Source organism: Melanotaenia boesemani, chromosome 12 (genome assembly GCF_017639745.1).
Source record: "Melanotaenia boesemani isolate fMelBoe1 chromosome 12, fMelBoe1.pri, whole genome shotgun sequence".
Lineage (NCBI taxonomy): Eukaryota > Metazoa > Chordata > Actinopteri > Atheriniformes > Melanotaeniidae > Melanotaenia > Melanotaenia boesemani.
Window position 1 is genome coordinate 26,771,965 of NC_055693.1, and position 144,179 is coordinate 26,916,143.

The 144,179-nt window shown below is 37.8% G+C and overlaps 1 protein-coding gene and 2 long non-coding RNA genes across 4 annotated transcripts; 2 read left to right on the plus strand and 1 right to left on the minus strand.

Annotated features, from left to right (window-relative positions):
- The first annotated feature begins 48,495 nt into the window (after positions 1 to 48,495).
- pth2ra (parathyroid hormone 2 receptor a) lies at positions 48,496 to 120,107 on the plus strand. The gene is made up of 13 exons (XM_042002595.1): positions 48,496 to 48,559; positions 57,890 to 57,995; positions 59,462 to 59,572; positions 60,373 to 60,497; positions 63,216 to 63,313; positions 82,828 to 83,011; positions 89,191 to 89,344; positions 95,746 to 95,806; positions 96,540 to 96,606; positions 102,925 to 103,019; positions 107,163 to 107,301; positions 117,972 to 118,013; positions 119,161 to 120,107. The coding sequence occupies exons 1-13, from the start codon at positions 48,500 to 48,502 to the stop codon at positions 119,545 to 119,547; spliced, it is 1,629 nt and encodes a 542-aa protein (XP_041858529.1). The 5' UTR covers positions 48,496 to 48,499; the 3' UTR covers positions 119,548 to 120,107.
- Positions 73,488 to 75,395, minus strand: LOC121650842. 2 transcript variants are annotated; one of them, XR_006012345.1, is made up of 3 exons: positions 75,347 to 75,395; positions 74,527 to 74,683; positions 73,488 to 73,631 (listed from the first exon to the last, which is right to left on the minus strand). It is a non-coding gene; the product is annotated as an uncharacterized LOC121650842 (long non-coding RNA). The 2 variants fall into 2 exon arrangements; XR_006012344.1 differs by having other exon boundaries at positions 74,527 to 74,670; positions 75,347 to 75,374.
- On the plus strand, positions 110,953 to 112,288 carry LOC121650843. The gene is made up of 3 exons (XR_006012346.1): positions 110,953 to 110,966; positions 111,820 to 111,825; positions 112,178 to 112,288. It is a non-coding gene; the product is annotated as an uncharacterized LOC121650843 (long non-coding RNA).
- Positions 120,108 to 144,179: the final 24,072 nt, after the last annotated feature.

Sequence of the window (144,179 nt, forward strand, 5' to 3'; positions counted from 1 at the left end):
GCCAATTTTATGTCCCATATTATAAAGTGTTACTGGCTCAACATGTCAACTCCTTTTAGTGTTGTTTCATGGTCTTACCACCAGGGGTCAGCCTTTACTGACTGTCCTTCCCCATAATCTGAGCTGTAAAAACCTCACCAGTCACAATTCAAAGCAAATCCACAGTAAGTGTTCCAAAGATTATTCAAAGGACTCAAAATTCACATTTGAATATCTCTATGAGCATTTTCTTGTTGAACGAAATGACAAAACACAATTTTTTTGGTCTTTTTAAAAAGTTTGCATGAGAATTCACACAGCTTATTTAAATGGAAATAGGCTGAGTAGAAGAGGAGCTGTTCAGAATTGACAGGCATAACATGCTGAATACATTTATATGAGACATACAGCTGTCGTTGATGGAGAAAAAAAAAACCTGTGGAGTCGAAACTGAATGCTTTTATTGCTGATCTGACTCGTCATGCATCACCACAACATGGTGTCATGTAGAGAAATCATCGTCTCTTGCCAGATTAAAGCTATGCTCCTCCAGTTTTTTTTTTAAAGAACTCCTACATTTTTTTAGTGTATTCATGCTGGTTATATATGATATATTTTATTTATCTTTTTGCTATCTCCAGCAGACAGATGACCCCCTGATCTCATTCCTTGTTGTTCAGCCTTAGCTGTCGACACCATGGACATGTTTTTATTATTATAGCTGACAGATACTTTGTTTATACTTGCTCATGCAAATGTCATGCAAGCCAGGTATGTCTTAATTCCATTGGGCAGCAATCTCATCATCAAGGGGACAGCTGTATTTATTTCTCTGACCTCCCATTTTATGTTTATTGAAAATGTGGAAATTCTGAGCAAATAAGTGAAGACTCTTTGTGGAAGTGTGCATGCAAGTGTGACAGAGTGAATTGAGAGCATGCAGATGCTACAAAAGTCCTATCTTTAACTTGCATTTGAAATGCTTGAAAAGCAAAGCAAGGAATAGGAATGATGGACTTTTAAGTGAGCAATTGTGTGCAGACAGATTCACTGTTGAGTGTAAAGAAAGACTGAAAAGCACATGAGTCAGAAATGAAAGGAGAAAAAAAAGGCACCAGACATTTTAGCATATTTATAATTCCCACTCTGTCACATCCAAGTATTGCACAAAGCATCAGAATTTCAAATGATGCAGAAGGCAACAGGTAATTCAGAAAGTTTTCTAGTGAGGCTGGTTTAAAGATGGGAAATGATGTCAGAGGGAATGAGGATGGAAAGAAAGCTGCAGAAAATCAAATGCTGGGTGAAGAAAGATTAACAACACTGTTGACACAAGAGAAGGGCAAGATGAAAAAAATAAAACATGAATGAGCAAAAGAGCATGGATCACTTATCCCGCAAGCTAATGATTATCTTACAATTAGGAAGGGATGAATTTTAAAATTCCTGACATAAACCGGATGTCTTCATCTCTATCTCTCTTTATATTTGGAGATTAAAGTTCTGCAGTGAAGACAGAAAATGACACAAAATGAAACTGAAAGTAGTACTAAGAAAGAGACAGGGAGTTAAGTAGATACATTAAAGGAGAATTCCTCTACATTTCAAGTAGCTGGCATTGCTAGACCTACGTTTGTTCTGTACAGTCTTCAAATTGCTTTTTATACTAATGCAATCAACATAGCACTGGAGCGCCTTGTAACATAAGATTGCAGATTGGGGAGCACAGCGTACCGGTGTGAAATGACCTGAAAGACAAAACCAGTCTGTGCTATGTGATAAAAAATTAAACAGATTTATGAGGTGCAAAAAATCTGAAGAAAACTTTTTGTTCAGTTCACACATTGTGGGTTTACCAGGAAAGGTTTGATAAAAAAGAACACCATGAAAAATATTCCATGGATTAATCTAAATATTATGGAACTGCCAGACTGGACTGGCTACCAACCTGCCACCATTTACACAGCAATGTGAACAGGACTCATGTTCACTATGAAAACTTCCAGAGTTCAGAACTTTTCAGTTCACACAGATGGCCTGGATGTGCACCTAAATCCCTGCTGAAGACCTGTTGCTAGCAAAAGTCTGACTCCTCTCTAAATGTGCATCCAAATAAATTCTCTATCATCCTTCACATCTTGTACTTTTGGTCACATCTTGTACTTCTTAGAAACTTAACTTAGCAAGTAAGCATGCAAACACATGCAGAAGAAATTGCTTGCAGGTAAATAATCACAAGATTATGACTGGAAAAAGCAATAGAACTTACAATAACTCGCACATGATGCAGGTAATAACACATACAATCATCTACTTTTTAAGGTTCACCTTGTTACCATCAGGTTTGACCTCCTTTTGCCTTCAGAGCTGCCTTATTCTTCATGAGATAAATTCAGCAAGGTGCTGGAAACATTCCTCAGAGGTTTTGCTCCATATTGACATGACAGCATCACACAGTTGCGGCAGATTTGTCGACTGCACATCCATGACGAGAATCTCCCATTCCACCACATCCCAAAGCTGCCCAATGCTCACACTGTGATTATAAAGGGATGAAGATGGTCAGCAGCAATACTCAGGTAGGCTGTGGTGTTTAAATGATGCTCAAATGATACTAAGGGACACAAAGTATGCCAAGAAAATATCCCTCACACCATTACACCACCACCAGCATGAGACATTGATACAAGGCAGGATGGATCCATTATTTCATGTTATTCCTGAGCCTAGCATTTGACTGTGGAGCTGAAATGGAGACTCATCAGCTCAGGCAACATTTTTCTATCTTCTATTGGCCTATTTTGGTGAGTCTGTGTGAACTGCCTCAGTTTCCTGTTCTTAGTTGGCAGGAGTAACACCCGGTGTGGTCTTCAGCTGCTGTAGCCCATCTGCTTTAAGGTTGGATGTGATGTGCGATGTCTGGATGGTGCTGGGATGCTCTCTCATAAGGGGAACACACACTAGACATCTGTTGGAGTCTGTTGTCACATGAAATATAATATTTCTCAACTAGAAACTATGTTATCAAAGGTGTACACTTCACTTTCTAACCATCTAGATTAGACGAATTATTAATGAACTCCAACATTAACTTGTTTAAAACCAACAAAACATTAATTTTCTTAACTAATCCATACATTTGTTACATCAAAATTGGATTACTGTAATTTATTATAAGGCTATCCTAAATATGTTTAGAAAGCTTCCTCCTGATCCAAAATGCTGCTGTGAGGCTTCTTTTTTTTTTTTTTTTTTTTTTTTTAACCTGTCTTGTCCAGCATCGTTGCAAACAGAATGATTGTCTGGCTGCCGTCTGATGCTGGGCAATTTTACTCTATCAAGCAGGGATTTATACTACATGTATAAAGTCCCTCTTGATGACATGAAAAACTTTATTAAATCAGACTCTTAATGCTGGACTCGACCGGAGGGGACAGAGAGAGAGAGAGAGACAAGAAAGTAGAGAGAAGAGGGAGGGGAGAGAGAGGGACAGAAAGGGTGTGGGGAGTGCGGGTGAGGACTTGAAACATCATACAGAAGACCATGTAATCCATACTACTTACAACATATATAGCTAAAATCATCCTAGCCAGTAGGTCATTACACAGCTAGTTGGTAATAGTAACAATAATAATAATAAGAGTAAGAGTAATAATAATAATAAGAACAGAAATAATAAAAAAAAAAAAAAAAAAAGGAAAAAAAAATATGATAATAGATATAAGTGAAACTGCTGTATTCAAGAACACGCGCAGAGAAACCTGTGTGGATGTGTTGGAGAACTCGGCCACACGGCGACGCAAAGACTGTGTGGAGACGTTCAGGAAAGAGTGACCATGCAGAGTGATCATGCAGATGCCACCTCACTTGAACAGAGGCCAGAGTCAGGCCAGCGGTCCCGAGACCCAGGCCACCAGCCCCCCCGCAGGCAACAGATCCCGACCGGTCCACAGAGACGACCACTCGCCCGCCCAGGAAGGCAGCAGCAGGAGACCCCAGCAGGAGCCGCCCCGCGGACACAGGGCACCGGCCCCGGCGGGCCGAGGCCAGCAGTCCCCGACCCCCCCGGGCACCGGCCGCCCGGGACAGACGGGGCAGAGGACCCGGGCCCAGGAGCGCAGGGACACCCCCCCCCCCCCCCCCCCCACAGGCCGAGGGCCAGCACGCCACCCGGGGGGACCCGGCCCGCCCAGACGGCCACCACCAGAGGCCAGCCCCACACCCCAGCGCCCAGCCGCACACCCCGAGAACCAGTCCTGCCCCGCCCCAGACCAACACACACACACACAAACACACACACTCTCCTTCCACTCCTCCATTCATCCTCCCACGCATACACCATTCAACCCTCACATACTCTGTTCTCCCACACACACACACCATCCTTCCACCATCCATCCTTCCACACACACACCATCCTTCCTCCCACACACTCACCATCCTTCCACCATACACTCTCCCACACCTACCCCATCCTCCCACACACACATCATCCCTCCACCACTCATCCTCCCACACATACACCATCCTCCCTCTCATACACCATTCATCTACCTTCACACCTCCCACACACACACACACACACCATCCTTCCACTACCCATCCTCCCACACATACATCATTCTCCTACACATACACCGTCCTCCCTCTCCTACACCAAACATCCACCTTCACGTACCCCATCCTCCCACACACACACACCACCCCTCCATCACCCACTCTCCCAAACATACACCACTCCCCCACACACACACCATCCTCCCTCCCATACACCATCCATCCTCCCGCACACACACCATCCTTCCACCATCCATCCTCCCACACACTCCCCCATCCCTGCACCATACATTCTCCCACACATACCCCATCCTCCCACACATACATCATCCCTCCACCATTCATCCTCCCACACCCACACCACCCCCCCTCCCACACACCACGCATCCACCTCCACACACCCCACCCTCCCACACACCATCCCTCCACCACCCATCCCCCCACACCCACACCACTCTCCCACCCACACACCCCCCCCCCCCCCCCCCAACACACACACACACAAACACCATCCCCCCACCACCATCCTCCCGCCACCCCACACCGGGGGACAGCCCCAGCCAGGAGGCGAGGAGACACGAGCCAGGCCCCCGCCCCCCACTCCCCACCCCCAAAACAGCACCTTCCCCCCAGGGCCAGCAGCCAAAACCCCCCGGGACAGCCCGCCTACGCCCCGGGCCAACGCGACAGGCCACCCGGCCCGCCCCGCCCCCGGGCCATCCATGGAGACAGGGGCGCTTGAAGACCCCATCCCCCCTCCCTCCCTCACTAGTGATGGAATATATTATGTGCTGTTTGCAATTAAAAAAAGAGGGTTAAAATTGAGGGGCAGTAACTGCATTGAGGAGGGGGCGGGGCCACCTGAGCAGTCCCACCCACCTGACCTCGCATGTTCCACCCCCCAAAACGTGTTTGTATGTTGCAAATGTTATTTGTGCTCAGTGACTAAGTGGAATTAAAAGCTGGGAGGCATGCTGCCGCTCGGCGAAGCAACGGGGCCACTATGATGACCCCCCTGCCCCGCCCAGCGCAACAAGCACACCTCCCACAGCCCTACCTGTGTATGTAGTGAAGAGTGGGGGAGGGGAGGGGTCAGGAGATGTAGGTCCAGAGGGGAGTAGGCCTCCCCCCTGGAAGACGACCCGCCAGTGGCCTAGGGCGCCCCCGTCCCCCGCCGGCCCCGAAGGGCGTCACAGGCCCGGAGCAGGCACCCCAACCCAGGCACGTCACGAACCCCCCCAGGGGCCAGCCACCAGCCCAAGGGGCCACTTTGCTCTTTCTGAGTGGGAGGGGGGCGAGGCAAAGGAAGGGAACCCCAGGCCCACGCCCCCAACACCCGGCCAGGGCGCCCCCCAGAGGACACGTCCTAACCCCCTGCAAACGCACACATACTCTTTTTTTTTTTTTTTTTTCCCCCCAGCCACTCACACACCCTCTCACACACCTCTATACACCAACACCTCTATACGTGCACATACCTCCACACACACACACTTCACGCACATACCTATAAACACACACACCGGTGCCCACATACACACACACTCTCATACCCCTCCATACACATACACCACTACATACGCACTCACATACATACCTGCATATACACACAAGCACCTCCATACATACTCACGCCTCCACCCACTCCTTCACTCCTCCACACACACCTCGACCTCCACGTGCACACACTCATCTATACACACCTTCACACACACCCACACACACCTCCCACATAGACCTCCACACACACACCCGCACACCACTCGCACACACATACACGCACACACCTAGACCTTCATACACACCCACACACACATACAGCACACACATCCCTCTACACCCACCCACACACCAGCATACCTACAGACACACACACACACACACCCACCTATATGCAAACACACCCCCACCCAGGTTCCGGGGCTGCGACTAAGCACCAGGGCACGGACCAACCCCCGGCACGGCACATCCGGACGGGCCCAGCCCCCCCCAGCAGCGGCAGACCCCCCACCCCCAGGAGCGGGGGGAGACCCGACACCCCAGAGCCCGGGGCCCCCACCCGGCCCACCCCGGGCCCGACTGGTCACCCGGCCAGGGGCCGACGGACACCGACCCAGGCACCCCGGCAGCCACCCCCCACCGCCACGAGGCAGCCCCACCCCGGGGCCCACCCAATGCCGCCCGCCCAGACTGGAACCCCCAGCCGACCCAGCAGCGGAGCGGCCGAGATCCCCACCCAGGAGACAACCGGAGACCCGAAGCCACCAGGGACCCCCCACCCATATCCACCCCCATCCCAGCGAAGCCGCAATCCTCCACCTACATTAGGTGATGTAGCCAGTCACAGGGGACCAGAGGGAATGAAAGTCATCTGATTGGTTCCTGGAGGAGGCAGACATTGTCTCAATGCTGATGTGATCTAACAGGAGATTTCTAAACTGCTGGATAGACAAATTATTCTTATCTTTCCAGTTCACAAGAATAGTTTTCTTTGCGATGCATAAGACTGCGAGGACCAAGTTTATGGAGTGTATTCCTATGTTAGTGTCACCCAGGTCGCCCAGTAGGCAAAGTGTGGGGTTTGCAGAAAAACTGGTTTTAAACCATTTTGAGAGATCTTCACACACCTTAATCCAGAACCTTTGGACAGGTGTGCAGGACCACAGCGCATGGATGTAGGTATCAGAAGTGTTCTCAGAGCAGTGTGGGCAGATATCTGATGGTGAAAGGCCCATCCTGAACATCCTGTGTCCTGTATAATGAGTTCTATGGAGAATTTTGAATTGTATTAGTTGTATATTTGAATTCTGAGTCATTTTAAACGTGTTTAAACATATTTGTGACCATCTTTTCTGATCAAAGTTATTAGATAAATCATCTTCCCATTTTGAAGTTGGGAGAGATATCCTGTCTTCTAGCTTTGCAAATATTCTATATATTTTTGATAATAATTTTGGAGTATTAAGATTCAAGAATTCTGCTATTCTGACAGGAAGCTGCAAGTCTAACTGTACAGGGGTATACTTCTTACATATAATTGATTTTAGTTGGTGGTACTCTAAGAATTTATTGCTGTTGATTCCATACTGTGAGACAATTGTGTTGAAAGATACAAAGTTTCCATTTTCTATTATCTGTCCTAACTGTTGTATTCCTTTAGTCTTCCATTGAGTGAAGTTTATCATCTTTTTGTTCTGCAGGATGTCAGGGTTGTTCCAGATGGGTGTAAGTCTACATGGAAAGAGGGAAGATCTGGTTATCTTACAGAATTCCCACCAAGCCATTAAGGAAAAACGGATGTTAAGGCTTTTAAAGCACTTATATGGTTTAATGGTTGAGCTGATGAACGGCAGGTCAGAGATGACTAAGTCCTCACACAAAGCCTGCTCCACATCTAGCCACGGCTCATCCAGATAACTGGGTTTGAGCCACTTTGAGATGTACTGCAGTCTGTTAGCTATAAAGTAGTGATTAAAGTTTGGTAGATCCAGTCCTCCTCTATCTTTAGTCTGCTGTAAGGTTTTAAGACTGATACGTGACGGCTTGTTTTTCCAAAGAAACTTGGATATGAAAGAGTCCAGAGATTTAAACCAACTGGTGGAGGGTTTAGTGGGTATCATTGAAAATAAATAATTAACTTTAGGTAGAATCATCATCTTAATGGTGGCAACTCTCCCCATTAGTGAGATGGGTAAGCGCCTCCACCGTAAGAGATCATCTTCTATTGTTTTTAGTAGCTGAACATAGTTTAATTTTGTTAAATCTGATAATCTGGGGGAAATATTTATACCTAAATATCTAATGTTTCCTGTCTGTATTTTGATATTAGGGATGTTTTGTAGGTCACAGTTGATGGACATGGCTGTAGTCTTAGACCAGTTAATAGAATAATCAGATATTGATGAGAACTTATTAATAACTGTGATTGTCTCAGAGAGTGATGTTTGTGAGTTCTGAAGGAAGAGTAATACATCATCTGCATAAAGACTTATTTTATGTTCTATATTTTTGCCCTGGATTCCTTTAATTTCTATATTTTTTCTAATAGCAGCCGCTAACGGCTCTATGAATATGGCAAAAAGTGAGGGGGAGAGTGGACAGCCCTGTCTGGTGCCTCTCTGTAAGCGGAAGCTTGGAGAAGTTTGATCGTTGGTTTTCACACATGCATTTGGGTTATTATATAATATTTTAATCCACTCTATGAAAGCAGGTCCAAACCCAAATTTGTCTAGTGTTGCAAATAGAAACTTCCAGTTTACCCTGTCGAAGGCTTTTTCTGCATCTAGAGAAATGATTGTGGATTCTAGATTATGTAAAGTAGAGTAATCTATGAGGTTAATTAGTCTACGCGTGTTAGTAGATGAATGTCGGCCTTTTATAAAACCTGTCTGGTCCGGATGTATTATAAGAGGGGTTATTTTTTCTATCCTTCTGGCAAGAGCTTTACTAATTATTTTCAGGTCTACATTTATTAAAGATATGGGACGGTAACTGGATGGAAGTGTGGGGTCTTTGCCTGGTTTTAGCAATAGTGTTATATTAGCTAAGTTCATATTTTGCGGTATTTTTTGTTTTTCCTGTATTTCTAACAACATATTATAAAATGTAGGAGCTAGCGTTGTCCAGAATTCCTTGTAAAATTCTGCTGAGTAACCATCTGGACCCGGGGCTTTATTGTTGGGCATATGTTGGAGAGCTTCGTGGAGTTCATCTACAGTAATAGGTGCATCTAAATTTATTTTATTTTCATTTTTTAGTTTTGGTAGATTAATGTTGTTTAAAAATTGTTCAATATGTTCATCTGTTGGATTAATCTGTGATTCATATAATGTTTTATAGAAGCTTCTAAACGTGTCATTTATCTTGTCTGGGTCATGGCTGATGTTTCCGTCTTGATCTTTAACAGAGGAGATTGTTGTTTTCTCCTTGTTTGTTTTTAGTTGATTTGCTAAAAACTTTCCAGATTTGTTACTATGTTCAAAGTTCTCCAAGCGAAGTCTTTGCACTAAAAACTGTGTTTTTTTATCTATAATTTCTTTAAGCTGCAATTTAGTTTTCCTTATATTATTCATTGTGTGCTCTTCGGGGGAAATGCGGTAAGCCTCCTCCAATGATTTAATCCTGAGTTCTAATTCTAAAACTCTTGCTGTTTCCTTCTTCTTCTTATGTGAGGAGAAGGAAATTATTTTCCCTCGCATTACTGCTTTTCCTGCTTCCCAAAGGAGACACGCTGAAGTTTCAGGCATGTCATTTTTTTCTATATAAATTGACCATTCTTTTTTAAAATAATCAATAAACTCAGGATCTTTCAATAAAGAGGTGTTAAATCTCCAGCTTTTACCAATCGGTTTATTATTTTTGATTCTCAGACTGAATGAAACTGGTGCGTGATCGCTGATGCTGATTAGATGTATCTGAGTCTCTGAAATGTCGCCCATTAGTGAGTTACTATTTAAAATATAATCTATTCTAGAGAAGGAGTGGTGAACTGAAGAGAAGAAGGTGTATTCTCTTAGTTTAAGATGGTGAGAGTGCCAAGCATCGCAAAGACCAAAATCCTTCATGTACTGTTTGATAGTTTCTGACGACTGCCAGACTCGATGACTGCCTGATGTGCTGCAGCGATCTTGTTCAGTCAAGACTACATTAAAATCACCAGCTAGCACTATTCTGTTATCTGAATAATTCTGGAGTGTAGCAAACAGGGAGTGGAAAAAGGAGGGATCATCTGCATTGGGGCCGTACACATTGGTAATACATAATTTGATATTACAAATAGATAATAAAGTTATCAGAAATCTGCCTTCAGGATCCACTACTGTGCTATCTATGTCAAAATTTAGTCTCTTATTAATAAGAGTAGCTACTCCTCTCTGCCTAGAATTGTAACAAGCTGAGTAAACATGAGGAAACTGAGCTGTTTTAAGAAGATCTATGGTTGAGTTTGTTAGATGAGTCTCTTGTAGTAAGACAATGTCAGCCTGCAGCTCCTGTAATTTATTAAAGATCTTCAACCTCTTCTCCCTGGAACCGGCTCCATGTACATTCCAACAGACGATTTTTAACATGGTTATTGTGAACAATTTAATGCTTCATGCGTGTTACTGACGCGTGTGTCTTTGTGCGCCCCTCTTGCGTGTTCGCGCGTGTTTGCATGCAGCCTGATTGCGCGCGTTTGTCCGTATGTTAAATGTCCGTATATGTAGTCTACCTTAATGCGTGTTCTCTCATACATAAAACGCGAGTGTTTATATGTATCATGTATGGTGCGGCTGTGCGTCCTGACGGTGTTCGACCGGCTGCGTGCGCTGCTGATATTACGAGCTAGATTACAATTAACAGTGAAGACGTGAAATAGAAAGATAGTGAAAAGTGAAAAGTGAGAAGAGTGGTAAAACAGAAAAAAATACATCGATATAGGTGTAGAGGCTGTGGTGAGACGAGCAGTGTGTTCTACTGTCAGTGATCTATAATGGCGAGTTAAGAGTGATCATTTGGAGAGATTGACTTACAGCACCTGGGATCAGAAGAGCCACGGAGTGATGTCCGGGTCGCGGTACAGTTGTCCATTAATAAACAGTTTATCCACCGCGATGACAGCGCGAGCGCCATCGGCGATCTTTTTCCTCCTGATGGGAAACAGGACTCTCCGTCGGTCCAGAATCTCTCTCGGATATTGGTCGTTTACTCCGAAGTTGGTCCCCTTCAGTTCGCGGCCCTGGTTCTTCACCTGCTCCTTCTGTTTGAAGCTGACGAACTTCGCTACTATGGGTCTTGGTCTGCTGGACCCCGGTTTCCTCCCGCCGAGCCGATGGACTCTGTGAAAGGAGATGTTTTTTATCGTTTCTTCCGGGAGCTTCAGGTGGGTTTTGATTAAGTTTTTCACCGTGATCTCGGGGTCCTCCTCCGTCTGCTCTGGAATCCCTGCAAACACCAGGTTCTCTCTCATGCTCCGCGCCTGCAGATCGATCACCGTTTCCTTAATCTTCTTATTTTCATCTGAGAGACGGGTCAAGCCCTCGGTGAGGGATTTTACCGTCTCTCTGAGACCGGCATTTTCTGCAGCCAGACTTTCCACCTGCTTCTGGCTGAATTCTAATGATTCACGTAGCGCCTGGAACTCTTTGTGGAGAATTTCTACCAGACTCAAACGGGCATCAAAACTACTGAGTTTCTTATCTATGGAGATCAGAACATCTGTTGAGTCGTTCCCCGTTGGTGAAATAGCTCCAGGTGAATCCTCATTTCGCTGTCTCATGGACTTGGATGAGGTGGAGGGGGTGGAGGTGTTGTTTGGTTTCCCCATGACGATTCTGTCGTAACAACGATCTATAAAATCTGTCAGGCTGGCCAAATCCTCCCCGCTGTGCTCCAGAGTGTACCTTTTAAAGACACTATAGTCCTACTTTAAAGAATATTTTGATTAAGTTGGCAAAAAATACAATCGAATGAAAGTAGAAATGTTTGGGCGCGCCTAGTTTGAATCTGCCGTCTCCCCCGGAACTACGTCACCTACAGCATTAGCGTCACTTACCTGCCACCAGCGACACCTACCTGCCTACTTTGACTGCTGTGAGGCTTCTAACGAGAGTCAGCAGGAGAGGGCATGTTTCTCCAGGTTTAGCTTATCTTCATTGGCTCCCTGTTAAATAAAGGATAGAATATAACATTTTGCTCACATATAAAACTCTTGGTGACTGAGCTCTCCATTGTATCTTAACCCTCTGGTGCATGAATTATTACAAAACAGTACCACAGTTTTTTAAATAAAAAATTTTACTTCTACAGACGTGCACATTGATGTTTCTCTGTTTTTATATCTTATTTTAACTTTTACTCAGTGTATTTGATTTTTTATTTGATCTATGAAAATATTTATAAAATAATATCTTGTCATATTAATATAAAATAATTTTTTTATAAACACACCCTGGATCATTTTCTTGTCCTGTTTATCACTGAGGCAAACTTGGTAATTACAATGTATGTATGTATACTATATCAAATGTAGTTATTCTTTATACGTGGCAGAATATTGGTGACTCACTAATGTCCAGTGAAGTTGCTAATGTACGATCCACACACATGCATACATTTAAAAACAGCCTTTAAATATGTGTCATCTGTAGTGGACACTATGCATCAAAGGGTTAAAGATTACATTGTTCCATATTTCCCCAACAGGGCAATTTGATCTCAGACTGCAGGTTTACCTCTGGGTCCTTGAATTTCCAGCAGCAGAATGACATGGTGGAGTTTTTATCAGATCCCTCTCTGCAGAACCAGCTCCCAGTTTGGGTCCAGGAAGCAGAAACCCTCTCTACTGTTTAGATTAGGCTCAAAATGTTTCTTTTTGATAAAACCTATGGTTAGGGCTGGCTTGGGTGACCCTTAGCCTTCCACTTAGTTAGATTTATGCTACATCCCATGATGTAGTCAGGACTTCCCTACAATTATCTAACATTATGACATTATAAATATCATTACCTTGTGCCTCTCTCTTTAAGGTATCTTTGGCTTAGAATTATGGCCCTTGTTGCCCCGTCTGTCCTGTCCTTCCCAACCTCAACTGCACAAAGCATATGGCAGTTTTCCTCTCTTGTTAAAAGGGAGTTTTTCCTCTCAACTGCTGCATAGCGCTCTGTGCATGGTAAGAATGGGTCACTGAACTGAAGAGAAAATTCAATGCATTCCACTGGTTTTCTTTTGCTTGGCAATTATTGTATTTTTATGAACCTGTTTATTTTAATAAAAAATTTTTCAGACAATTGCTGGAGCTGATTGTACAGAAAAGAATGCTGCAGAAGCTGCTGAAAATAATGGATGATTATTTGCATCCTCTACACAACACAGTGAAGAAACAACAGTGTGCTTATTCGAACCGAAAAATGGACGTAGGGGAGCCCGCTTGTCCTGGCAGAACATTTACGGCTGGATACATGATGGATTCCTGGTCAGTGTGGAAGGTCATGTGTCTGTTGATTCTTTCCGTTGAGGATGCAGAGGACATCTATACATTTGGATTCATGATAACTGGGTTTCTGCTGTTTGGAGCGAGCAGTTTCCTGGTGTATCTCAAAATTTGGACACTGTCAACTGCCACTGGCAAGCTGTTGGATTTCTGTGCTGGTGGGTGCTGAGCTGTGAACAATCAGACTTTGACGTTGCAGGAGCTTAATCTTAAACTGGATGCTATTCTAGCTCAGAATGGCAAGCTGGCTGCGGTTCCGGAGCTTGTACGCAGGGTGGACACCAACTTGGAGAAGTTTGCGGCTCGGCTGGGTGGAAACTGACCGAAAAATTCGGATGAATTGAAGTAGCCATTGAGACCACTGAGAGACTCAAGGCAGGTTGATTAGATGTGCTTGAGTTCAGCAGTGTCCTCACTTAGCTGCATTAAGAGACCCCTCTCCCCCCCTGCCATGTGTTTTTTATGTTGTGAATGTCTGAATTATGTGCTTCATGTACAGAGGTTAGGGTGCATCAAAAAACACAATACTTGAATTTTGATATGGCTGGGTTCTAAAAGTGTTCCAATATATGTAGAAACAACACATGCAAAATATTTTTCCAATACATAATTATTTAGGGGTGCCACCATACATCTGTTTCTGTTGGATAAAGTGGTAAACAGTAGTCAGTGGTCGCCATGGAGATCTGGTAGATCAACGACTGCAGCTCAAGAACACTAAGGTGAGCTTTAGTTTTTGTGTTGGGTATGTACACTCTATTACATCTTACTACCATATCTGTAGTTGTGTCTTTATATATTTACATAATTTGAATGAAATCTAGTCATATTTATCGATATTTGGCGCTCATTGCACCTAGCTAAGATTAGCTAGCAACAGTTTGCTAACCACAGATAGCTAACTATCTTAGCTCATCTTAGCTATCAACGACTGAAGCTCAAGAACACTAAGGTGATCTTAAGTTTTTGTGTTGGGTATTAACACTCTATTACATATTACTACCATATCTGTAGTTGTGTCTTTATATATTTACATAATTTGAATGAAATCTAGTCATATTTATCGATATTTGGCGCTCATTGCACCTAGCTAAGATTAGCTAGCCACAGTTTGCTAACCACAAGGTATTAAGCTTAACATTAACTGTAACATACAGTAGTCAATATCATATTCAGATTATTGATGCTTCATGAGAGTAGCACTGTACTTGTGAAATTAACATATATGCACAGAACAGCTACCTACTCTGTCAGTTATCATTGTAAAAAAATTGAGACTTAGCAAGCATGGTTAATCATATTTGAGCGATATTAAATATGCCAAGATCTGATTTTAAACACTACAAATAAACACACTACAAACACTTGTCCTTGTATCATTTTCTTTCTCGGGCACAACCCACTCTAGGATCCAGCTCTAAAATGCTGTCCTCACCAACTAGTCCCTGCCAGACTAGCAGTCGCAGCTTGGTCTTTGGTCTGGGCCCTAAAATCACCAGAGAGGATGGCATCATCACTGGCGCAAAGCTGCCAACTGGTCGCCAGATCTTACGCTGCATGCTTGCCCAGCAACCTGGTGCAAATGGAGCGCTGTCGCAGTTTGAGGCAGCCAAGGTTGTCCTGGAGCAGGTGCGGCCATTTTACAAGAAGGCCAACATCCCAATGGTAAGCGATAAGCGTGCGTGTCACAAGATGGTAGAGTTAATAAATGCCAACAACAAGCTGCGGAAAATCTCCCACGCCAAGCGCTCCAGTGAGGCTGCAGAAAAACAACTTGAGAAAATGGAGTGCAGACTTGATGCCACATTTCCACTGTGGCCTCCAAATGTTGAGAAGCTGATTGATAATCCTGAAGACCTAGCTTTCTTGGCCAGCATGAAGACCGACAGAGTGGCCACATTTGGTGCATTGGATCAAAAGCTGCAGCTCAAGGTGAAGCGGCGAGAGAACCGTCAAGCTGCTGCGGCAGCCAGACGGTCCAGGTGTGAAAAGGAGCTGGAGGAAATGACAGCAATGTCCAGCTTGGTGTCGGAAAGTGATGAGGAGCCAGAGGATGATACTAACACAGTCTGTCCACCATCTGAGGTCAAACCATCCCTCAAGTGCAAAAAGAATGGAACAAACATCTTCATTCCACATGACATCCTTAGTCGACCAAGTGTTGTGTCACTGGCCACAAGGTTGAAGATGTCACCAATGCAACAGGCTGCCTTCACGCGTGCCCTGGTCGAAGAGTCAGGTGGCGAATGTACACATCTCTCTGCATCCTATGCAACAGCTGACCGAGCAAGGCGCCAAGTGTTGGAGAAAATCAGTGAGGAACAGCACAAACAGTGGACCCCACCTCCATTGTGCACCCTACACTGGGACAGCAAGTTAACACCGATGCTCAGCAACGTGCACCAGTTGGAGGAGAGTCTTACAGTGGTGGTCGGAGATGCAGTGCGGTTGAAACTGCTTGGTGTCCCAGCGTATAGGAAGCAGACTGATGAGGCATGTGGAGCAATTATTGCACGGTTGACCTGCAAGTTGCTTCAGGACTGGAGCTGCGCTGACCAGGTTGTCAACATGGCATTTGACACCACTGCCTCAAACACTGGCCATCTCACGGCAGCCTGCGTTGCCATTCAGCTTTCACTGGGCCGACCACTGCTTTGGTCTGGGTGCCGGCACCACATTGGTGGAGTCATCACGCTCACCAGAGGTTACCTTGTTCACACGTCTGAGAGAGAACTGGAACCTGTTACCACAAGAATCCAGCAGTCAATGGTCCCGCTACATTCCTGGCAACACGGAGCAACAATTCCTGGGCAAGTTACGTGCTGAACTTGTCATTTGTGCAAAAGAAGTTGACTACAAGCGAGGTGACTACCGTGAGTTTGTGAAGCTGTGTCTTGTGTTTCTGGAGGCAGATGGTGAAGAGCAGACTCCAGTGACTTTCCAACAACCAGGAGCGCTCCACAAGGCACGATGGATGGCCAAGCTGCTCTACACTCTCAAGCTGGCCTTGATGGAGCAGCACATTGCATTGCTTCCCCAGGGCACAATCACCACACAGCATCAGGTGCCGAAGATTCGGGCCTTTGCCAACTTCATCACACACATCTACGCAAAGTGGTGGCTGACCTGTGAGAAAGCTGTAGATGCTGCCTGGAATGACCTCACTCTCTACCACCAACTGCAGACATACAAGGCTGTAGATGAAGGCATTGCAGCGTCAGCAATCAAAGCACTCGAGAGGCATCGCTGGTACCTGACAGGTGAGATGCTACCCCTGGCTCTCTTCAGCAGCAAGGTGCCAATTGATGACAAGCGTGCACTTGTCAGTGCGATCTTGGAGCACAAGCCAGCTGATCTTCCCATGCATGTCCCCCAGCAGCGCTTTGGTACTGGTTTTGGTAAGCCAAAGTTCCCCACCCTCTTGCCAACCACCAGCTTGGCTGACCTCGCCAACGCAGATTGCTGGTTTGGGATGCACCAGCTGCACATTGATCCAGCATTTCTGTCTCTGGATGTGAAAGAATGGGCTACCAATGCTGCATTCAAAAAAAGTGAGGTCAATGTCCGCGCAATGAATGTGGTCAATGACTGTGCTGAGCGTGGCATCAAGCTCACATCCGACTTTGTCACAGTGGCCAGGAAGGAGCAGCACCTACAGAATGTGCTGCAGGCAGTTGAACATGATCGCAGCCAACAGCCAAACCTTCGCTGCTGTAAACGCAGGCTAATCCCTGAATAGGAGGGTTACTCTTGGGTGGCAGGTGGGGAGAGATATCTGAGGGGAGACACACTGGTGAGCTTCAGTTCAGGTTCTATACTCTCCCTGTTGATGTTGTTCAGTGGAGTGGACTCTGTTGAAGTTAAGTTTGAAGTTTAGTTAATGTTAACTCTTTAGGCCCTGAGTTAGCCCCTAGAGGGGGTTTGTCAGTGTGTCAGTCCCACTTGTGTTTAACAATAAAGTGTGTAAACTTTTGTATGTGTGTCTGTCTGACATCCATCTACTCAGGTTAAGGCTACATGAACAATTCCCCATTGATTCCCATTCATTTTGTCTGTAGGACAAATGAATGGAGAATCTTGAAAGTTAAATTCTGAGAAATGGCCAAATTACCCAAAGGGGAAACACAAAATTTTTCCATAGAACACTAAAGAACATGTTACTGTATAAGAGTTAACTATATTCAACATTTCCATGTCAACTTTTTTTGTAATTAGACAAAAAATTGCTCGTTTTTCGAAATTTCACAAAAGTTTGTGTGTTAGGTGGCACCCCTAAACCTCAATGGATTTCTTCAAAACTTTGCAAAAGTTGTTTTTATGTTAACTGGAACAAAATGCAATGCCAGCCAAATTGATATTATGAAATTAAAATTTCCCATTCAAATTTGATGCACCCTAACAGAGGTGTATTTTTTTGTATCTCCACACTGGGCCCGTCAAGACCCAGTGTAGATATGCCTTTTTTTTCTAGCCTCATCCCGTTACTCTCCCTCATGTTATCTTTTCCATCTGTTAAAATGACGCGCTGCACGGCGGCTGTCCTGACATTTTGGCCGACACTGGCCCATATACAGTTTTTTTCTTCCAAAAAAGTGTAATTTGTTAATGAAATAAACATCTATACTCCAGGACAACGATGAATATAAGAGCAGCATTAATTTTAGTTTGTGTTTGAGGGAGAAAGAAAATAGAAAGAACAGACATGAGAAATAATGGATCATATTAAAATAGTTCCTGGACAAAGTGTAGAAATAGCGTCTCTGTTTCTGTTATCTCAACCAGGTTTAACTAGCAAGTGAATGGATATTTTTTTCTGTTTTGTTTTGGTCCAGAATTATCCAATTCTCTGATACAGAGGCTAACAACTGCATCAGTAGTCTTTAACATATTGACATGACGTAGTGCTAAAAATGTAAATAGGCAATCTCATATATCGTCCATCAACACCTACACAGAAGCTGCCTCTAACACATTTTGTTAATGCCTTAATGGCATTTTACTCACTTTTCACACTTCTGGAACATAAAACGTGACTGGTACCAGTCAACACATCAACACATTTTTGAAATATCTTGCTAAGTTTGCCCTCTTTAAAAAAAAAAAAAGCTCAGCATCATTGACTTGCTGCTGTGAGGATATAATTGGCTTTCTACTTACCTCTGCCAAGGTAGCTTATATTTGCTTTGTTCCTCCACAAAGGCAAAAATAGGTTGCAGTATATGACTGGTTGTTCATTTGTTCGCAAGATCTTCCAAAACACATTAAGCAAAATGTCATGAAACTTGCTGGGAGGCTGGAGCATGAGCAAAAGAAGAACCTATTCAATTTTAGTGCAGATACATCTGGCAGATGCTTTGTTCATAGTTTTTCCTGGCCTGAAGTTTTCAAATGTCACTCTCCTTATCCTTTTACTTGCTGATAAAGAGACATTAAAAAATATCTCACAAGTGACTTTTATCCATTGAACCCAGAGTTGGTCACTTGTGGCATACAGAAGTGCAGCTTTTAGTGATTTGCTCTGAAAATGGTTTTTAAAGTAAACATTTGAAAATAACTTAAAAGGTTTATGTTTTCCATTTACATCTGCTACTTCACATCTACTTCATAAGTGGCATTTCTATTTGAAGATACGATCATGACATGGGTGGAACAGTTCATGATTATCTCAATCAATTACGCAATAAAAACATTATCTTACCTGTGGAATGTAATGAAAATAATAATAGGGTCCCAGTGAACAAGTAAGGGAAAATTTTACTTTCTGAGAAGAGAGCATTTTAGATTAATCAGGTATGTATGTATGTATGGATGGATGGATGAACTGATTTATGGCTGGATGGCTGGATGGATTTATGGATGGATGGATGGATGGATGGGTGGATGGATGGATGGATGGACGGGTGTATGGATGGATGGATGATTGGATGGATGGATGGATGGATGGATGGATGAACTGATTTATGGATGGATGGCTGGATGGATTTATGGATGGATGGATGGATGGATGGATGGATGAACTGATTTATGGCTGGATGGCTGGATGGATTTATGGATGGATGGCTGGATGGATGGATGGGTGGGTGGACGGATGGATGGATGGATGGATGGATGGCTGGATGGATGGATGGGTGGGTGGACGGATGGATGGATGGATGGATGGATGGATGGATGGATGGATGGCTGGATGGGTGGGTGGACGGATGGATGGATGGATGGATGGATGGCTGGATGGATGGATGGGTGGGTGGACGGATGGATGGATGGATGGATGGATGGATGGATGGATGGATGGATGGATGGGTGGGTGGATGGCTGGATGGATGGATGGATGGATGGATGGATGGATGGATGGGCTCCAACATTCTGCAGTGTTAGAAAATCTTCATCGTGTTTTGAAATAAAACTGCAAACTTTGCATTAGTAGTTATACACACTTCCATGGTTAAGTTTGAAGTAATATGTGGGAGATGAAATGTTTCTTGGAATATAATAATGCTGCAGCCTTGAGTCTGTGTGTGTGTGAATATGTGTGTTTGTAGTTTCAGACTATGTTTTGTGAACAAGCACCAGTAAACCAGAGAAGGCTCTTGGTACTATGATTAAACTCAAAGTACACATACATCCTCATTACCCTGAGGAGCAGATCCAAATGCAACATCCCTGTCATGGAAATATTTCTTTATTTCATGCTTTCCATAGAAAATTAGACAGGGCAAATTAGTCGTATGCTGGAAAATAATAAAGCAATTCATTATTTTTCTATTCATAAACAATAAAAATTGGTCCCACTGAACAGAACAATGCCCAAGAGGAAAGAGTGGTGGGTGGTAAAATCCAGCATGTTGATGAAGAAAGAAAGAAAGAAAGAAAGAAAGGAAGAAAGAAAGAAAGAAAGAAAGAAAGAAAGAAAGAAAGAAAGAAAGCTGTGAAAACCATCTGATCTATCATGGAAGTTTCTTTAATTCTTTGATTATTTGTAGATTGCAGTGCACTAGTCAGTTTCTTCTTCAGGGAGTGTTACGGTGGTTTGTGTTGGAGCTGTGCAGCACAATATAGATAGGGAAGAATCAGTGCAGTGTGCAAGAATTACTCTAGTGGTAATGATGGGTATAGAAATTACTTGAAATGCCAAGCACAGTTATAAATGGGCAGGGGCCATCAGTGGCCAAAATAAGGATAAGGATGTTTTCATCTTTACGTGGTTCCAGTGGACTCAGGTGCAGCATTGACTGCATTTCAGGTACTTCAAAATTGTTGACATGTGTACTGTTTTCTGCTGTGTACATTTTAAGGTGTTACTTATCCCAAATAGTGCTCTAGCTCCTATCAAACAAAGACAGTGCTGCAGTTTAAAGCTCAGAGGGTTCTCAATTCACACACAGAGTTTTTGTCCATTCTGAGACACCATAGAAACAATGGTGGCACACATATGGCAACTGCCATGTACAACACATGGTACAGATATAATAACAGATATAAACGGCTCATTCGGAGAGATATCATATATATTAAATGTTTGTTATTGACCTGTTATTTTGTTACATACTTCACCTTTAAAGAGCAAAGGAGAGCGAAATATGGAAGTGATTATAGCACCAATTAGACAATTTGGCTGGCTTCCAGCTTGTGAAGATCAGTTATTTCAAACTTTGGTCTTTGAGGGCTACAGTCCTGCAAGTTTTACATTTCCCTGCTTCAACACACCTGACTCACATTATTGGGTCTTTGTGCAGAACTTGAGAAGCTGGTGGATCCATGTAATTTTAATTGGGTGTGAGGGAGCAGGGAAGTATCTAAAACCTGCAGAACAGTGGCCCTTGAGGACCAGAGATTAAGGTCCCCAGTGAGGATTCAGCTTTTCTGCAGGTGTGTCTAGAGAGTGAAAATAAATAAATAAACACAGAAATATAGTGAAATTATATCTTTTAATTTATGGTAAAGCAGGACAAATGAGCAATATATATATATATATATATATATATATATATATATATATATATATATATATATATATATATATTATTCGTAGATTATTAGTAGTAAAATACATCACATAAAATTACAAAACAAAATCTTTCTTGTGGTATACTGTGATGTTGAATATCAGAGGGTTAAAGTCTCCAGAGTTTCATATATTACACTGAATGCCCCATTTCCACCAAAAAGGCCTATCCAGACTCTGCCTTCAATCCCCCAGGTCAACCAAATGGAAAATGACTTGGGCAAAATCTCATCCTCTCTTATTTATAACTCTACACCTACACAATCATACTTGCTCAAAGCCAAATCCACATCTGCACACCATGAGAGCATCCTTTCCACTCTAACACACTCACACAACGCTGCACCAAAAACACTACTGAAAATTAAACGTTAATTTAATTTGAACAAAAAATGGAAGCTGCAGTAGCAGGAAGTCCAGTAGTATACAAAAAAGAGACAAAACAAGGCGTACATAATGTTGTCACAGGCTCACACTGTTGCATTTCTCCACACAAATCACAATTTGCACAACTGGATACATTGTGGAACATAATCATCTTCTTTCTTTCATAAAAAAAGATAGAGGAAGGACTGATGGTCTTTTTCCAAGAATTTGTCATGGCTCCTGCTTAAACACTTATAGGTAATTTCAATTAGTTAGGAACCTTCCAAAATAAGAAAAAGACTATTTAGCCAAACTCAAAGACCTGGCAATGAAGAAGAGGGCAAAAAATAGAGAATTAATTAGCCAATAAGCAAACTCAATCCACTGAACTGGATGCGGAAGGAGGAAGATACAAAACACCACAAAAAAGAAGAAAGGCAGCTCAGGAAAAACAAAAACACAGGACATAAAACTCATTCTGAATCTAGAAGATGAGTGGACAGAGGAATGTTAGCTGTTTTCTTTCTGTTATGAAAATAGATGGATAAGACAGTATTGTTGGAGCATCAACAGTCTACATTGAGATGCATAACAAACTTCCCGTTAAGGTAACTGTAAAAACCTTTTGATATCTATGAAAAACATACATTTTCTTAAAGTAAATACTGTTTCCAGGCTAAGAAAACAGTTGACAGATTTTAATTTGGTGGTGCTAAGTGCCTGTTAATAGCAGCTAGGCTAATGTTTTATTCTTCATAATGCATAACATGACATCAAAACAATTTTGATTCAGTTCAATTTAATTGCGCTTTATTTTGTTGCACCAACAAGGGACAGACTGGCCATCTGGCATACCAAACAGTTCCCCAGTGGGCTGATGTGTTTTCTTATTTAGTTGACTGTGGAAGAAATTTCCTTATTATTCTTTATTATTTATTAATCATCTTTTTATTATTCACTTTATTAATATTTATAATCATTATAGTCTTTAACCATGTTTATGCATCTTTATGCATGATCTTTTTCTGAGTATGTAATTGTATATTTTTACAAGTACAAGTGATGACCTGAGAGTCTGACCCTGAACTGGGAACCGTGTGGCTCTTACAGGAAACACAAGATAAGACAGATTTTTATGAGAGAGAAGCAAACTGTCTTATCTGGTCATTCAGGCCACCCTGACATTACAGGGTAGAAAACAGCTTCCTTTGTCATTGCTCTTCAGAGCCTCCTGCGTCCACGTGTGGGTCGGATGCGACGTTGTCCTACAAGTTTTATTTTTCTTTTCTGTGATGACTTGATAATTAATTTATCTACTACTTTACCTAATTTATCTACTTGCCCATCTGACACTAGGGCCAGCCGGCCTAAATTTTTAAACACCACTTTCTTTCTCTGTGGTATGCCTCAGTAATTAATTTGTCTAAATAGTCAGCACAGAACTTTCTTTCCTGACCACCGATCCACGAAACACGTTGATCTGTGGACCATTGTTTCTGTTCTCAGCTGACACCGGCTGAACCAGTCAGATACTTTAAACTTATTTGGCACGATGCCAGTGAAGGGAGCAGCGTATCAGAACCGAGGTGAAAAATGGAGGCGCAGAAACAAAGTATGATTATTGAAAGAAAGACAAACATGCTGTCAAATATCAAGAGATGATTGACATGTTTGCCACAGCAGGACCTTCATCAGCTGCCGTGGATGATGCTGCTGATGGTGATGATAAAAGCTGTGATAAGCTGCCTTGATTTCCAGTCACAGGTGATCTGAGTGAAGAGACACATTAAACCCAGTCTGATCCATACGAGCCAGTTAGCGGGGAACATGCTAGCTGTTTACAAAGGTATGATAACACGACAATAAAACAGCTGTTTTATTACCTCGTTAGTTTGTCTCCTTACATTTATTAACTTAGTTGATGACATCAGTGTTTCCAGCAGGTGAACAGCTGGTTAATTGTGTTCACTGGTTAAACAGCAGATCTTAAATTTAGTTCTTTTGTGTCTTCCTGAACTAAATTATCTTATTGAAAGTGAGAATTTTTAACCATCATTCATCAACATTAATAGAAATTAAACATTTTTCTGATTTTCTTAACTGGCCTATTTGTTATTGGTTGTGGGCTGACAGTTGCACAGATGGGGACTCGACTGGGACTCGAGTTGCACTTTAGTCGAGAGACTCAACTTTGACTCGCAATTTAAGACTTGTAAACAATCTTTTATTTTTAATATTTTCTTCTGATCATTTCTGTCTGATCTCCTGTCTGCTGTCGTTTCCCCAGACATAAGACTAGCTGTGTCTCCATTACAGTTTTTCGCAAAATAAAAGTGATATTTCTCAAATTTTGACAAAATGCAATTGCGATATTCAGGTGTTTCCATTGAATGGTGTTTAGCGTATTAGCGGTTATTCTTGCTAAATCTCGTCCCGCGACACTGAAATAATAGATAGATAGATCTCTAATTCTTTGTAAAACTGCATTTCGCTGTTGTTTGCTATCAAGGATTATATTTTTCTTTAATTATTTGTAAAACGACTTCCATCTCCTCTCGTACCGCGCCTTCTTTACTTTAAATGAACTGGTCATGTGATCTTCTACATCACTCCCTGGGGACGTGTAAATGCGAAAAAAAAAAAAAAGTTTCCATTACACTTTTGTGATATGCTTTTCTATTACCATGACTGACAAATCATCTCATAAGAGCATAAAAACCTTTTAGTGATATTTAAAAGGTTTTTAAAAATGCAGGTGTTTCCATTACAGGTTGTTTTATTGTAATATTTAGGTTTTGAGGAATTCTAGGGGTAATGGAAATGCACCTATTGATGTCACACAAACACAGATGTGCATTAAATAAAAACACCTTTTGGATACATCAAACTTCATACAAGAGATAAATAAAAGAGCAGCAAACTGGAACATCTGTGGCATAAAAATCCAGAATGCTGGATCCACCACGTACAACTTATCCACCTTAAAACATACCTACGAGAGATTACTCACCTTAATATCAAAGCTTGATATTAGCATTAGCAACAAAGCTTAGCGCCACAGTGACAAGCGTTAGCTTGTTACTACCTTTGTACTAAAATATTATTAACTCCACCAGATTCACTGAATGTGTTCAGAATAAGAATGCAATATTTACTGAACACAGTGGGTTAAACTGAGAGCAACAAACAATCAGACAAACTCATTATTAAAAACATGGTTTTATGGGGTCTGTTTATTGGATGTGAATATTGGATCTGAATGAATTCAAATATTGAGTTGGGTTTTATAATTTCAGATTTCAAACATTTAATATTCACATTTTCTGTATTCATCTCACACAATGTCATTTCAAGCTTCTTTTTTATAAATTCTTTTTCCAAATTATTAAGATTTTTCTGATGCAGTAGCTCAGAGATCACCAACTCCAAACCTCTTGGACCAGCATCCTGCAGGTTGCACAAATTTCCCTGCTGCAACACACCTGACTTAAATTAAAATGGGTCATTTAGAGGCTTTTACAGAACTTGACAACAAGCTGCTGGAGAATCATTTAATTTGAATCAGGTGTGTTACAGCACATAACATCTAATACCTACAGGACAGTTGGTGATCCCTGCACTAGTGTGTAGCACTTTGGCCATCCTCTACATTCAGGAAAAAAAATGCTATAAACTGCAGTAATAGTTTAGAAAAGATCTCTGTGGGTCCAGATGGATTTTTATACACATTTAAAAAGTCATGGTTTAGTTATATGTTAAGAGCATATTTACTAAATATTACTAATTACTACACATAAATGCCCATAATCATGTAAACGTTTTCCAAATTTAGTAAAGCGAAGAAGAAGAAGAAGAAGAAGAAGAAGAAGAAGAAGAAGAAGAAGAAGAAGAAAACATTATAACAATGGTCCAGTGGAGGGAGGGAGAGGGATGGCTGGGTTTGTGTATGTGCTTTTATAAATGACTATCAAAGGCTGCCTGAATCAAATTCAGGACACTAAGGCTTGTTTACAGGGTGACAGCAGAGTCTTCATTCATCTATTTTAAGCTCTGTCTTAACTGAGTCATGCTGGCTTATACAACTTCATCTCTAGACCAGTGTCTGGTGCTGCCTTCCACACAAGGAAGTTTCAGTCTAGACTGCTTGCATGTCTTGTTATACTACATAATAGATATATATTTTTTTGATTTACCACTTAGAGTGTAGACCAGGGGTTACCACTAGAGTGGTAATTGGTTAACTTGTGTGAATTGTAGATTTAGTTTCCTGTTCTTAGCTGACAGAAGTGACACCCGGTGTGGTCTTCCATAGCTGATCTGTTTCAATGTTGATGGTGTTGTTTGTTCAGAGATGGTATTCTGTATAACTTGGTTGTAACCAGTAGTTATTTGAGTCCCTACTGTTTTTCTATAATCTCCAACCAGTCTGTCGAGTTTCCTCTGACCTCTGACATCAACAAGACATTTTTGTTGCTCACTGGATATTTTCTCTTTTTCAGACCATTCTCAGGAGACCCTAGAGACACATTCACCGTCACCTAAATCCCCTTTCTTCTTTCTGATACTCAGTTGGAACTTCAGCAAGTTGTCTTGATCATGTTTATGGGACATGGGACAGCCTATCTAGCCAAAGGGAATTTCCCATAGCAGCCACGTAGGACGTTGAATTGCATAAACCTCTGAAATTACTGTTTGAATATCCCTTAAAAATATATGAATATCGAATATTACAGAGTTATAGTTACACCGTTTAAGAAAAAGATTTTCAATGTACTTGATTTTGTCACTTTTCTACTTAAGGGTAGTTAAAAACACAAAACAAAACAAAGCAAAACAAATAAAAAACAAACAATCAAACAAAAAAATGTACTCTTCTGAGCTTGGTTGCTCATTCTCCGCCATCTTGTGCGCAATGAACTCTGGGAGAAAAGAGACAGTGAAGGATGCATCACCAGCAGCCTTCGTTTGAGGTTAAACAAAGTGCGGGTTTGAAGGTGGATTCGGCTCCAATGGGACAGTGCTTGGTGCACCATGACGAATCTGCATTTCGAAGTGTGCAGACCTTGAATTGGGACACAGCTATAATTGAGGTATTTTTAACACAGAAGTTTAGTAGTATAAATTGAGTACAACATGAATTTCATACAGATATGATTCTATGGACTTTATGTACACAATAGTTTATTATAGGAACTGTGAATCAGTCAGAAATACATTACACTTTACACACCATTAGAAATATGTGATATTTTACCTTATACCATATTCTCTTCAAAATTATAATCACTATCTAATCACACTATTTCTTATTTGCTTGTGAAAGTCTTAATTACGAATCTTGAGATCATGTGAAAGCAAAGTATCTTTGGAGGCAACAGTGTATTGTTTGTATAACATAAAAACTTGCTAGCGCTCTTATCCAAAACATGAACAGTCTTTAGTCTTTAGACAAATGACATTTGTCTTTATACTGGGTTAGGAAAAAAGTATCAAATTCTCACTAACATGTGATGAGAATGAATTTCTCTGAATTGCAATAAATTCAATTACAAATTTAATTCAAATTCAGTTTAACATCCTGTGCGATGGAGTCAATTTAAATTCAAATTAATTCAATAAATTAAATTAAATTCTTAAATTCTGAACTTTGTACAAGCCTGTCTATGCCATCACAGTGGATGTAGGGGGCTGCTGTTTAACGAGTAAAGCAAAGATTATTCAGTTTGTAATTAAAAAGCCTCCAGACAAGCGGCCTTGCTTTATAACGAGATAAGAACCTTCTGGGTGCATGTCTGTCATGCAAACTGTCCAACAATCTGCCACTGTTTTCTCTTTTGACTGATAGTCTAAAGGGTGAGTCCTCATTAAAATTCACACATGAAGTCTGATCAACCATCTGTATTATAGAATATAATGATTCATGTTCTATCTTGGGTAATTGAGATGTGGGTTCAAAAGTTAATTGCTCTTGGAAGAAACAACCCATCCATTTTCTTTACTCACTTTTTCCAAACCATGGTGTCATAGGGGCTGAAGCCTGTTCCCAGCTACCATTACACAAAAGGCAGGGTACACCCTGGATAGCTCACCAGTCCATCACAAGGCCAAGATAAACAAACAACCACTCACTTCTAAGGAGAATTTAGAAACACCAATTAACATACATGTTTTTGGACTATGGAGGTAAGCCTGAATACCCTGAGAGAGCTCATTCATGCATGGAATGCACATGCAAACTCCTAAACCTTTCATGATTGTACACTAATACGTTTCACTTCCTGATACTGAAACAAACTGATATTTAAGATTGTTATCGATTTAATCAATGGCCACCTGAACACTGAATTAGTGGGCAGAAAACCACCCAACTCAGGGGTTTAGCTTCATACAGTGGCTCCACAAGCCAGTTTTCTTGCAATAACTGAACACAAATTTTCTTTATATGTGACAGTTTCAACTGTTAATGTAGCACTTGCCTAAGGCGCTCATCAGTTCAGTTGATACCATGTTACCGTGGTTAAATCTGAAAGCGACATCACACTCCTGACGAGGCGCCTCCTGGGCCCAAAACAATTATTAATAATACAGTATAAATTCTCACTGGTGCAGAGAAAGTCTGCCAGTAATTAGGTAAACCAAGTGTTTTGTCATTTAGATCATATTTACTTAACATTTACAGCACTATGTATAAGTCTTGAACCACTTCCCATGACTTTATATTATGTTTCCAGGGAAACAGACTTTCTTTCAAAAGGGTCTTTATTTTTTTTTTTTAAAGAAGCACTACAGAACTTTGACAGATTTTTTTGTGTCTTGCCCCCTAACTACAGCTAATTTGACATCCATCTTGCAGCCTGTACTCTGAGCTATTCCAGCATGTAAAATATCCTCTTGCCTTCCTTCCCTCTAGCTAGTGTGTTGATATCCAGTTGCTAGCTTGTGATGCAGTGCATAAAGCGAAACTCCGCTATAATGTGTGGGTTCAGGCAGGAACCCAATGTTAGGAAGTGCTAATGGGCAACAACTGCCCCAAGAATGTAGATAATAAATATTACTTTACTATCAAAATGAGTCAGAACATATTTTTAAGCTCATAAAGTTACATAGTGCTACTTTAAGTCACTTAATACTGGCTTATATACCATCCCAACATAAAGGCACCAAGCTCACTACATGAACCAGTATTGTGTCAAAGAATGACAGAAAATTTAGCAAACAACTGATTTTAAATGGATCTTTAGCCGAGGCAAGCCAAGAATATATACAACATTTCATGTACAAGATATTTCAAAGTGCTTCTCATGAAACATTTAAAGCTTCACAGTGGAAATAAGAAATAAAATAAATTAAATAAAGACACATAAAGCTCAAATAAAATAAGATAAAATGCAAGAAATAAAACTTACAGTGTGAGAAATTAGTAATTGGATAAAACACAGTGGCAAATAGAAACATAGGCACATTGGGTACTTAGGTACTTTGTTACAAGCAGTCTATGACAAATACACAATCTGTTCCTATTTCTAATCTATCAAAAATGCCAAAGGTAACAGTTTGACAGCAAAGTTTAATATTTTTTAATCAACAAAAGAGCTAATAGCTGAAAACTTGGCATATCCCAGCACATTGTGCTGGGTGTTCTTAAAAATTACTCTGGAGAAAAGAACAAGTGGAGGAGAGTCAGAGAAGTTGCAGGCTTTGAATTTTATATACAGGAGATGAACAGTATCTACAAGAAAAGTATCCTTAAGAAAAAGAGAAGCAAAGACCTGAAGCAGGACCTGAGGGATGGATCTGGACTTTCAGTTGTTCCATCTACTGTTGGCCGAAGCCTCATCAGAAATAAACTTCATGGAAAGGTGGTTGTCAGGAAGCAATTTAAGGAAGGGAAATGAGGAGAAAAGACTGATGTATGCTGTAATGATTCCACTACAATGCCAAGTGATACAAGAACTGAACAGTTCTTGTAAGATCAGTGGCAACAACCTTATGGAGTGATGAATCCTTTCCAGAACCTGGTATTTGACTTTACTGAAGTAGTGTGGAGTTATCTTAAAAAATGGAGTACAAGGCAGAAACCATCCAATGACGAGTTTTAGAAAGTTCATTAAAAAGCCTGGAGAGCTATTTCTGAAGACTCCTTAAAGCAACATTACCTAACTGAAAACTACCTAACTGCTTCTGACCCGTTTTGACATTATGTGCATTCCTTGAACTGTTGTTGCTCTGCAGTGTCCCGAGGCTTAGAAACCACATTTTATAACTTCTTTTTTACAGGTTTTTACTTTTTTTTTAAATGTTGTAACGCTGAAGATACATTTTGCTTAATGTCACTGCATCACATGCCAGAAACTGGGTATCAACACAGTGGTTGTTTAAAAAAAGAAGCACAATGACTGATTAAGCAAGAAAGCAAAAGTGACATCATCAGAGGAAGCAAAAGAAAGAAAGGGAAAAAAGGACAGAGCAAGAGATAAGACAAAAGTCAACACTTTTACTGGCTGGAGAGAGCTCAGAGAAGAGACAGGGTGCAAAACAGCTGCAGAACAAACCTTCATTAGGGGACTGTAACGCATAGATTTCTCTGAGACAATGGCAGGTTAATGATCTTTCATTAAACACCAGGAACTCAGAGGAATTAGCTTACTGTGACAACGGAGGAGGCAAGGGGGGTAAGGGAAGCCAGGAATATAGAGGGAGTGAGTCTTTAATGTGCGTAAGATAAGGTCTGACAGGGAGTGACTGCGGTGCTGGGGTATATAAGGGCTGGTGAGCCAATGGGAGGCAGGTGTGACTGATCAGGGATCTGGGGAGTGATTGGCTAAAGGACAGGACTGGAGTGAATGTGGCAGGGTGAGATGATAAGGAACAGGTGTGGATGATCAGGGAATTGGATGTGGAGGCCGTGGTGCCTGGCTGGACCAGGTGAGGGCGTGACAGGGACGCCAAAGTGTGAAAAACTGCCAAAGTTCAGTGGTGCCGTTTTGTTTAAAATAAAGCAAGTCAGAACAAGTCTTCCCATTCAAACTTTCTAGAATTATACAAACTCTGTTTTTGCCTCAAACAGATTATTTACATTTATGTTTGCACATATTTCATTAAATTATTTAATAATCATCCATTAACTCCTCCTCTGCCAATATTTAAAGAACTCAGGGGTGGCTCAAGACTTTTGCACAGCACAGTCTGGCTCACTGGTCAGCACTGCTACTGCACATAAAGACATTTTCTGTTTCAAACCTCAGGGATGTTTCTTTGTGGAGTTTGCATGTTCTCCCTGTGCCAGAGTAGGATTTTCTGCATGTGTTCTGGCTTCCCCTGACAGTCTAAAACCATGTTTGCAGTGTTCAGTGATGAATCTAAATGGGCTGTGGGTCTCTTTGTTAGTTCTGTAAAGGACTGACAACTTGTCTGATTGCTGATTGTTGCTCCTCTGTTATCTTTCACAGAAAAAGGATGAATTAGAGAATAAAAGGCAATGCCTAATTACACAGCAGTTAGAGGTGTTATTTTCTTCTTTTGTCCCTTTTATTTAAGCTGTTGATCACTGTTTACACTCATTGATTATATGTTATGACTGTAAGTGCATCCACTTTTGGGGCTAATACACTGTGGAGTTACAGCAACTACTCCTGTTTTCATCAAGCCTTCTTCCCACTTATGTCCTCTCCGCTCTGTCAGAGCAGGGTTCAGGGAGTCACACTAGTGTTAACTTGTACTCTTTTCAACTCCTCTGGGTGAGCTGTCACAGATGGCAAGCAAGGAGGGAAAACCTTCTTTATCTAAGACTGATTAGATATCGACTTCTACTGAAGAAAGTTGGGTGCATGTGCATCGTTGATAACACCAAGTTTGATTTGGTAGAAGAAGAGCAGCAAATCAGTGCAATGGCTGGTAAAACATGAACAGAACTCTGGTTATACTTGAAAATGCTCAAACTTTCTCTCATAAGAATGCATGGGTTAATGAGATGTATGACTCAGATATTAACTTTTAATGTATTCCATCAATGCAACAAGACCGTCTGTTGACCATAATAATACTGAGTGATCTGAAGTAATATAGCTGCATTCATCACCCCGATTGGACTGATTAGACTTTTGAAAAGGCTTCATTATCACACGTCTACCCAAAATATGAGGGCCAGCAGGGGCCAAATAAAACTGCAAGTGGGAAGCTCTCAAACTGGACACTTTTCGTAACCATAGAAACTGTAAGGGACACTGCATGAATTTCCATAATTAAAAAAATGTGATCAAATTTAATGGTCTGAAATGTTCTATGACTATTTGTTTGAATCATTCCATTCAGATCACTTATAAAATCCTTTTTCATGTTACGATCAGACTCAGGAGGCTGCAAAGTAGGATGAGTGGTTGAATCTGTGAAAATGGATCCTGTTGTAACAAGCTGACTACCTGCTTTATGTTTGATACTTGGAACTTAAAACAACAGAAATCAGTCTTTAGCAAACAATATGAGCATGAACAAAATATGTGAATTACCTCCTTTTTCATAATTTTGTGAATTATATATGAAGTGTTTTTATTTAACCCTTAAAATCTCAGCAGATCAAAAGGTTTACAGTCTTGTTGCCTCATTCACACACTCGACACACACCATACAAACCGATGGTGATGGAGTTGACATGCAAGGCATTGCTCGGGTTGGGATAAAGTTTGGGTTTGACATCTTGTCTGAAGATGATGACACACAATGCACTCATGCATTTAGGAATTTAATTTTTCATTCAGTCGTTCGTGCCTGCACACCTTTTTGATGTGAATGGTTATTTGATATGCAAGGGTGAATGGCAGGTAAAATGTTGTTTACCACTCTATAAATCCTTGCTAGCAAACAATGTTGATGCAAACCATAGAGGGCCTTCAAACAGCTGCAGATAAAAACCGCAGTCTGCCACCTGTAAAAGGCTTCAATTCTGTTCCTCTTAAGGCAGGAAGCAGAAAATTGTTCCCCAAGCATCCCATGCATTTTTTTCTCATTATTTCCTGAGTGATGGTGCCATACCTTTCAGACTTCTAATAATCACACCTGATATTACCACATTTTTGCTTGCGTGCTTTTACTGAAAATTGAAGTTTTGTGAGCTGAAAATCAACAAGAAGACCTGCGGGTGTTTATTATTTTTTCTTCTACTTCTTTTTTTTTTTTAAATTCAACACAGGAGACCACACTTTGTAATAATGTAACTATATAGTAATCCAGCAGGATTCAGTGTTGACTCTAATTTGAGCCTCTTTGTGGCTGCCAGTGTGGGACAAGCATCCAGTTCAGTTATCTCAAAAACCCACAAAGAGTTATTTAAATTGCTTCTGCATTTTAGGTAACTAAAGCCGATGGGTTTATGGTAAAAATCTCCATATTTGCATGAATAAAAACGTGACTTCTGGCTGCTGGCGTGACATGGCTCGTGAACGCCTCCTTGTCTTTGAGCTGCTCAGTGTCTCTCCACATAGTTCCTACACTGAGCAGCATACTGGGTGTTGGCACTCAGTATGAATTTCTAATGCAGACTTGTGTGTCAGAGTTTGGATTGAAGGGGGCAGGAAAGGGGTTCCAGTCAGCCTGAGGCAAATCAAAGCCGCAATAAACACAGCTACAGGCTACAGAACAAAGCATGCACATACAAAGCATGTTAAGCTCTATTAACGAAACTGTTGACAGTTGTCATTTCTTTGTAAAAGTGTCATAAAATCATTTATCTACTTTTCACTTTAGAAGACATTCTGATTTTCTAATACCCTTTAAAACTGTCACATGTCCTTGTACCAGTGCTTTAATGAACCACATCATCCAGTTTTTCTTCCCTCTGTGTTGAATTGAACTTTTTGATGCAGCTGCAACCCTTCTTATCCTTAAAAATTCTACCATGCTGTATGTGCACACATTGTGTCTAACTCTGAAGCTTACAACCTGATGAACAAAGGTTGCAGAGTAATTTTATTTCAAGCGAGTAAGTTGTAAGTTCTAATTCATTTACATGATGATTTTAATCTGGACTTCAATATACTGCATGACAAAACGGCTTCAGAGTATAATATAACATTTAGTGCAACACAAGAGCTAAAGATATGAGGAAACATTTCAAAGTATGAAAAAAATGTTCACATGCGACATCTTTTGTGACAAATACATATGTTGTTAAGATTCCTCAGTACTAGAGCATCAAAGATGGTTTTACTTGAAAGCATCAAATTAAATGGCTGCTGGATATCAAAGTGCCCCCCCCCCCCCCCCCCCCCCTACCTTTTTTTTATCCAGTGTAATAGTCTTTTATTATGGGCTACAGCAGCTGTATGTTGTGTGTATGTTTAAACTACTGGCAGGTTGATGAGTAGCTAATTTATCATAACATCATAAACTCTGCGCTTCAAAGACCTCTGGTACTCTGCCTCAATCAGCTCCGTTTATCTCATCTCAGAGCAGCAACACTCTCCAGGCAACTGTTGGCTTTGAGAAGTAATTCATCAGAGGATACACATGAGCTCGCTGCAGAAAGTGTGAATGAAGTAACTTCTGCTTATATGGAATATTTAAGATTCTAAGCATTAAAACAATGGTCTGTTTAGCTGTAACATTTAATATACTTCAACACCACCAACTGATGAGGACTACAACAAGGTTTACTTACTGTAAATTTCTTCTTCTTCATAACTACACAGTGGTAGTGCTGTGTTTAACAAAACTTAAATAAATTCTGTAACACAAGCATTACTGTTATTGCAAAACCTTGAAAACACAATGAAAACACCAGCCACTGTTTTAGGTACACCTAGCTAGTACTGGTTTGGACCCCTTTTGCCTTCTGTCTTAATTCTTAGTGGTATAGACTCAAGAAGGTGTTGGTGACACAGTTGGGAGATGAGGATCTCCCGTTCCACCACATCCCAAAGCTGCTTTACTGGATTGAGCTCTGGTGACTGTGGAGACCATTGCAGTCCAGTGAAGTCTTTGTCATGTTCATGAAACCAGTTGGAGATGATCTAAATTTTTTTAACATGGTGCATTTGGACAGAAGTGACACCTAGGGTCTGATTTACTAAGATTCTGATAAAGAGCACAAAATGCATACAGATTACAAGTGTTGGATTTGCAGGTGATCAGCTAAGAATGTTGGTGTAATTGATAACATGCCCTTAAGAGGGTGATTGACAATGGGGTACAGGCGGTGGTGAGGGCTCTGAATGCCAGCAGACCCAGAGTGAAGCAGCGGCAGCCCAACCTGTGCAACACAGCATTCAACACAACAACACAGCTATATATTTCAATAATATTTGCTTCTGGCATTGCAAAAATATTTACACGAGGGGCAAATATGGGCTCTCTTTGTTGTCTTTCGTATAGTCCTTGCCTCCTCCTTGTAACCATTTGTGTGTATAGTTGTGCCAGTTTGCACCTGCCTTTCAACCGTGCTAAATATAGATGCAAAAACAACCAGTCCAATCAGTTTAATGTTTGATAAATCACATTGTTGATCTATTTGCATCAACTCCTCCCAATCAGTGGCGGCTGATGACAATTTTTTTTAGGGGGGCGCAAATTTTCTTGGAAAGTTGACACTTAAAACTTAGCCACTTTAATTTCAATACAGTTACAGAGTTAGGAAGAAAAGAAAAACGAAGTCTGTGTATGGCTTGTCCACAACGTTTCGGTGGTGCCGACACTTTCAAACAGCAGACAAGGGAAGCAGAAAAGGGCGTTACTCACGGCGCAACCGGCAAGCCAACTCCGTTTTTCATAGTAAGAGCGGGAAAAAGCCCGGGTATAAGCTCTTCCGCGGTCGCCGCTTTGTTGCTGTGCTTGCAGATCAGGCTGGTCAGCCCCGAGCTCCTTTATCCTCTTTTTCTCCTCGAGAGAACATCTTGAAAATGGCTGCTCTTGTAAATATTTTACAGAATTAATTCGCTCGGGAATTCCGGTTCCACTTTCACATGCCATCTTTCTAATCGTACGCTACTACAGACTCGTCTCCAACTCACTCTGCTTGCTACTACGGATGTACGTCACACTGGCTTAAAATACAGGAGTGTATAATTGACCATGACATTGTCCAAACACACTGAAGCAACATAATTCAACTATTCTAATTGGCTGACGATGAAAAGTGGGCGTATCCGGGGCGCACCGAGCTGCGCCCCAAGCAGATTTTTAACGAACCAATCAAAACGCAGCCTCCAGTGACGTTTTAGTCAAAAGTTTGAGGCTGACAATAGGGATTCATTTGACCGGCGCCCCCGCAACCAGGAAGTGTTGTTCAATGAAAAATCATTAAAAAGAAACACTGTGTAATGCGCTTAACATGCACAAAAAGCTAAAAAAAAATACATTATTTCACACATATCTTCATCCGAAATTATTCCTAACAGTTTGTTTTTTTTAATTGTGTAGTAACCAGGAATATGGACTCTTTGTAGGTGAGGGCGGCGCCCCAGCGCCCCCTGCTGGCCAGCCGCCACTGCTCCCAATATTATTGTGCATTCTGGCAATATTTTGGACCATATCGCATATTTATCAAAGGTAAATGTGCCAAATAGATTGCACACATTATTTTTTCCATTTAACAGACCCAATCCTTGGTGCACTCGGTTAGTAAATCATCTTCAACATGTTTTTGCATGTGCAATCAAGTTTGCACACGTTTTTACACATGCACACCTTTAGTAAATCAGCCCCCTCTTCTACTGCCCAGTTTTGATGAATCTCTGTTAATTTAGCCTGTTTCCTGTTCTTAGCTGACAGGAGTGGCACCCGATGTGGTCTTCTGCTGCTGTAGCTCATCTGCTTCAAAGTGTAGATGTGATCTATGTGAAAATCTCAGTAGATCAGCAGTTTCCGAAATACTCCGTCTGGCACCAACAACCATGCCAAGTTCAAAGTCACTTAAATCTCTTTTCTTCCTCATTCTGATACTCAGTTTGAAATTCAGTAAGTCGTCTTGACCATATCTACATGACTACCACGTGATTGATTGATTAGCTATACTGTTAAGTAACAGCGAACAGATGTGCCTAATAAAGGGGCAGCTGAGTGTAAGAGGCTCATGTTTACTCAAACTTCAAACATATGCAAACATATTAGATTCTCTATCATGGAAAGCTAAGTAGACAATTTTTTGTGACTTAACACAATAGTATCCTCTATTTTAAAAATATAAAAATATGGATGCAAGAACAGTTTTTTCATTTAAAATGAACAACACAGCTGCTCAGGGAAAAACAGGTTGTACTTGTAGTAGAGCTAAGATGCCTGTTATGTATCCTCCAATTTCAGATCCACACAGCAGACTGAGGGTAACAAACAACAGAGAAAAAAATTCCGTGACTGAGCACAAAACACCCAAAATTTCAGAAATATTAAACCCATTAGTCTTCATGTGGACGTCATTACGACAGAATACATTGTAAGAATATATTATGTTTTTTTTAGATGATTTCAAAAGATTGTACATTTTCCCCATTATAAGTGACTCATACTGAGTCACGAGTGCCCTTTTTGGAGTGTCAAACATCAGCTTTGTGTCATTCATATCTCAAATATGAAAGCAAAGTACAAAATTAGAATAAAACGAAGCAACATCCTTTGAGCCAGACAGGCTTTGAGATTAACAATAATGCAAATAAACCTGATTGAACCTGAAGTGGAAGCTGAAGAGACTGAACCAGCATGTGACATGGAGGAAGTCTGTACACGTAAAACAAATACAGTTTATTCAAAACAAAAGCCAACACTGATGGATAATGGACAAGTGTATTAATGAAGGCTGCATTCCACTCAGAAACCCGAGTATCCTGGACTCCTGCCCCAGCTTTCACAGATCAGACAAAAAAAGAGTCTTCATTAATGCTAATTATCCAAACCGGGTCTAGACAGAATAACTGACATGAAAAAGGTCAAACTGCCAGCTGATAATAACCAGGGCTCCCTCAAAGACAGAGTGCACCTTAAATGCAATACATAAGAGCTTTAATCCGACATATTACATCATAATTACAAATGACATTCAAAGAAGTGGAGAGCTGACATGTTGCAAGGCATAATAATCAGTGAATAAAAAAAATCTGTTTTTTTTTTATTAATTAATTTTACTGTTATCTGCACATGAGTATGCATAACATGCAAGCAAAGCACAAGATTTAGGTGCTTTAATTGATCTGAATTTTAATAAGTAAAACTTTAACAATAGTAGTAATAATCATGTATTTTTTTCAAAACAATTGTTTTATCATGTTATAGAATAGAAGTATTTGATTATTTAAACATAAGCATTAACATATGACATAGTACTATACTATGCTATACTATGCTATGCTATGCTATGCTATGCTATACTATACTATACTATACTATAATATACTATATTATACTATACTATACTATACTATATTATACTATACTATACTATGCTATGCTATACTATACTATGCTATGCTATGCTATACTATACTATACTATACTATACTTTACTATACTATACTATACTATACTATACTATACTATACTATACTATATTATACTATACTATACTATACTATACTATACTATTATGCTATACTATACTATACTGTACTATACTATACTATACTATACTATATTATACTATACTATACTATACTATACTATACTATATTATACTATACTATACTATACTATACTATACTATACTATACTATAATATACTATGCTATACTATACTATACTATACTTTACTATACTATATTATACTCTACTATACTATACTATGCTATACTATACTATATTATACTCTACTATACTATACTATACTATACTATACTATACTATACTATACTATACTATATTATACTATACTATACTATACTATACTATACTATACTATAATATACTATGCTATACTATACTATACTATACTATACTTTACTATACTATATTATACTATACTATACTATACTATACTATACTATAATATACTATACTATACTATATTATACTATACTATACTATACTATACTATACTATATTATACTATACTATACTATACTATACTATACTATACTATACTATACTATACTATACTATACTATAGTAAAGCCTACTGTAGAGAACTAACACTACACAAGACTGATTTGTTAAATATAAATGTTTGTGATTAAAGCCATACAATGCAGGAACAATTAGTTATTTCCTCTTTCAAATTTTGCTTTAATTTTTACATTTGATTTTGATTTTGATTTCATTTTCACCGCTTTAGCTGTAACAATCTGTTCACTATTGCCTAAAATCTAGAGCCTTTAAAAAAAGGGGGAAAAAAGCAAAACGAGCAAAAAAACAAACACAAAAATGGTAAAGTGCTTAAAAAGTAATCAATAAAATCCTAAAATCAACTTTAAAACATATTGGCAGCTAATATTTAATTATGTTACTTAATCTTCATTAAAAACCTGCCAGCGGCGTTCTGCAGCATCTATGGTCCATGGATTTTTGGTTCAGACAGGTGAAACGGAAGTTGTAGTCCAGCTGAAAATAAATGGAAACATGTAAAATAACACGTGTCTGTAAAAGATAAAGAACAAATCTTTTAAATGTTTCTAAGGTATTAAAAATGTGACTTCACAGGGTTTTGGGACATGGTGTTCAAAATCAAAAATCACGTCAAACCAGACACCAACGTCTCACTACAGATCTGCAGTTAGTCAAAGACTGAAAATAGGCAGGATGTGATTCACCATCAGCTGGGAGCCAGTGACAAAAACGTCTGTTTCATAGAGTTCCACTGAAGAAAATGATCCAGTCCTTAAAGACACACTACAAAACTTTTGCTGTTTTCTCAGTGATGTGTCCCCTATTGCCGTCAGCATTCATCTTGCATCCTACCTGTACTGTGAGCTCTCTCCAGCCTGTAAAAGACAGTTTTATCTTGACTCTTGACTTTTCTCTTGTTCTGTCTCTTTATCCTGCTATTTTCTTCTCTTCTTCCAATAATGTTTTCTTGAATTTCTTTGCTAAATCAACCACATTGCGTGTTCAAAATGATCAGTGTGTTCATATTAATTTGTTTACATCAGTTCGTGACACAGAGTTTTAAGGCTGGAATGTTACATAATGCATCTTTAATAGCAAGATAGTCATGAGGGGCACTCAGTTTCCCAGAGTCAGAAGCTCTTTGACTGGAACATGCAGTACAGCTGTGTGTTAACACAAAGGTGGAATAAAACACCAAATCTTTATATTATGTGGTCCAGGGGAAGCATGTGTAAGGAAAATGAAGCAGGTCCCGAGATCAAGCCTACAAACAACCAGTGGATGTTGACTGCAGTGCAAAACCTTCTTTTGAAAGTGTTTTTCGTAATATGTAAAGAATGAATATTGAGCAAAAAATAAAATAAAAAAAAAATGCATGGACTGTTAACAAAAGGTAATTTCAAAACTAATTTTCTGCATTCATATGAAGTCTTGAGCTGGATATCCAGCAACACCGGAAGCCAAAGAAACTGACCATCAGCCTCTGTGGATAAACCCTCGGGCACCTGCTGATTAGCTCCCAGGTTTCACATGCACTGGATACAACTTAGAAAAAAAAAAAAAAAAAAAAAAAAAAAAAAATCTAAAAAAAAACTCAACTTCCATGTAAAACTTTTAGGGTCTTCTGTGTTACAGCAACTTCTGCTAAAAATGTCCACAAAATTGTATAATAGCTTGAAAGGAACTTTATTTAGGTTTAAAGCTTTAACAAGAAGGGGTTACATATGCAGACATTCAAGAATCAACAGGGTGGATGGACTGAACCTGCCCAGGCCTAACACTTCAGCACAGTGAGGAAGACTCTCTGGGAAGCTGAAAAGAACTCTGCGTAAGTGGATGACCTTTTCCTTGAACAGATTAGAGGGGAAAATGAATGCTTGGGTGCAAGTTCATACTGTAATCACAACCTATTCAAACCTATTCATTTTTTTTATGCGAGAGGGCACATGCAGCCAGGGTTTCTCTATTTCTAAAAAAAAAAATCCACTCAGAACAGTTTTCCAGTTCATTTAGGGTATTCGTCTCTCTTTATTCCTCCACTCTGCTGTTGAACAAAATTTTGTATTAAGTGGTTTGTTATGCAGATGTTTCATTTATAGCTAATATTGGCCTGTGGAGGTCAATTTGACAGCTGCATGCCATCAGCAGTCACAATCTGGGCATAATTCAGCTCACAGTGTGACGTCCTGGCGTAAGCACTAAATGCATCAGCTTGCTAATGAGTCACCACATTGCATTGTGTGCTCAGTTCTGCTTTGACACTAAAGCACATAATGAACAGTTACAGGCCTTTTTAAAAAGCAGGTGAACAGATTTGGCTTTTCACACAAATTTTCTACAGGCGGAGCATAACATTTAAGTGCCGTCATTCTTCTTAAATCCTATGCGTTAGCTACAACAGAATAAACATTATGTAATCAAAAAGCTGGCATGGTTGAAAAGGTTTTCCATCAGCCTGCTTGCATTGTTATCACCATGGACAGATCCTTTAGTGTTGTGTTGCTGAAAATGCTGCAAAACAAAAGGTTTGCTCTTAACAAGAGTGTGATATGATAAGCTATCTATTTTTTTGAAAAGGTACAAACATATGGTTCCTTTGAATCTATAAAATGATGTAGTCCATGTTTTTTGTTTAAGATTGTCTTATTAAACATTTCCACCTGAAAAGAATTAAAACTGAACCAAGAACCAGAACATGCCTCATGTTAAACATGATGAATCACTGCAGATTTGGACATATGTGAACACAGAACAGTGTGTAAGTGTGATCTTAAGGGTCCATTAGTACTTCACATATGTTGGTCTAGCATGTTAACCTCACAGAAATATCTAAGTTATCTATGTTAGTAATGGACAGTATGGAATTATATGTGGCAGTTCAAGCCAAGTGGTTACAAAGACGGGCTTGGGTGTGGAGGACCTGAGTTCATGTTCTCTGGGTGGCAACTGAGGTGAACTACTATGGGCCCCTCAGCCCCACCTGCTTCCTGGGTACTGGAATCTGGCCTGGAAGCCCACTGCTCTTAGCTAGCATGAGTTAAATGCAGAGAAGGATTTTCCCAGCTGGGATTAATGATGTGTAATAATAATAATAATAAAAAAGAAAAACAAGAAAAAAATCTGTATCATTTCCTTAACTTCTGTTCTACAGAGGTTGACTTTTGTGAACAGGTCAGACCACGCTAACTGGCCTTTCTTGCTATGTATATTTTGTGTATCGTTCTTTGCTTTTAAAGCAGCTAAAACCAACATTGCCTGAAACTATTAATTAAAGTGAAGTGATTAATGGTTTGTACAACATTACAATAGTCTTCCACTGACATATTACATATTATATTACAGATAACAACATATTAACCAGGATCCAGGAAAGTCACACAGAACTTTAAATGTTCTTATGGAACCGGCACCACAAACCTGACATTTTGCACATACTTTGAAATAGATCATGGAAAAGGCTTCTTTATGTTTTGTCTTATATTATTGACATGAAAGCTGTATGACCCTGTGACCACAGCATTGAATAAAGGAATCTGCCACCAGACAGCTTCATTGTTTTTTTTTTTTTTAAATCTATTTTATCTCTTTGACTTTGCTGTTGAAGACATTACAAATAACTGCCCAACGAAACCCTCAAGACGGCGATGAACTGCAGCTAATGATTACCTAGATATACAGCTCTTACAGAGAACTCAGTTTATAGCATCTTTCACTGATCACATGTACCCACTGCAACTTTGTTGTTTTGGGTCATCTATTATAAAATTAATGACAAAAGCAAAGAGCCTTTTCTAGCAAAAGGAAAACTCTAGCAAGCTAAAGAAGACAGAAATATTTTTTAAGTTATCTACTAGTGAATAGTAATATATAACAGCGGCTAAAAGACTTGAAAAACTTCTGTTAAAAATAATGCTCTGTTTTTTACTGACACCATTCTTGTTTTTTCATTACCAGAATATATCAAATAGAGGTTAATGAATGTGGGATTAAAGGCAGGTTTTCTGATTTTAATTTGAGGGTGTTCACATCCACGTTGAAGGAAAAGTTTAAAAATGTTGAACTCTCTTTTTCAGAGTTCATATTTAATTGGACAGTTGACCAAAAAGATTTCTCTCTCTCTTTTTTTTTTTTTTTGTTGACAGCTGTGGGCATGTCCATTGCTGTTTTTTCATTAATTAGGGTGGTTAAAGGTCCGGAACTGATTCCAAGAGTGGCATTTGCATTTGGAGGCCACAGCATGTGGTAAAAGGAGCTTTCAGTGCAAATGAAACGAGCCATCCTCAGGCTGCCAAATCAAAACACATCCAGAGGGAACATTACCAGTGACTGAATCAACTATTTAATACTTCGTATACGATAAAAAGAACAGATGAAAGACAGTAGTGGTCCACGATCAGAGGATTCTTTTGATAGTAAAGAAGAAACCTTAACAAGAAACAGCCAACAAACACACCAACAAATCCACATATACTTTTTGAACTTTTTTTTTTTATTTATCAGATGGAACCATCATCAACTGAATAACAAGAAGAAAGCATAAAGAAAAATGTGTGAAACTGCCCACGATCCACAGCATCTGTGAATCCCATCAGAGCAGCGTGATGGCATGGGTTTTCAGTGGCACAGGGTTGTGTTTGTTTATTGAGGACATGAACAAAAACGAGAGCTGCTGGACAATTTATGAAGTTCACAGGTGATGCCCTGTCTGCTCTGATTCAGCCATGGTGATAAGATGGTGCTTCACAGGATCATGAACAGTGTCCCCAGATACTGAAAGAATTCAGGAGGATTTGAAGAGGAAAGTTCTGCAGTGGCCAAGTTAATCCCTAGCTGTCAACCCGTTCTCTGAGGTCAAAACTAAACACAAACAAACAACAGAAGATCAAGACCTGGCCATGCAATATAAAGTGAGAAACTCAGTCTTTGGGTAAAGTCCATTAATCACAGACCTCTGATGATAATTGCCTTCAAAATATCCTTTTAAAAAAAGGAGCACTTTAATGTTAATTTGTTTAATTAGCTTACATTACCATCCCTGCACATAAAAGAGGGTTCTGCTTATAAATGAGGCATAATACCCCGTGTAATGTGAATAAATTAATGTAAACAGTCTTTAAAAAAGAGATCACCTCAGGGGAAAGCAAATGACTGTATTTGCATTTCTAATGTAGCCATCATGAATGGTAATGCAGCAAAATGTTTTCCACCATGTATTAGCTTTGTTAGATGATTAAGTACAGTGCTTACATATTTAAGTGGCTTGAAGTAATTTAGTGCAAGTTCAGTACAAATATAGTCAAAGTTTTCATTGGGATTGGTTGTATGAGTGAGAATGAGGTTTCTGGGGTTTAATAGAACTTGGTGAACTGGAATCAGTCTACACCTCAGACTTTTATAAAATGCAAAGGCTGCAAACATTAATATTCTTATGGCGTTTGATGCTTTCTCAGTTAAAAATACTTGTGAAAAGACATAAACTGCTTCAGCTTACTTTTTCAAAGTAGTCTGCTGGTTCTCTTTTCTTTCTTTCAATTTTTTTCACTTAATATCTGATAAATATTTCTCAGAGACACATTATCTTTTTGAAAGGATGAAGCCCATTTCCTTTGAGAAGCTGGGCAAAAAAGAAAAAGAAAAGACTGCTAATTCATTTTTATTAGTTTAATTTACAACTAAGCATTAGTCACATTAGTGGACATCAACTCACCATTTACTTTGACATTGTCCTCAAAACACCAATATCCTGAGAGTGCAAAGTAATTTTAAGCGCAAGTAACTTTCTGCTTTACATGTAACTTGAGCTCAGAGTAAACCACAAATGCCCTGACAGCTAGTTTAAATTAAAAGTAAACGAAGGAAAGCTTCTTTAAATCTGCATTTTCTGGACAGTTTTTCCAAAGTCTAAAACTGTTTGAGACAGATATCAGTAATTTATAACATTTTGTTTTAAGACTGTTTCCTCCCTACCTTTCTAAGCACTTGAAGCTCTGCTGCTCTGCCTCTTCAGCTTGCCTGAATGACACATTACTGAAGCTGCTGATCTGTTGGGGAAACAGAGAAAATGGATTGCTCTGAGATATGCAGAGATGTTGATATGCTGTCATTGGCAGAGTCCATGTCGGGCAAAGAGAAAGGACTCAAATGCTGGACTTTCATGTGAAAAGGTAGGGAGATACAGGAAACAGGACTTCATTTAAAATAAACAAAAAGTGCTGCAAAGGTGGGCTGAAAATTAAACTAAATGTAGCTCAAAATTTAAGAAATTTGTATTTGCTTCATTTCAGAGGAGTGACGTAACAGTATCAGTACAGCCTCAGTTGTACGATGTAACAGCTTCGGAAAGTGGTTCAGATCTTGCCATGGGCTGATATGTGCCATTCAAAAGAGTGTTTTCAAAGGCTGGAGGAGTTGTTACTGTAAAATAAGGTAGGGGTGCCCAAGTTTAGTCCTCGAAAGCTACTTTCTTGCAACTTTTAGATGCATCCCATCTCCAACACTCCTGGATCAAATGGCTTAATTCCCTCATCCACGTCATTCAGCTCTGCAGAGGTAATGAGCCATTCATTTGGTTCAAGTGTGTTGGAGAAGGAACGTAACTAAAAGTTGCAGGATAGTAGCTCTTGAGAATTGAACTTGGGCACCCCTGAAACAGGGTATGCTATAACAGATTTCATGGTTAAGATCAAAGCTGCCTGTTTTATACATTTTGGCTGCCGGGTGGCTTTGTGTGCACATGAATCCCTGGAATAATGAACCCTTTTCTGAACCAGTTAGCTGGAAAACCTCATCGCTTCATAAAGCTTCATCTGATCATCACTAGTACTTAGATACCTGATACCTATAAGTTTAGAAACATGACGAAGAGGTAACATTTGGTTAAAACATATGACGGACACTCAGCAGTATACAATGAACTGGTAAGGAACAAAGTGAATCAGACAGAAGACATACTAAAGGACTGATGATAAATGAGGAGCAGACTGGTAATCAGCAAACAAAAACCAGGCAAGCAGGAAGTAAAGTGCCACAAATACACAAGGAAGGAAGACTAGAATATAAATGAAATCAGAACAAGAAATTTTAAAAATAGGCAAGGCAAATTTATTTGTATAGCACATTTCATGTACAAGACAATTCAAAGTGCTTTACATAAAACATTACAGCAGGGTGCAGAAAGCAATAAAAGAAATACAATGAATGAAATAAAAGCAGAAGGAAGATGCTAAATAAAATAGATAAAATGCAAGAAATAAAGTTAAAGACAATATTAAAACATGATTCCAGCTTAAAAGAACCAGATGTAGATTTTGACTTCTAAATAAAAACTAGTGAAATGCAGCAGAGAACAGGTGGGTCTTCAACCTGGATTTAAATAAACTGAGTGTTTCAGCTGATCTGAAGCTTTCTGGGAGTTTGTTTCAGACATGTGGAGCATAGAAGCTGAATACAGCTTCTCCATGTCTGGTTCTGACTCTGGGAACTGATAACAAACTGGAACCAGATGACCTGAGGGTTCTGGCAGGTTCATAATGGGTCAAGAGGACACTGATGTATTTTGGTCCTAAACCATTCAGATCTTTATAGACCAGCAGCAGAACTTTAAAGTCTATTCTCTGACGAACAGGCAGCCAGTGTAAAGACCTCAGAGCTGGACTGATGTGGTCCACTTTCTTGGTCTTAGTGAGGACTCGAGCAGCAGAGTTCTGAATAAGCTGCAGGTATCTAATTGATTTTTTAGGTAGAACCTGTGAAAATACTGTTACAATAATCAAACCGACTAAAGATGAAAGCATGGACTAGTTTTTCCAGGTCCTGCTGAGACATCAGATCTTTCATCCTTGATATGTTCTTAAAGTGATAGAAGGCTGACTTTGTGATTCCCTTAATGTGTTTCTCAAAGTTAAGGTCTGAGTCCATCAATACACATCATGATAGCGATGTGCTTTATATATATAATTGCTGTAAATCAGTGATGTCCAAGTCGTTACTCGAGGGCAGCTTTATATGTTTCCCTGCTCCAACACACCTGACTCAAATCCAATTGATCTAAAGCCCTATGACGTTCTGCACAATGACACGTTGATTTGAGTCAGGTGTGTTGGAACAGGGAAACATGAAAAACTTGCAGGATTGTGGCCTTAAAGGACCGGAGCTGGACACTCCTGCAGCAATTCAATTAGAAAATAATGTCTAATTTCTCTTATTTATAGCTGTAATATGCATCATGCAGCTCACCCTAACTGAACACACCTGCTACATATGTGTTCTGTAAATATTAGTGTTGCATTTACAGTTATGGAAAATTGTAAACTTGCATACTTTAAATGCAAAATAAATGAATAGAGCTAAAACATTTTTGAAGAATTTGAAACTCACGGAGAACTCCTAAGTTTCTCCTAAGTTCTCAGATCCATATTTTTTACAATTGATTTGTGTTTTTTTTTCTAGTTCTATACACATAATTGTAGATGCTCATACACTGGCTACTTTGGAGGCATGTATTTTTCCGAGTTGGTGAAGCTGGCACTGGAATTACCTGCAATGACGTCAGTTACTCTCGGCGCTCAGAATTACGAGATAACTGGAACGCACCACGAATCTTAACTAAAAACTTGGCGTATGTGTAGGAGAGCTAGGGTATAGACCATGGTCTAGATAATCTGGATTATTTGCCAGGGAAAGTTTAGGTGCTGCCTTACTGATGCTGATGTCTGCATTCCACTTTAGGACGAGCCTTAAATCTCGTTTTTGTACCGGCAGGTTCATTCTTAAAGGAGCACTTAATTAACTGACTCATCCTTAATGTAATATCTACACCTGTGATTTAAGCTGCAGCAATTCAAAACCTCATGGAAATATCTAAATAACAAACCAACGCACTTGGATTAAAATTAAATTGATTCAGCGCGGCGTCTGCGCATGACTTAAAGACCTCAAAATGACGTTTACTTAACTTTCCCTGTTGGGAATAATGTATGAGGCATCAGCGACTCGGCTTCCGCTGCCCTGTATTGATAGCGCGTGCATTGAGTTAATGCGCGCGGAGGAGAAGAGTAATCCTACCAGTCACATTGTGGCCAACAGTGATATAAGCAGGTAGCACAGATGCAGTTTGCAGAGTTACACCTCTACAACGTGATACCGCTTGCTCTGGAACTGATGGTTTATATAAAAAATATAATGGCACGGGGACGCGAAGCCTTCTTTCCTTTTCTCGTGCACAGGTTTGTGCGCACTGCTTTCCACATCGCAGCCTTAACGGGAATTTCCAGCGCCAGCGCGCGTCTGGGACTATTTCTCTGCAGAAGGAGCAATGACAAGATCTTAAAAGATTTTCTTTAAAAAAATACATTCTGTGGTTGTCATTTTGGGAACCTGTGCGTGTCGCATAAGAGAAGCATCTGAAAGGGAAAACATGGATTTCAGGATTTAATGAAAGTCGTTGTGGATCACAACTTGGGAAAAACTTTCTAATAATGTAAAGATATTATCCAAAGGTACGCCGGTATTACAGAGGATTGAGCTGAACATGGGACTCATCGTTGTTTATTAGTTTTATTATCATTACTTTTTACACTGTCGGGGTGAGAACGCACCAAGCCACAATGAACTTGGTGTTATGGATCTTAAACTTTTTAATTTACTGGACTCGAATTGACGCACAGGTAAGAAATACCACATTATCAGCTTCTGTTAACACATCAGCATATTTTTCTTATAATCTAATGCTTTGGCATAATTGTTTCCTTTTAATGTAAAAAATGATGGGCTAGATTAAACAAACAGCACAATAGTCATCAGTAAATCAGTAACTAAATAAGTCAGCAAAAGCAATATGTTCATTTTATTTTTTTTTATAGAGACACAACAGCCAGGCTTCATGTTTTTTTTTTAGGTATGTCTCTGTTTTCTAGCAATCTTCCCAGAAACTAAAAATGATAAACGTGTCAACAGGAGAAGAAAACTGTAGCCCATGAGCCATATTTAAAACATTCCTGCTGCCACAGTAAACAGTCTGTTTATGTCAACAATTCACCGTTTCAAGGCTTTTATTTTTAGCTTTATTCACTGAATTTGTGCCAAACACCAGCCTTTGACACAAGTTTCACCTTTAATCATCTTCCAAACTGTCTTCCAATTTTTATTTGAGAGGAGTCACCTGGATTACATCCAACATATCTGTGTACTTTTCAATAAAATTGATAGAAACCAACCCTTTAAAAGTGAATAAAGTAGCTTCTTCCAACAAAGATAATAATGAAAAAACAGAATCACCAGAGGAATTTAACATAAACTTCGACTGAGTGACATTATTATGCATGAATCACCACAGTCTTGTTAGTCATTGACCAGTAAAAGGTGAGCTGTAAGCTCCACCGTAGTCCTCACTATTATGATTTTGTGGGCAGAAGAGGCTTTTGACTTTTACGCCTCCATGTTGGCTTCAGCACTGTAACCACTCACAGAAAATATTCAATGAAATATATGCTCTTTAAAGAAAACACACACCAGAAATTCTGCCATGAATAATACAGTGAGGAATAATAAGGTAAAAGCTATCTATAGGTGAATATTTAGTCCTAATCAAAGGTATCTTCATTTCTGGTATGATTGAGAGAGTTTTAACTAACTTTTTTTTTTAGAAATTATTAATAAACTTTGTTGGTCAGTTTATTTTAACAATACATCCAAAGTTACTGATCCAAAACAAAACATCAGATATAATGAAACTAAGAAAATCACAGTTGTACAGTTTTTTTATACCTTTTCAATGACTATAAATTAATTATTTAAAGGACACAATGAACTCTTTCCTGGGAAAGCCGTTGTATTAAACTAACTTTGAGTCTACTGCACAGTCTTGATGAGATGTTCGGCATAAATTTGGGGTCCAAAATAGCTGATGAGTTTCTTTATTTAACTCTGGGTTTGCGCACTTGGCCTGAAGTCTTTGGGTAGAGAGGAAAAAGCTGTCATCAATGGAGCTCACTCCTTACAAATCACCATGGCTGCAAATAATTTCAGTCTTATGTAACCTGAGAATTTGCAGGTGGCAGCAAATAAAAATGGAAAAATGAATATATGAAAAAAGATTTGACCCTGTAGCAGTAATTTTAATTATTTGTAGTTAAAACAGTATCTAGGTTTCTAAGTAGCTGTATATTGTCCAGAAGCTTGATTGTGTATTGCATTCTTGCATTCTCGTATTGCATTATATTGACTTGAATAATATTTAGTTGCTAAAGAAGAAAGATAAGACATTATATACCCAACATAAAAAAACACAATAATTTTCAATCATTTGTCATTAACCATCATAAGAAGAACAATAGACTTAAAAATTGTACAATTTCTATGTCTTAGTCTGTTTTCTACATAGATGCAGTTTAAGTTTTCGTTCTTCAGCGTTTCGACATTCTTCATCAACACATCAACATTATTCGTCTCAATACCTGTTCCTGCATGATGACGTCCACTTTCCACATCGTGTTTTTGTTTAGTTGGTCACAAACATTTAAAAAGAAGAGAGGCACTAATTAAGTAACTTTTACAACACACTTTTGGAGACGAGGTCACTGGTTGAAAACTCATCCTGCACAAGCTTTAAAACAGCTGTTAAGTTTTCTATCTTCTACTCCCTCCCATGATTCCTTAGGTTTCTAACTACGTAGTTTAAAAACACGTGCACATGACTTGGTCTTCATCGAAGAAAATGTGTATGTAGATATTTATTTATTTATTCATTCATTTTCTGTATCGCTTGGTCCATTGAGGGTTGCAGGGAAGCTGGAGCCTATCCCAGCAATTAGCAGGTGAGAGGCAGGTACACCCTGGACAGTTCGCCAGTCCATCGCAGTGCATGTAGACATGTTCAGACAAAATAGTTGCATCTTATAAATCTATCTATCTATCTATCTATCTATCTATCTATCTATCTATATATATATATATATATATATATATATATATATATATATATATATATATATATATATATATATATATATATTGTCAGGTGAATGCAGCCCATGTTGGACATGAGGACAGTTATACAGTATAGAAAGCATTTTTCCGGGGTTTTACAAGCCTTAACCAAACATGACAGCACTATTAAATGAAAAGCACAAAAATGGGGGAGAGTAATGTTTGAACAAACTTTGCTAGATAAGCCAGTCTTTCCTGGATAACGTTCTTTGGGATTGAAAGCACTGGTTTGTGTGTAGGTGACAAAAAGAAGGCGGTAATGGAAAGAGCAGTGGCAACATGATGAAGCAAGAAACATGCTGTGGGACTGTCTTTCTTTCTCTGCAGTGGGAGGTGAATGTATGAAAGGAATGATGAAATCAGAGGATTACCAAGAATGATACTCAATGTCAAGGCGTGCGGGTTTGACAGGAAGATGCAGGCTTTTTTTTTCTTTACAATATCAGCCTTAATCTAAAGTATATATCTAATTGCACAAAAGCATGGTTAAGAAGACTATGTGATATTCAGCTTACTTAAAAGGCAGTTAGCAGGCTATGGGATGAAAGAATGAAGCAAAACATGGTTCATCTGCTGAGAACTGCTGCTGCAGTCAGATCTACTCTTTTTGATGTCAAACTAACAAATAACACAAACCCAAGCTTTTCTAGAAGCAAATGTTAGGTTCTTAAAGTGTGATTCACTGAGAGGATCATGCCTGTTGGTGGCACTTTTATAAGAAAGCACTTGCACAAACTAAAGTAAGTAATGTGTGAAGAGTTAACTAGCAACATTGTGATGCTACAATGCTTCGTCTCTCTAATAAATCCGAATTGAGGATCGCTGGCAGGCATTTATTGTAAAAACGAATCATTAGTTGATAACTTTATATTAGTCTCTAAAATGATTGTTAAACATCAGCAAGGATTTTTGTGAACTCAGGTAATATGAGACTAAGTATTTACACATGTTTATTTTACCTATATACACTCACTGCCTACTTTGTTAGGTCCACCTTGCTAGTACTGGGTTGGACCCTCGTTAATTCTTGGTGTCATAGATTCAGCAAGCTGGTGGAAACATTCCTCAAAGGTTGCTGCAGATTTGTCGGCTGCATCCATGATGAGAATCTCCTGTTCTACCACATCCCAAAGCTGCGAAAATCCCAGTAGATCAGCAGTTTCTGAAATACTCAGACCAACAACCATGCCACGTTCAAAGTCACTTAAACCCCTTTTATTTCTCATTCTGATGCTCAGTTCAGACTTAAAGCTGTTTCAGTTTTGCTGCAACAAAGCATGGCACTGTAGGAAAATCCTGCCTGCAGCATATATTGAATTATACTTTTTATTAAATGAACTGAATGGAATAAGTTATTTACTAAAAAAACAGGGATTATTTTTTAAGCATAAAAATCAACAATATAAATTTATATTCGTCCAGACATAAACATGTCTGTGAGTGGATCCAGTGGCCTAACATGCATTATGACTGCACTACAGGTAACTAATTATGTACAGATGTACTGTCTTCATCTGTGTGCCTTTTAAGACATAACTTATCCAAAACGATAATCAAACAAAGCCCATACTGCACTTTCAAGCTCAGAGGGTTCTCACTTCACATTCAGAGTGGTTTGTCCATTCAGGGACACTGTAGTAAAAATGGTGGCACAAATATAGCAGCTGCCATATATGTGGACCCAAGGCAAGGAGATAAAAATGGGTCCTTCTAGGAGAATAAAAACACAATTGTTCTTACAGCAAAGTGATTAGATACCAATAGAAAACGTAGGTTTTAATTATATAATTTCCAGTAGTTGACCTTTAATTTTGTTACACACTGCATCTTTTAAACCTTAACCCATTAGTACTTGATAAGTAGCTAAAGGAAGTTTTGAAATTTATTCAATCCAAGGATTCCCTGTTTTCCCTCAACAGCATTGTCTTTGTCTAAACCTGCAGATTATATTAAGATCAGATCATATTTTTACTCCCAGTCACAAAAACTGGTTCATGTATTTCCTGTGGATTTATGTATTATGTGCTGCCACTTATATTGAGTTTAGTCTTTTGCTTTCTATCCAATAAGCATTCCTTTTTTTCATACTTGGTTGTTTTAAGTTCAGTAGATAAAAACAGTATTTGAACAAAATGCAATAAGCTGGGTTAACGTTAAAACAGTCATGTTTTCATAAAGACCATCAGAAGGCTTTCCTGCCACTGTCCTGATTGAACTGTTAGAAATTACTGATAGTAAATTACTATAATCTACCTCCTGGGAAGCAGTGAGGCATGAATTCGTACATCTTCCTCCTCTCAAATATTTTTATTGTGAAGCACAAATAGAGTTACATGTTGTCTCATGGGCTGCCATTGCTTCAATTTTATACAAGCACAAAAAAACAAAAAACAAAACAAAACAAAAACAAAAAAAAAAACAAAAAAAAAAACAATACTTAAAACAAAACAGAACACACACACACACACACAAAAAAGGGGGTAACAAAATACCTTCTCATCCCATGTCCTCCCCTCATCCCCAAGGGTGCTAACTCATAGTACAGCTTAAAGGGTCGTAACTACATAGTGCTATTCATCGGTCCACAGTTTCCAGATATGACATCATCGGTTTCCATATTCTTTCAAAGTCCTCCAGTTTGTCATTTAGAGTGTAGCGGATCCTTTCAAGGTGAAGAGTATCTGTCAGTACTGATATCCATGCTTTTAAAGAGGCACGTCCTTCCCCTTCCATAGAAGTAGAATCAGTCTTTTTGCACAGAATTCGTACATCTTATCAATGGTGTGAGAATCAGTTAAGAACATTCAATGGACTTGATTCAATGGACATGGTTCTGTAAACTTGACAAGGCACAGTAACAATGTACTTTTCCTGGTCAGTCTGACAGGTTCTCACGTAGCACTGATCTATAATGATGTATTTCTTAATTCAACAAAAATGAATTAGAAAAGTTGGAATAATTATCAGGTCTGCAGACAATCAGAGTAGGGGAAAACTTTGAGTTACTTAAAAGTGGATAACTGCAGATTTTTCACACTACTTATCCTAATACAAAAACTAGAAATAAAAAACTATCAATATTAATTTTAAATCTAAACAAATGCATACAAAATGTATTTAAAAATGAATAAATAAGCAAGTTGGCAGCACTGTACCAAAAGAAAAACATGGATATATCATCATTACACAATAAAGTCTTCAGTTATTTCATTAAATAAAACCCAAGCATGCAGATCAATAATTAAATGTCAGTGTATCTCACAGTTAGAGCACTTCATAAGACCCTCTCCAGAGTGTTCTTAAAAATAAAAAGGAAAGAAAAGGAGTGTTTGCTTTAACTGAAAACAAAAGACAGACTTTGATAGTACAGAGCATTTAACAAACAGATAAAGAGAAGGGTGTAAAGAAGCTCCCAGAGGAATGATGTGTTTGTCTATGTTTATGTTTTAGGAGTTTTAATATCTGTTGGTTCTCCTCTTTGGTCCAAATTTAAATACCACCTTTTATTGCAATGAAATTGTGCTGTGACATTTATTGTCCCCACAGAATGACTTTGACATTTTGGGTTCTTGTCTGAAGAACTCTGCTCAATTCTCTATAAAAGTCACCTAGTACTTTTTTCAATATAATTTTCAGCACGAAACAAAGTGTTTAATTAAATGATTGCAATAGTAACCTAAATGGCTGCAGCAGCACAAGAAATAAGGAGAGAGAAAGAGAGAGAAAGAAGTTGTTTGAAAGCAAATCTATTTGGACATACAATGATAATATATATATATATATATATATATATATATATATATATATATATATATATATATATATATATATATATATATGTATACTGAAGATGTCTAACAATTGTGTACAATAACTTCTTGTCATGGTTGTTTGATTTTTGAGCCCTCCAACTTTGAAAACTATTGGTTGAATTCTTCTAAAACTAAATGAATCTCATGTTCTACTTGTTTCGCCACATGAAGTTCATTGTTAGCCACCTTGTTCTCTCTCATTTCATATATATATATATATACATATATACACACATCAGGAACTCTAATGTATGGGCCAAAATTAAGACTGCAGCACACCTGTTGGTGACTTAATTCTTGTAACAGGAGTAGAGGCTATATCCATGTAGAAGTCAGCTACTGATCTGATCAATGATGAGCCTGCAGTGGTAACTGAGGAAGTTGTGGTGGCAAATGAAAAGGTGACCACTCATCGGGCCGATTGCCAGGGGTGGGTCCAGTCCTCACGCACATCAGGGACAATAGACGATGCAACGACTCACAGTGTATGATGCTGAAATCAATGCCCAGGAAGAGAAAGTATAGCCTTCTCATTTTGCTGTTGGCTGTTAAGTTACCAGTGCAGACATAACATTGAACAGATCAATAGCTAGTATTGGAAAAGATGTAGCTTCTTGCGACATGAATGTAGCCAGCGCTGCATTCTTGTTCCAGAATGGTCCCAGGGCGTGTTCATACCTAATAGTCCGCTAGTCTTGGTATGATTTGGTTCAGTTGGAGGGTGTAACCCTTTTTTGGTCCAAGATGGCTTTCATACTGCACTTCCTCAACAAACTCGACCCTTTGAATAATGTATTCCTTTCCTCGCCAGTGGAGGTACTGCGTCAAGGATTACTGAAGGAGAAGAAACAACAAAAAACAAAGCTTGTTCATCTATTGTTCAATGCAGGATTACATCTGTTTCCACTACATAAGAGCAAAACACTGCATAAGTCCTAGTGGTGTTGGATTGACAATATTTCTAGTGAACTTTTATCATGGTCTCATTCCACATCTGACTGTGAGCCATTTTCCCCCCGCAGAGCTAGCATACCAGCAAATGTTTTGGTTGTATCAGTAATGCTTTGTGTTGAACCCACAATTTCCTTTGTGTTGTGGTCCATTTCTTGTATTTGGTCCACTTGAAAGAGACCGAAACCTACTTTGTAGACAGATCAGAGTTCGGTGCTTTAGTCCAAGGCAAGGCAATGCATATTTATTTGTATAGCACATTTCATGTACAAGACAATTCAAAGTGCTTTAAATAAAACATTCCTGTGGTAAAACATCTGTGTTTAAACATATGTCATTAATGACTTTGGTCAGAGCAGTCTCAGTGCTGTGGTGCTGTCACATCAGTTTTTGCATTCACACCTCCCCAAATGAACCGGACTTTCCGAACAAATAAACTAGGATTTAAATCAGCTACACAGAATGAACATTGTATGTTAAAGGCTTCCAATCAAACATCACCATCTGACAAGTTGGGAGTAGAGGGCTGCACTGGAATTAAGATCCTGAAGATCCCACGGGACCTGATCTAAATCTCGTGTGAACGAGTGGTCAGAAATTAGCTGTGGGTGCCGCAGTGAAGCTAACTGAGCCTCATACTTGGCTAACTTTAACATTGGTGTTGAGATTTAATAAATTGTAAATGAAAACTAAATCAGGACTTTAAATTCCGTTCTATTTTTTTTTCTAGAACCCCACTCTGAATTTTGTGTTTTACACTTTAATCTAATTTGTATCTAATCACATAGTGGATGTATAATTTCAACTGTTAAATTGGAAAATATCTGGTAGATCATTTTATGTTGGCTCTGAAGGCCTTTATGACACAATTCCTAGACAGGAATGGGAGTGTATCAGAGACTTAGGACAACACACAAAATTGTTCTTAAAATCTTCAGGTGTTACGAGGTTTCTCTTCTTCTTCGTTAATAGTGATAAGCAAACAGCTTTTGGTTGTCCATATTTTAAGATTTTATTTCTGTTCACTTGTTGATGCCTGATTATGATCATATGACCATTTTTGTTTACCTGCATTGATTTATTCAGACAACAAAACTTGAATTCCTTTGTTATTGTGTCTTCTCTGGGTCGGTTTCATATGGCATTAGCCTTTCCCTGAGCTCACATTTTCAAGGTACACATATATATATAAATTGTCCCCTCGCCCTCCATGGGCGGTCTCTTATCCATCCAAGCTTGGGTCCTCTACCAGAGGCCTGGGAGCTTGAGGGTTCTGCACAAAATTTTTGCTGTTCCTAGGACTGCACGCTTCTGGATTGAGATGTCTGAGGTTTGTTCTGGGATCTGCTGTAGCCACTCTTTCAGTTTGGGGGTTACTGCCCCGAGTGCCCCGATGACCAGGGCACCACTGTTGCCTTCAATTTCCAGGCCTTCTCAAGTTCTTCTTTCAGGCCTTGGTATTTCTCCTGTTTCTCATGTTCATTTTTCCTGATGTTGCAATCGCTTGGTATTGCGATGTCAACCACAGCGGCTTTCCTCTGCTGTTTGTCCATCACCACAATGTCCGGCTGGTTTGCCATTACCATTTTGTCGGTCTGGATCTGGAAGTCCCACAGGATCTTAGCTCGGTTATTCTCTACCACCTTCGGAGGTGTTTCCCACCTTGACCACACATATATATATATATATATATATATATATATATATATATGTATATATCAGAACTAGTGTTAAAGGTTCTAGCTAACTGGACTTTACCTACTTATATTTTTTATTTACCATTTTGGCAGTGTAATGCAAAAAATTTTTATCAAATAAGCAATCATATGAAACTGTTTTATTTATTTACATCAATTAACATTTTAACACAGCAGAACACTTTTTACAAAGGCCATAGTTGAAGAATGGCCTTTAAGAGAAATTCAAAACCTATGATTAAATATGAAAACTTATTGTTAAATACAGAGAAAATTCAATCAATGTATAAGCAATTCTCAACATAATAGCTACCTACTGTCTTGCATTAATTTAGTTTTAACACTAGCACTGAAATAATATTGTAGATAAATTTTTTTTTCTTTCTGACATTACTTCACAGCTTTTTTGAAGGTCCTCTTTCTGCCATCTGCCCAGAGCAGATGGTAGATGCCACGGCATGCCAAACACTTGGAGATTTCAAGCAGTATGTGATTCATTCACACACTTTCCAGACACAGGGTCACTGATCTGATCTGTTGTGTTCCACAGATGGGGTTTGATGGTCCTCTCTCTGCTCAGGAGCAGATGTTCATCCTGTATGAAGTCAAAATGCAGTGCTATCAGAACCTCTCCAACATGGAACCAGGAACTGCAGGTACAGGTTGCTTTAAATAAATAAATAAAAAAACTAAACAAAAAAACAGTTCTGAGCACTTAGAGTGAATAATATTCATGGTAATGATTGAAGTGATTAAAAGACGGACATTTTAAATAAAATACTTGAGATTTTACATTATGAGTGTGTTAGAATATGGGCAACAATAGGGGGTCTATCTTATAGGTTGTGAGTGCTGCCCCTGATTTAAAACCCAAATTGTAAACAGTAGATTCCCTCGTGTTTCTGGTCCTCAAAACTTGTATTGGTTTAACAGAACTTGAATTGTTGGGCATTGTTGTGGCACATGACAACATGCCTGAAGGCCATTATTGTGTTACAAGCAGGAGTGTATTTTACTCTTTTCAAGGTGTATTGGTTTCAGCTCATCTGTACAAACTGTCTGTCATACTGCAAACTGCAGAGAAGTCCAGAGCTTCTGTTTGCAAGTCTGTATCTTTGCACTGCACTAAATCTTAAACTGACATTTTTCCAAAGTCACATTACTAAATTATATTTACTGTTTGTCTGAATGAGCCTTAAAACTTTAATATAACACACTGAGGGAAATCTAATAATTATTGCTTTGCTATATGATAAATTTGTAATATTTATATAGGCTCCAGCCCCCCCTGCAACCTTGAACTTGAATGAGTGGGTATAGAAGATGAATGGATGGATGGGTGGATTTATGGATGGATGGATGTAGTTATGGATGGATGGATGGATGGATGGGTGGATTTATGGATGGATGGATGTAGTTATGGATGGATGGATGGATGGATGGATGGGTGGGTGGATGGATGGATGGATGGATGGATAGATGGATGGGTGGGTGGGTGGATGGATGGATGGATGGATGGATAGATGGATGGATGGATGGATGGGTGGATGGATGGATGGATGGATGGATGAATGGATGGGTGGATGGATGGATGGATGGATGGGTGGATGGATGGATGGGTGGATGGATGGATTTATGGATGGATGGATGGATGGATGGATGGATGGATTTATGGATGGGTGGGTGGGTGGGTGGGTGGATGGATGATGGATGGATGGATGGATGGATGGAGGGATGATGTACATAAAGAGCAGCGGGTATTTTGTGAAGACTTCAGAATTTGATTGTAACTGATGGTCTTTGTTTTTCTGCGTAATCAACAGGTTCAATATTCAATGTTGACATTAAGCTTTCTGTTGTAGTACTTAACTTATTCATGTAGATGGGTTGAAGTGGTTGAGATTCGGTTATTTTGGGGGAGGGTGGGTTGACTTTTAATAGCCTGTATATTTTGAAGTGCTTGTACATTTATTAAATCAAATAGCTTTTATATTATTTTTAACTTCTAACATTTTACATACATTGTCTAGGTGAGGAAATGGACGTTTCTGAATGGAAAGTGTCTCTAACCTAATCATCAAACAGCTGCTAGATATGGACCTTGCTCTCCATTTCATTACAGACGAGGTGTGTCCTCCAGATTGGGACGGTCTGATTTGTTGGCCCCATGGTTCCCAAGGGCAGATTACAAAGGTTCCCTGCCCATCTTACATCTATGACTTCAATCACAAAGGTTAACTTTATTTTTCTTGTTTTGTATGTGCCATTCCCAACAATGACAGCTAGACTGGAAAAAACTAAGATTTCATACTCAGTTAGCCTTGAAGTCTTTCTGAAGTACCTTTAATCCTAAAAAGCAAACTCATAAAACCAGAGATATTGGATGAGATGAAGGTTTCCATCCATCCATCCATTTTCTTCCGCTTATCCGGAGTTGGGTTGCGGGGACAGCTGCCTAAGCAGGGAAACCCAGACTTCCCTCTCCCTGGCCACATTCACCAGCTCATCCGGAGGGATCCTGAGGTGTTCCCAGGCCAGCCGAGAGATGTAGTCCATCCAGAGTGTCCTAGGTCTTCCCCGGGGCCTCTTCCCGGTGGGACGTGCCCAGAACACCTCACCAGGGAGGCGTCCAGGAGGCATCCTAACCAGATGCCCGAGCCACCTCATCTGGCTCCTCTCGATGTGGAGGAGCAGCGGCTCTACTCTGAGCCCCTCCCGGATCACTGAGCTTCTCACCCTATCTCTAAGGGAGAGCCTGGCCACCCTGCGGAGAAAACTCGTTTCAGCCGCTTGTATTCATGATCTCGTTCTTTCGGTCACTACCCACAGCTCATTACCATAGGACCATGAAGGTTTCCATGTAGGTTTCCTCTGGTGAAATATTTATCTACTTTAATTAATAGTTATCTATACAGTTTGTCTACAGTAGTATTGTATGTGTATAGTATCTAAGCATGTGTTACAAATACCACACAGTTTTTACTGAAATATGACTCAAAAATGTAACAGAATAATTTAAATATATGTTAACAGGACACGCTTACAGGAAATGTGATGTCAACGGTTCCTGGGTATTTGTAGAGCAGTGGAACAAAACATGGACCAACTACTCAGAGTGTCTACGCTTCCTTCAGCCCTTCAGCGACGAGGAGGCAAAAGTAAGTGTGACTGTAAATATGCATGACAAAAATTTATTTAACCAGCTATTCCAAATTCACTCGTATGTACATATAGAAATGTGTGTTTACACAGATATGCCCTCCTCTGTTTTTATGAAGTAACTCTGTGTTAAATAAATCAAATAAACTGATCTTGGAAGTTGGGCACAAATGATACTGGAACATTATCTAAAAAATTAAAACATGAAAGCTGTACTGTCATCACAGCTTGATTTGCCATCAAACACTGACGATCTGTGAAGAAGCATGATCAGACTTTTAGGAAATTCCTAAATATAATGTTGCATGATTTGATATTTTAGTCTGAGGTACTGAACAAAAAGCAACAGACAAAACAAATTTAATAAGAAGCATCTTCTAAAGATGACATGCTAATCAGGTAGCATCTTTTTGTACTTGTATACATTTGGTGTTAAGTTTAATGCAAGCTGTGTGTCTAATCTCAGTCTTTCCTTTTTGTTTTATTCTTTTTACTCAGCAGCTTTTATAATGAAAGATGCTGTAGTCAAAAATCTAAAACATACAGTATGTACACCTTGCACATTCCTGATCGAGCTCACCTCATAAATTATTTAAAAATTAGTCTGTCTAAGTCCGGGGTCTGCAGCCTGTGGCTCTCTGGATCTTTCACAATGGCTCTTAATACATGGCTAAAATTGCTAAGGAACTAACTAATGTATTTAAATATAAATACAATAACAAATGCAGGTTTAACAATTTTTCAGTTTTATTTTTTGTGGAATAACTGCATTGAATTTCCAAAACATAATGACACTAAAAGTACCAGTAATATAGTTTTTGTTTTGTTATTTATTTTTTTATTTGTCATTAGGTCGGAAACCATGTTTTTTTTTTTTGTTTTTTTTTAATCATTTTCCATAAATATCTACATGCCATAGAAAAAAGTCAGTCTATTCCCTTTTTACAAAAGTTTTATGTTTACTTTATTTTAAAACCAAAAATTATAGAAATTAAAATGTGGTTCTCCAGAATGACATCAAATATTCTATAGTTAATATTCTTCTTTGGCTCTTTGGATTGTAAAGGGTACAGACCACTGTCATAGGTTTGTCCCAATAATGACCTTCCAAAGTGTGAAAACAAGCCCCTCTTTTCACCTTTTGTTTAGTTTATAAAGGCAAATCATGCTGCAAAGAAGATTGAAGGGCTGATCACAGAGGTGGAAGTCAGAAAACAAATCATTTGGTTGTTTATTCTCTGGATCTGTAAGGAACAGAAAATGATTGCAGCTGACTCATAAAAATGCACAGATGTCAATTCAAAAGGAACAAAGAAAAAAAGAGTATAATTATGTAGAGTGTGGCTGACTCAAGTCAAAGTACAGGGAAATGAACAGGGGCTGGCTGCGGTTCTACATGTAAAAATCTAATATGTGCATAGTGAGGAGGCTGGACATGATAACACAATGTAATGATGGTTATGCTCAGAGATGATTAAGTAAAAACTAGGTAGCTCGGTCCAGGAAAACCCATCAAAATCCATCTGATTGCGCAGTCAGAGAAAAGTGGAGAGAAGGCCATTAGTGGGGACCTTGCATCTCCACAGCAGTAGACCTTATAGAGCGAGGGTCTCAACCTCCAGTCCTCGAGGGCCGCTGTCCTGCAGGTTTTAGCCAACAGCTTGTTGTCAAGTTATGCATAATTACCCATTAATTTGTGTTGAAACAGGGAAACATCTAAAACTTGCAGGACTGCGGCCCTCAATCGTCAGAGTTTGAGACTCCATTTGACACTGTGTAGGACTCAGTGATCAAAATCATTAATATTATGAAAGACATATACAATTAGTTGAAAAGTATAATATAATTACAACTGGTGACATCAGTTGCTAATTGAAGTAACTGGTTAATAAAAGTATCTCAAGTATAATTGTCCCAATTTTTTCTCTTTGTGAGCTAAATAGCAATGACGTCCTGAACTTTTTGACATGGTAACCCTTCTTTTACAGTCCCTTAATTATCTGGCTGCTGACATGAATACAATTTTTCAGACAGCAAATGAGGAGCAAAAGTTATTTCAGGGAATTCTATGAACACAGTGTTTGTGATTTGGCACCGGGAACTTATGGAAACCAGACAAAGGTTTACTGGATGATTCACAACTGCTTCCGACCTTGAAGCTCCACTTGCTCACTTTCATACATTAAATATCTCCAAGTTGCTCCTCTCAGAGTCTTCAATAATGCCTGGGCACTCTCATCATGCATTTATAATAAAAATATTAACCTCAACAAGAGAATAGGAAATGTGTGAGTGAAATTAACACCATTGGATGCTGATTCTATCCACCTTTTGATATTCAACCAGCCATTCTGCCTAAAGGACTACATCTACTCTGTAAAAATAAACTGACATTGCTGCAGAGAGAGCAGCAGTCATCTTATGTGCATGTTATCAGCTAAATCTTCTGGCCTCTCCGGGTTTGACCAGTGCTTGAAAAGATGGTTATCTTAAATTTCAGATCAACAGCTGCTTCATCAAAAATTCTCCTCTAATCCCTAGCTAATCATCATGTTAGCCTTTAAATTCATCAGAGATTAAGGATTTAATTCAGACACATTTTTACCTTTTCTGCTCCTAAAACACGGTGGTCGTCAAGACGTCTGAGCTTTTATGTTTCAGTCATTTGAATCTCTGAGTCTGGACTGCATAGCAACCGTTTCTCTGTGTGTTCACAGCAAGACTTCTTTGAGCGGCTATATGTCATGTACACCACTGGCTACGCTGTGTCCTTCAGCTCTCTGCTTGTGGCCATCATGATAATCGGATACTTCAGGTAAGAAATTTTTCTGTATTTAATAATAATAAAATAAAAATTATAGTGACATTCAGATACTTTGTGCTTAGCACATCAACAAGAAAAATCAATTTTTATTGTTCTAATCTCGTATAACACCTTTTAAGCTTCGCTAGGGTAAACCTGTATAATTAGATTGCTTTTTTAATTATCCAGATATACATACAGTATACAGGATGTATGCAATGCTTCATGTACTATACATGTGCTTCCTTTCCATCATACACACATTCACACAGAGATAACCACATCAAACTATTAGTATTTTCTCTGCAAGTTAAGATTAGACCTTTAATGAAAAAAGAAGCCATTCACAAGGAATCACAGGCCTTAAGGCAATCCCTGAGATAAAAAGAATTGTTCGGAGGGGGACCTTCAAGAGGTTGATGAGTTTTTTAAAGTTCCAATTCATTATTTCAAACAACTACTTGCTGTGTAAAGTTATAGAGGTGTATTGATGTTCTAACTAAAGAGCACAGTGTGTCTCATCCTTGTGCCTTTTAATTCCCACTCATAAGCCGTCTGTTGCAGTGAGATAGCCTGGCAGCCTGGGATGAATACCCCCGCCATACATATCGCTTTTAGAGTGAGCAAATTTCTAGCTTTCTAGCCATTCAGTAAACACACTTCCTGTGGTTAATAAGAGAAATGGTGGGATCTAATAGTGAGATTTATGCATTGCTTGAAAGGTTGCACCTTAAGCTTCACTGTGTGGTTCTTGGTTGAGGCTGCTGCTGGTTACTGTAGGTTTTATATAACCCCTTTAAGCAGAACAGAAAGTGTCTGACAGAAAAGAAGAAGGGTAACATACTCTCTGAACGCTGAATGACAGCAAGTTAATGAAACTATTTACGCAGTGCAGATATTCTCACATGTATAACTCGTATAACATCAGGGACAAAAGTGCCATCTGAGATGGCCTGAAGCGCATCAATGCAGCAGTGAAGTTTCTTCTGAAATCAATTTTAGAGTCACAGTTGGGTTGCTTGTTAGTTGGTTTGTGGCAGACTTAGATCCAAACCAATTCTGCTTTTTACATAAATTGTGTCGCAGCAACAAGAATGGATGAAAGTCATGGATGAGCCATTCTGCACCAGTTACTATAAAAAGGATAAAGCATTAAGGCTGCCAGAATGGTAAATAAACATCCAGGCAAATGAACAGGACTATATAAAAATATTGCTTTGCAACTATATCTGTGTTTATTGATTTATTATAGATGCAGTATAGCTGTAGTTACAGCTCAGTTTGTGTGGATGCTTCACACAAATGATGATGATGGACTTTCTTTATACAAATGGTTTATTCTTCAGCTGAAGAGTCTGCACATCTTCACATGCTTCAAAATGCATCAGAATCAGAACAAAGAACTTGATGGCCATGCATGCATTCAGTCACATTTTACCCAAATACCTGGAAAGAATATACATGTTGCTTGAAGACCTTTTGAGTTTTGTTTGAGCATATTTCATTCAACAAGGTAATAAGATAATGGTGGATTAAATGTTATTACTAAAAACATACTATCAGTAGTTTACCACTTTTTCCACAGAAAAGTTAATCATATTAATTTGTCCTCACAAGGACACTTTTTTTTATTTTGCTTTTGAACAAGCTTCCCTGGCTTTTTAAATAATGCATGTTTGTTGTGACAAGGTCAACCCCTCCTCCAGCCAAGTCTCCTTATAATTATGCTCCAGACCACAATTATGTCTCACATGTACGGTCCTCAGTCAAAGAAACCTGGGTTCTCTGCCGCTATATGAGACTGTGTCAGTTTGTGAGAAACGTGTGCTGCAATTAACTTCAAACCATGTTTTTTGTTTTTATTTTTCCCCCTCCTTAACCAAACATTTAATATTGTAAACTTAATAAACAGTCTATTGGGGGTGAGTGTATATTAACCAAATATTAGTGAGTGAAAATAAAGAAATGACAAAAAAGCTGCCACTGACAAACCACAGTAATATCCAAAGTAAAAGAGTAGTCTGGAGTAGTCAACTGAGACCTCTGAAGTGAAAACAGGATATCTTAGCACTTCTTCCAAACTGTCCACAGTATTAATATTATTATCCACTTTTCCATTGTTCATGCTTCAGTGATCTGACTGGTTGACACTTTCAAAGTCCATCGTCAGCACTTATTAGTCTTCCAAAATCTTTTCTGTGCTGCTGAAACACATTTTGAATATTGTGCCATAAAAAAAAGAATAATGTTTTCATAGCCTGAACATTACATGGGTCATCACTGAGCTTTCTTCCTCATTCACTGGATGGGGATTTATAATTATGCAGACATGCCCATGTCCACATCGTAATCAGTTATGCCATTTTGCAGAGTCTCCTCTGACACTTCAAAATCAGCACTGCTACTCTCATTCAGTAAAGAGCAAACCACAATAAAATAATGATCACAGCTGCTAACTCTAACTTACTATCTAGCCAGAACAGGTTAGTGAATGTGTACAAGAGCCAACAGCACTGTAGTTTATGGCCAGGGCTTTTGGCACTGTAAATGTGCTTGGACCAGGCAAGGCTACTCTGGTATGAAGTGGCGTTGAAAACATGACAAAGGCTTTGGCTGAGATGTAGACACCTGGTGTCACCATCTCACCAAGGCTGAGATAATGCGTGAAGCACACGCATACATTAGGCAACTTGTTGGCCTAACAGCAAAATATTTAAACTTAAAGTTTATGTCCAGTTTGTGAGAGTTTATGTTTATGTAAGGAAGTCCTAAATGGGTATCTTTTATAACAGAACAGCTTTGTGTATTGATTACAGGATTTGGATGAGTTTGTTATCTTTGCTGCTTTTAAGTTTGTTAATCTTAGACATTTTAGATGTGTTATAGGCTTAGTATAGTATAAAATCCCATCCATCATCCTGAAAACACCTTAGCAACTTTATTATTGACTGGATGAAAACCTAAATATCCAGATGTATAAAATCTTTGTTCAGCACAGGAAATGAACCATGTTCTAAAAGAAGACCGGCGTCTGTGCTACAGTATTGGTGTGATTGCAGTAGTATTTCACTTCTAATAGTGGAGTGAAAGTTACAAATCCAGAAACAGCCTCCTTCTGCATGTTGTTGGTAGTTTTTTTCAGTATATTAGAGACTGTGACCCCACATTTGAAATGAAACAAGGTTTTTGGCTCAGAGCATTAAGCCCTGGATTACAAGCATGCACTCCCTCAAGAGAGCAGCCCAGCAGTATGAACGTGGCTACTGAGTGTGATAATCATGGGCTTTTCACAGCTTTGTACTTGCTTTCAATATGAGTGAGAAGCCAGCGGTCTCTCAGTAAGACCTGGGAGTAAGGGATTAAGTTTAGGTCTCTGAAGTGATGATACCCATAGCATGATTTTCCAGGTCTCCATCTGCTAGACAGTCAGCAGTTTCACAGTATAACTGCAACAATCAGCTCCTCTCCTAAGGCCCATTTATGCTTCCTTACATGCATAAATAGGGACGTCCATTTCAAACGTTGTTATACATCACAGTCTTCATACTTCCATGCGTCTTTTGTGTTGACATGGTTGTTGAGACAATTTCTCCACTAGTGGACAGTGCTAAGTTCAGAGTTCACTACCGTGAGGTGACGTCAGTTTGACTCTGGCAGTGGTAATGCATCACTATAAAGTTATTTCCAACACCCAACACGTCCTAAACTCTCGTATGCAGTCTTGTTCAGTCTTATTCAAAAGCTCTTGCAGTTTCTACAGTTGTTGTCATATATTTCATTCTTCTTATGCTTTTTATGATGCAGAAGATGGACAAAACTGTCCTTCCATTTGTGTATCCGTCCTCTGCCTCAAGCATAAATCGGCCTTTAGACTTTAGTCTCCTTTGCCCATTCACAAAACAATCCAGCGTACTTTCACAGATCATTATAATGTTGCAGAATCAGAGGTGAAATGAAGTGAACTTGGTGGAGTTGGTGTACAGTGCGGCATTTAAAATATCCTTTATATTATCTCCCCAGTTAGCCATAAGTAGCACATAGTGTTACACATGATACACTTGTCACATTGTAGTATGTATGAGTCAGTGCTGATTGTTTAAGATTTTAAATCTTATACTATATATACTTATACTTCATTAGGGCTGGGCAATAAATTGATTTCACTGATTAATTTGAATTTAGCTAATTTAATGTTTATAATTATTAATTTTTTGTGAAAAACTGGATTTTTTTTTTTCTCTTAAAATGCACTGCTAACTTTCTCCCAGGCCAGTGGGTCAGGGGGTTGGGGTGGATAAGGGGAGGAAGGGGAGTAATCGATGGTACCCTGGTTCCCGGAATGTGCGGCTGGAATACTGGGGTAGGTGCTGGTCCACGCCAGGTGGTCGTCTGGGGGTGCCTGGTCTTCCTGGGCATGGTACAGATCCTCTACCTGGGCTGGCTGGTGCCTGGCGGGGTTGGCGGCTGCCGGTCTTGGCTTGCCGGGGCTCTGGTTGGGGTCTTCCTCTGCTGCCCTTTGGGTGGGTCTGGGGTCATCTTCGTAGTGAGGTGGCTGGGGTTCGTGCTCCGGGATTGCAGCTGATCGTCCAGGTCTCTGGTCCGTCCTAGTCTGATTTTTAGCCTCTGTGGAGGCATGGTCACTTTTTCATCCTCATATGCTGCATGCTGACAGTCACTGAGTTGTCCAGTGGGACAGTACACTAATAGCTACTTTTGTTTAGGACTTTGGTGGTTGTTGTGATACATGCTTTTTTTTCTTCTTTTCTTCATCTTTTATTGTTGATTTGATTATTTCTTAGAAACTCCTGATGATGATCAGTTTTGTTTTGCTGTAAAAGCCGTAGGCAGTTCTCTGTTGTGTTTCTGTACAGGTGTTGCAGTTGGTTGCCTGGTGATAGTTTGGAATAAAGGGTTGTTGTCCTTTATCTGTTGTGTTTTTGTCACATTCCTTTCTTTCCTTTTTGATTCTTTTTACTGTCAGTACAACATCAGGTCCAGCAAAATTCCATAGATTCCATAATTCACAATAAATAAATAAGATTAAATAAATAATCAGATTATCAAGATGAGCCTTATACCCATAAAGCGCCCTTGGCAAAGCAAATTTGTTCAGCATAACACAGCAGCCAGGCCATCATTCTGCTGCTACGATGCTGGCCAGGACAAGTAAAAAAAAAAAAAAATAAAATAAAATAAACCCAAAGGAATGATATCTTACAGTGTGATGGGATGCTGTTTTCAATTTTTTTTAAATGCAGTAAAGGTTAGAATATGATATGGCATGGATGTAATTCTTACACAATGTCCCTTTGAGTATTTTTTTGCTAATCTTTTCACCTCTGCTGATATATCAAGACTATAAAAAACAGACCAGATTACAAAGAACACAATAATGTGTCCTGGGTAAAGAATAAGAAATAAAATGCAGGGAGTAATAATATACAGAATCAAGACAACTGAGTGGGTGAAGCAAGCATAACATCAACATGTCATAAATAGTGTGGTCTGGCCTGTGGTGGTTGCTGGCCTCCTGGGTCTTGGGGCTCCCCTGTTCTGCCTCTGATCTTTGCATGGGCCCAGTCACATTTGCACAATCACACTTATCATTGATCATTATTCATTCCTGATATTTTGCACTCACCTTCACTAACTTGCTGATACAGTCAGTGTTTCCTGTGGTTTAAATCACCAATAACTAGTTATTTTTTTGGTTTTCTTTGTGTTTCTGATGCTTTTGTTGTTGTTGTGATTAATGCTTTTTTGTTCTTGTCTGTCTTTTTATAGGTGCTCCCAGTGATTGTCAGCTTTAATTTCTTGCAGATGTAGATTGTTTTCTGTTTCTTTACAGGTGTAGCAGTTGGTTGTCTGGGTTTCTGTTTTGATTGAACAACACATGCTGTTACTTTCTAGCTGGTGTTTTTTAAATCTTTCTTCCTTCTCTTCACTCTCCCTTTCTCTTCTGTTCACTTCCTCCTGCATCAGGCCCAGCATTAATATGTAAATTCAGTAATAGACTCATTTAAAAATAAATTACATTGACCTTTATATCCATAAAGCTCCTCTTGGCAAAGCAATTTTGTTCAGTACAACATAGCCACCAGAACATCTTTCTGCCTCCTCTGGTGTTGGACAGAACAAACAAACAAACACCACACACCTCTCACAAAAAAAAAGAAAGAAAAAATAACAACAACAACAACAACAATAATAAATATAATAATAATAATAATATAGTGGTAATAGCTAAAAGTTGTTGATTATGTTTCTGTCATTTTCAAAACAAATATTTTTCTAAGTAATACATCATGTAATGATGTGATATTCAAACAAGTACATATTCTTGTTAAATGGGGATCTGAAAACAGTATTTGGTATGTTGCCATGGATTCTGCACTTGCTTTCATGTATCTTCACAATTTATGTAACTTAACAATTCTTTTCTGCCAGAAACTGGATTTAAAAGTAATTCAGATACTTTAGAAATGAAAATAAAAGCTTTGATGTGGATGACAGCTTGATCTCTTTCCAGACACCTGTGTAACAGAGATGACTAAAACAAAGACCCATCATTTTGAACTTTATTTTCACTGGAAGGCTCCTGAGGTTTATTATGGCATTTTGCAGCAGATGCAACAATCTCGTAATACTTCAAGAGCCCTTTTAGAAATCCCTGCCCACTTGAACCTGTATGCACAGCAGAAGCACTTAACCCAGATGGCTTAGCCTTTTAATTTTTCTTTTTTATTCTGCAAGAAAATGTTTTAAAAAATATGATTAATAAAAACAACTTTGCATAACCCGTTTATTAAAAACATACACATAACATAATGTAAAACATGAGAAACATCAAAGCCTTACCACAGTTGGAGCAGTCTGTGTGGACACCACCTCAGTAAAAAAAAAAACAAAGACATGAAAGATTAAGTATCTAAGGCAGACCTCCTGCCTTCCATTTAAAGGTCAATCATCATAATATAGAATCCTGTGTCACTCCTGATTTTGACTAGGCTATGATTGACTTGATAAAGCAGTTTATAAATCTTTGTTTAAAAGTACCCAACTGCAGTTATGATGGCGGACACAGCGCCACCATATCTCAACTCTATCCCGGAAGTGACGTAATCTTGATGCCGGAAATTGTTCTTCTTCGGCAAAAATAGACGCCGCTTCGGCCCGTTGCTAGGATACGATGAACGATGTGGATTGAAGGGTCGTTTCCTTCTGTCTGTGATCTTTTTGTCTCCTTTCTTCTTTCCCTTTTGCTCTTTTTGCTATTTTCCATCTTTTTCTGTCCCCTCCGGTCAGGTCCAGCAAGATTACATAGATTCCTTGATTCAAAGTAAATAAATAAATAAATTAATCACATTATCAAGAGGACCCTTACCCATAGGCCTCCCCTTGGCAGAGTAAATTTGTTCAGCACGACACAGCAACCAGATTATCATTTTGCTTGCTATGATGCTGGACAGCACAAGTTAAAAAAAGGATACGATGAACGCGTCCACCATATTGATCATGGTTTGAGAACAGTGGATGGATGTTGCTGTTTCTGGGACTATGTTTTTTTTTTATTTTGCAGCTGACTGGGTTTGTTGTTTTCTTTTTCATTGTCAAATATATGGTGGAAGAAATTAAACAATTGCTACGTAATTGCTCAATAATAACCATAGACAGATGTGTTTGTTTAGAGTGAGTTGATTATATAATGAATTGAAAAAATATCAATGTTTAAGTCAAAAGTAGATGTGGTTGTCTGTTTAATACTAAATATAATTATTATTCAGCCTATTATTATCATAATCATTATATTTCTCAGATTTAAAAGACCTGCTTAAATTAAGCAGCAAACACACTTTTCATACACCATCACACCCATAAGAGAATGTAAGTCATCTTGAATCAAACATGAAACAGTTATAGTTGACTGTTATCACACATACTTTTGAAATACTTCAAAACTGACAGTTAATGAACACATGTACTTTTATTGATCACAAATGTGCTCATTCAAATATTAAAACATTCCAATATTTACATTATATAAATAAAACAAATAAACATACAAATGATGGATATTTGGCTTTTGTATGATGTCAGAATGTATCTATTTTGCGCTATAACCTTTATTAATAAACTTATGTTTTTAATTGCACAACATCCTGCACTTCATTAAGATTATTAACCACAAAAAATTCCAAAAACGTCTGAACCATGAATGGACCAGAAAATATTCTGTCAATGAGAGCTTGTATGTGAACAGTCCTGTTTAGACACCATCCGACCAGGCTACACCGAACCCATGACACTAATTATGTTGCATATACCAACCGCTGTTGTTAACTGTTCTTTCTATAAATTGTTTTTGAAGTAATTACCATTTCATGATTGTACTTAAATGTCTTACATTCACGATATCATTGTTTTGTGAACTGTGGGCATTTTGTGTCAATTTCACCAGAAAGTTGACTATTCCTAACTTAGTAGTGAATAGTATGTGCATATATATAAGACATGGTATCCAGGTAACCACTGCATTTTCATACTGTTAGCATTTTATTACTATAATCCAGTTAAACACAACATGACTACATATCACTCCTTAGGACTTTTATCAACTCACCTCCAAGCAAGTCAACAACTTCCAGGACTGATTACAGTTTGCATATCATATTGTTCTTGGTGTTAAAGACTTGCTTCAGAGCCCACTCTCACCTGGACCAATCAGGCAGCACTTTGAAGACCATGTTCTCCATTTTCTCAAGTGCTTTTGATAAAATTCAGCTGCTCTGTTGTGAGAAGCTCCATAAATTCCAGGAAGACACCTCCCTGGAATCCCTGCTCCAAAAGAGCTGACTCAAAATAATGAGTCATTGGACAGAACTCATAAGCTGATGGACTCATTTAATTTGAATCTGGTGTGTTGCCGTAGGGAGACATTGAAAACCCGCAAGCCTGTGTCCCTTGTGGGCCCAAATTGAGTATTCTAGAAAAAAAAAGGACTGAGCTTACATTTTAAGGAAGCTAAAATCATTCAATGTCTGATTGTTTTATGTCTTCTGTAAGTCTGTTGTAGAAAATGCAACCTGCTTTCCAGCATCTGCTGGGGCAGCAGAACCTGAGCCCTAAAGAAAGTGATCAAACCGATTAGTTCTTGAGCTAAGGGAGATGTGACTGTCCAGAGGCAAATATTGTAGAAGCTGCTGGACATAAATGACAACTGCACACCCTCTACACAACACTGAGGATATAGCATGTTCAATCAGTCTTCCTCGGGTTAGCTTGAAGGCAGAAAAGTATAAGATATCATTACAGCCAGTAGCCATCGTCCTCTGGATTAAGTAATTCATCATCATAAATGTTTTCTTAATAAAACAACACTGTCACGACACTGAAATGACTTTTTGGGATTAATCAAGTACTTTGGTGACACCATCACACTGGTAACATTAAGAAATTGACTTAAAAGTTCTCATATTTGCAATTAACTTTTTAAAATATTTTAAGAATAAAGACAAAAGGTAGAAGCTTTAACAAAAATGATGAGCAAATAAAAAAAGAATATTCCAAAATTAGGAGTCAAAAACGAAAAATGAATAAACAAAATGGAGGTTTACACTTAAAAAAGTCTCCCACTAGCCATTAATAACTCAGCTTGTAGCCAGGTCAGTCCTTCATCGTCCAGGATGCTTATCAGGATCTGAAAAACAGTTAAATGATCCAATCGTACCTTGTGGTGCTCTAAAGAATTCACTTCTTTGTTTTTTTCTTACAAGTTTCAAATGAATAAAATACTGATCAAACTCAACCAATAATTTACTCTGATTTCCCAAGCCAGCAAAACTGACCATATTACCTCTGGGAGCATGACATCAAACACGAAGTCTAGAAGCTTGATCTCTCCTTTCCTTATCCTGGCTCCTAGACCCGTCACCTCCTCTATCACCCTCAGAAGGTCAAAGATCTGTTGGAAAAAAGTGCAAAAAAAAAAAAATCCATCTTTAAATACAGTAAAAGTGTGAACACACATACATACATGTGACTGATAACATTTTCATTTACCCGCTGGTCGCTTAAATTCAGCGCCCTTAGTTTAAGGTGCTGTTTAAGCCTGAGAGAGGGAGATGGATTCTCCAGAGGTACAATCTGTTGGAACGCATGTTTCCATTAATTAGATCATCCTGTAATGTCTGAAAGAAAAAAGTAAAGGGCAAACATGAAATCAATGAAAGAGGATGTAATTATTAACAGCGAAATATGTTTAATAATTACCTTTATCTGATCCCTGGAAAACACGGCCAGAACCCCTCCTCTCTCAACTGTATCCACAATCCTGCAGACAATGATAAAAAAAAATAAAAAAAATAAATTAGAAGCAGCTTGTGCAAAAATAAAAGATTACATGACTGTAGTGACTTTATAAACTACATGGCCAATCATTTTTTAAATGTAATTTTATAGTACTAACAGATAAAACTGGTTTTTGTATGTTTTTAAAAATTGACTAATGCTCATATCTATTAGATTTACAATACCTCCAAATTTTTTTATGATTAATGACTAATGTCTTGAAAAGACATGGTTTTAGACAACTGAAAGATACTTTTTTTGTTGTAAAGATGACAAGGATTTAGGATTAGTAATGCTCCCAAGCAGGCATTTTACTATGTTTAAATCAACATTCATTCAGATTTTCTTAAAGAAGTGCAGTACACAAGCAAAATGTTCAACTTCTGCTGCTTTTTGCTTCTGTTATTCTTATGTGACATCAATGTTGTGCCTTGTCCTGTCACTGGAAACTGCACATGCACAGTTGAATGGCTCATTTTTTATGAATGGTCTACACTCACTAATGACGGCATATAGTCCTTTGTTGGTTGGACCTTTGGTGAGGATGACTCTGATGGGACACCACTATTGTGGATTGGACCACAGCAGTTTTAACACCTTTTTTTTTTTTACGTTCGGTCAGGTCTAGTTTTTATTAATATAGTTTAAATTTGTTTGAGTTAGTCTTGAGCCCTGGAGTAGGGTAAGTAGGACTAAATGAGGACACCTGGTTTGTTTTTAAGCTGGGGTGATTATAATAGCATGCCAAGCTTAGAACTCAAAGCAATAACAACAGTTAAAATATGACAGCCTTACACAAGCAATAACAAATATACTAATTCAACATAACCGTTACCTTTAAAATGTATAAGACCAGAAACAGATAATTCTTAACATACCCTGGAAATGTATTGCATTTGCAGTGTGGTTCCTTAAGTGCCTCTCAATCACCACATCACTCGCAGTCTTAAAATGAGGGCAGAGAGGACATCCAAACCCAGACAGCAACCAGTTTCGCTCCAAATGGTTATCTTTAGTAATGACTGATAGATGCATCTGGACAAGAGAAGGTCAACATTATACTTATTAGTGAACAGCTTGTAATACAAGCTGGCAGGTTGTATACTGTTATTCCTTTACCAATACAGAAAGCAAATTGGGGAGGAATTACAACTCTGTGTATCCACAAAATTAATAAAAACTGATATTAGCAGTATTACATACATTATGCTATTTGTTTACACCAATTAAGTTCAGGTACTGGAAGTGACTGAACACAAATATATTTTATACCACAGCCCACCAAAAGGCAGATTAAATTCCCATACAACGTTGCCAAGCTTCTGATTAAAAGGACAGCTATTTAGCTAAGCTAACGTTAGCCCGGTCCACCGAGTCGGAAAGTGCACACTCGCTTTAGCAAAGCTAACGTTAGCCCAGTTCACCGAATTGGAAAGTGCACACTCGCTTTAGCAAAGCTAACGTTAGCCCAGTTCACCGAATCGGAAAGTGCACACTCGCTTTAGCAAAGCTAACGTTAGCCCACATCGCCGTATAAATCTCAAAGGGGGACTTTGTGGAGAAACAGCAGCTAATGACCTCTAAATATTTGATATGTTGTATTTGTATATACCAAAAAGAAGAAGAAAACAAAAAAAAACATATAAGAGACGATACCACTTGTTAGACAGATGATAATTAAAACACTATTTTACTTACGTTCTTTCTTCGTCACGTCTCGCTTCCAGTAGAAGAACTTCTTCTTCGGGTTCTGGACGTAAGTGCGTGTTGCTGCCACACGAAGAAGAAAACTTTCCAGGGTCGAGGTCTACTTGCAATCATTTTACAAATAATTAAAGAGAAACATAAAAACCGCCATTCTTGATAGTAAATGACAACGAAAGCAGAGTTTTTCAAGGAATTAGAAATCTCCATTCTCCTTCAAGTGGAATCTTGCGGAACAAGATTTTACGAGAATTATGGCCAAAGCACTAAACACCATTCAATGGAAACACCTGCAAATCGCAATTGTACTTTGTCCATGCTTTAGAAATATTGCTTTTATTTTGCAGAAAACTTTAATGGAAACGCTTCTAATGTCTGCACAGCAACACATAACTCCTCCAAACAAAAATCGACTTTTAAAGTTTACTTACTAAACTGGTCATTCATAGAAGCAAACCTTCACTATTGAGTAAATTGCAGAGGCAAACATTGTTATCATCTTCAATCCTGTAGGTAATGGGAAGTTCTTCTTTCCTGTTGATTACAAGCTTTAACCACAGCAGCAGTGCTGGCACTGGTTAGACTGAAAATGCTGCCAACCACAGATACTCTACTTCTGCAGTCACATAAAGGAGGGAAATGGTTTTCAGATCTCACAAAGAGGGAGATATACAGTGTGTAGAGGTGCTGTGGTGTCCTTGTTTGTGAGATTTTGCAAGGACAGCAATGTGTCCTTATTCTTGCAGTAAAATGGGTCTCTGACAATTTCCTCAACCCTTGTTTACTGTGTATAGAAAATCTTAAACTACATCTTTGATTCTTTTTAAGCCGATGGTGCCAGGACAGGCTTATGCTGCATCAACAGTTTATCTTCGCTGGCAAAAAGAAGTTGGGTCACTGAGGAGCTGTTTACATGAACTTTATCATCTGATGATCAACTCTATTGGAGCAGAGGTGAACCTACAATTGCCTTCTGTTGTATGGCAACTGGCTGTATTTTATGACTGAAGCCATGTTTATTGCTTATAAACGAGGCATCATTCAGTATCATATCGCTTAACAACAAGCAGTAATGTCACAGTCAGTACTCAGAGAAAACCTTTCTTTGATATTTTAAGCAGCTTTCTGAACTTCTATTATTTTCATTTCCACATTTTACACTCCAAGTTACAAAAAGGCATCCAATGCAAAAGTTGGGCACCTGCCTGGTTAGTATACATACAACAGTTTCAAAACTCATCCTGTTTTTTAGATTTTCACCCTTTTTTCCCTGCAAAAAGTTCCCTAGATTTGTGAGATTCTTGGGTTGTTTTTTATAAGAATTGTTTATCTTTTGAGTGCCTTGGCAAAATCTTGAGCAAGCACCTTATCAGTTAATTTACTTTGGATTTTGAGGCATGTTTAGGATAATAATTCTGTTGTGAGCCCATTTTCTGCAGGAAGATGTTGTAGCAGTCATAATATGCTGAAACATTTTTACCATATTTCCCTCTTCCCCATTAAAATGTTCTTGATGCTTTCAGCTGCAACACAAACTCAAAAATAATTCATTCACCCACATGCTTCACATTTAAAGAATTTCTCTTCAAATTGAATTAAAATCTGCAAATATTTAACCCCCCCCAAGACGTATTCCCCCCCAAAATTCCATTTGAACAATTATGATAATAAAACTTATGGTGAGGATGCAGAAAAATCTTAAATAATGCAACCCTGCATTGGAATAGGTGGGTATAGACGGATGGATGTCAGGGGGTTTAAAGATATGCCAAAATCATGGTTTGGTACGTACCTTGGTTTTAAGGTCACAGCTCCTTTCTTTTTACAATACAGTAAGAGCATAAATGCAAAACATAAAACTGCTTTATTTTGGTGTAAACATTAAACCAAAACAAAAAGAAAATGGCTTGCAGTAAATTCTTTAATAAAAGATTTTAAATAAAAAAGATGGCATAAATAGAGATATAAAGGAAGGATGGATGTTTCAAGAGAAAAATAGATAATCCACTCAAACGTGTATACTATTCATTTAACCCACAGTTCAATGTGTTTTTTTTTAAAGAAAAACTTTAATTGCATGTATACTGTAAATGATAAAGCAACATATGATTAGTTTTAAGGCTATGACGTTTGGTTAATAAAACAATATGTTTGAATGAGCACACATTTTCAGATAAAATCTGTATTCAAAGTAAAAACCCTCTAACATTATTTACTTTACAGTATTTGTTATTGTTAAAGAGTAAAGTTATCAGAAAATGTAAATATAAGAAAATCCTTGTTTTATGTCATTGAAACAATTTAAAATAAATAAATACCTGGCTTGACGCTGCTGTGAGGAAACGATGTTATTATGGGGATCCGTCCACACCAGGAGCCAGTTGCTTTACATGGGCTGCTGCCGCAGCAGCCTCCCCGAGCAGGGCAGACCAGGGCCCACACCACAGCCATAAGGCTGCAGTTCAGGGCCCCAGCCAACCAGACAAGGGCAATCAATGCAGCAACAACCCCCAGACCGAACAGGCAAAACCCCCGGTGTGGAGGATCCCCATGAGGAAAACACTGGAGTTTAAACAAAAATTAAATTACCTTAAGAAACAGTAAGAACAGCTAAGATTGAATAAATAAATAATTGTGCCTATAAATTAAGAAATAAATAAGAAGCAATACAGTTGAGTAAAATGAAAAGAAATTAATGTGAAATATAATTATGTAAAATAAATTAAGGTCAAATAAAATTTATTTAAAAGCCAAGCTAAAAAGGTGGGTCTTAAGCCTCATTTTAAAAACATCAATGGTCTCTGCAGCCCTGAGGTTCTCTGGCAGACCGTTCCACAGTCAGGGGCCTTAACAATGGAAAGAGGCCTCACCATATGTCTTGGTCCTCACCCTTGGAACAACTAATAGACCGCTACCAGAGGACCTAAAGGTCCATGAGGGTTCATAATTTAAAAGCAAGTCGGATAAATAAGAGGGCCCAAGACCATTAAGACATTTATAAACTACTAAAAGAACCTTAAAATCAATCCTGAAATGCACGGGGAGCCAATGCAGCGATTTTAAAACTGGTGTAATGTGTTCCCGCGCTCTTGTCCTCGTCAGAACTCGTGCCGCCAAGCTCAGAAGTAGCTGTAGGTTCGAAATGGACTTTTTGGGAAGACCAGAGAGCAGGGCATTACAGTAATCTAATCTACCAGAAATAAAAGCATGTATCATGGCAAGAGAGAGAAATGATATGATGATTATGATATGGCAATGTAAAATGTGGAGCAAAATGAAAACAAAAAGAAAACAAACAAACAAACAAAAAAAAGCTGTGATGTTAATTAATTCATGTAATGTAATGTAATGTAAAGGGGAAGAAAATGCTGGGAGTATTGGAGCTAAAGTCATCATCTATTAAAGATTGAATATTAATTCCTGAAAAAGGCAAATTATTTCACTATCACTTATTCTGTAAGACAACCAACCATACTTCTTAGCAGTTAAGTAGAGATGAGACTGGTAGTACTAGTCCAGTTATGTTTGAACCAAGTCGACCCACTTACGACCGTTTTTGGTGAACAACTCTGGTGCACAGACGAAGCCTTGCTGGTGATTGAGTTCCAGCTAAAGTTCCCGGGAGGCCGAAGGTCCGTCACTTGGGGTGGTCTGCAGGTTTTAGGTCTGAATTGGTTCTTCCTCATATTCAGTCTCATCCTGAGATGCTGATGCTGTTGGGGGTGTCGAAAATGGTGTATAGTAAAACGTATCTGCAGCATTAATCATGGAGTAATGACTAAAACGATAAAAAAAGGCTACGCTTTAGAAGTAGGAAAAACTCTTAGTAAGCTGGCGCTGTAGCTTAAAGGGTGCATAGACTTGATTGAACTAGTTAGAAAAATATAACAAGGAAAAACAGAACAAAGACAAAAGAACATGTGCAGAGGCAGACTTTCTTTCTCAATCCTTTCCTGCACCCAGTCCTGGTCATTCTCATGACCAGTTTTCTTTCTACATGTATGATGCATGTGGCTCAGTTTGGTTTCTCCAGATGCATCTCTATGCATCCTGAAAAAACTTTAGTCTTCCCTTCATTCTCCTGACTCAACTCGATGTGTCTGTGTAAATGGGAAAGACTAAATTTTCTGAGTTCTTTGTTCTAAGTTTGGAAGCAGTCCATGCTAACAAAGAAGTGAAGCTTACCCTCTCCAGCCAATGAAAGCAGGCTCCAGGCAGCTTGGCTGGAGGTCAGATAATCTACATAAAAAGTTGGTTCAGTGTTACAAACTTTCTGATTTCTTTTGTTTAAAAGTATCAGATAAACATTTGTGAACACATCTGTACGTTATAAGATGTTAAAGTCATTAAGTGATGTTATTGTTAAACCATTGATCAACCATTCAAACAGGAGCTGTTCTGGACTGTATCACAGTCTACTGCCTGTCTGTGGGAGATGTCAGTTCATGAATTTAGAGAGGCATAAAAAGAGGACGTGTAAGATCTCTGTCTTCTTCTCCGGCTGGAATGCAACACCTTGAAAAGATATCTGTTAGTTCTCAGTTGACATGATAGTTTATCATTGAAAGAATCACTCCCCAAATACAAAATCATAGTTTAAGCCAGCATTCAACTCTTACTCCTTTTTCAGAAGAAGCTAGAAGAGGCTATTTTCAAACTTGAATCTAGTATATAAGATCCTAAATGGCCTGGCCCCTGCATGTTTACTGGATTTTGTCTGTTATCGCCCTGTTAGTTCTGTAAGATTCACCAGAATAGCTTCCATCTACAACTGTATTGTACCTTTCTGCCACACAACTTTTGGCCAATCTGCCTTTTCTTTTAAAGCCACTACACAGTGGAATACACTAAGTGAATATTAAAAGAGCTGCAGCTCCATGAACTGTTTTAAATCTGAACTGAAACCAAGGTTATAATAGTTTGGGATTTTTTATTAGTTTTAGTTTTTATTTCGTTTTGACTTTATAATTTCAAATTCAGTTAGTTTTAATTAGTTTTTAGAGCAAATTTTCTAGTTTTTATTAGTTTTCGTTTTTTAAAAATGCTTAGTTTTAGTTTAGTTTTTATTAGTTTTAGTGTTAGTTTTAGTTTTTTGTTTGTTTTTTCTAAATTAGAGTATTTGCCAGGTGCAAAATTCAAAATAATCAGAATAGGCACTGTATAATAAAAACTTACACTTTTTAAAAACTGTATCATGAGGAAACATGAACAGCCAACGACAAATCAAATACAACAGCCCATAAGACAGTAGCCTTAAGTAAAAAAAAAAAAAAAAATGTGTGCAATGCTGCTTCTGAGATAGTATGCTCGGTAAAAATCAACATAACCAACATACTAAAGACACACATCAACATAACCTGAATCCATTCAAGAGACAGTTCACAGTCCCTGGCAGCCAGGAGTCTAAAGGAGATAAATCTGACTCATCATGAACAACCTGAAAAACCCAACAAACTCTAGACCAGAGCTTTAATTCATTCAGATGAAACAACTCACAATTAACTACATAAAGAATTGAACTAGAGGTGCAGCAGCTTTAGTACAAATCACTGCGTCTGTTTAAAAGTACAGGACCTCACATGTTATACTGGACATGATAAAGCAGTGAATAGTTTACACACTGAAAGTGAACGTGTCTGGTAGAAAACAGAGCCAGCAGCTGGTTAACATACTGATGTATCTCAGCTGGATGCTGATGTGCTTTTCTTTTCTTTTCAGAATTAAAAGTTTAGTTTCCCAGAATGACCATCCATGCATTCATCTCCAGTAGGCTGGATTACTGTAATGGTCTTTTAACAGGACTTCCTAAAAAGAGCATTAAACATCTGCAGCTCATCCAAAATGCTGCTGCTAGAGTTTTGACCAGGACTGAAAGATCTGAACACATCACACCAGTGTTGAAATCTTTACACTGGCTTCCAGTCAGTCACAGAATAGATTTTAAAACCCTTCTGATTGTTTACAAATCCCAAAATGGTTTAGACCCAGAATACATCTGTGATATGTTCAGAGAATATAAACCTAGCAGAGCTCTTAGATCCAAAGACTCTGGTCAACTAGTCCAAACCAGAGTCTAGACTAAACACGGAGAAGCAGCATTTAGCTGTTATGCTGCAAACAAGTGGAACAAACTGCCAGTGGAGATTAAACTTTCACCAAATGTAGACATTTTTAAATCCAGGTTAAAAACATTTCTTTTCTCATGCACCTATGCATGAAATCTGCATGTTAGCTTTTTAATTCATCTTGCATTTTAATGTAATTTATGATTTTATTGTAATTCTTGCTATGTGCTGCTGCCTTTTACTATTTCTTAATATCTTTAATGCTTTTGTTTATGTAAAGCACTTTGAATTGTCCTGTACATGAAATGTGCTGCACAAATAAACTGCCTTTGCTTCTATGCTAAACATACATAACCTGCTGTCTAACACTGTAAACAAAAACTATTTTAAGCCTCTCAAATTCAGCTTTTCAAGATTTTGTGTGTGACTGTGTGTGTAGGTCTGTTTGCGTATGTGTGTGTGTGCAACTGACAGTGTGTCTGTGACTCACGTTCCCTCCCCATGCTGCTTGGCCTGGCTGAAGCTTATCAATCCGTGGAGGGGGGCAGAAAGGCTACCTGGTCCAGGTGCTCCTGGTTAACCTTTATGTTCAGCTTTTCAAATGGATTTTCAGATTTGTGGTTTTTCCTTCCACATATTGAACCACCTGCTTCTTCTTCAAGACACTTTATCTTTGACATGGTCATAACGAAAGAAATCCCAAATAGGACTCTCCTCGCTTTCTCCTAACTTTCTCCGTAGCATCACGCTAGCGGACACGCTGTTGATACGTGACGTCATGGCCGTACGACGCAGACACCTGGCATAAATCCAGCAGAGCGAAGTAAATAGATTTCATATCAACCCCGAGGCCTTATGTATGAAATAAATTTACAAAAAACGAAAACGAAGGACATTTTTGCTTTCATTTTAGTTCGTTTTAGTTCGTTTTGTAAACACACAATACAGTTTCAGTTAGTTTTCGTTTTTTAAAAACTCTCGTTTTTATTTCTATTTCAGTTAACGAGAATGTTTTTTTAATTTTAGTTTTCGTTTTTTCGTTAGTTTTCGTTAACTATAATAACCTTGACTGAAACTGTTCTTAAAAACACCTAAATTTCAACCTTTTGTATTATTTTTAATGGTGGTGAATAAATGTGTTTGTCTCTCTTGTAACCATATTGATTATTGTATGGTTTTTAATGTGCCCTGCTAAGGACTGCACATGTAAATTAGCCCAAGGCTAATTCTGATACAATGCAACAAATTGTAACATTTATGTTTAAATTGTACATGGTTCCTTATAAATATAAATAATAATAATAAAAACAAATTAACAGAAGCTGCGTCTTTTCATCCCACTGCAGGTTTTTAATGTAATTGTGTAACTAAGCTGTAACTATCAACTTGTATTATTTATTTATTTGACAGACGACTTCACTGCACCAGAAACTACATCCACATGCACCTGTTTGTTTCCTTCATGTTGCGTGCCGCCAGCATCTTTGTGAAGGACAAAGTTGTCTATTCAAGTGCCGGATTGCAGGACTTTGACTCTGCCCTGTTGGACAACTTGAAAACAGTCAGCATAGCATCACTGGACAAATCTCAGTATGTAAGTACGAAGCCTTCATCTTTGAATGTTTGAACTGTTCCATTAAATAGTAGTTATTTATTTTCATTTATTAATGAATTAATTTTATTTTCCCATTCTTTCATGTTCTTAACTCTGTAGTGTTAATATACAGTAGTTTAGCAAAAATTGTTGTTCTGGTGCACAGATTTAACATAAATTTCAACTTCAGTGGAACATTAACAAACAATTTAAGCAAATTTAAATTCTGACAAAAGCAGAACTGTAGTCTTTGGTCACTTTATTGGATACATCTGGTCAAATGCTTGTTTACACAAATATTTAATCAGCCAATCACATGACATGAGCTCAATGTATTTAGACATGTTGACATGGTCAAGATGACTTGCTGAAGTTGAAACTGATCATTACAATGGGGAATAAAAGGGGATTTAAATAAGTTTGAACATGTCATGATTGTTGGTGCCAGACAGGCTGTTCTGAGTAGTTTGGAAACTAATGATCTACCAGAATCTTTACATCACAACCCTCTCTATGGTTTACAGAGAATGGTCAAAAAACGAGAATATATCCAGTAAACGGCAGTTGTCTGGGTCAAAATACCTTGTTGATATAAAAAAAGTGATTCACACTCCTATGTGGTTTGTTAATTGCAACATTTTAAATGGTTACTTTTAATTTAAAAATGATTAATTGTTCAGCCCTAGCCAGTACTTGAAAAGTATACATTTAAAAGCAGCCGGTAAATGTACTTAGCTATGTTACCGTTATATAAAATGTCATTTTTTTGCTGATGACACTTAGTTGTACATGTCTAAAGATCCCAGCAGCCTAACAGCTTATGGCTCTGACATTAAACCCTGGATTCCTAAGGTTGACTTTATTTCAGTAATGATAAGTCTTAAGTTTTATGCATGCACACTGACTGTATGTTTATTGGGGTGGGGGGTGTGTGGGGTCTTAATTCTAGTCTTGATTCTATTGCTCAGTCTTCTCTTTTTCAGCTTCAGACAATCTAAAGAAAAGAAAATGGATCATTTCCATTAAATGTGTCATTACAAAAGGTTATGCACATTTTTTATGTAATTTCTCTTTTACAACTGTAATTTACTGTACTTAGGTATCAGCCAGACCCCATTTTATGAAGTCCTTTGCCCACTGAAGTTCAGTTATGTTTAAATCCACCTTTAGTCTTTTCCTTCTGAAAGAATGGTTTTGGTCATATCTGATACACATTTTTTCCCCCACTGCGCTCTAGTGAAGATCCATCTAACCTAACTCAGTTTATCCCTTCTTGTAAAGCACTTTGTACTGAATACTATAACTATGTTATAGAAAACTGTTCCAATCGAAACACTCTAATCTGTTGCTGTCTAGTGTTATGCAATACGTTTTCTCGGCTTTGTGATGACAAATAAACAATTTGGCAATTCACCAAGGATTTGTGCCCTACAGACACATGAATCCATTTATTTATTTGCCTGCTGATTCCTCATGTTGTTTTAATAGTTGCTTAAATATTGTGAGCTGTATTCATTAGTAAACTTGAAGCCTTTTCCCAGTCTAATTATTGTCAGTGACAAGATCTGGTGATTTGAAATTTTAAAAACATTCACATCACATCACATCATACACAAGTAACATTTTTAAAACCTTAAAACTCCATATGCTTATAAATTAGTACTAATGAATATACTGAAGTATTTCAAAAATGCAAATCAAATAATTAAAGTAAATTACCAAGTGAGAAATAAAGTTATTTATTAATTTGCCTTTCTGGTAAAACAAGTTCACTTCACTTCTCTTGTTGTGGCATTTTTGCGCAGACACTCCCAGATTTACACGATCTTTACTAAAGTGTATTAAACGTGGGAGGAAATTCTTCCTCTCACATTTAAACCTGTTGTGCATCTGTATACCTAATTTTACAAAAACTATAAATGAGAAAAGGAAGATTTTCTTTTAATGAATAAATGAATGAATGAATGAATGAATGAAAAAAAAAAACAACTTTAGTGATTTAGAACAGAAACAAATGTTTGTTTTGGCTTCAACCCATGTGACTGAAAATCAAATCCTCTGCAGGCAGCCTCTTGATTTCTAATGCGGTTGTGCTGTGAAATGAAATGTTTTTTGACGTTTATTAAAGAAAAATTTAAGTTTATGATAAACATGTAACACCTGGTTGTTAATTCAATGTAGTTTGTGTTGACAGGCTGCAGAATTTGAAATTTACAATGCATCCTGACAATAATAAAGAAAACTGTTGCTTGTGGAGATTTTTCCTGTCTGGAATCTTCCCTCCGGTATCTTCCAAATGATGAATACAACAAACTGCTACCATCATGCAGTTACAGATGAATACACAGATGAATATAAAGAAGCAGCATCTTCAAAGCTGCATAGGTGAGGGAAAACAATTTATAAACTAGACGCCTTGGCAGTGCAGCTCTACAGCACATATTTGTGATGTTGCTTTTTGGAAAAACATATTTTAAAATGGAGCCTGTTTGTGTAATATTATTTAAAAGCCCATTCACTGTGTGACTTAAAGCAGCCCTGGCTTTGTGGCGTGAAACTGCAGATTTAGCACTATGTGATGATAAAACTACATAAATATCAGCTAAGCAAAACATAAACACAGTCACAGTTACGCAGCCAATAACGTTGGCAAATTGTTAAGTTGTACATGCGTTTGTTGTTGAGTAAGATATGTTTGGGCATGTATGTGCTTTATACATCATGGATTATGTAAACCAAAGCAGACTGTAGAATGTTGAATATGTACACTTGCTTAATGAATATGTGGAATATGTATATTGCTTGTCACTTTTTTTATTTCTCTCATGCTACAAGCAATTCTCTTTAAGTGCTCTTCAAGTGAAACATACTGCTTTAATGCATAGATACTAAGGAAAGATATCTCATTCCACCATTCATTATTCTTTTTATGTTATAGATTGTTTAATTTGGTATCATTATTTATATCTCTTGTGAATACTTTTCTAGTGGTTATAAATTAAATACGGGTGAAGCCGGATCTGTATGTGGTATTTTAGCACAATTGGTGAGCTTGTCCTGACAGCTGGCTCAGTACCAGAGGTAGGAGGAGGTGTTCGTTTGACTGGTTTTGATGTACCAAATACTCAAGGCAGGAGCATCAAAGTGCCTCAAAATGACATGTTTCGATGCTGCTGCTAGTTCTGTCTGACAGCAGTGGCATAGATGAGACAGATGGCAGTGATGAGGGCAACAGGCATCAAACAAAGCGACTGGGAGTGAGAGCCAGCACCCCCAACAAATGATGTCATTTGAGGTGGCGAACATCTGATGAGGCTTGATAATCATGTTTCCCGGTAAATAAAACCGCAGGAACAATGTTTCCTGGTTTGAAAAGCAAAAATGGAACAAAACAAATTCAAAATGAGCATTTTTGATGGTGATAGAAAATGCTTTTCATGTACGTTTGATTTCAGTTTGTAGTGAAATGGCCTGAAGTTTGGTGAGATAGATAGATAGAAAGATAGATAGAAAGATAGAAAGAAAGAAATAGTCAGTTCAGGTAAGGTAAAGAAAAAAAGAACAGGGTAAAAGTACATAAATAAGTAAGGACAAGGACTACAAAGGTGGAATAAAAGTGACAACAACAACAACTGCTTTGTATCAAAATAAAGTAACCTGCAGCTGACAGTCTTACATCCTGTCTCCTTACTACTGGTGGCACTGTGGTGCCACCCCCTCCCTCCAACCTTCTCCAGTGTGCTATTAAACAGTCTGTGGCCCTTGGTAGTGCATGGGTAGGAAGGATTTCCTGAGTCTGTCTATAGAGCAGCTCAGTGACAGCAGCCTGCAGGATAACCAGCTCCTCTGTGCTGTGATGGCAACATGCAGAGGCTGGCTGACATCAGTGATGGCCAGCAGCTTGTCCAGTGTCCTCCTCTCTGCAACCACCAAGACAGGCTCCAGCTCCCTCCCTGCCACAGAGCCAGCTAGATTTATTAGTCTGTCTGGTCTGTTTTCGTCCCTCTTCCTGGAACCTCCTCCCCAGAACATCACACCATAGAACAGAGTGCTGGCAACCACAGACTGGTACAACATCTGCAGCAGTTTTCTACAGGAGATAAAAGCTGACTACCTCCTCAGGAAGTACATCCTGGTCTGCCCCCTCCTGTAAAGATGGTCATAATTCACTGACCAGTCCAGTTTGTTGTCCAGCTTCAGACAGAGGTACTTGTAGGACACCACCACCTACACCCTATCTAAGAGGACAGGCTGGGTACGTGGTCTTTTCTTAATCTGCTACTGGTTCTGGTGACAACACACCACAAACTCTTCCACTAACTTACTGTATTTCTCCTCCTGCTCCTCCCTGATACAGCCGACAATTGCTGAGTCATCCGATAACTTCTGGATGTTACACAACTCACAAGTTGTTTTGGAAGTCAGCCTCGAACAGCTGATTAATGTATTGCATTTGTATGCATGAATGAAAAAATTAAAATCAAATAGATAAATCAAATGAGCTCCAGTATTGGTCCTAATTTAAAATTTTTATGGCTGGTTTTATGAAAAACCAGATCCAGTTTTATATTTAAGAAAATACGATTAATATTTCTTTATCAGAATCCGAATCATACATACTTTAATCATCCCAGGCTGGGAAATTGTGTTGTTAAAGCAGCATTATAGGAACAGAACAGAAAGGAAGAGTGAGATGCAAGCACATCCTAACAAACCTAGAATAATATATCATACAAAAAGCACTATTATTAACCAATATCCAGATAAAAATGAAAAATTAGGGAAATATATGATTTAAGAGCTAAGCCATACACAGCAGTGAAGAAGTGGAATTTAAAAGAAGCAGCGTTAAAGACTGAAGCTTCTATTTGACACAAAAGAATCATGAAATCAATCATGGAGCTAAATCTTCAGATAATTTTGTTAAATTTATTCCATACCTCGAATGCTGTTTCCCCTGCAGACCACAATAAAACAGAAAACACTGGCGATGACAGACGCTAGCTCTGAACAACCATAGAATGACATTTTCTTTAAGCACAACCTAACTAAAGAATAATTATTCTTATTGTTTATTTTATAAAGAACCGGTCAATAATGCTAATATAAGCACTAAATGAGTAAATTGTGTTGTTGTAATATTTACTGGTCAATATGTTCTATTAATTAATTTCTATGGCAGGAATCGAGAAATCCTGTTTTTATCACGTTCTGCCTGCTTCCTGCACTGCCAGCTGTCACGGTTACTCCTTTTTTAAAATTATTTTTAAATTGACAAACGATGAAAAGCAAAACTCACTTAATCACACTTTTGATAGTTGCATCCCCAAATCTTGTGTTCTAAGAAGGAAAGTAGACGTAAGTCATATTCCTCTCACTATCCAGCATGTTGTTGCACTGTTTATTTTCTACAGTAGCTCAGAAAGGACAAATGAGACAGGGCTTTAATTACCAACATGTTGCTTCTGAACTGTAAGAAAGAAACTCCCATTAACACACATGCAACAGAATCACCTGAAACAAAAAACAAAAAACAAAAAAAACAAAAAACAAAACAAAACAAACAAAAAAACCACAAAACAAACAAACAAACAAACAAAAAATAAAAACAGCAACAACAACAACAAAAAAATAAACATAACTGAATCCATGCTCAGTGTTCCATTCAGTTTACAGGTAAAAAAATATGAGTGGAGGAAATTTATCAAACTGTACTGAAGTCGGTTTACTTGTTGGAAATTTGAGGCCTGAATGTTTGGGTTATTTGTTTAAGCACTTGGCATACTTTTGCTCGGCATGTATTTATGTGGAACTTTTATACTTATTTCACTGTTGGGATTTTTATCTGTTCTCATTACCTTTCCATCAGTTACACCAGAACATATAAACTTCAATAAATTTAGTTATCTGAGTGTTTTTATTCTATTTAATAAAATGAGAGGGTCATAAAACTGGATCATTTATAAAAATTAATAAATTTAAAGCATCTATAAAGCACCCATTTTTACAGATTAGGTTAGATGGCTTTTCCTCCTTGTTATGCATACAGTATGTATGTAGCAGCTTCCTTCATTTAGAAGCACCTGTCATGTTTCAATAGTTTTTGTGAAGGTGAACAAATAATCAGCATTAAAATGAGTGCAAACAGGATGTGATGAGTGTTAATGTTGTGTTATTAGATCGGCTGCAAGGTGACAGTGCTGCTCTTCATCTATTTTCTGGCCACCAACTACTTCTGGATCCTGGTAGAAGGCCTCTACCTGCACAGTCTTATCTTCATGGCCTTTCGGTCCGATTCCAAATACCTCTGGGGCTTCATACTCATCGGATGGGGTAAGTAATAAAATAAAATTTTTCACATCACTTTGATGACATGAGGAAGCATGGAGATGATCCTTCTCCACAACACAACCCGATGGGTCATTGAATCTGGCAAATGTCCATGAGATTGACTGCTGCAAAAATATGTCACGTCAACGCATTAATTAATTAACACAGACAAAAATTTAATGATGGCCGTCATCATGTATTAGCATTTGGGATGAGCCATTCTGACGTAAACCAGTGTTATGTGTAGTCATTTCCGCCTCCAGCTCTGCTGAATCTCTACCCTTTCCACATGCAGAAATAAGCATGTGCTGGCTGAAAACCAGTTCCTGATGTACTGCACGTTTCATAGAGTTTCTTTGGAAAGTGTAGAGCCCCAAAATCGTTTTTTTACTGCACAAAATCATTTAAAAAAATCGCTTTCCCTCACAATCTAGAAGTGCAAAGATTTAATCATTTTTGTTTGTTACAGCAGGGAAACACACCTGATGGCTGGAAATCACATTGTCCCCTTTGTGTTCAGGTGGAAGGCAGGTTAACACAGCTCTGAGAGCAATTCTAGTCATTGCCGAGAACTAATTTTACCCAAATCCCTGACTTTTTTCAACCCAAACGAAGTAGTGTTATTGCAATGTATAGTGGCCAAACTGTTATAGTTAAATGTTGTTATGGTATGTTTGGTTTGAACATAGGTCTCACATTTGAAACAGAATGGTTATAGGTTGTTGTCAAAGATCATATTTAACAGTATAAAGAAACAACAACATGAGGATAGTTTGAGTGGATGTCTTGCTGAAAGCATTAATTCAAAGTGATTAAATTCTTTAAGCTTAAGGGCCTGTTTAAACTTTCCTGAAGGGATCTATTTAAGATGCTCTCAGCCCCCACAGACCAGCAGTTTCTCAGTACAAACAGATGAATGTGCTGTCCTCCAAAAAGCAGCCCACAGACTTTGGGGATAGCATTGATCGTATGAAATTGTGATTGGCTGAAAGATAGCTTGACCTGGAAAGAGTTGATTACAACAGATAAAATAACAAATAGGACTGACTTTTTGTTTTCCAAAGCAGACAATGGCTAAGGTGCCAACACCAATAAAACTTTTAAAAGGACTTAAATTGTTCCACATGTTTTTAAATACTGCCTCAACACAGCAGCAAAATGCTATGACATGGAAACATGTTTAAGAAAAACCAACACAGAGAGACTGGAAAAGCTATTTTTTGGCCTTAGAAAGTAGAACTTAGATATTGTTGTAAATGTACGATTATACTGAAAAAACACCTTTTAATGCTCCAACCCACTCTTTGTGGGCACTTCTTGCTTATTTTAATGGAACCCATATATTTCAGACCACAAAAAAACTTATATCTGCTAAAAAACTGATGAATGAAAAACACTTCAGTATTTGCATATTTTAGCTTGTTATTTGATGTAATGGTTTGATTTGAGAGATTGCATATGTGTGGAAAGTACACCAGCATGGTACGCGTTATCACAAATGACAAATTCCCTCCACATTTTCATTTTGTTGAAAGCGAAGATGCATATAACTTTTTTGACACGTTTCACTTTGCCTTGACAGCACAAAATGAGTAAGAGATAAGAGGGGAAGCAAACCCTGGCAGGATAAAAGCACATTGTAGACAAGATGTATGAAAGATTTTAATGTGAACAGAAACTACTTGTTTTATCACAAAAATTAATTTGAGCATGTCAAATGTTCTATTCATTCTATTTCATCAAATCAAATTAATGTTTGTAAAAAAAAAAAAAAAACTTTATTTTGTCTAACCCCAAAAAATGTGCTTTTCTGTCAGGTATTTAATGTAAATCCATAGTTTTTCTGATGAAGGAACAGAAATAGTCATGATCAATAAGTTCATGATTGCACTTTTCTTTGTTCCCACCCTCACATCAAGCTCTGAAAACCTCTATTTTTCTACTCTGAGCAGTAGATAAGATACATAATTAGATGCAAATGTGCCCAGTTAGTAGATTATACATTGAAAGATGGTTGAGCACTTATCAGGCCATTAGTTTCTGTTAATAATTATATTCCCTGTAATGAGAGTGCTACATTTAGATGGGTTTCTGAGGAGTAGGACAGCACAATGTGTCTTTACTGTGAGGAGAAATTAATCTTGCCAATCCACAATGACAGTCTTATCCCCTCTGCTGCACGCACATCTGCTTATGCAGCTGAATATTCAGGAGACACCAAATGTACTTTCAGCTGTGTTGATAAAGCTGGAGTTGAAGATATATGAGAATAAATGTCTCTGGCATATTTCTTTGTTAGGCTTTTGCCTTTTTATTAAAAAAAATTGCTTATCGCACAGCTTCGCTTAAAGTTCTTACTGTATTTTTTCTTGGTGCTGTTGGCCTCGTTTTGTCTCTCAGATTGTTTAAATATTTTTTCTATCTCGAAGTGATGTAACAAAATGTGAAGGTCCCATTTATACTTGCATGGAAATATTTGACTGCCATGATCCTACAGAGATGGCTGTTATTGTGCAGATGGAACTGCACGCAGTGCTCAAAAAAAAAACAAAACCTCATAGTTCTCAGCCATAACACCACAGGTCGGTTAAATGTGTCGCAGGTTAGCTAATACAGAGAGAAGGCTTACAGCTATAGATTTCATAACAGAGGATGAAGAAAAACAATCTATACCCTAATATAGCAGATCTACTTTCACCTTCTCCAAACTGGGGCAAACCTAAATGACGTAGAATAACGGCAACACAACCAAAGCTCTATATAGAGATTTTAAATCATGAAAACTCATATTATAAATGCAGATAAATGCATTTAATCATTCATGTTTTGAATTGTTATTATTGGTGTTATTTCATGAAAAAGCCAAACAACGTTCTCTCATTGTTCATTATTCCAGCTAGCACTGAAGTAATCATTGAGTGTGTCTCAAATCGCGCACTTACATGAGTGCACTGGAAGGTAGTGTGTAGTGTGCACTAAGCACTACCTTCTGTAGTGCACACTATCGTGGGTAAGTCCTGATCCAAATTGAGCACTAATGTTTTGCACTTACTGGTAGTGACGTACCCGCTTAGCAGCGCCGCTCCGTTTATATTTTTTTCCTTCCAAAATCCAAAATCACGTTAACATACGTGTTTGCATGTCATCATATTTTTATGCTATTAAAGGCCTCATTAGTGAAACAAAGAACCGTGGCCTCCACTGTATTCATCTATCTCAGTAGATAACAATAGAAACCATCAGCACACGTTCATGTGTCTTTGCATGTCTCCCCCATACCTGTTAGTATAAAGAGCAATTTAAAACACTAAAAAACAGCTTTTAAATAAGCAAAGATATCTTCACTGAATTAAAGTATTTTACATTATACATGTGTTTTCATTGGTGTTTACACTGATACCTTCACGTCTGCAACAGGAAACCGATTATACTAGAAATCATCATTTAAAATATGAAATACAGTAATGAAGACACTAACACAGGGATGCAGAAAACATTTTATTTAAACTTTTTATTAGAACATTTCTCTCTTGCCACCTCCTCTTCTCCACAGAAGCCCGCAGGTGGTAAATGTCTCAGTGCCACTGCTGGCTCGGTAGTTTGATGCCACAGTGACCTACGGTGAACACAGAATGGCAGGTTATATAAAAGCAAACATTATTATATACTTTATGGGTACTTTGCAGACGCTTATCTAAAGTGATGTACAATCACCTACGGCTTCGTCAGCAGTACCATGGAAACGGGCCGGTTCTCTAAACCAGCGGTGTTTTCAGATCAAGGACCATGTCGTTTGTGCCAGAGACCCCGCAGTGCTTAATCTGGAGGTTCAACAATCATGAATAAACATACGGAACCTACAGCATTAATCATTTTTAACACTTATAGCCCATCTAGATCCGCGAAATCGGCAATAAAACTGCTAACATTTATGTTGCTAACTCTACTGCAGCCTCCAACAAATGATCAGAGCCATAACTGTCATCAGGGATAGAAGAGATAAGAAGCATGCTGCAGTTTATATTAGAATTATGATCAAATAACCTCATACTTACAACAGTAGAAAATACCCTCTGCATGCTTTGGTACCGCTGAGTCAGTGGCTGCCAGCTCTGAAAAACTGGTTGAAAGTCCCTCCCCTTCTGCTACGTCAGCAAGATGGCGTCCGCTTAGTGCGTGTAGTGTCCATTGTTTCGCACTATATTTTTGGCCGAGTTTAGGGCAGCATCCGGGTACTTTCAGTGCACTGAGTTTTTACTGAAATTTCTGTGTCAGCGCACTAAGCACTTAAATGTAGTGTTCGAAGTATAGAAGTGCGCGGTTTGGGAGACACACCCTTTCACTTGGAATGACTGACCTTAAACTTTAGCTTAGCAACTTTTTTACAGCTCTCACAGCAACATTTTGAAAAACTTGAACAGAAGTCAAAGATGTATTAACATTAAAATAAATAAATACAATCATCCTCTGAATATTCATCCCAACTCCTCATTTAATTGACATATTAATAAATGTCTTAAGATCTTTAATCAGAACTATGATCAGAGCCTCTTTCTTAATCTGTGCCACTATTTTCAGTTCTCTTAGCCTGTTGTTGAGTTTGTGCCCTAACCTACAGTCGTAGTAAGCTTCATTCTTTACACCATCCAAACATTTTTGTTTTTTGTTCTTTATAACAAAAGGCTAAAATATGTAGAAATGCCCCAACATTAGTGGTGTGTGATACTTCCAAGATTTGGTATCGATTTGATACCAAGTACATAAATGACTAGTATCGTCGATACTGATACTTTTTAATAGGGCTGTCAAAATTAACCCGCTAATGCAAAGAGATTAACCTATGAAATTGGTTTTGGTTTGGTTTGGTTTTTAACGCATTAACACATAAAAAAAAGTTATTACTCGTGCCATATAAAAAATCTGTATTTGGCATTATCTCAGGGATAGAAGCTCATTTTGGGGATGTATGTGTCTTATCACAGCGATGTACAGAATCCACCAAAACCCATTTTATGCTTCTTATTTATGAAGACTGTCATTTTTTAAATCTTGCATATAGAGGATGGGTGTAGAACAACACATATGATATATCATATAATTATCCACTCACTCATTCTGACATTCTGGGCCACACTCCTTACCAGTTGTTGGTGTGTGTGCTGCTGGCCAGTGCCTGTTTGCTTGCTCGTTTACTGTGCAACTGGATCACATGACTCTGCAACATCAAACACAAGAGGGAGGGAGGAAGAGAGAAGTGTGACTGCTGCACTGACAGACTGCCAAGTCACTTCTTGGATGAAAAGCAGCATAAAGGAGGAACTGAAACTAAAGTTATAGCCAGTATAAATAGATACAGATAATAATGTTGGTATTAATATTGTTGATATATGGATCAATTCCCCCACCACCACCAAACATCAAAAGGTAGCGTGTTCAAAGCTCAGGCCCTGCACTGGTTCAGACCAAAACATGTTGCAGCTTCACAGCAAATGCTCACAATGCTAAAGTTACTAAGTTTTCTGTAGTAAGTGCAGTTTTTGTGGTTATAGTGATCATGCGTGATGACATAATAATATAACAATGTCAACTCTGAAAATGTCTTTATTTCTGACTTTTACAAAAGCACTTAAAAGAGGTTTAGAGCAATTTGGTGGAAACCACAAACTATAATATGAAAGATCACAAGCTTCCCTGTTATGTGTCAAAATTTCCACGAATTGTTAGTGTTCTATTTCGCTCCTACCCATAAATGGTTAAAAGTATGTCTAAAGATTGAATTTATATTACATTTTAATGAAATGCTTGTTAGGATTTTTAAATGTATATTTACACCTGGGACCTTTTAATATTTAAGCATTGAGATTTCTTTCATATGATGCCACCCGGTATAAAAAAAACAGCCTTCTGATGTGTTCCCATTTCACAATTTTTTAACCGTGAATTATGCTTTCCCTATCCGGACAAATCAGTCTGGGCTTTCCATCTATAATCCTATACATATCCAATGAGCCCAGCAAAATAAGCCTCCTGAATAGAATACTGTTAATTCAACAAGAGAAGTTACATTCTTTAGGGATTTATAGCTGTGTACATGCTTTTTCCAAAGTTTCTTTTTTTTTGTTTTTGTTTCTTTTTTGGCCGTATACACTAGCTTGAATGTTGGGATTTAACACAGTTTGAATTGCTGCCTTTCTTTAGATATGACACACATCAAGGCTGCTGGACAGAAAGCAGGGATGTCATGTTGGGTGAATGTGTAATTGGGTGTGTCATTATAGCACCAGTATGCAGGTCTGTTTACAAGCTGGTGTCTTACAGTTTCTAAGGTACATCAGTTAGCAGGAGCCACACGCATTTGTTGAATGAATACAAAATAATATATTTGTGTGTTTTTGCAATTTCAGGTGTTCCAGCTGTGTTTGTGGCAGTGTGGGCGATTGCTAGAGCAATGCTGGCAGATGCAAGGTGAGAGCAAGCCACACTAAAATTCCTACAGTATATAAAATATCTGTCATGTCAAGACTTAAAGAAGATTTTTTAAAAAAGGGACAAAAAACATGTTAAAATCTTTGAAGTAGGCCATCCATTTTAAAGTAAATGCCACAAAATAAGCATGAAGAGATAGAGAAAGAAACAGTATAATGACTGCTTAATTGTGGTGACATTTGAGGCATCAGTGAAATCCAATTAAACACGGATGATTTAGTATGCAACACAATCCTGAATGAGAGCAGGCATATAATGCAGCAGCTGGAGGCTTTAGGAACAACTGCTTGTGCTGTAGTTAAAGATGCCATTGGAATGACCCTCATTGCTTCTTGGTTGAAATCTCTAGTTAATTATTGAGCCAAGATACACTTTTTGGATATGGTAAATAAAACATAAATATAAAATCAAAGAATATATTTATTATATTAAACAAAAGAAAATGTTTTGGATTGAAAATGTAAGTGCATTAATAAAAACGAAAGAAAGAGAAACCAGAAACTAAGCAATGAAATATGTTTTTCTCCTTCCTTGTTTTACATCCTCCCTCTTTATTGCTAAAGGGATTTTTTTTTTTAAATGAAAGTTCAACTAAAATTCCCTAATTTTTATTTGTCATTTTCACTCCAAAGTGAATCATTCTCTTGTAGCAAGCTCACTATTGAGCCTGCCTTTTCCTGCCTCTTCAGATTAATTATCTTTTCCCCTGCAGGTGCTGGGAGTTAAGCGCTGGTAACATCAAGTGGATCTACCAGGTGCCCATCTTGACAGCGATTGGGGTAAGAGTTTAAAAAGCAGAGTTTGCCATTGGCTGTGAATCCAGCTTGTAAAACTTTCTAGAAAATTTGATGGCTGAGTCATCTTTTCATCTTCCTCTTTGTATCCTAAGCAAAACTTCAGGGATATTATTTTTTTTTTTACATTCTAAAGGCAATTTTCCACTGCTTGATATGACTCAGCTCAACTCCACTGGCTTGTCTTTTATTTTCCAGTGTGGACAGTACTTTTTTATTTTTAAGTACTACCACTGTTGAGGTTTAAGCAAGCTCAGCAGCATAAAAAAGTAAGATTGCATAGAGGATCATCATTTGAAGCTCCAGCTGTGGACATAAAAGCAATGTGTCTGCAGCAGGTCTCAGCTCCTGTACATGCTGACACCAGCCCTTCTTTTACACATGTTTTTTTCATTCTCTCAGCTGACCCCAGGTAAGCTCACTGCTGATGTTTCTTTCAGAAAAGATGTCATAACAACTCTGTACCCAGAGTCAATCAGGAGCTTCCGCATTGCAGTGCTTACTCTGCATGCACAATGATGCTTTGTGTAACGCTTCTTCAGTTTTATATGATGCTGTAACAATGATGAGTTTTATTCTGGCTTCAGTGGTGCATCATCACGCCCATCACTGTCAAATGAGTCATATTCACCTATGAACACCAGATATGTTCAGGAATATGTGTGGACGATTTGGTCCAGTCGCTCAGGATGCTCATGCATCTGCTTCACAGAAGGTGACTTTTGACATATCAGATGTGCATGTATGTGAATGCATCCACAATAGTAGACAAAACTGGAAAGCCACATGTACAGAAAGACAGCAAAAGAGGCAGGACGAGTGGCTCTTGGCAGCATGTGCACTGCTCAGACAGCAGCAGTAAATGGTTTGGAAGTGCATGTGTGAACGTGGCCGCACTGACAGCTGGTCAGGGAATCTGTTGCATCCGTTTTGAACATGAAAGCAACCCCTAAAAAATTGGTTTTAGATGTTTAGGGTTTCCTGTGCTGGTAATGTAACAGTTGTGGGACACAGTGTAATGGCAGGGTGGAAAGCTTTTTGAAAAAAAACCCCCCATAAAATATTTATTTTATTGTTTATTTTAATGCCTAAACATTTTTTAAACAGCTTCAAAAAGCTCCTGACCAAGGTTCTACAGCATCTGCAGTAGAAAAAAAGATAAAACCAACCAGAAAATAAATTTAATGTGTAGAATTTATGTATACACATGTGATTCATTTGGAATCATTCTTTTCTGTTTTTAATTAAATAAAATGGGCAAACAAAATTCCCATTTTTCAATTAATCACAAATACAAACTGTATACAACAACTTAAAACAAGTGTTTTTGCTGCCTGTGGCTCAGACTCACATCGTGTTCTGATGAACTGCTGCAATGTCTAATGTGACCAATGAACAGGTCATCGAATTAAGCTCAGTGTTGGATGGTGAACAGTGTGAAAATAATGGATTACCATGATTTCCATGCTTCAAAAGGCTGACACTGAATCACCCAGCTAACACACAGAAAACAAACAATAGACTTTAGCTCACATGTACAAAGCTGGACTGTTAATAACTACCTCAGCGCATCTTATTTTCCAAAATACTGGCTGAAAACCTAAATGTAATATTAATATTTCAATCAACTCTTAATATTTAATGCTTAAGCCCAGATAATTTTTCTCAAAGTCAGGCAGTGTCATAATGCCTCTGGCATTTTAAAAAATCACCTTCTCTTACCATTTTGACACTCAAATTTTCTTTTTCTAAAATTCCTCTTTTGATCTGTTTTCTAATCTGTGGGCCACAAAACATTACATCTCAATGTAAAATTTAAGATATCTTATTAGTGCCATAAGTCCCATCCTGTCATAAGCAGAGACTATTTGAATTGATGCCTAAACAGTGATAAAGTCAGCACGAAACTGAAATGATTTACATCCAATGAACAATTTAGCATACTTCACACTTATCACACACTAAAATGAGGTTAATGCAGGGGTTTCCAAATCCAGTCCTCGAGAGCTACTATCCCACAACTTTAGATGCATCCCTTCTCCATCACACCTGAATGAAATGAATGACTCATTACCAGGCATCTGCAGAGCTGAATGACATGAATGAGGGAATTCAGCCATTACATTCAGGTGTGTTGGAGAATGCATCTAAAAGTTGCAGGATAGTAGCTCTTAAGGACCATCCTCCATTCTTACATTTGCTGTAAACCAGGTTCAGGACCGACTTTTAAAATAATTTCTCTTCTTTAATATTAAAAGCATGGTGTGTCTGATGTTTACAAAGCAACCAAAAGCTCAGTAAGGGCTGGGGTAAATTTGCTGTGTATGCAAAAGTGCATGTCAACGTTCTGCACCATCTATGTATACGCTTGCTGCAGCATGATGCAGCCAAAACACCAAATACTGGAGGTCACCCCAAGGGGCAGTACACAGCAGTAGTGTGAAGTTGTGAAAAAACCAATCTGTTTCCATAAAAAACAGTTTACTAATCTGTTGCCAACTGGAAAGGCACGAGTGTTTGTTACAGTGCAACTGGAAGAAAAAAATCATTTAATAATCATTATAAAGATGCTGGTAGTTGTATAAAGGGGTGCTCTTAAGAAAGAAGGAGGAAGTGTACAGCTTAAATAGACTGCTCAGATTGGATGGGTATATTTGATGTGTAGCATGAAACGTTTGAGGCAGATCAGGTGGGAGGCAGCACAGCAGCGCGAGTTGTTTGCCTTAACTAGATCTCAGGCATTGCCTCATTTATGCCACATTCAAATGTTTTAATGAGAGGGGAGAAGCAAGACATGGTAAATAAATTTTATGATTTTATTGGACTCAACATAATCTTTTAAAAGTCATGTTACAAAACAGCCAAAATCATTCAATTAAGTTTACAAAACGTTAAGCAAATGAAGCCAGTGGTGCTAAGAATAATTTACATTCTATGATTTTTTCTTTTCCCCCACATTGAGTATTGCATTCCCAGTTCTTAAAATAATAGAACTGTTCTTCAAAAAAGCTCAAAAGGTGCTTGATGAGAAACTATTTTCGGTGTAATATCCTTGTAATAACTAACCCTAATTCTGAGTTTTGACACATTTTAAAATCTGAAATTAGCTTGTTTTATATACAAGGTTCTCCATTTGGATATTCTTCTCCTATAAATTAACTTTTTAAAACTGAGACCTGACAGTTGGACCCAAACCATAAGAGTGGACCTTGTGGTACCATTTAGAAAAGGCTGTGCTGTATTCCTGAAAAGTCTACCTCCTATTTAAAAAAAGTGTTCGATTAAGATCAGTTATGTGATCATTTTCAATTCTTATATGGTTAATTTGAATTTGTTACTTGTTTTGTACGTTTATTGTATTTTCTGTTCTTGTATGGTCCCGTTTTTATTATGCCCTTTTACCTGGGAGTAGGAATGAGAGTTAGCATTCTTTGCTATAATCCAGCATGTTTGCATCATGTTTGAAAAAGAAAACAAAAGCACAAAAAAGAACAAAGAAACTGAAAAGAAAAAATAATTAACAGACTGAGTCCGACTTTCTTTCTCTATTACAGAAATTATGTAGCAGTGTTTAAAAAGAAAATGTCTACTAAAAGTGGACATACTCTGCAGGTCCTACAGACGAGAGGGTGTGAATAGGCAAAGTGTGTATTTTCATGCATAAAACATTTTCCAAATTTATCTAACAGGCGCTGTCTTTCATCTTCACATACAGCATGTCACTGATTTAAATATTATTTAAATATTTAAATATCATATGAGCTTATTTGGAGCAAAAACCTTTGCTGCTAATGAAAATGATGAAAATCAGGAAGTCAGTATCTTTCTGTTTCATCCACTGCATAATGTAGTGTGATAAACCTTGAGGGGGTGAGAAATCTTTTGGCAGTGGACACCATTATAATGAATGATGTGTATCATCCATCCATCCATCCATTATCTATACTGCTTTTTCCAGTTAAGGGTCGTGGGGAAGCTGGAGCGTATCGCAGCATTTTAGCAGACGAGAGGCAGGGAACACCTCAGGGTGTACATCTCAGGGCCAACACAGAGAGACAAACAACCGTTCACAGTCACACTCACTCCTAGGGAAAATTTAGAGAGATCAATTAACCTAACATGCATGTCTTTGGACGGACTGACCTCATTGAACAGACCTCAAGTTAAAGTGCCATTTTAAGTACTTTACCTAGCAATGCTGGCTGATTTTAATTTTGAGTCTACAACATGTTACACTACTTTTAACTTTTTAAATGTACTGTCCACATTCTTCTTTAATTTATGGTGGTAAGCCGGGGCGGAATCAGCCTGCAGCAGCTTCGAGTCTGGTCATGAGCAGAGGCGAACATCCCATGATTTGACTGTAGCTGGAGGCAGCATGAGGATAAAGCCTCTTGCGTGTTCTTTTGGATGGGGGAAGGGCCTGTGACAGCACTACAGCTAATTAAGCAAAGAAAACTATGTGCTTTCAGAGGCTTCAAAAGTCTCCAATATCACCAGAAAAAGTTGCTAGATTTGGCATTACTTACTTATTTAAAAAAAAGAGTGGCTAGAGGGGTCTGTAAATGCAATAAATTTAGAGCCAAAGTTGCTAAACTGTTATGACCTGTGCACCAGTTAATCGGTGTACCGTAAACCATGCACTGACAAGTCTTTTGTTCAGAATTCAAACTTTGTTTAAATGCATAAAAATTTTATTAATGCATCACCCACATATATATAGATAGTGATTTTTTAAAAGAAAAGTTAAGGAAAGTGATGATGAAGAGAGGGTCTAGCTGTGAGAGGACACTTTTTCCAAAAGCTCTGAATTAATGACCAGACTACTAAAAAAATTACTGTTGTTAAAGGAACACTTTGAGTTGAGTCGTCAGTGCAAACAGGGGTAATTAAGTTGCCACCAAGCTGTGACTGGAAAATCACCTACTGATTCTAATCAGAGGCAGCATTTACATTGTGTACCAGAACCAATTCCCTGCTGGCTTTTACCGATTATCATCCGAAAACACTACAAAGAGCAAACCTTCCAAAATGACACCATATGCTGCTTTAACAACCTTTGCGTACTGATACAGAAAGTTACTTATAATTGCTAATTATATAAGAAAGGCAGGAAAGTTATTTCTTTCTTCTCTAACATGGGCCTTAAAACTTGTTTAATTAAATGATAAAAGAGAACAATATCAGACCTTTAATTGAGATTTTTTTATAAATCCAAATTTGCAAAAAAAAAAAAAGAGTACCAGAAATGTCAGCCTTTTTATAATTTTCCACCATATTTTTACATTTTATTTAAATATTCTGATTATCCAGAATATACATAGGAATTTTTTGACTACACAATTATATCACATATGACATGAAAATGTTTGCATTTCTTTGAAAATTAAACTTGTAAAAAAACAGATAAAGACAATGAAGTTTTTGGGTGTTGATGGAATGACGTGTCAACACATGCAACCCACTTACATAAATGGTGGAAAAAATATAATTTCTGTGACAGGTTGGATGGTTTGATTACATTCATTAAGACTTAATTATTCTAGATGAATGATGGAGTAAATAGTCATAGTAATATTGACCAATTTGACAGCAGAGTGATAGAGAATGATGATGTTTTAAGGGTTTGCAGCATTAATTCTATTTTTATCTAATGTCACAAAAACCATCTGAGCTTTCAGGGTTGGGTGACACACTAGCACTGAAAAGTACTGTATTGAATGTTTTGTTTTAGTGTATTATATATATATATATGGTGATATTGGAGACTTGAGTGTGTCTCTTGGATGAATGTCTAAGGATCCCCCCAAATGAGCTGGCAGAAGTGGTTGGGGGGGGGAGCAAATCTGGGCATCCCTACTTAGGCTGACATCTCTTCTACTGAGCCCTGGATAAACAGCAAGAAAATGGATAAATGGAAGAACGTGGGTGCTACATATGTGTTGGTCTAACTTAATGATACGCATAATTTACAAGATGGATGCAAAGTCATGAAAATTAAAGCCACAATTAAAGCTAATGGCAGCTTTAATTGTGTAACTGTCAGTCTCTGTATTAAAATAACAATACAAAACATAATAATAATAATAATAATAATCATGATTATCAGAATCTGAATATAAAAAGAAGATTATTCTAGATGATTAGCAGACGTAAATTATAAGGCTTCTCTTTTGTTCAAGTAACACCTCCTCCATATACAGTAATTTAAGCTGACATCTATCAAAATTTAAAGTTGTATTCTGGTATTTTATCTTCAAGCGGAAATATGACCAGTGTTTCTGTCTCCTCCTTTCTTTTCAGCTTAATTTTATTTTGTTTGTGAATATCGTGCGAGTCCTGGCCACGAAGATTCGGGAGACAAATGCGGGGAGATATGACACCAGGAAGCAGTACAGGTTTGTGCAAAACTGTCCACATTTACAAAAGAAGCCATTCAATCCAGTGTCCACGGACGGAGTTAATGTTCTTTTTTTTGTGTGTGTGTGTGTGTGTGTGTGTGTCACTAATCCTGTCATAAAGGCACAGTCATATTGCAGAATAGACAAAAAAAAAAAAAAAAAAAAAACTGGCTTTGGTGGAGAATGTGCTCATGTCTTGCCCCTCATAGGCTACAGCTTGATCTTTGCTTAATTCTGTTTATTATATCAGGTACCTGTGTCATTAATACTGCTCATCTTAAGTTACAGGTATTTATGAAAATAGTTAAGTTCTGAGATAAAAATGCCATGTGCCTTGATAACCCCAGAATTTATTTTGATGAAGGCTCATTATCAAACTAACTGGTTCCTACTGAAGATGTGGAAATAGAAGCTTTGCATCATAGATGTTCTCCAACAAGACATCAAAAATATTTTAAGTTCTGGAAGTTATAAAATCTTTCTGTCTTTTAAGACACTGAAAGTAAACTGTTCATCTTACGGCCTTTTCTTCTCAAGGTTTCATAGTTTTATTGCCACGTCAATTTCCAGCTTTTTCACATGAGTGAGAAGGAAGAGTTTCTCAAACCAAGTTAAAATTGGCTTGTGCACAGAGTGTAAGGATTAAAATAGGGTCAAACACCATGAGAGGGAAGTTTAGTCCTGCGTTTCACTTCTCACAAAATTTCCAGAAAACTGTAATAACGCCCTTAATGCTTCACAAATCTTAGATTTTGAGGTAAAAACAGTTGTTCCTTCGTGAACATAAGAAAAACAGTATTGCCTTAAAATCAATGTTTCATTAAAATAAAGACTTATAACAGGAATTGGGAACTTCATGCATGCACACAGATTAACCCTCAGTATTAGTAGGATCAGACATCACACCAATTTAAGTTTCATGGTGCTTGAGTCAAGTAAAGAAGAAAAAGTGGATGAGAGTGTATTGTTTTTATCCTTTGTAGCCTCATGTCTATGTGACATCACTTGAACTGTTGGGCATCAAGTCTCCTCCACAAGTCTAACAGTGGCTAAGAGGCCTGCAGAAACACATAAGTTGTCCAAAAAACTAATAAATCCAACACTATAGATAACAGCCCTGGACAAAATGAACAAGCTGCATCTGTCCAGTAAAATTCTAGAGCCACAAAAAAGACTGAAACAAATTAAACAAAACTCCTAAAAAAAAATATTTGGGATATTTTCCCATTGAACTGTTTAAATTTTACACACCTACAGCATGATTAGACACATTCCTTTTTGAAAAAAGTAGGTTACGTTAGAAAACACAAATTTCAGGGAGGAAAAAGGGGAAAATATGGAATTTGGGAAAAATTAAACCAGATTTCATAGAGCCCTTTATCAGTGTATATGGGTAATAATCAAGAAGGATTTCTAACATGTGGTGTTAAGAGCAATGCTGGAAAAATTTGGGTGTGCCTCATTTATTTGCTGGTGCACCCAAATTAAAAAAGTTAGGCAAACCACTGCAGCAAATGAAAAAGGTTAGTCTGGAGCCCTGCGTTTCCCAGCTTAGTTCTTTCCTACACAGTTCACAGTTCCCTTTGAACTGAGCTTTTCTCCGTTTGGAAGCTTAACATAAATTATTACTATGACCAATCCACTTTAAACTACACTTGTGATTATGTTGACTGAGAAGTTGCATTTCCAAACTCCCAACACCATCTTAACTAACATCAGCCCCAAACTTAAACTCTTAAAACCCAGTTTTAACAGCTCTTTGACTAAGAGAAAGTGGTGACAAGCACCCTAAGCAGCACATACACACATGCTCATCCAGATACATTTTCACATCAGCAATTATCTGTATTTTCCCCTCCTGCTGGTACTGGCATCAACGTGTCAGATAAAAACATTGTAATTACAGTGTATCATCTGAAAGGAAATGTTTTGAATGCTGCAGGCGAGGACGTTTCGTGTAGATGAGCAGACGGTTTGTCAGAAAAAATTGTGATGATCAGCTGCAATAAATTGAAGGTGTCATATATGCAAAAAGAAAAGTGGGAAAAAACATACATTCAGGAAACTAGTGAAGCTCTTTCTGATTTTATGTGGAAAGAATCGCTTCATCTGCCACGTGAATGTGACAACGAGATGATTCTTGATGTGGCTGTTGGTGAAGGAGTAGGAATAAGTCATTTTTTGTATTATGAATTAGCAGAGCACTATTTTTATCCTCTGGTAGGTGGTTTTGGTGGCAGAGGACTACCTGCACATGAAACACTGAGGCTGTTAACAAAGAAGGGAGAAAGGTGGGGATTTGTAAAAGGGACTGATCTTTAAACCCATAGACTGATTACAGAAATAATGTTACTCAATCTGCTCAACAGAAAGAATGAGTTAAACATGAAACGTATTTTAAAAAAAATTATGTGCAATAATGTTATTTACATCTTTATGTAGTGTAATTGTGTAAGTGTATGAATGACTGCTTTTAGCCAGTTTTGTTCACATTCTATCCATGTACATATAAACATTTATTTTTCGACTTTTAAATATGCTTTGTATATGTTGTTTTCTTTAATACAATTAAAAAGCACCGTCTTCTGTTGTACTAAAAACATATTGCTCCTAAAACATTTTCAGCTCCACAGCAATTAGGAGCAGTACAGAAGGTCCAATCACACAAGCCTTTACATGAGCCTTCATAACAAATGTTTGTTCTTGTTTGTAATACTAAATAATACCAGCTACCCTGGCTGAGCTTCGGTCTATCTACACACGTCACCAGTCACTGCTTAAAGGACGATGTTATAATAGGATCTTGACCACAGTAGCTGTTGCATCTGTGTGCACCCAGGAGGTGTGTGGCTTCAAGGTTGAGCTGTTAGCCACATTTGTTTAGGATGTGTTAAAACCCAATACACAATCCCTTTAGTTATATATGTAAAATACAGAAATCATCTACAAAAATTAAAATATTCTCCATCTGATGCCTTTAAATGCAGAATGTACCTCACCTGCTGTCTCGAGACAGTTATGATAGGCTTCATAATGTCATATATAAAGCCATAGATCAGGATCTGATGATATCCTCAGTTCTCAAGTAAATTAAAATGGGAAAGGAGTTGTTCACTTATGCTTGGGAGAGCTGTCGGAGCCTTAAAAGTGCTTGATTGATGATTGTGTTGCACTGAGGGTTTGTGGTATGTGCACTGATGCATAAAAATTGGCCATCTATCACAACTTAACAGTGCGTTTGTAATGCTGATTAGGTTCGAGTGAAATTGTGAACATGTACCACATGCTCTTTGTGTTAGCATGCAAATGCTACTTAATAATGAAAAAATATTTGTTCACATTTCTAAGAGCTATGAATTATTTTCAGTGTACAGCTTATGAAAAGTAGAACATTACATACTAAATGCATAGAATCATGCTGCATGCATGCAAGTTCTAAGACACCCAACCTGTTATATCTCCACCAGGGAAGTGTTTTGCATAAAAAGTAGTAGTAAAGGCTCAAATCAAGCGCGTGTTGATATTTGGTGCAGAAGTCAAATAACTGGAAGTCAGAACTGAATAACAGTAGCTGCACCATGTTTGGAGACTTACAGTTAAATGAAAGAATTGAGAGTGTGAGTTTCCATTATGCCAAGCCTAACTCATAAGTCGAAACGTTTTCTTCAGTCTAGTTGCCACAGAGCGAAGAGGAAATTCATCTTCCTCAGAGACATGTCTGAAATCTTATCCTGTAATTCTCCGTGTCAGTCAGAAGACTCATCTCAAGTTAAGGAAGGAATATGAGCTTGGCTTTAAAAAAAAGAAGAAACCCATTAGTCACAGTATATCGGGTGTTCCAAGCCATTAATTTAAAAAGCATAAAACTAATTTACTGCTAGTTTATTTCTAATAAAGTAATCAGGGTTGATTTCAATCAGTCAACATGAAGTTTAATAAATGTTTGCAGAACATCTTACAGCAGATCTTAATAGTTTTTTTTTTTATAGCTATTTAAATTCCTGTCAAGTGTATTTCTCTGAATTGAAGTGGATAAGATTTTCTTTAATATTTGAAATATTCTAATTTATTTAGTGGAATAATGTTATAGTTGTAACACTTATGTACTGTGTGTGTGTGTGTGTATATTTGTCTCCAAAGGAAACTGGCGAAGTCCACCCTTGTGCTGGTGCTGGTGTTTGGTATCCATTACATCATCTTTGTTGGGATGCCGCATACATTTAAGGGACCAAGCTGGGAGATTCGCATGTACTGCGAGCTTTTCTTCAACTCATTTCAGGTACTTTATGTGTACTTTTCAGTTAAGTAAAAACACTTTTCACACGGCTCAAAATTAGTGATCTACCAGGAAATTTTCCTGCACTGAGGTTTTTTGACTGAGAATCTTGCAAAGCCAAGACAAATTTGCATGATCTGCTGTCTGCGATATTTTCATATTAGTTGGCACAACCTTATTATCTGTCAGTCAATATGCTGCATATTTCTTCGTGCTTTAGTTTATGTTTTACAGCCTGTCAGTTATAGCATAGCTGCTGGCAAGACAGTAAAAAAAAATCGAGTGACTCTTATTCTATTATAATGCTTAAATTCCTCAGGGTCTGCACTGAGTTAAGTCACTTTATATGTGTCTCCAGACTGCAAGTTTCTTTTCCATCTGTTCTCTAACTGGGCTGATGTTGTGCACTGTGAAAACACATTTACATAAAGCAGAGCTGCAGCTTTTATGCTGCAGGCACCATACTGTTCCACAGAACACTGTGAGTATGTGAGCATCAAACTTCTCTGTTTGATTAATTCCTCTGTTTCTATTGCTAATCAACAGGTGTCTTAGATACTGACACATTAGAGACACTTCACACAGACTCGTGAACACAAAAGGGCAATTAAACAAAGAAAAATAAAATGGAACTGCTGTTTTGCATTTTTAATCATAATAATATCAGATCTGCTCCTGCATTAATTATGAATATGATTGAGAATGCAAACTTTTTATATTTGTGTTCCAATAAACACAAGTTTTATTTCAAAGAGAACTTGTCATTAATGAGGCTAACATTTATGTAGCAGGAAGCCGATAATGACATGATTCAGTCTGAAGATTAAACATGTTGGAAACCATTTTTTCCTCTCCACTGATCATTGGATATTTTTGATAGAAAATAAACCTTCACCATGACAGACAGAAAACATGATACCTGCAGCAAATAAATACAGTTAAATTAAAGTGAAAGCAAAATTTGGCACAGCAGATAAAAGCAAATTATCTTCAGATTCATACCAGAAACAAGTTTCCTTTTAGAATAATTTCAATCTTGCTTATCATTCACCAGTGCATTATGTAAAGTGCTGGGTTTTAATGGCTTGAAAATAATTGACCACAAAGTCACATGCTCAGTATTTACTTGCTTTACTGCCCTAAGAGGATTGCAGAGAAAGGCCAGGATGCTCTGCATTGCAGATCTGCTTGAACTGGAACTGTTGGAAACATGCACATGTCTTCTGTTTCTGGTCTTTATTTGAAACTTCAACAAACATTTTGCAACCAGAAATGAGCTGTTTTATGAGAACAATGGAGCCTGTTATCCCTTTAAAAATATTATAAACATTATATTTTATTCTTTATTTTAATTCTTTATTAGGGCAAGGGCAAAGATAGAACTATGTGGTCGTTGCAGCTTATTTGTAAGTGTACAAAAACTGTAATTATATAAAACTCATTGGAGCTTAAGAGCATGGAGAAAAAACAAAACTGAATGAATTTATTACAAATAAAATTATAAGGTATAACCTTGGTGATGCATTTTCAAAATGCTCTTCTTCTCCATCTTATTATGGTTATTTGATATAAAGTCTAGAGATCTGGAGAACTAGAGATCTGGAATATGGAGATCTGGAGAATAGCAAACTGTCAAATATCAGCCTTGTCATGAAGACCACATACACAACCATAAAGTTTGATTCTGGAGAAAAAACAAATTTTGAGATGAAGAGATGAAGATTGCGCAGATCAGAATTGTCTCATAAATAAATGACCCAGATTGACTGTGTGTCAGAGTCATGAAGAAGCATGATTGTGAGATTGATTTACTTTCATTACTAAGTTGTGTGAGAGTCTGTGTGACTTTATAAAATAAATTACACACCATGCGTCATCAGTTCCCTTTGAACAGGACATACTTAATCAACAGGTGCAGGTTATATTTCTCTAGCTTCCGTTTATGACCCATTGTGTCAATTACTTGTCTAACCATGAATCACTTTGTGGGGTGAAGAAATCACGATGTGCAACCTTTGGTGTAAAATATGAAAAAAGGATATGTAATTATTGCCAAATATATAAATATATATGTTAAATAAAATATATAATAATTGATTTAATACATCCCAATCTAGCCCAATTCAACTTTATTTGTAAAGCAGCATTGAAAAAAGGTGCTACACAGTGACTAAATACATACAGGACCATACAAACATGTAAACACACACACACACCACACACACATAACCACAAACATACACACACACGCAGATAAAAATAGTCAAAGAAAAACAACTATTGAGGGAAAATGCATTTTGAAATAAGATTTAAAAACAGGAAGAGAGAGGCCTGTCTGATGTTCAAAGGTGACTTATTCCAAAGTTTAGGAGCTGCTACTGCAAAAGCCCGATCCCCTGAGCCCGAAGTCTTGACCCCGGGACAGTCAAAGTCAGCTGATTGGCAGGTCTCAGGGATTCAGAAAGGGCAAAAGGCTGAAGCAGGTCAGAAAGGTAGGGGTGGAACAAGGCCATTTAGACATTTGTAAGCTAGAGGGAGAATTTCAAAATCAATTCTGTATCACACAGGGAGCCAACAAAGGGAGGACAGAATTGGATAAATGAGCTCACATCTGGCATGAAAGGGAGCAGTCCAGGCAGGTTGTGTTAAAGTACGAATTATTCTTTCAAAGTTCTTCCATGCCAGAACAGACTTTAACTTAAATGTCTGTCTGTACTAAAATAAACTTGAAGCAGAGTTGATGTGATTGTCAAGTTTCCAATCAAATCCATAGTTACATGGATTTTAAGCAACGTTAGAAACTTGTTTGTTTATAATATTTTCGCATGTTTTCACTTCAAATAAATGATTCAACAATAATAAAAAACACAGCGATGTTGATTTATTTCATTTTAGACCATATGACAAGTTTATCATGCACTGTAAAATACGCCATTTATTTACAATATTAGAAAATGTATTTATTTATTTTACAGAAACTTTAACAGAAGCTTCAGGAAGCCTCAGAAAAAGAAATAAATCATATATTACAGTTGTAAATGAGCTAAGGCCTGGTACACACATAAAGATTATTGGGCTGTTTATGTTCTGATTTTACCTCTTACCTGACCAAGGATGGCAAACGCCCGATTATCTTAAGTCTTACAACATTTTCCTATGAAATTATCCTTTGGTCTGAGGTGTGTTACGAGTGAATTCATCCTGATAATCCGCTCCAAAACGGGTCCTGCCCGTTTTTCCACAATCTGAAATATTAAACATGTTTAATATTTATGACCAAATATTTTCACGTGTGTGTGGAAAGCCGATGACGCCTGAGTTGTGACTCTGTGGATGGTGACATGGAACGGAATGTAACCAATCAGAGAGCGAGCTCACTGGGGACCAAGGAAGGATATAAACTGTTCACAATGTCTGCAGTCTGTTTATTTTTCAGTATGGATTTTGTATTAACAATAGTCCCAAGACAACCTTTTTCTCATTCGGTATATCCTCTTTCATTCTGGGTGTTTTGTTTTCCGGTTGTTGCTATCTTTCTTCTTCTACGTTTTTGTCAGATCACGTTTGGTCACACGAGATTTCTGGCTTGGAGGACTAGATTGTAGATCAGTTGCGGGACAGAATCAATATATGTGTGTTGATGAGATTATCTGAACACACCACACACAGTATGATCAAAACTGTTACATGTCTGATTTTTTTTTCCTCATGTGTGAGGTCTCAAACAGATAAAAAATCTCATCAGATTAAAAAAAACTTTACGTGTGTACCAGGAAGTGACGTACAGTCAGGAGAGGCAGTGCCTCACTTGTCATGATAAAAAAGTACATAAAAAATAAATATGAATATTTTCCACTGATCTGTGTTAAAAATGCATTTTCAGTATGACTCTACATGTTTTTGACATTTTATTAGATAACATTTCAGAATTTGAGTATTTCACGATTAAATACAGGGCAGAAATTCCGGGAGAGGCAGTGGCGAGTTGTGCCTTACCTCTGACTGACATGCTCGTTTCTGTTCCTAAGTATTTTGCCAACATGAACTTTACAGAAATATTTGTTATACACCATATACAGTCTGTATATTGTCTTTAATGTATTTGCGAGAGAATTATTCCTGTTTATCGTACAATAAAGCACAGATAAATGTCAGCAGGTGAGGCAAACAGTACTCTGCCTCACCTCAAGGGGGCATAGTTGTTGCCAACTTAGCGATATATTTATATATATATTTAACGAGTTTTCAGAGCCCCCTAACAACTTTTTTTTTTTTTTTTTAAAGCGACTAGCGACAAATCTAGCGATAATCTGGTATTATAGGAGACTTTTAGAGCCTGACCTGAATGAATATAGTTTGCTGTTCTCAATGAGGAGACCAAAAGCAATCAAAAGAGGCTTGGTCGTCTTGCAGCAGCAGCTTCCTGCATTCAGAGCAGGAGATGATCACCTCTGTTTCAAGACTAGACTGAAAATAAAACGTACAAAGCTGCTGCTGGCTGATCCCGCGCTGGGATTAAAGATGAGTGTGAAGGAAAACATTTAGAAATTTAAAAGTGTTGTGAAATGTTGCAGACTTATAATTAGAAAAAAAACCTACACTGAATAAAATTAAACTACAAAAAAAGAAAATATTAAGAAGAATTTTCTTTTATATATCATTCTTATTATTTTTACCTTTTAAAACATTTTTAGCTTGTCTTTTTGCTAATTTTTGCCTTTCCCACAACATTTCTCTCCATGGCAGCCTCCATTACAACTATATGTACCAGGCTATTATACACATTTGATGATGACGTCATTTAGTGACTTCTAGCGACTTTTAGGACAGCCAATAGCTACTTTTCTCACTGAAGAATTGGCAACAGTGGGTGTGTGAGTGTAACTGACAGGGGAATGCTGATGGGATATGAAGCATTTCCAGTAGTTGCATGCTGTTGGATGAATATTGAAATAAGATGCTCTTTTCAGTTCTTACTATTGTAAATCTGACTCCAGAGGAGTCAGTGTCTCGCCAGCCATGAACCTCACTGCATGTCAGTGGTACCAGGCCTAACAGTACAGCTAACACTAACACAAGCTGCTATCTGTTAATGGCAGGGATCTCTAACTCTGGTCCTTAAGGGACACTAGATGTTTCCCTGCTTTTCCGTGTCCACCTAACACAAATTAACAGGTCATTTTGCAGAACTTAACAAGATGTTAGCTCCATTTAATTTGTATCAGGTGTTTTGGAGCACTGGAGCACCTACAACATGGAGGACAGTGGTCCCTCAAGTGTGAGATCCTTTGTTAATGGCAATAAATGAGTGATCAATACAATAGAAAATAGCCTGGTCTCACAGAAATATATGAAATGAAAGAGGGATACTGGAGAGGCACGGTGTTTCTTAGCCGGTTGAGCAGGAAAGCAAAAACTCTTCTTTGCAGCAGGCTCAGTTCAGGTTAATTGATGGCCACTGGTACTGGAAAAGGCAAGGAAAAATAAAAGGTTTTGGAGTTTCAGTCAATCAAATTGTCATAAAAAATTCAATTAACATTTTTCTTACCCTAAGCATGTATTTTTAACACCAAAGTTTGAAATCTAACCAAACTCCCAAATGAAAACAATATAAAAATTATAATATATGTATATTTTTAAAATAAGCGTAGCAAGCTTCAACATTAACTCAACTTCTAGGTTGATCCCATTAAAGAATATAAAAATTATTTTTACGGAAAAAAAGAAAAAGCAACCCCTGAAACTTGTTCCTATATGTAGAATTTTTGAGCTTTAACTTTCTTCCTTTCTAAAATGTTGCATTTGTGCTAATAATTGTTTGTTTAAAACCATTTTTTAAAAAACAGTATCCTTATTTGAAACAGGCCTCTTGTGAGAATAATAATGATCTGTAAAGATCCAGCCCCATTCCCTTCTTGTCCCTGAATCATATATTTTGAAAGTTGAAAGTTATAATTTACTTATTGTGATATTGTCTTTTTCTCACTAAGATGTACTTTTGGCACAGCCCATGCCAACACGGCAAAATACAATTAAAAATGGTCACACTCATTTCATTTCTTTGAGATCAAAACACAACGCTACAAGGCCGAAATCAGATTTATTTTTTAAAATCAGGAGCAATCAAACTGTTTGTAAGATTTTGCTAATATTATGAGACAATCTTGTCTGTACTTGTGATATAAAAAAGCACTTTAGTTGTCAACAAGTAAAGAAAAGTTCTACTTAAATCCAATTTATTCACCAATCCACTTTAGTACTGGTATGTAAAAACTGGAGGGCTGATGGTCCCAACCCCTTTTTATCCCTGTCATTCTACCCTTGTGTCAATGACACAAGGGTAGAATGGCTTTACCCATTTTCCCTCCAGCGTTAGCAGCACTGGTAGAAGAATGTGAATGAATGACTGGTGGTGGTTGGAAAGACTGTTGGTGCAAATTTCTTGGCCAAGTTTGTCTCATTTTGCCCAAATGTAGCTGTGGCTACACATGTAGCTTACCACCACCAATCTGTGAATAAATAATGAATTAAATGTAAAGCGTTTTGAGTGCCTTGAAAACTGCTATATAAATCCAGTCTATTATTATTATTAGTCTTTAGCACGAGCACGTCTGTAAAAGCAGGGGGATTTTCGCAGTTTGCTGATCTGGAGCATTTAGGTCTCTGCTAGCACAAAGCTCAAGGGGGAAAGACAACACCAGTGATCTTAGAAAAGCTACCATCGGTCTTAGAAGGCTTGTAAAGACATTTCTAATCACATTACAGTGACAATGATTATTCACAAGTGAAGACAGTTGCTAATTTGTATGGACATCCCAGCAAGGTCGCTCCAGTTCATCTGTGCAGTGCTCAGAGATACTGCGAAAATCCCAAGAGCTTCTAGAGCTTCAGATTCTACAAGCCACAGTTAACATGTTAAATGTTAAAGTTCATACAAGAGATCAAGTTTGGCTTCTTTGGATGGGTTTGCAGGGGACGGTATTTGTTGTTGTTGTTGATGTTTAGCCAAAACGCTGAACTACATATTTATAGAACACCAAACAGCATGCCAGCACAAACACAACACACCAGCTGCACAGCACGGTGGTGGAGGGGTAATGATTGGGCTTGTGTAGCCACAGGATCTAAACCTTTGTCACTCAATTCTGCATCTTGGCTTATTGTATGTTTAATAAATAATTACGTCAAATAAATATTCATTATTGTTCATATGAAGTAGTATTGACTGTTAAAAACTGTGTACAGAACAGATTACTATTAGTGTTACTTTCATACTTTCTTTTTTCATCCAACCATTTGCTAAATGAGCTGTCATGAATGACTTACTTATTTAATACAGCTTTCTTGAGCCATTACATTTTTTTTTTTAATTGGCGAGGAGGAAGAAAAAAGATGACTTGCTGGTAAAATCTGAAGAGATTGAATCTAAATTTCTTTAATGACTTTAGGTGAGCTAGATCTCTAGATAATTATAAGTAATTTTTAGATGACAGGTCCTGTGGTCTCTAACAAGAAGTTTAAAAAGATCCTTGCTGATGAAGACAGTGATTCTTTCCACTTCCATTTTTCATATCAGTTTAAGGGTAGAATGTGTATGAGTAGATTTGATAAGCTATATTTCCCAGTCAAAGATAAGAATCTATGCCACCTAGGAGCTTGCACTTTGCTTTCTGAACTGCCACAGTAAAAAAAGGTGGAAAGGGTGAGAGAGAGGGGTGCTCAAACAGCTTGCTTTGGACAAGAGATGAACTGTGGGGGCTGCATGAAGAGCCTCTACGAGATAAAGAGACTTTTTTGAACTGTGAATCATGCAAACCTACTCCACTAAGAAGAAAGATATAGAGTTGGAAATGAGTACAGTAAGTCCTCTTTTAGACTGAATGAACTGTCCAAAGATTAAAGGTGTTCTATCTTCAGATGCTGGTACAATCCATTAGAAGAGGAACAATGATGAAGGACCTGTCTCAGCATTAGGTTAGATAAAAAAATGAATTAAAAACTGACTCAACAGCCTTGTTTTTCTCATTTTCTCTCTTTATTTTTACACACATATCTATCTATGAACCCATATACCATATGTAGTATAAATTAAGCGTACACACAATAACAAGAAAGCAGAAAGAAAAAAACATTACACCGACTTCATATGTACTCTGTAGGTATCACATAGGTTATAATTCATTTTAAGTTTTATAATCCCCTACATGTTTTGCAAGATGTCACCTCATTAATAAATATAATCAAAATGCATCAACCATACATAAATACTACTTAAATTATACCACAGATGGCATGGACATAATTCTTACTGATGGCTACAGGAATTCAGTCAGGTGGAAAGGAAAGAACTTATTAAACCCTCAAGTAATTAAATCACATTGATATTTCTGGGGTAAAGTCGATGTGATTTATTTATGTGTCGCACTGCCACTACCTTTGCATTTGGAATTGCATCCAGAGATACAACAAAAAGACAATTTTATCCCATAATGAGCTATTAAAATACTCTGATTCACCCTATGAGCCAAAAAAGAATAAATAAATTTAAAAAATTGCCAACATCACTCCATCCAACAAACCATGAGCAGATTTATTACCATGTAATTAAAAGCATCAAAAACATAGGACAAGCCTTCCACTTAGGAATGTTTTTTACAGTACATAGTTTCCATAATAAATCCAAAGAACAACAATGAATAATAAAGTAATGCCCATTCTAACATTTAAACAAAGAACTAGAGGATCACAGGGATAATATCTCTTCTGCTATAACTAATGTCATAATTCATCATTTTAAATATGTACATCAACACCAAATTAAGAGTGGATTTTCCACAGGTAAGGATCTACCTCTCCACCCAGTTTCACAGAATTTTCTTTTGTTGGTTTTGTTGTAGATCCACAAAACTGAACATAGCACCCCTGAACATCAGCCAAATAACGACATGAAGAGATTTACTCTTCAATCAGCACAATGAAGTATTCATTTCATGTCTCTCGCTAAGCACCTGCAAACTCTTTAGAAATGAGCACTTTGTTTGCTCATGTGAAATAATTACAATTAAACTCAAATCCGGTACTCAAATATTAAAAAGACGTGTAAAAAATTTTCTAACTCAAAGAAAAGGCTTTGAATGAATGTTAAAAAAGGATTTTTATTCCCTTGTGTGTAAAACTTAATATAACAGCAAAGTTAACCTTTATAAAAAGTTCAAGTTAGTCTCAACTATAAAATGAAAAAGAAGAGATGCTAAGTGTAGTTTATATGGAACTGAAGTCTGGACTTGTGTAGACTTGAGGTGAGTAAAGCAAGTGCAGACTTCAATGTACTGGGTTTGAGTTTGTGTGATGAGAATGTGTGATTTCTCTGCTGTGCCCTTAAATCTGCACAGTGTGTTTTTCATACAAGATAAAGTACAGATACAAGAGCATCTGCACTGTGATGAAACTGTGGAAAATGTTCAAGTTCCTTCAGCAAGAGATGTTCTCATATATATATATATATATATATATATATATATATATATATATATATATATATATTCTGTCCTTTAAATTGAGTAAATGACATGGTTTTCCATATAAACAATGCTTTACTTTTGTTTTTGTTCTTTCTTTTTCTTTTTTTAATGCTTTTTATTTATTAAACTTGGCATTACTAAAGTAGGAGACATAGGTTTTCTATTAAAATAGCACCAATCAGATGACGTAGTCATTTTAAAGGTGTATCGACCTTGAGGTTAAGGACCATCGATGTAAGTGTGTTAGTAATCTAACACTAGCACCGTGGTGTTTGTGCTCAGTGTAGCTATCGTCTTTCTGCTAATTTATTTTAAGAACAGTAGAACTGTTAAGTCATATTAAAAAAAAAGTTATTAGTTATTAGTTTTCCTGTTTTACTATTATTTGGGTATTACCATAAACAGTATTTATAGGGACATTATTGATTAACCATCGAGTGTGTAAAGATTTTCCAAACACTCAATATAGGCTGTGTATCCATGCCTTCAGGGGATATTACACTGACTAACATTAATTTAAGTGATGTCCAATAATTTACAAATGTGGTAGTATACCTTACTTTACATCACATAATTATTTTTTAAATTCTTTTTGAGTAGAGAATTTTTGTTCCCATAAGCAATGGCATTTATATTTTTATAGTACATTTCATTATACGTAAACCCAATGTGCTAAAGACGTAGAAGAAAACTTATAATCAAACCAAGAGACTTTCAATACATTCATACAAATAGAGGCATAAACATACATGCAAACAAAACACAATGATATCTAAGCAGATCAAACATCCATGATGTGATTGAATGAACAGATTAAAATCTCCGCAGCAGGAGTGATAAATGGACTATACATGCAGACAAACAGAAACAGACAGCTTCCCGTCTGTCTGCAATCCACCGTTTCAAAGAAACGTTTGCTTTAGTTTTTCCTGTCACGCTGTGAAGCTGGAACACAGTGTGAAGCAGGTCAGAACAGAAAGAACCTGAGATGATAGTTTCCTTCTCTCGTAACACCATGGGAAATTTTTCTATTACCCTTTTTGGCATCTTTATTAGATAAGTGTTCGTACTTTTCATGTTTAAGAGGATTTGATAGATGATTGTGACTATTTGAGTTGTGACTCAAGTTACATGTCAACCTCTTCTTTTCAGGGCTTCTTTGTGTCTATAATCTATTGCTACTGCAATGGAGAGGTGAGTGTTTTTTTTTTCATTATTATTATTCAAATGACATCTATCACTGAAAAAATTGAAAGTAAAAAAAAAAAAATTCTGTTTTTTTTTTTTTTTTTTTTAATGTGGTAACATAAAAATCTCCACATCATTTATAAAGTGTGTAAGCTGGTCCATTTGTTACATCCTCCAATTAGATTAGTGCGCATATCATTGCTTGTCAGGTTTAATACTAAACGTGTCCAAAAACCTACACTGAAAGATTTAGTGCATTTTAGTGTTTGGAATTATTTTTATTTTATTACAAGAAAAAAATATTTTACAAAAATCAGTCAAGTTTATATTAAGTGCAGCAGTAGTACAACACAGCTGAACTCCTGCCTGGTGGAAAGTCATGCTAAACCCCTTGATGCTAATACAGCTAGCACAGACAAGTTATAACACACAAGATGTAAATATTATAAACATTTTCCAACTACACCTTCGAAAATATCTTGGCAAAGTTAAAAGTAATATAGATAATTATAAGATTTTGTTTGCTGAATGTTAACAAGCTTGCATTGTGGCTGAGAGGGTGGCAGGTTTTGTGACACAATACTTTAAATCTGTTGAACTGCAGTAAAAAAAAAGACAGTTTGACTGTATTTTACCATCAATACTGACACCTGTATATGAAAGCAAATAAAGTCTAATGGGGCAAAGAAATTATTTATTTTTCTGCTGTACAAAAAGTACTGTGATCATCTGGTCCAATATTAAATATATGTAGAAAACGACTTGTCTTCCCTTACAAAGAAAGATTAATATTTATGTTTAAGAAATGTTAAGAACCATATCACACTGGGTCGCACTCATCGATTCAAAGTCAATATTTTTGTTTAGCATTCCCTTAATTGTATGTCAGCCCATGTGCTTAAATGCGTATAAAATAATGTAGCACAGATACAAACTCTGAACAGGGACCATGGTCTCAGTAGAGGATTTGCTTGCTATACTTCTTAGCAGTGTAACAAAATAAACATAATCCCTTTTGAGACAAACATTTTTCTTAATATTTTACTGCAAATACATCAACCAAACTGAAGCAGTAATGACTCAAAATATATCTTAGGTTTGTGGTATAATTCTTTTTTTTACTAGTTTGTCTTTCCTCCTCACATTGTTACAGGTCCAGACAGAAATAAAGAAAACATGGACACGCTGGAACCTGGCGTTTGAGTGGGAAGGGCCAGTGGTCTGCGGTCGCTACCGTTACGGCTCTGTGGTTGTAGGTCTTAACAACAACAGCACCAGCAGTCAGTCGCACCTGGCTGGTGGTGGGCTCTCCACACGCTCCACCACGCTGGCTTCCAGCCGCGTTTACCGGAGCTCAGGTCCGCCCACGAACAACACACACACCACCCTCCCGGGGTATGTAATCACCAACTCAGATCCATCCATACCTGAGGAACCTGAGGACAGTGGGCCAAAGCGAGTGGATGATATCTCACTGAAGGAAAATCTGCCAGTCCTCAATATAAGTGCTACAGGTGAGGATGAGGAAGAAACACTGTAGCAGTTAGCGAAAGTCAAGAGAGACTGCAGATGGAACCATGCAGCCCATTACTTTCTTATGTAATTTAAACTGAAATGGAAGAAAACAAACCAAAAATCAGACTGTATTCAACATGAATGAGACTGTCAGATAGAGAAGCGATGATAATGAATGCAATTGATGGTCCTGTTTGTGTTTGTGCCAGTAGGAGTAACCAAAATGAAGGAATGTCTGCAAGAAAAATCTGTGATTTACATTTAGATTCAAGCTGCAAACCTGAGCTGCAGGTATTGATAACAAACATTGCAAGCTTGTTAAAATCCTCAACATGTGATGACACAAGAGACCCAGTGCTGAAGGCTGGTGACGGTTGATTTAAACAGCTGGCATTTAAACAAAAGTTAGAGGAGCATAATCTGGCATGTTGGCGAGAAACTGAAGAGATGAAAGGCTTGAGTCAACAAAAGGGCCTTCGCTGTTTCTCATGGGGGGAAACACCATGATACCCTTCATTATCCAAAAGCCCCAGGAGGTTTTTCTCAAGGTTTGACTTGAAGAAAAAAAAAAAAAACAAGAAAAAATGCAGTGCAAAGCAATGATAGTCTGACTTCATGATAAACATTTTTGTAAGCTGCCTTTGCCTTGCTCCAGTTTACAAAGTCAGAGACAATTAAGAAGCTACAATTAAAAGAGAAGCACATAGAGACATTTTATACATAAGAGAAAAAAAATAGTCTGATGTAAGAAAATTGTGGCAGCGCAAGTAGCATGATTACTGTGAAAAAAAAATAAGTTGAAATGTTGTGAAGTGATGAAACTTTGTTTTTTGAAACAAGTGGTTTGGATCTACAATAGATGTAGTGTACGACGGTGTTTCCACAACCTTTATTTAACGGACAATGGGTGTCAGAAAAAAAGAAAACTGTATGTTTTTGGAAAATTCTGTTTAGACATCTGATTGCAGACATGCTATACCAAAGCTTGAGCTTTTGTGACATTAATTCACAAATGTTTACATGGAGACCTCTGCAAAGATTTTGTGTTTCAAGATATTTATTTTCTTTTGTTGTCATTATAATTATTATTTTTCAACCAACAGTGAGCTCCATGGAAATGCCACATAATACTTTCCATGCAGTTGATCTTAAAATCGGAAGAAATCCTGAAAAAAGTGCAAAAATAGTGTGTATTTGTTGGTAGAAATGACATAAGATAATAAATTATTCTTCTGTTAATGTAGCACAGTGGCAGCTAGGGGTTTAAAAAGAATATGAAGCACAAAATGATGGATCTAAAAATGTTTTCCATTATAAACTTTAAAAATGAAACTTTTTTATTTTTACAGATTAGCTGTGAATTTTGGAGAAATAATTAAGACATTACAATATAAAAAAAGTTTGTATGTTTATATAAGCACAACAATAAACAAAATGGAATTTTTTTTTATTATTATATTTTGATGCATCCTCTTTTATTCAACAGAAAGTGCTGTACTCTTTTTCTTATTTAACTTATTCGAAGCATCAAGTGCTACAAACCCTATTCTACAAAAAGTTGGATTGTGTAAGATCTAAATAAAAGCTGAATTCAATGGTTTGCAAATCTCATTAACCCATATTTCATTATAAATAGAACATAAACAACATATCAGAGGTCGAAACAGAGACTTTTTACCATTTCATGTAAAAAAAAAACAAAAAAAAGGGCTCATTAGGAATCTGATGACAGCAACACATCTCAAAAAGTTGAAGCTGGGGCAACAAAAGGCTCGAAAAGTAATTTGCCAAATAAAAAAACCCTGGAGGTTAATTAGGTTAATTTGCAACAAGTCAGTTAGATGAGAAAAAAATGAGGATTTCAGAGAAGCAGAGCCTCTCTGTTTTAAAGCTGGGGAGAGGTTCACCATTCACTGACAAACTGCAAAAATTGTGTAACAATTTCAGGAAAAAAAAAGTTCCTCAATGTAAAATAATAGAGAATCAGGAGGAATCTCTGTATGCATGGGACAAGATGTCTGTTTGAAGGAAGACCTTGCATATTTCAGCAAGACTTTGCTAAACCACATACTGCATCCATCACAACAACACGGCTTCGCAGGAGAAGAGTCCAGGTGCTGAACTGGCCTGCCTGCAGTCAAGACCTTTCACCAATAGAAAACACAGGACACATTGGAAAATGGAAAATCCAGCAATGAAAGTCCAGAACTGTTAAGCAGCTAGAATCCTGCATCAGACCAGAATGGGACAACATTCCTCCCCTAGAATTTTATCAACTGGTCTTTTCACTTCCCAGATGTTTACAGACAGTTGCTAAAAGAAGAAAGGATGCTACAAAAAGCTGTACATGACTCTGTTCTATCTTTTTTTAAATGCTGCCATCAGATTCAAAATGAGATGATTTTTTCCATGAAATGATAAAATGTCTGAGTTTCAACATCTGATATGTAGTTAATGTTTTAATGTTTACAAATCATTGGATTCTGTCTTTATTTTTTACACAGCATCATAATGTCTTTTGGGATCTGGGGTTGTAATTACATTTCTAGATTGTGCTTATGTGCAGATTGTTTGGAACTTAAAGGTCCCATATTATACTTATAAAAAAAAAATCATATGGGTATCAGAGATCCAACAAAATTGTTTTCAAAGTGTCTCACCCCAAATTCAGCTTTGGTCCTTAATTTCATTCATTCCAAAAATGGCCCTAGTAAGTTCTACTGAGAACGGGCTTGTTCTGTGTCTGAACCTTTAAATGTTTATTAATGAATGTCCACACCCACACCATGCTCCTCTCAGGGAGAGGATCAAGCTTTCGCTGGCGCCCACTTGGTATTTTTAGAGGGCAGGCTTTTAGAGGTGGGGCGGATCAATGACTGTATCCACTACCTGGGGTAGCGGTTATTTCCATTCATGAGGTCACAAAGGGAAAGATGTCAGACTCACCCATTTGAGCACACATTCGCTAAAAAGTGGAGCGAGCAAGTGAGAGAGGTGACAGAATTTTCTCATTTTTGGGCCTCATACACAGGCTCTGAGGACACAGATGACTGTTAAAAGACCTTTAGAAAGTGAATTTAGCATAATATGGGACCTTTAAAAAGTTTTGTAAAGATTAAATCTTGTATGCAAGTTAAAGGGAAATTCTTGGTTTAATTACACCAAATTAGAAAAGCTCATTATGTAATTTTATTAAACATTGAAATGAACGTAAATATGTAATATGTGAAAATTTGTTTTCTCAAATTTGTGAAATTTGTTTCATGTTTTTTTATTTATTTATTTTTTTCGGGTAAAAAACAAACATGGTGTTTTAAAACCTAAGGTCAGAGTAATTTTCTAAAATCCATTAACTTATAATACGATCCACAGAAAGATGCTGTCTTATGTGGTGAGACAGAGGAATACAAAATTGCTTGTCACATTTACATAATCCCTTGCATAGTGGGAGATGAGTGAAGCAATGACTCCACAGACATTTTCAGATGCCAAAATCCTTTCAATCACACTGTTTTCTGCAAACAGAGATGTTAAAACTTTTAGTTTATCATTGCAACCTCTCGTTTAAATATGAGGTACATGCTATCACTATCAAGCAAGATGGAAGTTTTGAGCCGACTTATGTGTAAACCTGTCTATTTTTACAATGGGGAAGGTTTCAAACCTGGGACAAAAGATCAGAACAGAATGAATCAGAATGGGTCAGAATGGGTATAATGAGGCAGCACAGGTCCTCTCTTAGACGTGTTATATAGTAGCCCAACATGGAAAAAGCCAACCATGGCTCTAAAGGAAATCTTTGATGTTTCTACATACTTTTTCCTACATACCTACCATGTCAGAGAAAGTAAAGGGGTACTTGGTCAGTTTCAGTCAGCAAATTCACCACCAGATCCCAGTGAATCCTAAACATCGCTCCTTTAAAAAAGCACAAATATGTATGTCAAGATGATTATTTTAACAGCAAGTTGTTGCTTTTTTCTATTCTAGTCAGGTTTATCAATCTTAATGAAGATAGCTTATGTGCATGAAGCTTGATTTATTCTGTTCCCTGCATATCAAAGAGAATTGAAACTGAGAAAGCAGATTTGTTTTTCATTTTTAACTGTTAATGAATAAATTAAATTATACGTACAAAGCAGATTGTGGAAGAAAAAGCTTCTTCATTGTTGGTTGTGATTGTTGATGGCACCTGTGGTTGCCAAAACATTTGCTGTCACATGCTGTTCATAGTCATGCATTTGCTTTGGTTCAGATATGTTGTCATGTTTGCTTTTGCACCACATTTCAGGAAAACTGAGCCAAATGTCACTTTTAGCGTTGTACAGGAGTTTCTAACTCTTCGGGTTGTATCGTTACAGTTAGAGAATGACAACATTCTGCTTGTCATTCACTTAAAAAAACTATACATCCTCATAATAAATGCAAATGGATCAGTTTAATTTCACATGGAAAGTCTGAATTTGTTAGTTTCCAGTGTTGATGTGGTTTCATGTGGTGGTTAGCTTCATAACAAGAAGGTTCACGGTTCAAATCTGGGCTGGGGCCTTTCTTTGTGGAGTTTGCATGTTCACTTTATGCAGGTGTGGGTTTTCTCTATTTTCCTTTTCCCCCACAGTCCAGAAACATGAATATTAGGTTATTTGGTGATTCTAAATTAACCATAGGAGTGAGTTTGGAAATGGTGAGACTTCCCCACCTCTCCCCTAACTGCAGCTGGGACAGACTCCAGCTCCCCCTGTGATCTTGAATTCAGTTAAGCAGGTATAGAAAATGGATGGATTAAATCACATACACACTGCTCCCCGACCTGTGTCAGTGAACATAATGTCAAGGTGCTTTTAGGTGAAAATGTTGTATAATACCTAACATGAACTGGTTTTATTACCATGGACAATGGACAAAACCATTCAATTTTAACTCACTAAAAAAACTCTGATATCCAAGTTGATAGAAATGCACCATTGCTCACAAGGTGCTTAAATAAAATGTTTATAAGTTTGCAAACAGCCCACGTTGTGAAGAATCACGTATTTTGTGAAGATAAACCTATCATTTAAAAAATGGGAAAGTATGCAGTTTATTTATTTTTTATTTTAATGCAGTATTCTGTAAGTGAACTGTTCACACGCCAAGAGACGTGTTCATTAAAATGCAGTTTTGTGTGGATACGATTCACTTGCCAGATGTGACTTGTAAATGTCATGTCACCTTGAGCTGCACAGTTCAAAATCAACGTGACATTAAGAAAGTGTTTTTTATGTTTTCCGGTCAGCTAAAGGACTGACTGTGAAGCAGTGCATTATATATGGTGGCTACGTAAATGTGTCTGCTTGTTGCATGCTGTCAGTGCCTCTCCTGCTCCAGCAGAAGCTTTAACAACTTAACTTTAAAGGATTGTTTGTAATCTCATCTTTTCATGTGCAAAATGCATTCAGCTATTTTTCCTTTGTGAAACTTGTGTCTTTCTTTCTGTACTTTCCTACTGTATGTCAGTCTAATGATTCTCCTGCTCTCCTGTCTTTAAGCTGCTAATAAATGTTTAATGTTTCCAGAAACCATCTGTTGAGCTACTCTTTGATATTCCCACTGTTAATGCTCAGGTTGGGATAAAAAACAGTCTATTTACATGAAGTATTAAATACCAGCATGTTAGTGAAGCTATTACTTGAGACTGTCTTTACCCTTGTGGGAGCAAAAGACTCAAGAACATCTGTAACGCTGGAACTAAACTCATCTACAAACTTGTTTACTGTGTCTGAAGAAAGTGGAGGCAAAGGGGAGACAGTTGGAACGAACTGCCTTGGTAGACAGAGGAAAGCTGTTGCATAGTGTTTATTTTAAATAGTAGGAATGATGTCCTACATCATGGTTAATGAAAGCTGTTGGAAATTAACCCCATGCTCTCTGTAGCGAGTCTAGGAGAAGAGGAGGGTGGGAGGTTGGATTGGCCATTACAAAGAGTTTGTTTCTCATCTACTTGAAATTCTAACTCGTAATGAAAGCTCGTTTATTGATCCTCGCTGTTGTCTCTTTTGATACTGCTAAATAAACTGGATTTAATTTGATTACAACACATTGACGGAGTTATAACTGGACTGAACTGGATTGTAGCTAATTGGATTTACTGAATTTCTTTTCTTTTCTTAGATTGTGTTTGTTGTGGGCTGGTACAATAAAAGTAAACAGAATTGAACTGAATTAACATATCTGGGCTTTACCATTAAACCTCCACATCTTTACTTGTTTGCACCATGTTGGTTGTCCCATTCAAGTGGAAAAGCAATCACAGATAATGTGGTTACCAACTCCAACCTTCACGACCACACGATATTTATTGATCTCTACAGTCAGAGTTCTCATCCTCTAAAAACTCACCACCAACTTCTTGGTCTCTTTACATTTTGGAGCAGAATATTTCTTCTCAATCCAGATATTTATTCATTGATTTTGCACATTTTTACCCCTGTCCACCTCTGCTACACCCCATGAACATGGGGTTATCAAAAACCTATGCTGGTGGCAGGACTCCAAGTGATTTTGGGAATCTAAAGTGCACAGACTGAGGGGGACGGGACGTTTGTCTTAGTCACTGTGTCACTAACATACAGTAAATGACACTAATGAAGACAAAAAAAGGATTTTTGTATTGGTCAGACCAAAACCCAATTTTCAAAATAGATGTTAATATGTTAGTACTGAAATTGCACTGAATTAGACCTTTCAGATTTTTACTTTAGGGATGGCTCCTCCCTGAGCCGCCACCTTACCGTGGTGGAGGAGTTTGCGTGTCCTGATGATCCTAGTGGCTATGTTGTCGGGGGCTTTATGCACCTGGTAGGGTCACCCATGGCAAACAGGTGTCTAGGAGTGGGACCAAACAAAGCGCGGCTCAAAACACCTCTATGATGATGACAAATCATGAACCCAGGTTTCCCTTGCCCAGACATGGGCCACCGGGGCCTCCCTCTGGAGCCAGGCCTGGAGGTGGGGCATGGAGGCGAGCGCTTGGTGGCCGGGCCTTTGCCCATGGGGCTTGGTCGGGTTCAGCCCGAAAGGACGTCTCTCTTGGTGAGGTGTTCTGGGCACGTCCCACCGGAAAGAGGTCCCGGTGAAGACCCAGGACACGCTGGAAGGACTACATCTTGCGGATGGCCTGGAAACGCCTCGGGATCCCCCGGATGAGCTGGTGAATGTGGCCGTGGAGGGGGAAGTCTGGGTTTCCCTGCTTAGGCAGCTGACCCCGCAACCCAACTCCGGATAAGCGGCAGATAATGGATGGATGGATGGATGGACTTTAGGGATGGGATTTTTGGCTTTTTCCTTTTAAAAAAAAAAGTTCTCTAGAAGACCGGCTCATTTGTTCATTATTCATTAATTCAAGAAACTGTTTTCCTACTTAACTATACTTCATTATTTACTATTTTGATTTTATATAAACAGGAGCAATATAACTTATGATTAATAAATAGCAACAATCTTTAATACAATTACAGCATAACACATAAATATATAGTTTTAACCCTTTAACTGTCTGCTTTCAGTGACTATAAATATTTTTTTTAAATTTCACCCTTAAGTTTCTTTCTCTAAAACAGTGGAGCAGATGTGTATGTTGATGTAACTGAATTCCCAATAAAATTTTTCTTAGTCCAATATTTTTCTCCTTTTTGTCAGAAATGTAGATGCATTGGATTGGTACGAGAAAGCCCATCAAGACTACGTTTTAACTCACAATGTTGCTGTGCTCTCATCAAATCCTGATTTCATAACTTCAACATCATCTAGTAATCACCATTAAAGTAATTTCAAGAAGAAATCTGTGCCATAAATCTGACTGTTTGAAAGATGCAATATCGTAGAGAGAAACCAAAGAATATCTTTTCTCACCTAATCCACAGCATCACAGTTTTGAGCAAATTTAGACAATACATGAGCTTCTCTCCCATGCATGCATCCTGGGACAAGGACAACAGTCCAATTAAATGACCAAAATTAATTTTAACCTGTAACTCACGATAAAACATCACTTCTACAGTCAAAGACATTTTTACTGGTATTTTTTAGAAAACCAGTTGGCAAAACAATGCTTAATAACCATCACAACCACCCTGGTGACCTGCCTTGCTTTTTGAAGTGCAGCACAGATTCTCCACATCTCACAAAAAGCCATGTACAAAACAAGGCTATAATTAGCCAGCTTGAGAAAAGAACATGTGTTATTCTGTGCCCTCAGAGCACTGTGGACTGAATTTTATATGATTATTAACTTTTTTTAAAAGTAGATCTTTGGTTTAGCTTTTGTTCCTAGAAGCCATACATGGAAGGAACTCAGCAACATTTTGAAAAGCGAAATGAAAGCTTTTTGCCCCGTAAATGACATGTTTATCTTTTTTCCCCCTTTGTGTAGCTGTGGTTTTGCTGCTGCTTCTATTGGTTGCAAGTTGAAACCAAAAGAGCTCATTTAAGGTCTGTTTCTGTACTTACTATGTAACAGATTTTACATATCAGAGGAAAGAAAATGAAGCCTAATTATTTATGTTTTTCTTATTCTTTCCTGTCTAATTTGGACTGTGTTTTGTTATACAATAGAAATGCCATAGTTGTTCGTTTGGACATATTTTACATTTGCTACATAGCATTGTGATGTGTAATCTAGTTTATCTACATGTTCTGTTTCTATGATTCCCTACCCACTACCACCACCACTTTGTTTTTCACTTAATTTTCAAAGACATGCACCTTCCCTCTCAGGGTTTGTCATGCAGCCTCACTTAATTGTAGCCACAGCCAAGGAAAAGAAAATCAGAGCACCCACTCAAGAGAAGGGACTCATTGCCATACCAATAAGATGCCTGTTAGGCTTTCACACAATAGGGGGGGGGAAAAAACCCAGTGCAGTAAGTAGTCAAAGGCAACATATAATGTGAAGCCTGTTAAACATACTCCCCCCTGTTTTATTATTGGGAAACCAAACAGAAGAAGTGTAGCACGAGTTTCCTCCTGCTACTTTAGAGGACATGGTGAGATTGCGTACAGTATGCTTTTTTACACATAATGGAACATTTCATCCCAAAACATTTAATTTTCTATTGGATTATTTTTTAAATGCATTTCTTTGCTTGCAGTGTAAATCTATGAACATGTTATTTTACAATAGTATAATCAGAACATTACACATTTCCAGATCATGTTTTTATGATTCTGGCCAAAGTTACTATAACAGATCATGATTCTTTCTCAACATGAGGTCCCGTGTAGTCTCTCAGTCTCTAAGTTCACATGCATGTTAACTTAAATAGTTAATCCAAACACATGGAACTCACTCAGTGCATTTAGGAATGTAGACATGGTCAGCATGACTTGCTGAAGTTCAAACCCAACATCAAAACTGTGATCATGGAACGGTTGTTGGTGACAGATGGGTAGGTCTTAGTATTTCAGAAACTGCCACTGGGATCTACTGGGATTTTCACAAACAACCATCTTTAAGGTTTACAAAGAATGGTCTGAAAAAAGAGAAAATATCCAGAGAGCAGCATTGTTACAACCCCTATGATGTCCAGGGGAAAAAGGAGTGGCAACACAAACGGTCGGAGTCAGTTATATACAATAAAACCTAAATTTATTTACAATAAGTATAACCAAGGAATCATTCTTCTAACAAACAAACAAAAAACATGCAAGATCAATTAACTAAAACAAGCTCAGAAAATAAACAATAACCCAACTTAATGTGTCCTGTGACAGGAAAAATATAAAGCCCACAATGCCTGGTATCAATAAGAGAAGAAATACAAAAGCAAGCCAGGGACCCAGCAGGTCACCAACAAAGAGCAAACAACTCCAACACAAGGCAGAATGTGACCAGTAAGTCATACATAAGCTACAAGACAGCAAACCCAAAACCTCTGTGGCAAACAGAGCTGCAATCATCCTCAAACATTTCACCACATTGGCACGCTGTGCACTGATCTGACACAGCTGCCCAGAATGAAGATTATCAGGAGCGTTTAAGGTGGAGGAGTCTTCCTGATTGGCTGGCCATAGGGATTCAGAATCGTCTGTGACCAATTCTGGAGAAGCAGCAATAGGGAAGTCAGAGTAGATGGCGGCCAAGCCTGAAGATGTAGGGCGGTTCCCAGGCGCGAGGACAGCAGCGAATCACCTGCAAGCACTCACACATCTCTATTTACATATATACATGGCAGGACACTAAGCTGACAAGCCCAGGGCCATCACAAGCATACTAGCAAGGTTAATTTAAGTTAGGGGTAATCATACTGGCACTGTTTGATCTGCTTTAAAGGAACCTTGGTCCACTTCCATAGATAGTCTGCACAAGAGTTTGAAATGTGTGTTCACACTTATCCAAACAAAATATGCTAAGAACACAAACTCCGGTCCTAAAGGAAACTGGGGATCTTGGCTCATTAGCATGTGAACCCTGGTGTGGTTCACTTGCAGTGTGAAAGCAAACAGATCATTCAGTCAACCAAAGAGAGGAAGTGAAGTAAAACAAACCAAATATAGGTGCAAAAAAATTTGGAACTCCTCACCCAGTCTAAGTGAGTCATACTGGTGAGTGTAATACAGATTTTGCGTGAAAGATTGGATGCACAATTGAAGCACATGTTTATTTATGTGGTGTGGCTTCCTTAGAGAAACAGAGTAAAAACAACATTTAACTAGAGCAGGTTGTCATGCTCCAGTTAGCTTAACCTCACAGATCACTGGAACTTAATATCAGGGCTGTTCTGCGCATTCATGGTGATGATGTGATTGAGCCTGGATCATTATAAAAGTTGAAACCAGACAGGTAAACTACTCAGAACATTTCCAGGTGTTATTGGGAATCATAAAAACTGCACCATCCTATTACAGTTCTTCTCAGTTGCCAAAATACCAAACTCCATTCTCCAAACAAAATTCTTAGTGCCATAAACTAATGTTTTAATCAAACCCTCTTAAAAACCTTAAACACTGTTCAGGTACTTGGACACAATTTGCATTTGCAAAACTCATCCACGCTTTTTTTTTTTTTTTTTGCAAAATCTTAAACACATTTCCAGCCACTAGACACTTTTCACACTGGGATACACTGAGCTGCAAAACACTCAACACTAACAGCACAATGTAAACACAACTCTAACACAGCTGCCATCTTTTATGCACAACAGCTCAAAACTGAACACACGTTTCTGATGATGTGATCAGACCAGATTAGAGAGCAAAGTGGGAACATGTACATTATCTACAATGGACAGAAACATGCAGAAAGACAGAGGAGTAAGAGTTCATGTTAAAGGTGGTGGATGAGGAGGATGAAGCAGAGGAAGACCAGGTACAATCATCACTGATAAAATTTGGATGAACATCATACTATCCCCCAAAGAGAATGTGGCCCACACACATCCTGAACCCCCACCCACTCGTGTGTTGCTGACAATTATCTAGCTAACTGTTCTTTCATCGCTGATACCGTACATCATCCTTGGATTTCAGGACTTGCGGAACTTGGGTTGAACTTCCATCAGTTCTACTTGGATAAACTCCGTAAGAGTTCATTCTTTAGTTTAACTACATCCACTCAGCCAAACTTGATTAAAGCAATCACCAAGTAAATAAAAAGAGATTTCAAAATCTAAAATTCAAAAGATGATGAGCAGTGCGCTGTTCTCAGACACCAGGGGGCTTGTCCACTCAAGATGCTGATTGAATGAGCTCAGATCAGCTCAGATTATCTCAGAGGGAAACTAGATACTTACAGAGAATCCACACAAATGAAGAACATAACACCAAAAATGGCCACACCACAATTCATAACATTTAACATGCTTAAATTAGTCTTCACAGCCTTATCCAACCTGGCAGTGAGGAAATGTGAAGTAAATCATTCAGATACATTATCTAGGAGTTTTGAGACATTAGTTAATGTTGATATTTTTTTTTTGCCACAATATAAGCTTCTTGGAGAAACTCAACATCTTTATCTTTTGCTCCATCATACTAAAAACGTACATGTGATCGTGACGTAATGTAGTGTCTGTCCTGTGGTGATCAGGCATATTAAGTAAGGCTTCATCAAGTGTAATTTTTTTAAGTGACTAGCAAAGGGAAGTAATTAGTAAGTAATAAATAATTTCTGGTCGCCTTTCAGTGGGTTATGAACAAGACTAAAGTTATTTATTTTTTCATTTCTCTGTTGTTTATCCACATTGTTTTCCTCTATATTCAGGAGATCAGCAGAGTGACTAAGAAAAGGAGCAAGGAAGATGCAAGTAGTGGAAATGTGACAAAGTGCTGGTAAATGGAAACAGTTAAGACGGCTTTGAGGTGATGCCACATGACGTCAAGACTGATTTTTTTTCTCCCTTCAAATGTCAACACTTTTTTTTGGTTTGTTTTCTTGGTGAAGAGAGGATAATTGTTTTTGTGCAAGTAATTTATGCTGGCTCCACACAAACAAATGACTAGCTAGCTTCAAAACTTGATTGCCTAAGTCAGTGGTTCTCAAACTGTGGTATGTGTTCCACTGGTGGTATTCATGCTCCCTCTAAAAATCTGAAGAATTTTCCAATATCAACCAATTTACAAATTACTGAATTTTGTTTCTTTTACTTTTTTTAAAATAATGAATTAAGATTGTTATCAAATGAAAACCACAATATCTCTGGTTACCATGGTCTTTCAACATCAAATAAAAAGTGGAAGAGCGATTCAGATCTGAACTGTCAAGTGAAGCTGACAGCAGCACCTCAGGTGTCACGAACACAATCCTGATTCCTGGAACAAAAGATTCTAGCTCCAGGCTTAGATTTACCTCTTCATCCATCCATCCTTCTGCTTTGTCTTTATTACAGCGTGTGAAGAGAAGCAATTCTAGCAGAGTCTTGCAGTTTAAGATTAGGCAGAGTGTAAAGGCAGAGACATTATCTTTGGATCTATGATCAGGGGCACAGCTAAAGGAGCTGCCAGGGTGGCAATGGCCACCTCTGAACTCTGATTGGAGACCCCAGGTGCCATATCAGGTAATTGACAATTCACTGGAGGATGACAGAAATGTTTTTCCAGACAAACATGGATCACTAGTGTCATTACATCTGTCTGAAGTCAATTTTAAAATAGTTTCTTAATTAGTCATCCTTTTAAAATATTGACATTTGGCTTTACATTTCTAGATGAGATTTTACAGTACAACTGCTAATAGTATGTAAAGCTATTAACATGATATTAGCTTTAAAGTAGATCTAGGAAGCTAAAAAATGAGAAACTATAAAATGACATAATGAATTAAATGTTGAGGGTAAAGCGAAATATCTTGGTCATGTCATCAGGAATGACCTTCGTGATGATGATGATATTCAGAGACAGTATTGTTTAAAGCTAATTGCACACCTCTGTACTCTGCCCACAAAGCTAAGTCTAATAAGCTGCAAGTTGCATTTAATGATGCACTTCGAATTTTACTGAAGATCCCTCGATGGACGAGTGCCAGTTAGCTGTTCGTGCAGAATGCTGTGCCAAACTTACATGTTGTTATTTGAAAGTTTGTATATAAATTCATCATGAGATTGGAGGACTCTAAAAATGATATTATTATGGTTTTTACAGTGCCTAAGAAGAGTAGTGTACGATATAACTCTGGGGGCACTGGAAAAAGTCCTTGTATGGATTATAGATATAATTTATACTCTTTTCTGTGTTGCCTTGTTATTTTTGTGTTTTTTCTTATTGTTTGTTTTTTCACTATCCTTTTCTTCTTGTATGGGCCAAATTGTGAGTCTGAAATAAACATTGGATAGAATTGAATTTAATATAAAGAATATTTAAAGAGTACCTATTCTGTTCTATTCTATTCTATTCTATTCTACAGTCATTTAGCAGACGCTTTTATCCAAAGCGACTTAAATTTGAGAGTAAGAACAACACAAGCAAGAATTCAAACACAATGGGACATCATTTGTAGTGCTAGAGGCAGTGCATATAATTTTTTTTATTTATTTTTTTTTTATATAGTTTTTTTGTCAGTCATTTTGTTTAAATACAAGATCACGATTTCATCACACAATACCTCAGTGTCCACATTACTTTGTACTGACTGAGGGTTAAAAGGACTTTGCTGAATTGTGAGACAAAGTGAAACCAATGCTTGTGAAAACCTGTTTTACAATGACTGCTGCCACCGCTCAACAATTAATAATAATTAATTAACAATTAATAATATTTTAATTTAATATTGGAATTTGGTAATCGGAGAGCCTGATCTACTCTACTCTCCTAACACTCTTGATTCACTGTGCATCATTCCCTATAAAACCTAAAAATATGACTTAGCCATTTATGCTATAATGTAAGATGTAAATGTAAATATTAATGTAATTAACAAGATGTAATCAAATGTCCATAGTTTAATTTATCTGCTGTAAATAAATTATTATAATGATGATTTTGACCTTCTTGTGTATTACTAAGGGGTTTTACAGTAAAATCTAGATGTTGGTTTAGATTCTCAGCCATCCAGATCATAATAATTCTAACAGCTTGAATAAAGGCAACCAGGCATTGTTTTCTTGGTTCTTGAAGACATTTCACCTCACATCTGAAAGGTAGAATGGAAGAAGATTCTCAGATGAGCAGAGAAATACTGTACCTTCAAGAAACAGAAAAAGAAGTCAGTTATTTTATAGGAGCTGTTAGGAGTATGATGTAGGTGTTCATTAACTTGGCCTTCCAAGCTTTGCTGAGCAAAACACATTGAGTGGTGGATTAAAATATATTTATTTTATCCTGTTGAGAAAAAGTACCCCTGGGTTATAGGCATAAAATATCAATAAATATCATCACCTACTGATTTTGGATTGACACACAGATTTGGATGAATATGTGTAACAAAATACATGCAAGCTCGCCTTACTAAGACATCATGCCCCCTTAAAGCGAGTCAGCAACACTGCTCTGAGGAATTCAGGCACTTCACAAAGACGCAAGTCTTTCAAGCTGGAAAGAAAGAAAGGAGGAGGAGGCTCAGCTGCTACATCAAAGTCATGGGCTTGCAAATATAGCATCATAGCTTAAAGACATATAGAGACACAAGAGCCAGATCTTTCTTTCTTACCCATAGTACATCATAGGGACTAAATGTGGAGGCATGCAGGACATTTCTTTGTAAGCATCAAAACTTTGCAACTTCAAAATTAATGTACAACAAAATTTACAATAGAGCCATGGAAACACATAAATAAATTTTAAATTGAAGTCATTATATGATCACTTCTATAAAATCACAGAAATATGTTTAAAATTTCTTCATATTATGGCATAATCCATGATTATGTCTTCCCACTTTCAACTACCAACCTTTAGGCAGTGCTTCTCACAAACCCAAGTGATCACATTTTCTCTCACATTGAAATGCCCAACACTTGATTTTGTGGCATATCTTAAGTGGGAAAATAAGCAGTTTACATCTCTGGGGCTTTGTTTGCCATGTTTGAGGAGTACGATTATTACACTAAATGACCTTCTTTGCTCACCAACCAATGTGGTTAGTAGATTTCTAAAATAATCAGCCAATCAGAATTTATAATAAATGAAGTTTATTTCAGGGAAAATAATCCAGTTTATAAATTCTACTGAATGCTTTCAATCATAAATGTTTCTCTAAATTATTTTTTTATTGATTTTTCATGAAAATGCTGAACAAAAGAACATTTTCTCAATGTTGTTATAATTTCCAGCAAGGGTCATGATAACTAACCAGTTAGCCTAATACCCAGTCTCATTATTTACATCATCCAACCATCACATTTGTTTTTCTTTTACAAGTTTAACTTCATATAAATTTCTCTTTTTCAGCCGCACTTCATTTAGCCAGTAGCTCATGGATGACACCACACATAGTAAACATTCAGCCAATGGATTCATGATAGGTCACGAAATATATATTTTCTTTTATTTTATATTCAACAAAATTAGTGCAACATCTTGTAGAGGTGCAACAAACATGAAACATGACTCTACATGAAATACAAACAGCTATGTCAGGAAAGTGGAGCAAATATTTAGAACAAAAGGAATTTGGCTATATTTGAGGTTATTGTTTTGGCACACACCAATTTCAGATGTCTAAATGAGGTGTAATAAAGTTTGAATTCATTAAAAAAATGATCAAACATGGGGCAGAGTGTCTTCACTCACAACAGTGTATGTAAAATTTAAGAAGCAAGAAAACAATATTCACTACCTCAGATAATTCTTGTAGCTGCACTAATTCTCTGTTATTAGTAAAATCTGGAATGTCAGCTATTAAGGACAGACAGTCTCTAATGTCACTCCAAAATTTAGTTGAGAAGGAACAGTTGAAAAGGGGTGTTATAGGGATTATAAAGGACAGTCACAAAAAGCACAACCTATCAAATCAAATTTAAATAGTTTATGTAAAAAAATCTGCTACCGGGTAAATTTTTTGACAGATTTTAAATTAAGTCTCATTGACCTTGGGTGAAGCTGGCCATTATAAACTCTAATGTGTACTCTAAATATATTTAGAGTACGCTTTTTTCTGTTATTGGCAGCTGTACTGCTGTTGATGTTCAATTATAGTTGTTTAACCGTTTGGATTTAATGGTCTTCATGAGAACAGCATTATTGCAGTTTTTATCATTTAAATTGCAGTCTCCTATTATTTATTTGGGTAACGTTCAAGTGACAGAGTACATTAGAGTGCTTTTTATAAGATGAATCAGAGCAACAGGAATAGCTTTACATATTTTCCAGTATTTTCCATGTCACCTTTTCAGTCTGAACCCTACCAAGCCCCATGGGCAAAGGCCCGGCCACCAAGCGCTCGCCTCCATGCCCCACCTCCAGGCCTGGCTCTGGAGGGGGCCCCGGTGACTCACATTTGGGCAATGGAAACCTGGGTCCATGATTTGTCATCATCATAAGGGTGCTTTTGAGCTGCGCTTCATCTGGTCCTTCCCCTGGACACCTGTTTGCCATGGGTGACCCTACCAGGCGCATAAAGCCCCCGACAACATAGCCACTAGGATTACGTAAACTCCTCCACCATGGTAAGGTGGCGGCTCAGGGAGGAGATGACCGTCCAAAGAAGTGCATTATTTTGTGTATGTAAGTTGTGTGTCTATATGATTGAATCCACATGTTCCCATAGGTCTGATTATGTTCAGTGTATCCACATGCTTTGAGTGTGTGTGAATTGTGGGTGGGTGTTGATGTGTGATAACATGAGATGTATTTTAGGTTTGTTGTGTGTGTGTGTGTCATGTGGCTGTCTGTGTGTGCCTTATACATGATTGTTAATATGGTATAATAAAATTAAATAACAGCTAACTGAAAGAGATTAAAGAAGAAGAAAAATAATCTACACTAAAACCAACATGTAAAAATCATAAAAACCCATTAAGTTGTGTACAGTTGTGGATTAATAAGTTTAGTGTGTTTATGGCAGGTTAATATGCATATTAACTACAGTGAGTTGAATGAGTGATGATTACCTGAGGTCAGTAGAGCCAGAGGGTGGTATTTTTGTTGGTATCTTCTCTAAATCTTTTCCAGATTGGAAAACAGGACCTTGCACCTCTCTAGGATCCCTTTGGGAAACTGGCTGTTGATGCTGAAGTCCGTTTCTCTCAGCCTTTGTCCTTGGATCTTTACTTGCTCTTATTGCTTAAAACTTGTGAATTTTGCCACAATCGGTCTTGGTCTGCTGCTGTTCTGCCTTCTTCCACCCAAACAATGAACTCAGTGAAAGAGATGTTTCTTACTGTGTCCTCGGGGAGCTTTAGCTGGGTTTGGATGATTGATTTAACTGCAAAAACCAGATTATCCCTGAAATTGCACGCCTGGAGATCGATCATCTGGAGATTCTTTTATTTTTTAAATTTTCTTCAGTGAGTCCAGTCATTTTTCGGTGACTGACAGGCGTATGATCCAAGTTAACTTTTTATGTTTTAGAGGTGGACGTGTCGCAGTCTCCATCTGAGGCAGCCTTGTCTTCTTTGATTTCTTTAATCACATCCTCATCACAAGCCTCGTGGATGAGCCGGCAGGTTATAGTCATGGTCCAGCATGTCAAGCTAGCAGGCAAGCCTCCAAATGAAGTAGTAAGAAATGGAGTGTTTTCCAGAAAAAGCCTCAAGATATCAGACAAAAAACAACAACAGAAACTTAAAAACGTGGCTGTTACAGTTATTGAAATGTTAGAAATATGGCTAAAATAAAGTTTTGTATCAGAGCCTGCTTAAAAAAAAACCCTCTCACTCTGCCATCTTGGAACCTATTAGGTCATGAAATAGTGTTAATGGGAAATGTAGTGATTTGTGTCATTCATCATAGATTTAGCTCTTTATAAAGATGGCTTCCTTAGAAGAGCTGGTTCTCACAGTAGGAAAGTAATTGTTCATTTAGTATTGCTTGGAGCTTTTATTTTAATCTTATTTTGCAATTATCATGGTTTGTGTTGGTAAGCATTTTTTTTCATGTAGTGTTTTCATTAAAACCTTATTTTTATATAATATTGTTTTCATCGTTTAAGATTTTAATCAAACCTGTAAATGACCAACTTAACACAGAACCACAGCAATCCAATCAAATAAATGAAGACTCTAGTTTTAACCAAAATCCCATCTAGTCTAATCATGAAGCTCCAGGATCTGTGCTAAAAAGAAAATACAAAAGGAATTCTTGCAATCTCTTTTTCCAGCAGGCATATTGATTTTTCGCCATCCTCCATGTCAGGAGAGAACATTGCAAAGGTCATCCAATATGCTCTCTAACACCTTTAAATAATGGGGCAAACTGTCAAGTGTGCACATTATGTCCGTCACTTTGTGAAATTTGGACATTTGTTTAAATGTAGAAAATTCTAAAATGTCAGAGATCTATTTGAATTCAAAAATGAATTTGTATACAAATAATCAAACCAATTTTAAAATTGTTTGCCTTGTGATACCCCTAATGAAGGTTCTGGTTGCATTTAAGTAAAGCAAGATAATGTTGTGTTGAATATGTAGCTATGAAAAGTAGAATAAGAGTTGGCTAACAAAAGCCACACAAAGAGGACTACCACAACACTTAATGAGCTAAGAATCTCTATTGATAGTATTTTTCATTTTAAATTGCAACATTATGTAGTCACAAAAACATGATAATTTACAGACTTTTTATAAAGTAGTAAATAATCTCTTAAATGACTACAAATTGGGCTAATCAGGCAACCAGGAGTACCCATAAATGTGAGTCAACTTTGGGAGTTAAGTATTGTTTGACCACCTGCAGAGATCTTTCAAGTTGGAAAGAAGAATACTGGGCTATATAGGGAAATATGTTAACTAAAATAATGAAAACAACAATAATTTACCAATTTAGGTCCTGTGTAATTACTTAATTAAAAAAACATGATAATTTTCTACTAATTCTACAGAATGCAACAAGTGATGCAATTACATTAGCCAGTATTTTTAGGATAGAAGCCACTAGTAAAAGTAATGACATTTTTCTTGCCTCTCTGGAGAAAAGTTGAACACCTGATAGAGAATGGAATGAAAAGCAGACCCAAAAGAGAGCTGTGACATACTCTTGAGAAACAAGGATACAAACAATGGTCAAATCATCATGCTTTGGAAAATTACAGTCCATACACAGAAGATCAAACAATTTCATCCGGGTTATGTTCCCATTAATGAGTTTATATGACAGTTTGCACAGCTCAAAAAATATTGAGTTTTCTGCCATTTATTTACACTGACACAGGTTGTCCTGACCATGTGCTCAACTACAATGTCAGAGAACATGAGAGGGGTCTGGCTGCAAGTGTCCACTGTGGAGTCAGTCTCAGTGCAGGTTCCACTCTCAATCAATATGGAAAATATTGGTAATTGTGCATTATAAACCCACTAATGGACTTGACACACAGCAAGGCGACCAATGACAGCAACAGGTGAAACCCAACACATGGGTCGCGACAAACAGCAGTGATGGCAGCAGTGTTGTGCATTGCACTCTCGGATCGCTTTTCTCCAAGAAATTTGATTGGTCATGATATTGGAGGGATTTGTGACATTTTCAAAGCAGTCCATGACAGACAAGGCATGGAGGATGAAGAGTCACAAGATTTTGCTCGAATTACAACAAATCTTGCTGTTGACTTTGTGAACCCAGGGTTGCCTTTTTCTTTTGTACAACCCAGTAAACAAACAAGGAAACAGCATGGTGAATATCATCATTTGATGGCGGATCTCAAGGCTGATCCAAATAAATCCAGACCTATGTTAATAGAGAATAATTAATTATAAGAACTGTAAATTATTAGGTTAATTCTTTTTAATTGAGTCCCACCCCTTTTTTTTTTTTTTTTTACCAATTAAGCCATGACAGCATGGCATAGTTAGAGTTTAGTATCTTTTAGTAATTTTTACACACCTAATTTTTGTTTTTTCTTTGTTGCCAGAGTTGAGTTCTGCTTTTAAATACCTTACACCTACAAAGGGAAGTGAAAACCATTTAAACCATCATAACTTTAATTACGCTCATGTCATATACCCCAGCACCTTGTGTATAATAATTTTTGCATTTACAATTGTTAGGAAAATTCCTCACATGAACGACAGACACTCAGATCGGTGAAAAGAGACAGCTGTTTACTGCAATCACAGGAGTTCAAACACAACCAGAAGACAAGTTAGAATGTTAAAAATGTTAGAACTGATTTCTTAGCTCGGGACCCATCCTTATATAGCCTGTCCCCCTGGGAACAATGGTCCCTCTTGGCCTCTGGTGCTGGACTCCTGGAGTGAGGTCCATGTTGATTGACAACAGAAGTACACAAAAAGTCCTTTGACTTTCACTCCCAGGGGGCACTAAAGATAACAGTCCTGGAAAAACAGTCCTGATCACAATCTTTAATGATTAGCTATGTCTTCACAGATGGTCACAATATCATCAATAAAATTTTTCCATCAACAATAAAAAAGTTACACATATCACCTAATTACAATACTTTGACATCTCGCTTTTATACCGTAAGCAATATTGAATTAATTAAACATTTTTTTCCTCTATAGTGAGCCACCATTTATTTATTTTTTTTGTTTATAGCTGTGCTAGTTATAGCTGGTTATCAAACACATCAACTTACCTTTAGTTTTCATCATGGTATAGACAGAGATGTCTAATACCTTATTAAATAAATTACAGAACAATCAAACATTCTTGTGGCTTTATGTCCATTATTGGTCAACCTCTATTGTCATTCGCAGTATGAGGGATAGCCCTCTCTCTCTTAACAACCTCTTCATAAAATAAGGCTCCAAGATTGATTCCCTCAAGCTCATCATTACCATCACTACTGTCCTCTTGCAAGAGTTTTGGTACCCCCCACCCCACCCTGCAGACAAGTAATGTGTCTAACCACGATTCTAAAGATGCCTCGGTTCTTTCCCCTAATGGTTGTTCCAAGCATTGTAGAAAGGAGTTAATAAGTCAGTGTTTTCTTTTTTTTTTTTTTCTTTTTTTTATCATAATTGCTGTTAGTGAAATTAAAACTCAAACTGTGGAGAGAATAACAAAACAGGTGCAAAATTCAAGTCTACTTGCAGTGGAACATCTTTTATTTTTGAAAATTATAGGTAGCTGAGGTACATATCCTGTCACATAGTGGGGAATAAAAATGGCTGACACCACTGCATTTCGAGTTGTACCTGCAGATTTTCACATCTAAAAGCAAATAAAATCTAAATAAATTAAACAAGAATGCACACACAGGCACACAAATGTAATTTTTGGATGAAAATAATTACCTTTAAAGGGGATTGCATTTTTGATATGCATATCAAGGTCCCACTAGAGCCTGTGCGACATGGTTGGCTTAAATTATGGATACAGTAGGAAGTGATATAATTTAGAGCATTTTGTGCATCTTTGAATTGCAGGCTTTCTATTTGTCAAAACAGACGGATGCATCTATGAAAGACAGAATAACGGGGAATATGTGAATTCAAGTAAAAATAAAATTCCGACTCTGGGACTTTCACCCAGACATCAACATTAACTTTACTCAACGTGAGGCATTCAGGTTTGTTATACTAATGAGACATGAGACAAAGATCCGATTAAATTAAAACAATCTTTATTTAAAAAAATAAAAACAAAGTAAAGCAAAGCCAAGCAAAGCAGCAGCAATAATTGGGATAATCAGCGGGAGTGATGGTTAGCCATAGCCCTTCCAGCGATGTGTGCTGCAGCAGCTGGGGTAGGCTGCCTGCAGGACTGCTATACTGTTGAAAGCTTCCCGATCTATTCCCCAGGATGACACAGTTAACTCCACAGAGGAGTCTTCATGAGCAGGAGGTGGCACATCTCACAGGTTTACCACAGCGACTCAGGTGTGTACATCAATTTAGCGAGGTAGCAACTGGAATCTCTGTGACAGCCAGAAGTCCCACGACCAGCCAATCAGGTGAGTACTTGATGTCAGGAGCTGGCTCCATGTCTGCTTAAATATATTTCCAGCCTCAACTGATTGGCTGGTAATGCATGTCTCATTTCATACTGCCACAATCACTCTCTCACAGCTGTTGTCTCAAGCAGTAGCCTGTGGTGCTCTTTCTGTCCCGTGGGTCATTTGCCCAGTCTGCATCAGAATAACCCATCAGTTCCAGTTCTGTCATCTTTCTTATAACACAACTCAAGATCTTTGGTTCCCTTCAAGGATTAGTACACATGTTTTACTGCTGTCATATGTTTTTCTCTAGGATCTGACATATATTCTGACAGTTTGCTTACAATCCAGCAGATGATTGTTGGTCTACTAAAAGGTCGTGATGTATATGAGGCTGCATAACATTTCTCTCTCTATGTGAGATCACATTTTACTTCACTAGGCATAGCCCTGCTTTTACATTCAGACATGCCAAATCTCTTCAGGATCTTCTCAATGTACCAGGATTGGTTCATTTTGATGGTATCTGCTGTTGAAATGAAATCAATGTCAGTAAAATGTGAGAGTTGCCCAGTTGCCAGATGTTTCATTTTGAACAGATTTTTTTACACTGATTTTTTTTTTTTACTTTACTTAAGCACTCCTCATTGCTCACAGCCACAACTAGATCATCAAAATCCCAAAAATAACAAATACAAATAATATAATATAAAAAGACAAAAGAACAATCAATACAGGCATTAAAAAATGAACTTGGAGTAACGTATACGTGGATGAAGTTGATGAAGCCTACCATATTTTTATAACCGTGATAATTAATCTTTAAGATAAGCATTGTTCTCATGTGAGAAAAATAATAAACAAAAATACAGCTAAAAAACCTTCCTTGCAAAAAAAAACCCAAAAAAAAACAAAAAACAAAAAAACCAAAACAAAACATTGTATAAAGATTTTTCAACGAAGAGGACCAGTCAAGCAGAATTCAAATAAGTTATATAAAATTAAACAAACTAAAATTATAATAGTAAAAGGTATTATAAGCCTAACTTAACAAATATTATGTAAATTCCAGATCTGACCTGGTGAGAGAAATAAAGCATTCTAAAAATATAAATAACATTAATATAATAAATTTAGAAATCATGGACACAGATGAGAAAGAGATCATAGATACTGTATGCAAATGCAAACATTCTAAAGACTATAAGAACATTGATATGGCATTTGTAAAAAAAAAAAAATTATAATTGAATGTGTAGTGAAACCCTTTACCTACAAATCAGTCCTTAAAAATAGGAATTTTCCCAAGTAAAATGAAAACAGCAAAGGCTCTACCAATATTAATAAAATGGTGATAATTTCTTTACTTCATCAGTTCTGTAAAATATTAGAAAAATATTCTGTATCAGATTGGACAACTTCATAATTAAACACAATGTTTTGCATGATCAACAATATGGCTTCAGAAAAAACATTAGCCCTTATAGAGTTTGTGGAAGAGTTTACTGAAAAGAAACAGTATGCCATTGGGATTTTTATGGATTTAAAAGAAGGATTTTTATTCAGTAGATCATGAACTATTGATAAACAAAACATCAAATGTATGCGCTACGTAGGGACTCCACAGAGACATAGGCAGGTAAACGATACTTTATTATCAAGACTGAACACAAGGTAAAGGTCTTACTCGAACCGAACAGAAGGAGATGGTTGGAGGGACAGGAACCAGGAATGGAGAAGGGGTGAGTCCATGAAGAACGTAGGTTTAAGGTCCAACGAGGACTGAGGGCAGAACTGGGGATTATAAGGACTGAAGAACAGGTGTGACTGATTAGACTTGATGAGGATGAACAAATCAGGACCAGGTGTGAAGAATCTGAGAGCTGGAGGACTACCAGCCCTGGCCAGATTGGGTTGTAACAGTATGGGGTTAGTGGAGTGACCCTCAGCTGGCTTATTAGTTATCTAATTAACAGAGAACAGTATGTTGAAATAAATCAAGTTAAATCAAAATCAATGAGAATAAAGTTCAGAGTTCCTCAAGGTTTGGTTTTGGGACCAAAAGCTTATGCAAAACGAAGAACCCAACACAAAGAGCAGCCAAAAGGGCTGTTGTATCTCCACAATAAATGGGGTTCTTATAATTCGCTAAACCAAACACGTGTAGTTTCCCAAGACTACAAAAAAAAAACCTA

Excerpts from the sequence above, each read along its gene's own strand:
- pth2ra (XM_042002595.1), top strand. The coding sequence starts at position 48,500 with ATGAACTTGGTGTTATGGATCTTAAACTTTTTAATTTACTGGACTCGA. Across the intron at positions 107,302-117,971 it reads TTTTCTTCAACTCATTTCAG|GGCTTCTTTGTGTCTATAAT; the intron begins GTACTTTATGTG and ends TCTTCTTTTCAG. Across the intron at positions 118,014-119,160 it reads ATTGCTACTGCAATGGAGAG|GTCCAGACAGAAATAAAGAA; the intron begins GTGAGTGTTTTT and ends ACATTGTTACAG.